The sequence below is a fragment of the Micrasema longulum genome, unplaced genomic scaffold (assembly GCF_059751315.1).
Source record: "Micrasema longulum isolate JH-2025_06_02 unplaced genomic scaffold, ASM5975131v1 h1tg000158l, whole genome shotgun sequence".
Lineage (NCBI taxonomy): Eukaryota > Metazoa > Arthropoda > Insecta > Trichoptera > Brachycentridae > Micrasema > Micrasema longulum.
The window spans coordinates 68,976-198,091 of record NW_028277363.1 but is presented as its reverse complement, the minus strand read 5'-3'; the positions used below and the strand labels follow the sequence as shown (position 1 = coordinate 198,091).

The 129,116-nt window shown below is 32.4% G+C and overlaps 9 protein-coding genes and 4 long non-coding RNA genes across 20 annotated transcripts; 7 read left to right on the top strand and 6 right to left on the bottom strand.

Moving 5' to 3' along the window:
* Positions 1-1,215: 1,215 nt before the first annotated feature.
* On the bottom strand, positions 1,216-12,600 carry LOC148284090 (uncharacterized). 2 transcript variants are annotated; one of them, XR_015825412.1, is made up of 4 exons: positions 12,062-12,600; positions 4,290-4,994; positions 2,801-2,921; positions 1,216-1,774 (listed from the first exon to the last, which is right to left on the bottom strand). It is a non-coding gene; the product is annotated as an uncharacterized LOC148284090 (long non-coding RNA). The 2 variants fall into 2 exon arrangements; XR_015825413.1 differs by lacking the exon at positions 12,062-12,600 and having other exon boundaries at positions 2,780-2,921; positions 4,290-4,953.
* Positions 5,025-8,396, top strand: LOC148284092 (uncharacterized). Of its 2 annotated transcripts, XR_015825416.1 has the most exons (3): positions 5,275-5,750; positions 6,210-6,330; positions 7,357-8,396. It is a non-coding gene; the product is annotated as an uncharacterized LOC148284092 (long non-coding RNA). The 2 variants fall into 2 exon arrangements; XR_015825415.1 differs by having other exon boundaries at positions 5,025-6,330.
* LOC148284091 (uncharacterized) lies at positions 7,943-11,639 on the bottom strand. The gene is made up of 2 exons (XR_015825414.1): positions 10,879-11,639; positions 7,943-10,458 (listed from the first exon to the last, which is right to left on the bottom strand). It is a non-coding gene; the product is annotated as an uncharacterized LOC148284091 (long non-coding RNA).
* A 2,957-nt stretch (positions 12,601-15,557) lies between the features above and the next one.
* Ccdc58 (Coiled-coil domain-containing 58) lies at positions 15,558-20,697 on the top strand. Its single transcript, XM_088242707.1, has 3 exons — positions 15,558-15,733; positions 16,079-16,351; positions 20,439-20,697. Exons 1-3 carry the CDS (start codon positions 15,704-15,706, stop codon positions 20,538-20,540), a joined length of 405 nt encoding a protein of 134 aa, XP_088098833.1. The 5' UTR covers positions 15,558-15,703; the 3' UTR covers positions 20,541-20,697.
* Positions 20,698-25,293: 4,596 nt separating this feature from the next.
* Positions 25,294-29,797, bottom strand: LOC148284088 (UPF0389 protein GA21628). 3 transcript variants are annotated; one of them, XM_088242704.1, is made up of 3 exons: positions 29,429-29,797; positions 29,032-29,247; positions 25,294-26,879 (listed from the first exon to the last, which is right to left on the bottom strand). In XM_088242704.1, exons 2-3 carry the CDS (start codon positions 29,235-29,237, stop codon positions 26,663-26,665), a joined length of 423 nt encoding a protein of 140 aa, XP_088098830.1. In that variant the 5' UTR covers positions 29,238-29,247; positions 29,429-29,797; the 3' UTR covers positions 25,294-26,662. The 3 variants fall into 3 exon arrangements, with proteins under 3 accessions (XP_088098830.1, XP_088098831.1, XP_088098832.1); XM_088242705.1 differs by having other exon boundaries at positions 26,134-26,879; positions 29,324-29,759; XM_088242706.1 differs by having other exon boundaries at positions 26,134-26,879; positions 29,505-29,745.
* Positions 29,750-31,191, top strand: LOC148284087 (uncharacterized). Its single transcript, XR_015825411.1, has 2 exons — positions 29,750-29,870; positions 30,137-31,191. It is a non-coding gene; the product is annotated as an uncharacterized LOC148284087 (long non-coding RNA).
* An 888-nt stretch (positions 31,192-32,079) lies between these two features.
* Ltn1 (E3 ubiquitin-protein ligase listerin) lies at positions 32,080-55,173 on the top strand. Its single transcript, XM_088242703.1, has 24 exons — positions 32,080-32,338; positions 32,514-32,714; positions 33,809-34,075; positions 34,151-34,266; positions 35,020-35,205; positions 35,413-35,584; positions 36,783-36,967; positions 38,441-39,305; positions 39,385-39,583; positions 42,746-42,942; positions 43,025-43,167; positions 45,358-45,895; positions 46,030-46,332; positions 46,954-47,168; positions 47,850-48,033; positions 48,124-48,310; positions 48,399-48,632; positions 48,859-48,988; positions 49,593-49,736; positions 50,081-50,196; positions 52,349-52,572; positions 53,343-53,516; positions 53,602-53,769; positions 54,850-55,173. The coding sequence occupies exons 1-24, from the start codon at positions 32,291-32,293 to the stop codon at positions 54,916-54,918; spliced, it is 5,265 nt and encodes a 1,754-aa protein (XP_088098829.1). The 5' UTR covers positions 32,080-32,290; the 3' UTR covers positions 54,919-55,173.
* Positions 55,174-57,084: 1,911 nt separating this feature from the next.
* Positions 57,085-61,335, bottom strand: LOC148284085 (transmembrane protein 138). The gene is made up of 4 exons (XM_088242702.1): positions 60,949-61,335; positions 60,750-60,822; positions 57,399-57,570; positions 57,085-57,309 (listed from the first exon to the last, which is right to left on the bottom strand). Exons 1-4 carry the CDS (start codon positions 61,074-61,076, stop codon positions 57,200-57,202), a joined length of 483 nt encoding a protein of 160 aa, XP_088098828.1. The 5' UTR covers positions 61,077-61,335; the 3' UTR covers positions 57,085-57,199.
* Positions 61,336-64,338: 3,003 nt separating this feature from the next.
* On the top strand, positions 64,339-88,033 carry LOC148284084 (pre-mRNA-processing factor 17). Of its 2 annotated transcripts, none has more exons than XM_088242699.1 (10): positions 64,339-64,683; positions 64,857-65,130; positions 65,898-66,051; positions 67,449-67,564; positions 68,748-68,962; positions 69,677-69,785; positions 69,869-70,023; positions 70,313-70,446; positions 71,217-71,438; positions 87,090-88,033. In XM_088242699.1, the coding sequence occupies exons 1-10, from the start codon at positions 64,537-64,539 to the stop codon at positions 87,265-87,267; spliced, it is 1,704 nt and encodes a 567-aa protein (XP_088098825.1). In that variant the 5' UTR covers positions 64,339-64,536; the 3' UTR covers positions 87,268-88,033. The 2 variants fall into 2 exon arrangements, with proteins under 2 accessions (XP_088098825.1, XP_088098826.1); XM_088242700.1 differs by lacking the exon at positions 87,090-88,033 and adding an exon at positions 71,600-71,949 and having other exon boundaries at positions 71,217-71,476.
* Positions 88,034-89,285: 1,252 nt separating this feature from the next.
* Alas (5-aminolevulinate synthase) lies at positions 89,286-91,022 on the bottom strand. The gene has a single exon (XM_088242701.1). It carries the CDS (start codon positions 90,914-90,916, stop codon positions 89,465-89,467), a length of 1,452 nt encoding a protein of 483 aa, XP_088098827.1. The 5' UTR covers positions 90,917-91,022; the 3' UTR covers positions 89,286-89,464.
* Positions 91,023-91,485: 463 nt separating this feature from the next.
* ova (ovaries absent) lies at positions 91,486-94,026 on the top strand. Its single transcript, XM_088242697.1, has 2 exons — positions 91,486-92,078; positions 92,223-94,026. Exon 2 carries the CDS (start codon positions 92,241-92,243, stop codon positions 93,891-93,893), a length of 1,653 nt encoding a protein of 550 aa, XP_088098823.1. The 5' UTR covers positions 91,486-92,078; positions 92,223-92,240; the 3' UTR covers positions 93,894-94,026.
* Positions 94,027-96,015: 1,989 nt separating this feature from the next.
* LOC148284081 (transmembrane protein 181) lies at positions 96,016-105,969 on the bottom strand. Its single transcript, XM_088242698.1, has 12 exons — positions 105,480-105,969; positions 105,268-105,371; positions 104,670-104,828; positions 103,519-103,624; positions 102,762-102,915; positions 102,375-102,455; positions 102,192-102,291; positions 101,823-101,950; positions 99,911-100,060; positions 99,729-99,831; positions 98,945-99,169; positions 96,016-97,345 (listed from the first exon to the last, which is right to left on the bottom strand). Exons 1-12 carry the CDS (start codon positions 105,623-105,625, stop codon positions 97,215-97,217), a joined length of 1,587 nt encoding a protein of 528 aa, XP_088098824.1. The 5' UTR covers positions 105,626-105,969; the 3' UTR covers positions 96,016-97,214.
* Positions 105,970-106,101: 132 nt separating this feature from the next.
* On the top strand, positions 106,102-125,073 carry LOC148284080 (TELO2-interacting protein 2-like). Of its 3 annotated transcripts, XR_015825408.1 has the most exons (6): positions 106,102-106,741; positions 106,828-106,950; positions 108,735-108,881; positions 109,838-110,062; positions 112,352-112,774; positions 124,810-125,073. XR_015825408.1 is itself a non-coding variant. In XM_088242694.1 (5 exons), exons 1-5 carry the CDS (start codon positions 106,190-106,192, stop codon positions 112,682-112,684), a joined length of 1,380 nt encoding a protein of 459 aa, XP_088098820.1. In that variant the 5' UTR covers positions 106,102-106,189; the 3' UTR covers positions 112,685-113,003. The 3 variants fall into 3 exon arrangements, 2 of the variants coding, with proteins under 2 accessions (XP_088098820.1, XP_088098821.1); XM_088242694.1 differs by lacking the exon at positions 124,810-125,073 and having other exon boundaries at positions 112,352-113,003; XM_088242695.1 differs by lacking the exons at positions 112,352-112,774; positions 124,810-125,073 and adding an exon at positions 110,181-110,338.
* The last annotated feature ends 4,043 nt before the right edge of the window (positions 125,074-129,116 follow it).

Sequence of the window (129,116 nt, the reverse complement as noted above, 5' to 3'; positions counted from 1 at the left end):
TTTTATCATGTGGGTGAGATTCATCCATCCAGCAACAAATTTAGATTGGAATAACTCCCTAGGTAGGAAATCCAGTCAGTCCGCAAAATTTGGACATACTTAATACATTGTTGAATTAACTAACTGGTAAAAGAAGAAGTATAAGAATTGGAAAATTGTTTTTTTAGGTGTTGCCTAGTAGGTGATTTCAGCCGGATGATATGAATGACAGGTCATAAGCTCTGTAAATGCCTAGACTTCCATATTCCCTTCTCAAAAATATTTTCCCTCTCTGTTGCAACAAATTGAATTTTATTAAATTATTTCTCCCTAGGGAGGAAATCCAGCCAGTCCGCAAGTATTTGGACGTACTCATAACATTGTTTTATTTATTTTCACTATGGTACCATATCCATAAAGTCTGTATTATTTTTTTTTTAAATGTTATGTTGAATATGCATATTAACATTTAAGATTGTTTTTATTTTATTTTTTATGGCTTACAAATAATGAACAATACAATAAATTGGTATAATATCACAATTTGTTATGTTTAGAAATTTTTCATGAATTAAATGTGAATACAACATGCACAAATAATTAATAAAGTTAAAAAAAAAACTTTTTTTTAATCGACTAAATTTAATTTTTGTAACTTTTTATAATTTTTATGTGTATTTAACATTTTATTTGGACTTTAATATTGTTATTTTAATTTCACTAGATTTTTTCCCCTATGCTTATTATTATGGCATAACACGGCAACAGCCTAAAAAAAATCAGTACATTAATATGTAAACTGTGAATCAATTGAGTTAAATCGGGTTGTGGTCCTATGACTATCGTCATGGACTCACGGCTCAAAGGTCCGTGGTTAGAATCCCATTCCATCCCAACTTGATTCCTATTTTCTAATAGAGAGTTATTTACAACTCGTCGAAAATGGCCCTCAAAATTAAATGTTTAAGTAAATCATAAGAACACAAATCTCTTTTAAAAAAATATATAGTGAATTTTTATACCGTAGAATAAATAAATGCAGGTAATCATCATCATCAATTTCAATTCCGCACCTAATTGCATAGGGCACTGCATTGGTACACCAATCGCAGCGTATCTTGATCTTTTTGTTACTTAAAGAAAAAATGATCAATCGTACGCTTGGGGTGCCAGTCAAGGGACTATGAAATATTGTACTGTAAAATCACCTTTTAAAATAAATATTTCATGTCTACCATGTCAGGAACTGAACCTGAGACCTCTTGCATGATAAGCAAACGCGTTGAGAGGATGTGAGAATACATTTTCTTGTAACAAAAGGTAATATAAATAAAAATAATTTCAAATGTACTGTTTTCGTAAAACTAACTAACTAAAACTAAAGTAAATACAATTCTTGGCCAGAGCCCTTATTTCTCCCGGTGAAAGTGATCACATTAAGGTTCCTTATATTTAGAATATGTGTTTAAATATTTATGTGTGAGATATGACTATATTTTAATTACGTGTGAAAAGGAAACTAAAACACCAAAATATTTTTTCAATAACAGTACTTGCACTGTAGTTTATAAGTTTTTAGGTATAAAATAATAAAAAAAAACTACAAAAAACTAACTAGAATTTAGCTAATGCTCTACATTTGTGAGAAAAGGTTTGAGTGTTTGATGAAGTTGTTGTAGACTCATTTCTGTAGTCCGCTTTTCTGCTCTGCCACATATTTACTCCCATTTTCTCAGATGATCATAAAGGTGTTAAAAATTGACACCAAATTGCAACATTCGATATTTCCTCTTTGCTAAAAATAAAAAAACAAAAAATTATATAATTTACAATACATTTTTAATTACATTTATTACAAAATAACATACTAAAATAAGCACTTAAAATGGTAAAATATATCTTATTTAGGTTAGTTGGAAGTTATTCATCAGGTATTGCAATAAACCTGCCAATATACATATTTTTGTATATTGTACTAAAGTTCATCGGTACACGCAAAAATCAAACACCTTAATTATTCCGCATATTGTTAAACCTTTTAAAAAGAAAACTTTGAAGGCTATATTTTGTGATTTATATGTTTTATTTCTCAGAGCAAATTATTATGCAGTAAAGGTAATATTTTTAAAGTTGTCTGTAGGTATTGTGATTATGATATTGCAATTCAAATATGTGTAAGCTGATTAATTCTAAATATTCAAAATGATATAAGCGATGTCATATGTAATGGTACAACTTTGTATTTTCCAAATTTCCTTTTGTTAGGACATGCCAACGTGAGCTGTAGAGAAAATATTTAATATAATATGAATTTTAAACTAATACAAGATATTTTAATAGTACTTACTTTATTTTTTAAAAATTCTTTTGTACTTTGGCTCTTAATCTGTTTGGTAATAAAAAAACATTTGAAAAAATAACAAATTGGGTATTATTTAAAGCAAATCTAATAAATATTTTAATATGGAAATAAATGATGATTGATATTTAAATATACAAATGTATAATAACTGTGTAGGTAGTGATATTTCATTGTTTTTACAACATCTTTAATACCCAGACTGGTATCTTAACTATAAAAATATATATATTACAATTTATATAATAATAACTGAAGTATTGTACCCTTTTTTATTTAGATTTATCTTTATAATAAAGATATCAGTCATAAAGGTGTAGCGACGAATCTTGCTACTGATTATTTCAGATTTGTGAATTTAAGTACCACTTATCTTTCATTTTTTAGTAAATTACAATTTAAAATGAGAATTTTCAAGAGTGCAAAAAAAACTTGAATTACTTAATAAACAACGTGTCCCACCTCCAAGCAGATGACGAATATATCCTATAGTTTGATATCCATATATTCCATTACAGCATAAATTTAAATAGCCAATCGATATCGTCCCTTCGAAGGATCCGCTTTCCTGGTTTAATATAATCTGAAAAAATACACTTATAAAGGTTAAATTATTTACAGATGTTCTAAAAGAGAATGAAATTTTTTTTAGAAGATAATATCATTAAAAGTCTAGACATTTATAGAGCTTACTATTTACTACTATTATTATTAATATTGATATAATATTTGTTTTAGTACAAAGGTATATTTAAACACCACTATTCATAACATAAATTATATTATATTACAATAACCTTAATAATATTGTATCCTTTTTATAACACATGCTGTGAGCTATTATAAAGGTGATGGGTTTAGCAAAATTAAATATCTTATGTGTATGCATGTCCAATTGTCTTTCATTGTTTCTTAATAAACATTTGTAATTTTTCACGTCTCTGAGGGAGTTTGTCGTTACAAGATTCTCTTACTTTTTTAAATATTATTTTCTGGATATTATGTATACCTGTGTTATTTTTATAAATAACCTAATTTTACCTTTTTATTTTCATTATTTCTATATGTGTGAATTAAGATGTTCTATATGAATAAATCAAATTGAAATACCACCACTAAACCACTAATAATAGCCAAGAATTCCTGGCTGCGGCAGCCATTAGAACGCGTTTGACGTGCACTGCAGCCAGAACGAGACAAAGCAAATGTATGTGACTGCCTCAGTCTCCACGCACTTGTCGTAGCAGCCAGAAGTATTTTATGAAACGAATTTGCAATGACTTTCGATACAGAAGATCCATAAAATAATTTTGAAATGAACCCTTTCAAGTAAAGGATGAATTCAATATCTTCTTTTTGGTTTGCGTTTCTTACGAGATAAAATGTAAACAAAAACATCTTCCACATCCATTTTATTTGGACTGGCCGTCAGGCTGGCTGCTTTAACTGGCTGCGCAAAATTTTGACTGCGGCAGCCAGGCTGCCTAGTGGGCGGGAAGCCTAATTATCAAAAAAATAAATAAATGGGAACATAAAAGCTGTTAATATATTACTTGCGATTTTAACCAAACAAAAATACCGCTGAAACGATATGTATTTACATACATAATAATTATTTACATTACGAATATCAACAATTAAAACTAACAGTTCGCAGTGGCGGTATTGCAGTACCACTGCGGATATGGTAATACTTCAAAAGTTGAAAAAATCAGCACACATGCATGAGATTTTGTATGACTGCAAACGCATGTGTGTTGTATATCCTTTGACCGTCCCGGGGAAAACGGCTTGGTGGTTTGTTTATTTTTTACTAACACTAGCTTATTCTTAACCTTTTACAATTTATAAATATTATAATGATTAACAACTTGAGAAAAAACTCGTAAGGTAGGTTTAAACCGTACACAATATATAAGTTTGATTAAAATACCGAATTAGATAAACATACCTTCAAATGATGATTCCTGTTGTCGCGCAAGATGTACATTTAGGGACGCTGTGGTTCGTATGCAAGTTTCTATAGAGTACAGTAGGTATTTCACAGAGGTTCTATAAAAATAAACAAAATCCCTAAGGACATGTAGATCCGGGGCATACTTATCATTTACAAAAGTAGTTGAACTGTCACTGTATGTTTGTTTATGTTTTGCATTGTTGCAATATAAAAAGTACAGTTTGGCGTGTAGAAAAAATAAATACCCCACATGGCAAACGTTATAAATTTTCATCAGGATAGCAAAAGCGTTATATTTTGTAATAGGTATATTCATCTCGTCAGTGACGCATGCGCACGAGTATTTTTTCTCATTTTCGCCACTCACGCTCTTGCGGGTAGATATCGAACCATGAAACGTCAATTATAAAACCGTCTAAATAACGAGAAATAACGATTGAGGTTTGGTAAATTCAACATAATTAAGTATTTTGGGTCATTCTTAAGGTCACAATAATGTTTCTATTGAGAATCATTATTTTTGGTTTTATGTGTTCGAATTCATTTACGTAATTTGACATGTAATCATCAGAATTGCCATATAGAATACCAAGTTTAACCGCGTTCAAAAAATAAAAATCCCTAAATTACACCACGTTATATTCTCGTCCGAAAGTCGAGATCATCTCGTGGGTGTCGAGAGTGATCAGAATACCACTGCTGCAAGCCGTTTTCCCCGGGACGGTCAAAGGATATACAACACACATGCGTTTGCAGTCATACAAAATCTCATGCATGTGTGCTGATTTTTTCAACTTTTGAAGTATTACCATATCCGCAGTGGTACTGCAATACCGCCACTGCGAACTGTTAGTTTTAATTGTTGATATTCGTAATGTAAATAATTATTATGTATGTAAATACATATCGTTTCAGCGGTATTTTTGTTTGGTTAAAATCGCAAGTAATATATTAACAGCTTTTATGTTCCCATTTATTTATTTTTTTGATAATTAGGCTTCCCGCCCACTAGGCAGCCTGGCTGCCGCAGTCAAAATTTTGCGCAGCCAGTTAAAGCAGCCAGCCTGACGGCCAGTCCAAATAAAATGGATGTGGAAGATGTTTTTGTTTACATTTTATCTCGTAAGAAACGCAAACCAAAAAGAAGATATTGAATTCATCCTTTACTTGAAAGGGTTCATTTCAAAATTATTTTATGGATCTTCTGTATCGAAAGTCATTGCAAATTCGTTTCATAAAATACTTCTGGCTGCTACGACAAGTGCGTGGAGACTGAGGCAGTCACATACATTTGCTTTGTCTCGTTCTGGCTGCAGTGCACGTCAAACGCGTTCTAATGGCTGCCGCAGCCAGGAATTCTTGGCTATTATTAGTGGTTTAGTGGTGGTATTTCAATTTGATTTATTCATATAGAACATCTTAATTCACACATATAGAAATAATGAAAATAAAAAGGTAAAATTAGGTTATTTATAAAAATAACACAGGTATACATAATATCCAGAAAATAATATTTTAAAAAAGTAAGAGAATCTTGTAACGACAAACTCCCTCAGAGACGTGAAAAATTACAAATGTTTATTAAGAAACAATGAAAGACAATTGGACATGCATACACATAAGATATTTAATTTTGCTAAACCCATCACCTTTATAATAGCTCACAGCATGTGTTATAAAAAGGATACAATATTATTAAGGTTATTGTAATATAATATAATTTATGTTATGAATAGTGGTGTTTAAATATACCTTTGTACTAAAACAAATATTATATCAATATTAATAATAATAGTAGTAAATAGTAAGCTCTATAAATGTCTAGACTTTTAATGATATTATCTTCTAAAAAAAATTTCATTCTCTTTTAGAACATCTGTAAATAATTTAACCTTTATAAGTGTATTTTTTCAGATTATATTAAACCAGGAAAGCGGATCCTTCGAAGGGACGATATCGATTGGCTATTTAAATTTATGCTGTAATGGAATATATGGATATCAAACTATAGGATATATTCGTCATCTGCTTGGAGGTGGGACACGTTGTTTATTAAGTAATTCAAGTTTTTTTTGCACTCTTGAAAATTCTCATTTTAAATTGTAATTTACTAAAAAATGAAAGATAAGTGGTACTTAAATTCACAAATCTGAAATAATCAGTAGCAAGATTCGTCGCTACACCTTTATGACTGATATCTTTATTATAAAGATAAATCTAAATAAAAAAGGGTACAATACTTCAGTTATTATTATATAAATTGTAATATATATATTTTTATAGTTAAGATACCAGTCTGGGTATTAAAGATGTTGTAAAAACAATGAAATATCACTACCTACACAGTTATTATACATTTGTATATTTAAATATCAATCATCATTTATTTCCATATTAAAATATTTATTAGATTTGCTTTAAATAATACCCAATTTGTTATTTTTTCAAATGTTTTTTTATTACCAAACAGATTAAGAGCCAAAGTACAAAAGAATTTTTAAAAAATAAAGTAAGTACTATTAAAATATCTTGTATTAGTTTAAAATTCATATTATATTAAATATTTTCTCTACAGCTCACGTTGGCATGTCCTAACAAAAGGAAATTTGGAAAATACAAAGTTGTACCATTACATATGACATCGCTTATATCATTTTGAATATTTAGAATTAATCAGCTTACACATATTTGAATTGCAATATCATAATCACAATACCTACAGACAACTTTAAAAATATTACCTTTACTGCATAATAATTTGCTCTGAGAAATAAAACATATAAATCACAAAATATAGCCTTCAAAGTTTTCTTTTTAAAAGGTTTAACAATATGCGGAATAATTAAGGTGTTTGATTTTTGCGTGTACCGATGAACTTTAGTACAATATACAAAAATATGTATATTGGCAGGTTTATTGCAATACCTGATGAATAACTTCCAACTAACCTAAATAAGATATATTTTACCATTTTAAGTGCTTATTTTAGTATGTTATTTTGTAATAAATGTAATTAAAAATGTATTGTAAATTATATAATTTTTTGTTTTTTTATTTTTAGCAAAGAGGAAATATCGAATGTTGCAATTTGGTGTCAATTTTTAACACCTTTATGATCATCTGAGAAAATGGGAGTAAATATGTGGCAGAGCAGAAAAGCGGACTACAGAAATGAGTCTACAACAACTTCATCAAACACTCAAACCTTTTCTCACAAATGTAGAGCATTAGCTAAATTCTAGTTAGTTTTTTGTAGTTTTTTTTTATTATTTTATACCTAAAAACTTATAAACTACAGTGCAAGTACTGTTATTGAAAAAATATTTTGGTGTTTTAGTTTCCTTTTCACACGTAATTAAAATATAGTCATATCTCACACATAAATATTTAAACACATATTCTAAATATAAGGAACCTTAATGTGATCACTTTCACCGGGAGAAATAAGGGCTCTGGCCAAGAATTGTATTTACTTTAGTTTTAGTTAGTTAGTTTTACGAAAACAGTACATTTGAAATTATTTTTATTTATATTACCTTTTGTTACAAGAAAATGTATTCTCACATCCTCTCAACGCGTTTGCTTATCATGCAAGAGGTCTCAGGTTCAGTTCCTGACATGGTAGACATGAAATATTTATTTTAAAAGGTGATTTTACAGTACAATATTTCATAGTCCCTTGACTGGCACCCCAAGCGTACGATTGATCATTTTTTCTTTAAGTAACAAAAAGATCAAGATACGCTGCGATTGGTGTACCAATGCAGTGCCCTATGCAATTAGGTGCGGAATTGAAATGATGATGATGATTACCTGCATTTATTTATTCTACGGTATAAAAATTCACTATATATTTTTTTAAAAGAGATTTGTGTTCTTATGATTTACTTAAACATTTAATTTTGAGGGCCATTTTCGACGAGTTGTAAATAACTCTCTATTAGAAAATAGGAATCAAGTTGGGATGGAATGGGATTCTAACCACGGACCTTTGAGCCGTGAGTCCATGACGATAGTCATAGGACCACAACCCGATTTAACTCAATTGATTCACAGTTTACATATTAATGTACTGATTTTTTTTAGGCTGTTGCCGTGTTATGCCATAATAATAAGCATAGGGGAAAAAATCTAGTGAAATTAAAATAACAATATTAAAGTCCAAATAAAATGTTAAATACACATAAAAATTATAAAAAGTTACAAAAATTAAATTTAGTCGATTAAAAAAAAGTTTTTTTTTTAACTTTATTAATTATTTGTGCATGTTGTATTCACATTTAATTCATGAAAAATTTCTAAACATAACAAATTGTGATATTATACCAATTTATTGTATTGTTCATTATTTGTAAGCCATAAAAAATAAAATAAAAACAATCTTAAATGTTAATATGCATATTCAACATAACATTTAAAAAAAAAATAATACAGACTTTATGGATATGGTACCATAGTGAAAATAAATAAAACAATGTTATGAGTACGTCCAAATACTTGCGGACTGGCTGGATTTCCTCCCTAGGGAGAAATAATTTAATAAAATTCAATTTGTTGCAACAGAGAGGGAAAATATTTTTGAGAAGGGAATATGGAAGTCTAGGCATTTACAGAGCTTATGACCTGTCATTCATATCATCCGGCTGAAATCACCTACTAGGCAACACCTAAAAAAACAATTTTCCAATTCTCATACTTCTTCTTTTACCAGTTAGTTAATTCAACAATGTATTAAGTATGTCCAAATTTTGCGGACTGACTGGATTTCCTACCTAGGGAGTTATTCCAATCTAAATTTGTTGCTGGATGGATGAATCTCACCCACATGATAAAGGTTTCAGCTCTTTTACTTCACAAAAGTCAACAGATGGAAGAGTTGAGGAAATTTGGATGTTTAAACACAATAAGTAAAGTGGCCGCTTAAACCAGCCAATGACAGGTCATAAGCCCTGTAAATGCCCATACTTCCATATTCCTTTCTCAAAAATGTTTTCCCTCTCTGTTGCAACAAATTTAGAATAAATTGATTAAATATATTATGCTCTATTATTCCTTTATGGCAACCAACAATGAACTCAAATTCTGGGAAACATAATATTGCATACCCTTTGTCCGTGTCCAAACTGACAAAGGAAACAGACCTGTTTGAAAAATGAAAGCAGAGCCCTGGACGAGCGTTTTCGGCTTTACTGCAACTCTTATGTAAATTCTGGAAAAGGAAATTGGGTAGAGATATGTCTGCCTTGTAAGGTAGTAGTCGGAGCGTTCGCCGACCGTGCTTGTGGTCTCAAGTTCGATTCCTGGCAGGATCAACAGAAAATATTTATTCTTGAGGTTCACTGCAATGTTTCAGTCCCTGGAATAGCACCTGAAGTGTAAGATTGATCACCTTACCTTCATGTAACTGATGATGAAATATGCTGCATTTGATGCGCCACACGGTGAGGATAGGGAAATGATGAGATACCTTACACAACCTTAATGAAAATAATTAGTTACTTTATATTTTGGTTTGACACCTTTTAGTAATTGAGAATGTCAGAAGAATAAGTATATTTCAACAATATGGGATCAAACAAACAGATCTTGCACAGGTTCATTTTGTACTCACACATTCAGAGATTGTGACATCAAATCTGAAAATAAGGATTTAAAATTTATATGCATTTTGATTTGATATTTAAACCTTACAGCTACAATTGTAATTTGAGCAAAAATTGTTCTTGCATGTAATTGTTCTTCCTTACATTAACTGCGTATTTCATTTACCAGTTGTTGCAATTAAGCATTCATTTGACAGAGGTTGTGAGTGATATTCAATTAACTCATTAACATCTTCATTGTTGAAGTCCTATACTATATCATCTGTGATAGTTTCCAGAGTTTCTTCAAAATTCATAAAATCCATCGTTTGCGGGCATAATTGTTTACAGGAACCTTTCATTTTTTATTTCAGCCCACAAGTATCCAATATTGCTTATTGCGTTCCATATATTATAATTCTACTGAAATTGTCTTAATGTAGGCACACCTTCCTTGTCAGTTTCCTTAATGACCTGATTCATTATTTTCCTCATAACATATTATCTTAACATAGTTATCACTAGTTAGCCGAGGGAGCACCTGCATGCAAGCGAATAATTTTAGCATTATTGATAAAAATCTGTAAAAAACATAATTTATTTAAATGTGTGAAATAGTGAATTACGCAAAAGTAGAAAGTAGAAAGTACAAAAGCCGACGGCCGACCGTATGTCTTTGGGAATACTAAATAATCAATCAATGCATCGTCTTGTCATTCAATTAGCTTCAATATGGCAATCTTTAGGAACCTTTATAGCATGATTAAGATGCATTAAATGTGTATCCCGAGTTTCGTACGATAATGTATGTATATATATAAATTAATAATTAATATAAATTAGAAACGAATTTAGTGTTAAAATATAATCAACACCGACTGACATACTCAAACTGTGCCAGATCTGGATCGAGGAAAAAAGACCTCAAATCGATCTGACTAATATTTTGACAGTATATGACGTGTTTTAATTGATTCAATGTATTAATTACGAGTACTTACCTGTATTAACTCCGTTATTTTTGACAAAGACTAAAAATGTCCAGACAAATTAAAAAAAACTTACGAACCTCCAATTTATGAGCACAAATGGATTTGTCGTAATTTGTATAATGGCGTCTTTTGAGTTTTTACAGATGACGCAATATATTTAATTGCCAATTTAGTAGCTCACAATAAAAAATAAACATACATTTTTAAAAACGAAACATCTCGCGGGTCGCATGTTTGACGTTTGCCAGATTTACAAGGTTAGTTTATTTGTGTGCTGTGCGCATGCGTGGTTTTAACGATACCTATTACGAGATTTGTTCAGGATACCAAAATGATTTTAACGAGGTAGAGAGGCCCACGAGAGTGGTTCAGAATACCACCCCAGGAGCTCAATCACAGATGGCTATCGACATGCTAAAAAACGTGCTAAGTATTTGAGCGATCACCACGAACAATCATGAACACGCTGAAGTTATCGCGGTCGCGTTGCAAAACGCCATAGCCGTTCCGTATCCGTAGTCCGTGGTCAAACGTCAAATCAAAAAAGTCAACACGCGTGTAATCTCGTGCCGGTTTGTTATTTCGTTTTCAAGTTACAAACAATTACTATGGCGACTGCTTTTCTTAACATTTGGCTTGCCGACCGCCGGCTAAATGCAATACGGCACTCGAGAAAAATTGAAAGAAGGCGTGTGCGAGATTCAACCAATCCTCTTGAACTGACCGAAGTTGAATTTCGTTTTGCAACGCGACCGCGATAACTTCAGCGTGTTCATGATTGTTCGTGATGATCGCTCAAATACTTAGCACGTTTTTTAGCATGTCGATAACCATCTGTGATTGAGCTCCTGGTGTTGCTTCTGGTATTGTTAGACTTAAATCATGGTGACGCTTCAAAGAGCCTTTTATCCAGTCTTCTCCTGCCATTTCCAAAGTTCTGTTGAAATTATGACTTTAATTATTATTTTCTGCTAGCTAGTAAGCCAGTTGAGGAAATTTGTTAATTGTCATTCCTAAGAGTTGTTTTTGCATATCTTTTAGGTAGTTTACAAGTTCCAACTCGTGCTTGCCTGTAAAAACGGTGGCGGAACGTTCTTGACTTTTTATTAACAAGAGCTTCTGCATTTTCCCGTCTTTTCCGAACAGACCTCTCAAGTGTTGATGATAGCACTTCGTGCCGATTAGACGCCGCCAGGTATCCTATTTTTCAACTTATGACTGCATCAACGGCTTGATACATAGCATCCGCAGACTAGGAGTGCCAGCTGGTTTTTCTTACATGTGTTTGCACCATCTGCCGTTGAAAAGGTGACGTAAGAGGTATAAAAACATAACCAACAAAGAAAGAAACTCACTTTCGCATTTATAATATTTGTTAGAAAAAGAATACCTTTCAAATATTCTCGGGAGTGGAATGGGGTACCACCTCATTGCGCCCCACCCATTGTGCCCCGACAGTAGCGTTTTTTTAAACACGGGAGTTATGGCCGATATAAATGTTGGGTTTGAGTTATCACTAGACTTTTTAGTCAGTCAAAAGTAGGTTTAAATGAACATGTAATGTAAATTTTTAAATAAACAACGGTGTATAGATATTCACCTTGGTGTAACAGAGTAAATATTAGAACTTTCGAGCTTTTTCTCCAACATTCAATGAATTTCAAACTAAACGCACTCCGACACTGACAGCAACCATCCCATATAGCGCAGCCCAGTGAATTGAATATTGTCGTACGTAGTGAATCTCCTGCCCCTTTCCCGTTCCGCTCCGGTACCCCATTCCACCCCGGGTTCCCCTACATACCCACTATAACGGGGAAAGCTAGCACTTGTAAAATATGAGGTAGTCTGTTATTGAGATGGCAAGATGACTGAGAAAATTAAGATAAAATTGATAATCTCGTAGGCTATAAAATCAAGTTCCACCATAGTATGAATAGATGGAACCATCTCTCCGCTAACTGAGAGGAAACGGAAACATCCGGCAATCGGCAACTTGAGAAAAGATCGCGTTTTCTTCGTGCTATACCGAGTATGTGAGACAGAAAGTTAATTCGTCGTGTGTTTTCCCTATTTTAATTCCTCGTCATGATAATGTAATTTAAATTAAACCTAATCGAATTTAAAGTTCAAAACAAAATAAAGTAACTTAATTCTGTCCTGAAAACATGTTCTTATTCTATGATTTAAAGAATTTACTACCAGCTATAAATACGTTTCTAAAATATTCATGACGAAAACTTTTTTCCACTAAAATAAACAGGTTTTTTCATCATTCATCATAAATTCGACCGTTGTCTATATCGAAAAATAGCGTGGCGATACAAAAAAATACTCCATCTGAAACAATATAACTTTCCAATGCATAACTTTGTTACGATTTCTCAAACAATAAAACACTTATAATAATCTGCTTTTAGTCATTTCTGAAAAAAAAAACGCATTTTAATTACCACCATTAAAGGTGAATGCGTTTAAATAATATTTATCCGAACCTTTACTAAATACAATAATATTTTCTAAATAGAATAGAATTTCTGAATAGATAGATACTTAGTAAAGGTTCAGATAAATATTATTTAAACGCATTCACCTTTAATGGTGGTAATTAAAATGCGTTTTTTTTTCATGAATATTTTGGGGACGTATAAAGAGCTCGTGTGAATATCATTTTTTGGATTTCTTCCGTTCTTATAATTTCTTTGGTATTTATTTGGAACCTCCAATTTATGAGCACAAATGGATTAGTCGTAATTTGTATAATGGCGTCTTTTGAGTTTTTACAGATGACGCAATATATTTAATTGCCAATTTAGTAGCTCACAATAAAAAATAAACATACATTTTTAAAAACAAAACATCTCGTGGGTCGCATGTTTGACGTTTGCCAGATTTACAAGGTTAGTTTATTTGTATGCTGTGCGCATGTGTGGTTTTAACGATACCTATTACGAGATTCGTTCAGAATACCAAAATGATTTTAACGTGGTAGAGAGGCCCACGAGAGTGGTTCAGAATACCACCCCGTGTTTATATTTTCTCCACTCGTTTTGTTTTCATCAATAAATTAGTTACTATCAGCTAACTTTACAAAAAACCGATTAGCTGGTTGTTAAAAATAATAAAAAAATCACTGTACATAATTTATTATTTTACATTGCGTTCATTTTTGTTTACATAAGGGTACACGTTCAAATAATTTATTTTATACTGTATAACACATACGAGAAGTAAAAAGTGTTGTTTATTGATTTGTTGACCAGTTCTGAAACAAAACTAGAAATATAACATAATAGAAAATATTCAAAACAAATTCATCAAGTACCTTAAATACAAAACCGGTATTTTTTATGTATCAACTCTCACTGCCTCCACCTTCCGTGGAATCATTTCTCTACAATACCGCAGAGTGTGTGCGGACCAACTACTGCTTTACAAAATTATGACAGGGATAGTTGACTGTACAGAGCTGCTTGGTTTAATAACAATACATGTGCCAGCCAGGATTTGTAGACGGTACCACCTGTTTCATGTACCAATAAGTAAAACATCGTATGTTAAAAATGCTTTTTTTCGTATGACTTTTTCAGTGTACAATACAAAATTTAAAAATATAGATTACACAAACATCACTCTGTCAGATTTAAAATTAACACTAAAAATGCATTGTGTAACTTAGTAGACATTATAATAATAAAGATGTGTCCCTTCCTCTCCTCATCCTCGCTTCAAGCATTCTTGTCCTAATCGCGCCCAATTTACAGTAACTTAATGTTCTTAAAATAAATATAACAAATTCTTCGACTATTGAAAAATATTTACGAGTACATGAAAATAACATTTTTATATGCATAAATTATAAGTATTTATTTGATATGTAATATATTTTCTTTACTAACTTTGTATACTATGTGGAAATTTGTTATTATTTTTGAGTTTATACACTATATCTGTTTGTTTACAATAAATATGTATGTAGAACTGTTGATTTCCCAAATAAAATAAAATAAAATACTATTTTTAATAATAATAATATTTTTAATAATGTTAGATGAACTGTAATTTATTGCTTGAAGCAAGATCATACCAACTTTTTATTGTCACTTGGACAGCCATTTTCAGCGTAAGGCTGATCATCTTACACAATGTCTCTAAGGTTTCAACAAAGTTTACCAAAGCTTTACAAAATATGAAAAACATTCATTCCTTACAAAAAAAAATCATATATTTTCATTTGAGCTACAAATACTTGTCTTTAACATTTTCAAACATTTTTTTTCTTCTTCTCAAATAAGCCGGTATTTATTGTCAGTCCTGAAAACAATCCTTATTCCAGTTACCGAAGCATCCCTTGGTTTTAAATTAAAATCACTCTTGTGATATTATACTTTCTTAGCCAAAGAATACAAAAAGAAAACATCATTTAGATTCTTATAATAAAAATCACACATTTTTAAAATTTGTTTTAAAATCATGTAATACAAATTAATTACATTCCCAGGAGTTGCTATAACTCAATTCAGGACCTTTTTTTTTTTAATGCACATATTCAGCACATAAATGCTAATAAATGTGCTGTTGCAAAAAGTTCAAAGGTAAGTTTCTCTACGCCGTATCTTGTTTTCTTTTTTCAGTAACTAATATGTCTACACAATTGTCTATGATTCAAATTTCAAATCTCTATTCCATTAACCCAATCGATCTAATCTGTGATCTGTGCTTTCATCAATCAAAAATCGAGCTCCATTTGCTAACCTAAAATAAATTCAAATTAACTTTTTTGGACATTTAAAATATTTTAGCCGATTGTTGGTTAGATTAATATTTTATAATTATGGAATGTCAAGACTTTTTACAATTTCAGGTAACATAAAATCGTATAATTTTTCGTATATTTTGAAATTTTTGGTTTCTCAATTTTGAACTTTGGTTTTTCTGATCCTATATTACAAAATAAAAATATATATTTTTGTGGAAGATTTTAATGGAGTTGAACTGAATACAAGTTCAATGTGGACCTTATGTAATTCTTATCTTATTAATAAATAGTATTCTTATCTTATTAGAAAGTAGTAGTTAAGGCAAACTATACTTTGATTTTGGTCTAATTGGACAGAGCAAAGTTGAGATAGAATTTATTTAAAATAAATTAAACTATCGTGCGTTAATACTTTCGAGTCTTTTCATATTTAAATATTATGTTTTACAGGATGTCTTAAACAAAATGAGATCATTGGATGATAAAATAATCTATGCTCTGAATACTTCAATCCCTACGGATTCTTTTCGAAACGATGTTGATGCTCCCGCCAAATGTAAGGATTTATTTTCCCAAATACAAAGTGGACATTCTCAACGGGAAGTAGCAATAAAGAAATGCATTTTATCAAGTGCCGAAAAAGTAAAACTTTTAAAAGATAAAAAAGAACATTCAAATGATGACATCGAAGTTATCAAGAAATTGAAATCTGAACAAACTAAGGTAAGTTTTAGAATTTTTTTGTATTGATAAGATTAAGATGAGATTCTTCTTAAATAATCTATTGGTGACCTTCAGGAAATTGTTGACAGACTGCAGGAAAATTCCACTCATCAGGGTATTGATATTAATACCCAGATTATTTGGAAAAAATTTCTACCCTGATCATCCTTTCTACAATAATGGGCAGAGGATTGAAAAAGTTGACATCTTTAAAAACTTGGGAGTTCACATAACTGAGGGTGCTGGCATGCACAAAGAGCTCGCAATCCGCTCCTAAACACTAGTCTTTACTCGGTCAAAATGAAATGCTAATTATTAAACTCTTATATTTATAATGCCGGTGTGACAGTTACACCAAACTTCTGAGTTTTGAGAGTAAATGCTTGAGGAGAATATTAGGTGTACGGTGGTTTGATTTTACTACCCACAATCAAGTCTGAGAACGGATCCAGCAGCTTCCTATTATAACGAGCTTCTTGAGGGTGTGGCGGTGGACCTGCCATAGCTATAACTTAAGATGCCTCTTCCTCTCACCTGCAGGCTTTAGCAGTCCTAAAAGCGCGTTGATGACGATTTTTCGGCTTTATTTGGCGAAACTTAGGGACGCAGAATTGAAATGGGAGGGGGTGAGAGTACTGACTGACGATAGAGTCATCTGAAGGTATCTGGTAATGTCCTAATGCTCCACTTAGGAGCGGGTGTGGAAAAGAAAAAGAAAGTTAAGTCATTATGACTACTGAAATTTGTGAGAAAAAAGAAGCAAGAGTAATATTTGCAGTTTAAATATTTTTTAAAAATATTTATAATTTTAATACCTTAATTCTATGCGTAATACTAAACAACCATTATATCGACCCTGGAAAGGAATAATTTACCAAGCAACATGTAGCAATTTTAGGGAAGAGCCAATTAAAGTTTTTTTTTTTAATTAAAGGCGGGAAGAATGCTTATGTGATATTTCGATCAGACATTTAAAGTTCTTGCAGTAGCTCTAACCAAAATAAAAAAAATATGTGAATAAAATTTAACCTTCTTTAATAACTTTTATTATTTTCTTCGTAATGCTCAAATCTTCTTCTATACCTCAGTACATAGAATTAAGAATAGTCCAGGAGCGTAGAATCATATTTGAATACATCGGTCTGTGTCCAAAAAACTCCCCACTTTGCCCCACTTTCGCCGCTCACATGCGTGAAGTCGCCGCGTAATGTTGCCAAATCGCGAAAAATATAGTCATAATACAAATGTAAGATAATTATATATACAGTAGAGCCGCGCTAATCCCGACCCCACCTAGTCTGGTGATCGCGGTAATCCGGACGACTACAAGCCCTCCCCATCCGCTCACACTCGCCTTTCCCAAAGTGACCAAAGGTCTCAGTCAACCCACATACATGCTGTGCTGTGCCGTGACTTATTTTACATGTTCTCTGGTCGATTGCGCTATGCTAAATATCGTTTGATTACGCTGTTTTTTCATCAAAATGGTACCACCGCGTAAACACGTAACACTGACTTTACAAAAAAATTGGAAGTGATTCAAATGCTTGATCGCGGCGCCAGTTATCCCGCAATAGCGAAAAATTTCAGCATTGGAAAGTCGACCGATGGGGACATCAAAAATAAGGAAAATCAAATTTTGATTCAGATGGGTTAAAAAATTATTCTTCTTGGAGTGGTTTAGAACCGAATTTGTTTTAAGTGTAAGAAATCACCTTCGCGCTTACAACGTAGAAGAAAATTCTATCCTTTTTTTGGACAACACACCTGGATATCCTTCTGAAAAGGAATTGCAGAACGAAGATGGCAATATCTTCAGCCTATTTCTAACACCAAACTCAAAATCAAGGATCAAAATGTGATCCAAAGCATTAAACTCAGCTACAGGAAGAAGTTGCTGACCCAAATCTTGGCTCACCAAGATAACAACGAAGGTATCATGGAAAAACTGAAAAAAGTAAAAATTTTAATTTAAAAAAAGTTAAAATGAAAGACGTAGTGGTTGCCTAGGAAAATGTGTTTCAAATTCTCATAAAAAAATCATGGAGTAAACCAGAGGCCAGACTTTAGTACCTCGAATACTGAAGTGTAAGAACTTGAAGATGATGTGCTGCTTGCTTTACTATTCAACCAAATAACCGAAGGTGAACATTTCAATTAAGAAACTGCTCGCGAATGGGCAGAAGGTGGCGCAGAAGAAGAATTGAGAATTCAGAATTAACTGACCGACGAAGAAATCATTGCACTTAAATCCCAAAATAAAGATGACGCTGAGCAAGCAGAAATCAGTCAAGAAAAAAAAATTGTAACAGACAAGCTGTAAAAGCTTTTAACACAGCTTTGCAGTGGGCTGATGAGAATAATATGAACACTCAAGATATTATTTTGCTTCGAAGAATGCGCAGTGAATCTTTTGCTCGAACACAAACCATTAGTCGTCAAAAGACTATGAAAGACTTTGTACAGCGCCTATAATAATAAATAAGCATGTAGGTAGAAAGGTATATGTATGTATAAATATATGAATAAAACACCATATTGATACTAATTATTGTGATTTTATTTTGATGTGTAAATGATAATTTTTCTCCCACATTATCTAATCCGGACACCCCGTTCGGACCCCCCCTATGATTTTTGGGGTCCGGATTAACAAGGCTCCACTGTATTTTTTAAAGTTCCCTAAAATTTTATTGTACATGTGGAAACATTGATTGACACAACAGAGTATATAAGGAAAGGGTCATTAATAAGAGCAGCGGAATTAATGAACTTTGAATTTAAAATATGTAAAAAATATATATTTGACATAAAGCGGATATTTTTATGTCATAAATGATGGCAAAGTAGTGTAAAAAAATTGAATTTGACAGACGGTATCGGTTTGCACTTGTAATTCTCGACCTGAGTACCTACAGCCCGTTGTATTGCTGTAAACTGCAGTTAACTTGGTGATTGATAATCATAGAGTGGTTTTTGTCAAATTAAAAAATATTTTAGTCAATCATAAGAACGCAAATGTTAATAAAATATTATCTAAACAAATGGATAATGGAGTAGGTAATTCATTTTGTAATTGTATATATTGCTTTCCTATTATATTGATGTTTTTGTACATATTCTACTCATGCTTTTATTCAAAAAATGTTCTATGTATGAATTATTTAAATATTTCCTAGAATAAAATAAAATAAATAATAAAAAAAACTATTGTTTAGTGCCACTCCCCGATACTGCACGAAAAACAGACAATTACACGTTGGACTGTTATACCTAACTAAAATCATTGTTTTGCTGTCCTGTTTTCAGCACCTCAAAACTGAATCCATTGTGTTGTTTTTTTTTTAGAAAGACTATCAGAATGAAATTTTCTGTCAGTATCTTTTGCATTTTTCAAAAATAGTTGTCATATTTGTATACCTAAGCCTTTGTCGGCCTCGTTATGTAACGGTCACCACGTTCGCCTACCATGCAAGAGGTCTCAGATTCGATTCCCGACATGGTTGATATGAAATATTTATTTAAAGGGGTGTTTTTACACTAGAATATTTCATAGTCCATGGACTGGTACCTGAAGTGTAAGACTGATCATCTTACTTTCATGGAACAAAAAAATTATCAAGATACGCCACAATTGGTGTATCAATGCAGTGCCATATGCACCATTAGGTGCGGAAAGGGAATGATGATGATACCGTATGTCCGAAGACAGCAGATAAAACTGGGCATGTTCACGGATTTTTGGATGGTTCTAGTTGCCATAAAAACAATTTATTAAAAAAGGAAAAAAATTGGGGAAACGCCAATGGTAAATATCTATAGTGTGTAAAAAGTCATTGCTCTAGTGCCGTAATCTAGGGAGAAAATATGGGAATACGTTTATATGAAGAAAAGTGAGACAGTGTTTCCTCTTAAGTATCCTCAGCAAATTATATTGTTATATATATTTTGTACATGTATTACAATAAATTTAAAAAACATTGAAATTCCTAATCACCATTCAAGTTTTTAAAATTGGTCAAAAAAATATAACAAATGTTCTGCTTATAAACATTATTAATAAGCCCTTTACTTATTTTTCTTCCAGTTAAGGCTGCTTCAGTCAGAGTTAAGTGTTGAAGAAGTAATCAAAGAGAGAACTCAAAAAGTGTTCAATGAACGGTGCAGAAATTATTTCAAGCCAAACTAAGTCTGATGTACCTAGCTCTTAAATGTCTATCATTTATGAAATTATTTAAATAAGCTCATTGTTTTTACTTTGTTATAGTGATATAGTCTTCAATTACATGTATATTTTTACTAGATATATTTCATTAATAATAAAATTATACATTTAAAGTATTTAATTTTTGCATCTATTTATTACCTACTTTGGCCAAATTTAACTCATTCTCACAGTGGAAGTGGTAAAAAAAACTTCGTTTTCAGTGTAACTATGATACATAAATTATTTAAGTGTTATGAAATTAACGCTGGTTCAATCAATGAAAAAAATCTAAAATTTTATAGCATCAAAGTTCCATTTGAACACTGTTCCTTAAGAGTAACGCCTTAACACTTGCATTTTTTATTTTTTTATTTTCTTTTATTTAGGAAACATACAGTACAGTTACAAAGTTTAATATTTTACACAATTAGACTTAATTCTAATGGACCAGTGAAGTTTCCATATTATAAAGCAATTATATGTAAGGTTAATTATGAAAGTATAAAAAAGAGAAGGAAAAAGAAAAACATAAATGAAAGTTGTTAAAAAATTAAAATTTAAGTGAAAAAAAGATATTTTAAAGTTTGTAGTTTGTGGTGAGTATTTACAAATGGAAATAATATTAAAAATGATGAAAATTTGTAAGAGTAATTAAAAATTAAGAATTGAAATAAAGAATGAAAAACATGCTCAGATGTAAAAATAAAATAAAAAGTAATAACATTTAAAAAAAAAAAAGGAAAAACATAAATATACACATATTTATTTTAAGGGATTCAAAGAAACGATGAGAAGAATCTTTAAGTGAAATATAATACAATAAATTTAAGTCAATTTAAAAAACATCTTCAAAATTAATGACACATTATAGTAAGAGCAGCAATATATTGATTTTATTTACATATATAATATAAGTAATTAAAAGTAGTTTAAAAGTACAAAAACATGCCGATGCAGCAGAGAAAAAAGAAAAAATAAAGAAGGAAAAACAAGTATAGCAAGTAATCTTTAAAATTTGAAAAAGCAATATAAGGAGAAGATGTTAAACCAAGGGAAGTCGATAAAATTTCATTAAAGCGATTTTAGTGGTAATACAAATTTCAAAAGAGAAATTTGATTTATAATAGTAATATTAATGTATGTAATTTGAGTGATATAAGAGAAAAAGGGACTAACGGGAGTTTTATGCAAAAGTTTTCAATACACTATTTTTAAATAATTTTAATCCTGTATGATAGATTTCTATATGGTTAAAAAAGCTGTTAAAAGTGGAACACGATCTGTGTAAAAACGAATTCTGGCAATAGTTCGTATTGATACTAGGTATTCTAAAGGTTGGGTGATTTCGTAGGGCACATAATGGACAGTTAATTTGAATTTTATTTAGGACCTGGGATGAATCAGCTAGACTGTTAATAATTTTATAGAGGAATGTGAGGTCTATTAATGTTCTCCTTTTTTCAAGGTTAATCAGTTTGTGAAAACGTGCAGATAAGTCATGATTTGGAAATATAAGAGAGCATCGGAAATTCAAATGTTTTAAAAATTTGTTTTGTACTTTCTCCAGCCTGTCAATATAAGTAATGTATTGTGGATTCCAAATGATAGACGCAAATTCAAGATGAGTTTTTACATAACTATAATAAAGATTTTTTATTGTTAGATTATTTTTAAAGGCTTAGATACGCGTATAATAAAACCTAACATTTTATTTGCTTTTTCAATAATTTTATCAATATGTGATTGAAATGTCATTTTTGAGTCCAGAACTACACCTAGATCTCGTATTTTTTGGACACGGTGCAAGACTGTACCCGATAGAGAATACGAATAATCTATCGGATTTTTTATTCTCGTAAAGGTAATTGTTTTGCATTTAAGCGGATTTAATATGAGCTGATTATTTACACAATAAGTAGAGAAGTTTTCAAGATCTTCTTGCATATATCAAGACAATCTTATAGGGAGGTAACTTTCTTGTATATTTTTGTGTCATCGGCAAATATTTTGTATTCGGAAAATTTAAAGACGTTACCCATATCATTAATATAAAGAATAAACAATAATGGACCCAAGTGGGATCCCTGGGGTACACCGGAATAACATTGTTTAAATGAAGACTGATAGTTTAATAGTGCAACTGATTGGAGGCGCTACCTTAAATAAGATTCAATCCAACGTAGTAGATTACATAGCCATAACATTTTAATTTGTAAAGAAGGATTTTGTGATTGATTTTATCAAAAGCCTTGCTAAAATCTGTATACTGAGCGTCGACCTGATGTCGGCTGCCCATTACGTTTAGAACCCTATCTGTAAATTCAGCAAGGTTAGTAGAAACATTTAGCATTTTAAAGAAACCGTGTTGGTTTGGATCAATGAAGTGCTTCACCGCTGGAGAAATTTGTTCAGTGATAATTTTTTCCATTAATTTGCTAAAAACTGAAATTTTAGATATGGGTCTATAATTTTCAATATTGTGTAGATCACCAGTTTTAAAGACAGGAGTAACGTGAAATTTCTTCCAGCACATTGGAAATTTACCTACTTTTAATGATAGGTTATAAAGATATGACAACGGACATGCCAATTGTGTTGCACATCTTTTTATGAAAAACGTAGGAAATCCATCAGGTCCTGCTCCTTTTGAAGGATCTAGATCATTTAAATATTTTAGAACTAATTCAGAATTAAATGTTACAGTTTGAATGTCAATGACATTTCTAGAGTCCACAATAGGTAAATCAATGTCATTATTAATAAAAACAGACTGAAAGAAGGTAGAAAATAACTCGCAACTGCTTTGCACGTTATCACTCTTTGTATCATGAAGAAACATTTCAGTTGGATAATAACTTAGAGATTTTTTCGATTTAATGAATGACCAAAATTGTTTAGGATTTTTCTGAATAGCTAGTTCTGTTTGATCAATGTATTGGTCATAACAATTTTTTGCTTCTTGTTTCTGGCGTGAACGGAGAAGAGAAAATGTTTTATAGTCTGCAAGGTTTTTATAAGTTTTCCATTTTTTATGGTATTTAAGTTTTTCATTTATCATTTTTATTAGTGATGCGGAATACCATTGCATATTAAGAAGGTAGTACATCAGGCATATAATAGGGATATATTGCATGTTACAAATACATATAAAAATGTTTGAAATGTGGAAAAATGTTTCTATTTATATTTTTAAAAGTAAAATTGTGTATTTTTGTGGGATTTTAAAATTATAAATATTTTTTACGCTACTAATAGATATGATTTTTTTTGCTCGATAGTATTTCATAGACCCTTATTATTTTATAATTGAAAAAAAATAAACATACTTCCCTATCGTTCCAAATTGTTAGATCCAAAACAAGTATTATTTTGAATGAGCACCAATACTGTCAATAAAAGTTTATCTTTTGTGAAGCAAAAATAAACAATAATTATAGACTAAAAATTAGACATTATTATTTTCAACTATGTATATACTTCAGAAAAAATTCCAAAGGCAAAACATTTACAAAAGCCATCATGCCGTTTCCCGTAAGGGTAGGCAGAGAGGAAAGAACGCCATATCACTCTCTGTCTTTGCATACAGACCTCGCTTCCTCTACATTTATACATCTCATGCATGCACGCCGATTTTACATTCATACATCTTCTCATGCACGCCGATAGCAAAACATTTAATGGTAAATTAAACAATCTATAAAATTTTAAAAAATACTACATCACGATCTATTGAACTTATCAACAAAAATATGATCTTATACAAATATTTATTTTATGAATATTATGTATGCACAGTGCGTTTGAATGTTTAATAACCTCATGTTAATATGTCAGTTCCTGACGGTGAATAAATTAAACATACAAATTTTGTTTGTCTTAGTAGGCACACTAGAATGATTTGTATGAAAACTTATTGTTGCACACATAAAACAAAGGTTAAAGACTTGAATGGACTGAAATGTATTTTTATTTTGGGAAATTATTAACGTGTTTTATTAATTAATTCATTATTTATTTTATTTATTGATCAAAATTGTTTCACAAAATAATAATAAAATTGCATTGGGTAGGTAGAGATACATAATGATAATTACAATTGCAGCTGTGATTGATAGTATAACTGTTTTAAAGTAAAAAATTTAAACAAAAAAAAAACACTGATTTGACATATTATTTGATATTATGTATACAATAATAATAGATAAAAAATAGTGAATTCATATTTTTTAAATTTATTTCAACAGAGAGGGAAAACATTTTTGAGAAAGGAATATGGAAGTCTAGGCATTTACAGGGCTTATGACCTGTCATTGGCTGGTTTAAGTGGTCACTTTACACACTGTGTAACATTCACCATTCTGCCCATGTTTGAACATCCACATTTCCTCAACTCTTCCATCTGTTGACTTTTGTGAAGTAAGAGAGCTGAAACCTTTATCACGTGGGTGAGATTCATCCGGCTGAACCAAATCACCTACTAGGCAACGCCTGAAAACAATTTTCCAATTTTTATACTTCTTTTACCAGGCAGTAATCAGCAGAATGGTGAATGTTACACAGTGTGTAAAGTGGCCACTTAAACCAGCCAATGACGGTCATAAGCCCTGTAAATGCCTAGACTTCCATATTCCTTTCTCAAAAATGTTTTCCCTCTCTGTTGAAATAAATTGTAATATGAACAACTCCCTAGGGAGGAAATCCAGTCAGTCTGCAAGCATTTGGACATAATCAAACATTGTTGAATTCATCTTTTATTTAAAATTCATTCTGTGTACATTTTTAAATTCTGATTTCTCATTCTATATTATTGTTGACCTTATCAACATATCCTCATATAATAAATCTAAATAAAGTAATAACTAGGACAACAAATTCATAATATCACAGCAAAAATAATTACCCTCACTAGAACTCAAACCTAGGTCTTTCTGATCCAGTTATGTGCTCTGTCTTCTGAACTAAGCAAGATTTAATTCAGAGAAATTAATTATTACCTTTCGTGATAATGATTACTATTATTCTTATTTTTTTAAGGAGGTGGTCAGTGCTATACAAGCTCCTAATGTCACAAATAATTATTAATATCCATCTTTAATCTGAAGCCAACCATAAATTTTCATTTATTCTCAAATGAACATATAAAAATTGTTAGGTACGTTGAAAGCGGCCTTTCTTGGGACCACCACCATGCTAGAATATGTATAGTTAGCATTAGGAACCTCAGTATGTATTAGAAATGTGCTGCCCCTTCAAAAAAGACTAGATTTGTTACCTATGGGGGTGGCCTTTTCCATACCGAGGCATTTAGTATAGTTATTTAGTTTTTAATAAATTAGTTTAAAATCATTTTTGCATTGCATTGTTTTGCACTGCGCTGCCGCCACTAGACTGACGTGGTAGCTGGAGGGGGAAGCGTCTATATACGTGGAGGAAATGAGACAGCAAGAGCAGGGCGGCCTCCTCTATCGCTCTCTCTCTGCACAGTATACAACGGCCTAGGCCGCGCGAGGGGGTCGAATGGTGGGGCACACTGCGCTTACGGTATATAAGGTGTAATTTTAAAAATAAATTACCATTTTTTTCTGACGTTTGCTTTTACTCATCTCTAATCTCTACCCCCTGACCCGGCTTTCTACTCGACTTCACTTCATTTCGCTTTAGACCTTCGCTTTACCCTGGACTTGGATTTTGGACTTCTCTCCCTACGGATTCCTAACCACAGCGATTGGACTCTTCAGCCTGAAGTAAGAGGCCCTTCTGAGGGCCACATCTCCAGCCTTGACAAGATGCAACTGGGTCGCCTAGCCTCCACTGCCTTACAACCAGTGGATGAGGCAAACATCAGAACCGCAACATGACACCGGTAGCGCGTTAGCTACAAAAATAAATATTTGTGTATTTTAACATTATTTGATAATTCTGGTCTTGTTAGTAGAAAAAATAAAAATATTGAGAATGTTTTTTTTGCATTTTAATTTGATGATCCATCTAAATGGTAAGACTCAAATAATTTATACGATTTTAAAATCAGACATTAAAAACCTATATGTGGTAAAGTTTTCAAAAATATTTCAGTTTTAAAATGTGCTGTTTTTATACAATGTTTACTGTTGAGTGGTTTTATCTTCTTTTCCTTTCTTTTCATATTCTTCCTTGATATTAGCGTGCCATTCTAAATTATCGTTGAGTACAGAACGTCCTTTTTTAGCTTCCTGTTTTCCAATGTAAACCATTGTCAAGCATCCTATCACTGTTGCTACCATCATATAGTTAGCTATGCGAATGCGAGCTTTGTTCTTTGCTTTGTAAATAGTGTCAACACTAGAATAAAAAATAAAATATTATTATTTTTGAAATTCTCACAAATCCAACAAAAATCACAATATATAGAAATTATTTAGAAAGGATTATGGAAGTCTATAATTTTACAGAGCTTCCGGTTTGTCATTGACTGGTGTTAATCATTAAACCCTATCACATTCAACAATCTCATATTGTTATTTCTTAAATTTGTATAAGTTGTGATTATGTTTATTGCCATGAAAACATTCACATAGGAGATTCAAAAAATTCCTACCGTCACATGTTGATTTCAGGTTATAAGCCCCAGTACAGGCTTTCATATTATTATTCCCCTCAAAAAGTCATTTTATTGATATGTTTATGTATTATACAATTCATTTTGAGTATTATAGCATATATCTTCAAAAAAGTACTGACATTTGACCAAAAAATAGATGTACACCTATGAACAAAAAAAAGATTGCGCTTACCTGCTGTCCCTATTTCTTACAAATTACTTTATGCTTCTGTGTATTGTTTAGGACTATATTGGGTATACATTTAAAGTTATAACATTTTTATAAGCTACGTCTGAAGAAACGTCTATGAAAATATGGAGAGTTCGGGTCAAATATCTATTGCAATAAAATCGAAAATTATTACGCTGTCACAGGAAAATATTTAGAATTGTGAATTTTCTCGTAGAGTCTGTTACTCAGAGTGTACTAAGAGATTTTTTTTTTAAAATCATGAAACCGGCTTTCTGGAGCGACAAAAAGGAAGTGGTTGGCAGCGCATGACAACTCCTAGTGAAGATCAGCTGATTGCCATGCTTATTAACCAAAATTGTATTCTCACTGTTGCAAAAATATATGGAGAGATTCAGTCTACACGTCAAATCGAGTTCTCAGTGAGAAAATGAAGAAGGCTCGTCTAGATGGTGAAAATGCACCAAAATTAAAAGACAGAAGATTGGAAACATGTCATATTCTTCGATGAATCAAAATTAAATGTGTGTTGTCCAGATGAAAAGACGATAGTTCGGCAAAAACTTGACGAAAGATTTCACCCTAGATGTATTACCCGAACCATTCACCCTATGTTATGATATGGGGGTGCATGACAGCTTATGGTTTCGGTACACTTCAGATAGTCCAAGGCAACATGAATATTATACAATATAAAACAGATCTGGAGAATCGTATGTTTCCCACAGTTGAAGACATAGTACAATTCAGTTCGAATTCAGTATCCCAAGATGATTCTAAGCTTTGTCATCAAGCTCGATCTGAGAGAAGATAACTTTATTTTATTCTTGATCTGTTTTATCATTTTTTTTATTTGCTGAATTCAAAGAGTCTTTTGAAGTTACATCACTTAGATGGCCTGGGAACAGCCCGGACCTTAACCCGATAGAAAATTTATGGGCAATAATGAAACAAAAAATTGCAAATAAACGGGCCAAAAACACCCAGGAATTGATTGAAATCATCAACCATGTTTGGGAATATGAAATATCATTGAATTATATTAAAAAAATATATTTGTCAATGCCAGAAAGAATTTCTTTAGTAATTAAGAGCAAAGGCCATATGACAAAATATTAAAATACCTTATAATATAAGAAATCAAACATTGATTTGAGTCTTCTGAACACTTTATTTTATTTTTACAAGTATAAAAACCAAAATTTCTAGACAATTGTTTCGCCTTCTCAGGGCATTTCCAAACTTATTTAATTATGATTAATGTACATGCTATAGTTCATGAGATAATTTAAATTTTTTACTTAAGTACCTTGAATTATATAACTATATAAAGACGTTCAATCCATCTAATCTTCACATTCGGAGTGGAAATGGAATGGAGATGGAATGAATGATGAGGATGGTTATAACCTCTGTATACACAAAAGACCCTTGGGCGTTGATAAATAAATATATGACATACTTTTTTCATCAAATTTAATCAATACTAGTCTAGCCAAAATACAAGTATTATTACATTATGTTCTCTCACTGGGAGTCCAGTACCAATAAAAAAATTAATATTATCTACATAGGTAAATTGCTTTTTAAGGCCTGAAAAAACATTCGCACTGAGGGTGAGAAAATGAGAGGTCATATTATTTATCAAGTATGCTAGTACCTACACAAGTAGTAAGAGGGTGAAATATTCAGCAAAAACTCACGAAACAGAATCTGGCACCTCATCGACTGTTTTGTATTTTCCCATCCAAACTATAAATCTTTTTTCCATGGGAGTTGGGTAAACTCTCTCAGCAATAGAGGGTCGTGTATTAGTTCCACCAGAAGACTCTGATTGAAATCGCTTTGGTAAAGCAATTGGTTTTATAAAGTTCCATCCTTTGACCAACCTCGATGAATTTCTGATCATGATTAATTAACTGCAATAACAAAATAAATGATGAAATAAAACATTTATAGTAAAATAAATAAAACAACATTGTTTTTTCCACCGACCGGTTTTAAAGCAAACAAGCTTTTTCGTCATGTTTAAATTAAATTACGTAATTTATTTATAGTGTTCTCATAACGGTTCTCAGACAATAATAAATATCATCTTACATTTTAAATATGTGTAATGACTTCCACTTTCGATCAAATAGGATTAAACGAATAGAAATGAAGAATGAAATGAAACATTCAACAAATACGATTGGAGGAAAACGTCAACTTTGACAACTCTGTCCGTTCTTCTTTTTTCTTCTTAGTTTTTTATTGGCTTTTCACCTCCTAATTGGGGCGTTCTAGCCAGGGATGGACTACATACATACATACATACAAGTAGGGGAACCCGGGATAGAACGGGGTAACGGGGCGGAACGGGAAACGGGCAGGAGATTCACTACGTACGACAGAGATGCGTGAACTTCGCGCACAACAGTCAGTTCACTGCGCTGCGCTATATGAAACGGTTGCTGTCAGTGTCGGAGTGCGCTTAGTTTGAAATTCATCGAATGTTGGAGAAAAAGCTCGAAAGTTCTAATATTTGCTCTGTTACACCAAGGTACACTTACACCATTCTGTATTCAAAATTTTACATAACATGTTAATTTCAACTTCCTTTTGACTGACTAAAAAACTAGTGACAACTCAAGGTCAACACTTATATCTACCATAACTCCCGTGTTTTAAAGAACGCTACTGTCGGGGCACAATGGGGTGGTACCTCGTTCCGCCTATTCTTTTTCTAACTCATTATAAATGCGAAAGTGATTTTCTTTGTTTGTTGGTTACGCTTTTATACCTCTAACGTCACTTTTTCAACTGCAGATGGCGCAAACATATATAAGAAAAACCAGCTGGCACTCCTGGTCAGCGGATGCTATGTATCAAGGTATTGATGCAGTCATAAGTTAAGAAATAGGATACCTGGCGGCGTCTTATCGGTACGAAGTGCCATCATCAACACTTGAGAGATATGTTCGGAAAAGGAGGGAAAATCCAGAAGCTCTTATTAATAAAAAGTCAAGAAAGAAAGAATCTCGTCAACTGGTATACCAGCTAGCAGAAAATAATAATTACAGCCATAATTTCAACATAAATTTGGGAATGGCGAGAGAAGACTGGATTAAAGGCTTTTTGAAGCGTCACCCTGATTCAAGTTTGAGAAAAACAGAAGCAACATCTGGAGCACGCGCTATGGGATTCAACAGGGTAGTAGTATTGAACTTTTTAAATCTGTTCAATGCTATTCTGGAAAAACACAAAATAAATGCTTAAATATATTGTGAGCTTAAAGCGAACTTGACAGTTTTTCCGATTTCAATACATTTCGCTGTAAATACATAAGCATTATTGTGTAATTTGTGAAATATTTTAAAGTCATCGTCTTCACAATATAATATATTATTATGGAATGGCGAGATTCAGAAAAAAAAATAGAGATAAATCTCAATAGTTTATTTGATGTCCCGACTTTTCTCTAACAAATATCTTTTTCCTTCACGTAGACTCAGAAATAACGAAATCTGTTCCTTGGTCATCATACTCGTAAGACTAATTATGGTTTCCATGCGCCCCAACCCAGGATGATTAGATTTGTAAATGAAAATCAAGATCTAAATTATTTTGATTGTAAATTGAGTTTTTTTTACAAATAAGCTGAAGAAATTTTTCCAATAAATTGACCGTATATTTGTAGAATTAACCTGGATTCCATAATGCCTGTCTAATGTATTAACTTGTTTTTGCTTTTCTTTGTTGTATTCCTTCTATTATTTGTTACTCTATTATTATTGTTTTTCGTTATATCATTGTTTTAAATTGGACACTGTCCGTAAATTTGTTAATAAAAATAAAATAAAATAAAATCGCGAGTATGACTAGATGGAAGCTCTTCATTTCTCCACTAACTGAGAGAAAGCGGAAACATTCGGCGTTCGGAATCTTGAGAATCAATTACACGAATTGAGATTTTGGCTTAATTTGATGGTCTCTATTAACAAATAATAAAAATAACAATTTAATTTCCACATTAAGTAGTAAATACTAGCTATAAAATATCGGATAAAAAAAACATGTATTGGAAAAATGGGAGTGAGTTTTACTTTTATCGTTAAATAATAATATCACTTACGTCATTTCGTTGATCATAAAAATTAATAATATGTTTAAAAAATCAATAATGTATATACAATATCCAAGATTTAAAGATCTTTCAACATTTTTTTACTATAGATTTATTCAATATTTTAAAGAATCTTTATATATGGATAAAAAATGTTGAATTTGCAATCGTTTTTGATATGTGGTATTTTCTGAATATTAGTTATTTAACTAGATCGATAGGTACGTGATTTTAGGTAATCCAAATCTCAGAGTAATAATTCGCTCCTGCTTATAGGAATGCCTTTTCGTTCTATTGCACAGAACTATTAGTGATCCAAATTTTCAGTTTGGTTTTTGGTTTAACAACAAACGTTTAGCGCGCGGTTCCGGTAGTGTATTGCTGTAAAACTGTAGCTAGCTTCATGATTGATAATCACAGAATGGTGTCATTCCGTATGGGCGACTTTATAAGCGGAAGCGAATTATTACTCTAAGACCCAAATAATAAATAAAATCAAGTGTTAAATTTGAATTATTGATGCAAGTTAATATTTACGTTATCAAAATATTCTAATTATTACGTTATCCCTAATCGCATAGAGAATATCTATAATATTTATAAAAAAATTGTTTGCGATTTGCACAAATCATAGACTAAGATATTCAGATTAAATCACGCATCTACAAGAGTATGATTTGTGCACGCATCTTTGCATTTTCTGCAAGCCGTGACGTTTCTTGCGACGGCCACGAATAAAAAATCTAAATAGAAAAAACAATTTGTTAATGTTTATTACCATCTGTTTCCACTAGAAGAATTATTGGATTTATAGCATTCATCAATATTATTTTTGTTGTGGCTAAATAACCGGGATCATGGGGGGCAAGCACAAGGTTGCCCAAAGAACTAAAAATAATACTCGAGTAAGCTTGTAAATTATTTTTATTATTATTTAAGTATCTGATAAAATAACATTAACAAATTTTTTTCACTTTGCATCGTTTAGTTTCTAAACTACAATCTTGTTTTGTAAAAATCTTCATTGAAATATTGGTAATGTAACCGATTTAATCTTACATTTAACTATTTATTTTGCAGCCATCGAGTAGCAGTCGCAGTGCAGAGATTCTAGGTAACTTAGTTCCCAATTACGTTGGATTTTCTACGGCCAAAGATGGTGGACTCGTGCCTATATTGCCAGGATTCTCCATCAAAGAGGAAATTGATCCAAATATTGATCCCAATTTTCAATTGGTGTTAAAGAAATTTGGTAAAAAAGATACCACTACAAAATTGAAGGTAAATACTTAATACTCTTCAATATTCAGTATTAGTTTTCTGCTTAACTTCATCCACACAATAGTTCATAAGGCTGTGAATCGAATTACTAATGGGAATGTAAGTAGTCCTCTCAATTTATTCATGAAACCAAGATGATCAAACTTGAAAATCAGGTGTCAATCCAAGGACTTAAAATATTACCTCTTAAATGAATATTGCCTATAGTTTTCATTTCTTGAACACTGGGAACCCAGGACCTTCTGCACATAAGCAGTAGCATTAACCATTACACCTGTTTTTTTGTTAACAAATTAGAGTAAATCCAAGCCAAATTACCAACAAAAAAATTTCCAGCTTGACTTCATTTCAGATTTCAATTTCAGTGTTTTTTTATTTGTTAATAGACTATCAAACTAAACCAAAAATTTCTTAAAAATATTTTTATGTATCATATTATCAGCACTATGATTTCACAAGTTCTTTTCGGTGAGTTCTGCTGATTGGTGAGTTGGATTTCCGTAAACTGAAAATCTATCAGAACACTCTATCATTGGTTGATTCGGAAGAACCAGTGACATCATTTAATGTAGTTAGTTTTTATTAAAATCACTTAAAAATTTTAGGATATTTTGCTTTACAATGTAATGCTCTAATTTTTATTACTGTATGAAAACATTTTTGTATAACAATTTCCCGTAGCACGGAAATTCCTCATTATTCTTCAAAGTGATATGATCGATAATATATTTTTTTGTCTAATCGAGTGCAATCGATGAATGTGAAATATTCAAATTACTTAACTGTGTGCATGTGTTGGGATATCATAAATTGTCGAAACATCGATTTCTTCAAGATATCTCGATATTTATTTTATTTTTAATTTATTTACTTATTCTTTTACAATTCTTGTATTTTTTTTTTATTTGAAATAAGTGTCCCTCTCTGGGATGACCCGCGCCGAGGGAAACAATTTACACATTTTTGATACATGCCCCAAATACAAATTTAACAAAATTTTACTCTTACATTTTTAAATTTAATAATTGACTTTTCTATTGTAAATTTCTTTATTTCACGCACCAATTATTTTACTATGTATTTTTCATTTTCAGGCTCTAAATGAGTTCACAACTTTAGTGTCTTCTTCAGAAGAATCTGTAGTATGTGCTGCTCTATCATTATGGCCACGGTACTATGGGCAGCTGAGTACTGATGTAGAGCATCGCATAAGAGAAGCCGCCCAGGTAGCCCATGGAGCTGTTGCCCAGAAATGTGGTAGAAGTATTGCACCATATCTGAAACAATTAGCTCCAGTGTGGATAACTTCACAGTATGATACATATGTTCCTGCTGCATTGCAAGCTCAATCAGCTCTACAGGTATTAACTTTTTACAAGGTTTTTTTAATGATTTATTTTATTTATGAATATTATAAAAATTTTTCTGTATTTCAGACGGTCTTCCCACCCGCCAAACTTCCAGAAGTTTTATCATTTTGTCGAGTAGAAATACTTCAGTATATATCTGATAATTTAGTATGTCATACACCTAATACACTTTCCAATCCAAAGTAAGTACTTTAAATGTAAATACATAGTTTCGTATAGTGCAATTATTATTATTTTTATGGATAACTTATATAGCGCCATTTTCGTAATATAATACCTCAAGGGCGCTTTACAAAGTGATTATATTGAGAAATAAGTTTAATTTTAACTTTTTTAATTTGTAATTTAAGAAAAACAATTAACATTGCTATCACATGCTACGAACTTATTCAGATGATTTAGAGAATAAGTGGGTTTTAAGTTTTTTTACGAAACATCACTTCACTCGCACAGTTTCGCACCTCTGCTGCAATGTAATAAAACATAAAAAATAATGGTACGCGCATGCAAATTACACAATTTATTGATGTTTGTGAAGAAGAAAAGTTTTGAATTTATTGCAACAGAGAGAGAAACCATTTTTGAAAAGGAAATATGGAAGTCTAGGCATTTATAGGACTTATGATATGTCGTTGGCTGCTTTAAGTGGCCACTTCACATACTGTTTAACAATAAAATATTGTTGATTAAACTAACTAGTAAAATAGAAGTATAATCAGCCAGATGAATCTCACCCACATCAATAAAAATTTCAGCCCTTCTACTTCGCAGCAGTCAATATATGGAAGAGTTGTGAATGTGAATGCATGGTGAATGTCAATGATAGGTCATAAGCCCTGTAAACCCTGTCTTGTACTTACATTTACCATAATTTTGACATATCGAATGTTGCATCTTAAATTTTCCAGGATAATTTAACTTTTTCTTTTCTGTAGAACCAACACCCCTGAAGAGTGTGAAGCAAAATATGAGAGAGTAATTATTGCAAGTCTCCAAGGATATGCATTATTGATAAATAATTTACCAGAAACACACTTAGAATGGCTATGCGAAGAACAGGTGAAAATACTAGACAACAGCAAGTTTTGGAACTACGGAGTACATAAGTCTCCACAGATAAGGTTAGTAATAGCACTTTTTTCAAGTCTTGTATTTAACATATTAGATTTTTTGTTTTATTCTCAAATTGTTAAAACCAGGAGGTGTCATGAAAAGAAAATATGAGACTGTTGAATGCTTAAATCATAAATATGCTTGTGTCTTAAATGCGTTGTTATAAATATAAACAATATTCTTTTTCAATACAAGGACTCTGAAATTTATTTCAGAACAAGCTGTTACACGGTATTAGGTTGTCTATGCCAAAGATTCAGCAGCTGGTTTGGCCCAAAGTATGGAATCAAAGCATCCCAACTGCTTTTGACACAATTAAATGAAAAAGAATTGAATGTCACTATTTCTGTGTGGGAAAATGCTATAATATTGATGGCTAACATACCCGTAAGTATTTTTCAATGTACATATTCAACGCCATTAATATTACAAACGTACATTTCAATATTTTTTTATTAAAAAAATAAATAATATAAAACAAAATGATAACAGAGATAGAGAACACTGTAGAGGAGAAAATATGGAAGTCTAGGCATTTACAGGGCTTACGTCCTGTCATTGGCTGTTTTTTAAGTGGTCACTTTACACACTGTGCAACATTCACTATTTTCACCAGCCAATGACAGGTCATAAGCCCTGTAAATGCCTAGACATCCATATTTTCTTCTCTAAAATGTTCTCCATATCTGTTATTTTTTAATTTTAATGGCTCCCTAGGGGGTGCAATCCAGTCTCTTGTCTACAAACATTTGGACAAAATCAAAAGATTGTAATTAAATAATATTGTATAATCTTCATTTATATATATATATATATATATATATATATATATTTCTTCTGTGCGTGTGTATGTCACTGCACTCCTCCTAAACGGCTGGACCGATTTTGATGTAATTTTTTATTGAATGGGTCTCTGGATGGTTTAGATTCACTATTAGACCTTAGGTGGCGCTGAAAAACGAAAAGATCGAAATATCAAACTCAATGTCAAAAATGTAATTTAGTGTTTAGTTTATCGAAAATTCGAAAAATTGCTGAACCAGCTAATAGCAGGCAACGTTCGAGCAGGACAACGTCTGTCGGGTCCGCAAAATCCACCCCTGTTTAAAAGCGCAAATGCTTGTGTTAAGATAAAAATTTTGTTTTACATAATGAAAAAATATTTTTAGGTTCTTTTTGTGAAAATTGAATAACTAATCCTAGAAAAATATTAAATTAGGGTGAGGTTTTAATTTCTGATTAAAAAACAATAAAACTAAAGAATACATATATTGTTGCATATTTTAATACAGATGAACCTCTTAGATAAGAAATATGGTAGTCTAGACTAGGCATAGGGCTCATGACATGTCATCGGCTGGTTGAAGTGTTCAGTTTATACACCGTGTAACATAAGTTTTTATATTAATTCAAACTTCATTTGAAAGGGTATATTGTATAAGGGGATATTGTATTTATAATTCATTGATTCTCTGATTTTTTAAGATTAAGTATTTATGTGTTGATAAAACACTAAAGATATAAATAAGACATAGTTTGATTTTTGAAAATATATTGTAATACTAGAAGTATTGATTGTTTTCAGGAATGGTGGAAGTTAGTAAAGCTGGATGAAGGTGTACTTCCTTCAATATGTGAGACTCTTGGAGCGGGAGGTTGGGGGAGTGCAGGGCGCCTCGCCCCCCTCCTGCTGCCTCTGCTGGCTCATCTCGCTTCCTCCAATCTTACTCAGCAATTCCTTGATGCCTTCTTCGAAGCCATTCTTAAAGGGTAATTTTATATCAACATACTATCATCATCTTTCCCCGAGTACTTTATAGGGAACTACATTGGAACCCCGATTGTTTCGTGTCTTGATTATTTGATACATGAAGCGATCCAGTCCAGGGACTATAAAATATTACATTGAAAATCACCCTTTTAAATAAATATTTATATCAACGAAACGATTTTGTGTTATCAATATTTTTTTATTTTTAAAAAAATATATGATAGGATTAAAAGCAAAACCGCCACTGTCTATGATCACTGTTTTTGGGGAGACCTACAAAAGCAATAACCAAATGACAATTTCTTTTAATTTCAACATACATATTCAACTGAAAATGAGTAGTCTTTTCGCTATCTGTTATACCACACACAAGTTGCACATTGAACTTAAAAGAAATACAGTAAAACCTCGTTTTTACGTGCCTCAATTTTACATTTTCCTGCTTTTTACGCTGAAATGTTTAGGTCTTATTTTTTTCCATACATTCTTATTCAAATATCCCCACAATTAACGTTTCTTACGTTTTTCATAACCCCGGTTTTACGTTGAAAATTTTTCAAAACTTATTCAATCTGTCAAAAGACGCCAAGCCGCGCGCTGCTGCGTTTGCCCAAAATGCTGAATAAAATCAAGGTAAATAAAAAAATTAGTGTAAATTGTTGTCTCAATTTAAATTCAAAGTAGGTTCAGTGCAATTGACCATTTTGTTTAAGTGTCTAATTTTTTTATTTTACTAAATTGTGACATGCTGTTGACGCATGAAGAATAAAGTCTTTACATTAATAAATTAAGATGAAGAATGTTAAAAAAATTGGTTATAGAAATATTATTGGAAGTTATAAATATAATTTGGAAAGAAGATTGTTTAAACAGTTATTATAAAAGTGTGAAACAGTTTTGCCGCGATTTAAATGACTGTTGAATATATGTGGTGCCATACTAAAAAAAGTGATACCATATAAATAAAATTTCCCAATAGTTAGGGGTATGCATTTTATGCTAATTCAAATTTTTATTTTCGTGTTTTTAAGGTAAAACCTACATAAAATTATTTAAACATATTTTTTTTTAAATTCAACAAAAAAAACACATTGTGGTATTGATTGAAAAAATACATTAAAAAAAATGAAATCATAGGTAAATATGAATAATTTCCAATTGTGACCGTTTTCACAATTTTTCTGCAGTTTTTCATTTCCTCAGTTTAACACATTTTTTTAGCTGCTTCCTTGAAAAACATAAAACAGGGGTTTTACTGTAGTATTTTTGCTGGTGGTTTTGTTGGTCTTCCCAAAAGCAGTGATCATGGACAGTGATGGTTTTGTTTTTAACCCCCTCATATGTAAATACAATAGTCGGTGGTGTATTTATCTAAATTATTATCACCTTGTCTTCATAACAAAGTAATATTGGCCATTAAAACCTTGCTGTGTAGTTTCTTTATTAAACTTGAAATTTTTATTTATTTACAGTGCAGAGCAGAGGTGTGTGGTTTCTTCCAAATCTGAATGCGCATCCTGGATGACTGGCTTAGCTGAATGTCTCCGTTATGTCTCTGTAACGCCCACAGATGCTGAATACATTGTACAGACAATATCACGAGCGCTACGACTTTGGCTTACTCTTATTGCCCGTTCACATATTTCCATCAACCCATATACTCCTTTGAAAGTCAGTGTTAGTTTGATATCTGACTTGATCAAATTTTGGACTAAACAATCACTATCCTCTCTGAATCAAAACTTTTACTCGCAGTTGTTGAGATTATTTTGGAAAAATGTTCTTTTTGTAATTACTTCACAAATTGAAAACGCATCCCCAGAAGAAGACTTAAAAGAAATAACAGATGTTCATCGAGAATTATTAACTGGACTAAAATCTAGTATTAATGTAAAAATAAAAAAAGTTACAAGAGTCAAATTTGATTCGGATCAAAATGATGATAGTGAATCTAAAAAATGTCCAGACACGAGTCAAATTGAGAATAATGATTCTAATATTAAACAGCTTTATGAACGAGAATTATTTTCGACAGCAAATGATGTTTGCGCCTTATACCTTGAATTGGCTACATCCAAAAATGTTTCTGCTCCTATTTTGGGACCACTATATTCGCTTATATTAGAATTTGACACTCCTCAAGTATTTACTACAATGGTACATTCTGTTTTGAAAGACAAACCTAATGAAAGGATATGCAATCTTTATTTCGAACTATTTTTTAATTGGTTAAAAGGAGATTCCATGAGATCACAGGCTGTTGTAGATTTGACATTCGCATTGTTTAATCATCTATGTGGTGAAGAACAAAAAAATCTTTTGAAAACATTTGACCAGGTATAATAAATGAACTATAATTTTTCCATAAACTCTTATCGATATTTTATATAATTAAATTTATACATTATATTTTTAGTTGCCTCTTTCTACAATCAAATGGTGTATATCACGCTGTTTGTCCTATCCACATTCTTCCCGTGAATCGGTGCGTGGATGGCTCAAAGGAGATTTAGTTCATCAATCGATTATTTCAATGACACATCTTGTAGTAAAAGAAGGAGATCGACACCATGCCACGTTGCTGAAAATGTGTTTTGCTCAGGATAATACTGGAGGTAACATTATTATTTAACAACGTTCAAATAAATACAAGGCAGTAAGTAAGTGATACTACATATCTCAAAGTTACGCAATAAGTGGCAAAAATCATTAAGGTTTACTGTATATTCTTATATGAAACATGTTGATACAGAATTCATAGTTATTTGTTATTTTAGAACTGAACACATTCCTTAACCTTTGTTATTTAAAAGGGAAATTTTCTTCTCTTATAAATATAATGTCTTTTAATCCAACATATCGTCGGTCGGTGTGCATTACCTACCGCCAATCTATAATTTTGGCAAAAATGATATTTTCATATTTAAGAATTTTTTATTCTTCTTGGATGTCCTCTAATCATACGATATGCGTGGGACCAATAGAAGGGCAAACTTTCTGTAGAAGAACAGTACCACATATTAGAGTAAATAATATGTTAAATTTTATTTTAAAAACAGTTTTTACTGTCTCCTGGAAAAAGTTGATTTAGTAGATTAGCGGAAATGCACACTGACCGACCACATATGTATTTGGTTAGTTGGAAGATAATTGTTCCATAGTAATAAACCTGACAATTGTAGGTACCTACTCTACACAAAAAAATATGTGTTATGCTTTGCCTTTTGGTTTTTAAACGTTCTTCATTGAAATCTTTCTTGGTATGCTAAAATTAATGGCGAGCTACCTCCAAAATAGAAACCAATACGTCTCCTACGGTCTATTTGCGTCAAGATTGTTTTCAGGTGTCCTGCAAGGCTCTAACCTGGGTCCATTGTTGTTTTCTATTTTCATTAACAATATTAAAAATGTAATATTGAACTCGCGTTTTCTGTTATTTGTGGATAAAACTTTTTTTAAAGGTGACTCCTGACGATTTTCTAGTTCTCCAAGCGGATATATCTAATATATCTGAATGGGGAAGGCGAAACAAACTCAGTCACGTCCTTCACTAGGGCCCAAAAGACTTACACTATTAAAAAAAATATATATTTATTGAAATCTACAGTCATATACAATAATATGGTTATAATATAATAGATACTTAAAACTAGACTAAAAATGATCTCAAACTTATAATTATCAATATATGTAATGTGTCATAAATAAAGTTATATTATACAAAAAAAGAATTTGGAAAACATTAATTTATAGACATTTAATTTATTTATTTTGGACTTTTTCTATTTTATATTTGTGATTTTCATAGTATGGGGACCAGATTAAAGTTGCATGTTCAAGCCGACTTCTGACAAATGCGTAATACAATATTTTTAGGGTATTTATATCTTTAAACATTTTAGTGACTAGTGACAAAACCTAACAATTTGAATGCAAAATTAAAATTAAAAGCATACTACCTTTCAAAACGTTAAGATACATATATACCTCGCTCATTGAATCCATTATATCTTACGGAGTGCGTGTCTGGGGTCTCACCTTCCAGTCTCATCTGGGTAAAATTTATGATATTCAGACGAGACTGTTGAGGGGGATTGTACCGGATAGCATAATCCGTGAGGCGAAACATATGGGCTAAGGTGTATATTTTAAATTCTGTAATGTCCTGCCGGTAAAACAACTTTGTGACTATAAATTGATTGTAGATCACTTTGTTGATCCGGAATATAAAAAAAGAGTTTCCCACACTCACAACACTAGATTAAAAACTAAGGGATCCCTGTTTGTTCCCCGAATTACAAATTACTTTGGAGAGCGAACATTAAATTGCGTTGTTCCAAGATTGTTCAATGATCTCCCACAAACCATCATTAACATGAAAAATCTTCAAATGAAAAAAAAAGAACTGAAGAAATATCTTCTAGATACTTTATAGTGCCTGTTTATAAATAAATCTGTAAAATATAAATAAAATAAATATAATATAAACCTGTCATAAAAAAAATTAAAAAATTTGTCCCACCGAAAAGTCTTTAGACTTAGTGGGTAACAAATTCTTATATGTATTTTTTAACCATAAAATAAACACTGCTTTGCAGCACTGAAACTGAATGCATCACCCGTAATATGCCTGACATGTTCGATATAGCCGAGTTTACTATTTAAAAGAACCCCGAGGTCCCGAGTTATTTGAACGTTCATTATAGATTTGGTAACAAGGTTATATTGATAATGATTGATATTAATGTTTCTAGTAAAGGTGATATGTAAGCATTTGGATATGTTTAAATATTATTTATTACGAGCACAATATAGAGAAAGGCGGTCCAGATCTTCTTGTAGACACATACAATCGTTTGGTGATTTTATCGGTTTAAATATTTTAGCGTCATCAGCATAGAGTAATATAGATGAGTGTTTGAGCTCTTCAACAATATCATCAATATATAGAATAAAAAAATAATGGACCAAGATGGGAACCTTTTTGGATACCCGATGGAGTTGGTCTAAAATAAGATTGGAAACCTTTTACAGTGACCATCTGAAAAGGTCTCCTCTTATGCCATAACTCCGAAGTTTTTGGAGGAGTATTTATGATGGATTTTATCAAATGCTTTCGAGAAGTCGGTATATATGACATCGACTTAATTGCGTTTATCCATCGAGGCATTTAACTCCTCCGTGAAGCATGCTAAATTTGTTTCAACAGTGCGTCCCTTAACAAAACCGTGTTGTTGGGGTTTAATTTGATGCTTGAGACTGCTGAATAGTTCGTTATAAATTATCTTCTTCATAACTTTACTAAGTATCGACAGTTTCGATATAGGGCGATAATTTTCAACGTTGGCCTTATCACCCTTTTTCAGAATGGGGATAGTGAATGCCTTTTTCCAGATTTCGGGAACTGTGCCATTTTTCGTAGATAAATCAAATAAGATATACAAGGGATAGGCTAAAGCACTAGCACATTTAACAAGAAAATAAGCTGGGAGCACATCGAAACCGGCGCCTTGATTAGTGATTATTCTCTTGCTACAAAATGAATGACCAGAGTCTGCTATGAACATCAAATGTTAAGGATCTGCTATTGTTGACCTCCAAATTCATTTTCCTACCTGACCCGATTCACCTTTTTATGTATTAATAAAAAACCCTTTTCATTTTCTTATGTGAGCTATTTTTACATTAGGTATAAATAAATATCAACTAATATTCATAGTAAAATTATTTATAACTTGATTATTTGATCGTGCTGTTAAATTGTTTACTATTTACAGGAATTTTGATAAACGAAAAGACTTGTACCAGTATTATAGAAATATTATCAGAATCCTTATCTCACCATAACTCCATACATCTGGATATGTGCTCTTCATTTGCCTCTCAGCTTGCAGCTTCACTGTGTGTAGATGACAAGTATCAAGCAGTAGATGAGCTGTTGCTCAGCTTATTTATCCTCAATTGTAATGTTAAGGTAATGAAAATAAGTTAAAAAACAAGTAAACCTAATCATTGTTTATGTATTCATAATTACTAATGTTTTGTTTATTTTTTAGGGAGGAAGCGATATACTGTCTCGTGATACATGGTGGGAAGTAAATACATCATGGCAAGATGGATTATCTACATTTGAGTGGGAAAAACTGCTTGATTTCACAGGAAAAGCATCCAATATTGTCTTTGAAAAAATTGTCAACTCGTAAGTACACAATGCATTTTAATATGAATATTTAATCTATTCAGTTTTGAACTATCCTTAATGCCAATTTTTGAAAAGCTTTTTTTTACAGAATATGATTCTCTGTGATATTCCCTTCCTTTCTGCATAGTCTTAAATGCCAAAAATTCAGTACTTTTTATGTTATTTAATAATTTATTTTTACCCTAAACGCCAAACACTCAAAATCCGAACAAGTAAAAAATGAAATTACAATGACATGGATTAAAGCACACGATGGTAACATGGAAAATGAGCAAGCGGATGAATTAGCAAAAAAGCTTCCAAAATGAGAACTCACCCTACCTATGACCATATTCCCATGTCATACATTAAAAAAATAGTGCAAGAAAAATCATATAATACTTAGAACAAAAAGAGTTTTAGTCCCAACACTTATGTATGGAAGTGAAACATGGAACTGGCAGAAGAAGGATGAAAGCCGAGTGAACGCGGTTGAAATGCGATCTCTTAGACGAATGTGTGGGAAATCAATGTATGACAGGGTTACGAATGATGAAATCAGGCGAGAGTGTAAATCTGAGTCGAATATAATTGATAAGATTAAGAAAGGGTCTCTGAGATGGTTTGGTCACGTAGAACGAATGGACGACGAAAGAATGGTAAAACAAGTATATATGGAAAAAATGAACGGCAACGTGAGACGAGGACGACCAAGGAAGACGTGGCATGATCAGATAAACCAAAATCTTAAGTCTGGTCATGTCAAAAGCAGACAGAACCGAAGGGCATGTATGACAAGATGTATGAATGTGAAAGAGGCTAGGATTGTATGCCAGGATAGACGTGTGTGGCGGTCCATTCTCTCTGCCTACCCCTACGAGAAATGGCGTGATGGTAGTAGTAGTAGTAGTAGTAACAAAAGATATTTATCAAGTTATACAGGCAAAATAACAAAAATGTTTTTTAAAAATTTAAAGGATGCCGAGATAGTGGATACTTTTGGGCGGACTTACGAGCTAACACAAATGCTTTCAGGTCATGGTGCTTTCCAAAAATGTCTTCATAGATTAAAAAAAAGAGATAATGATTGCTGCCCTTGTGATGGACTCATCTCTCAGGATGTCCTCCATATTTTATATAAATAAATATAAAATGTCTTCCTCGGCAAGGGTTTTCCTAGTCAGGAATATACATTGTAAATTCAATTATGTAATATATTTTTGTGAAGTATGAAATAAAGTAAAAATAAATTACACGATTGTCCTATGTTTGACGCCGAGAGGTTAAACTGCAAACAAATGTGCGTGCTTGCGGAACTATTAGGTGCATGAATTAGTTTCCGTTTTATTTAATTAGTCAATATATATACATACAGTTAAACTCAGTTATAACGATCACGGAAATAGCGAGATCTCGGATGTAACGAGGAAACATTAGTTGACAATTTAGTTCATGGTTTTCTCCATACAATTATTCACTGTTATAACGAGCTACTTCTCGGACATACCGAACAAAAATATTGTAAAAAATTACAAAAAATCTTTAATTGTTATAGACATCATTCTCGAAATAAGAAGCTAAGTAATAAAATCTAAACGGTCGGCTAACGTAAAGGATAAATACCGCCGGGTGTTGGAATCCGATTATGTTTATGATAGCTATGTAAGTGTCTAAGTACCTAATTGGATTTTTCGCCGACAATATTGAAAAATGAACACACATGGTTTTTAAAAAATCCAAGCTTTGTAAACTTAGTGCCAGTTCGGCTTATTGTTACAATTTACAGCTGCTTTTGTAGTTTATGAATGATATGCTTGTTTCGGGGGTTTTTACAGTGTTTTTATAGATTTTTTAAATATTCTAGGCTTATTTCAATACACAATAAACATTACAAGTGGGTGATATCAAATGAATTCTAAACCAGATCATTTGAAACCTAACCCCTGTAAAAAATTTCTGTATGAATTATATGTACACATATGTATTTACTTGTTTACTTAGTGACAATGTGCAATAGCGCTTGTATAAAAAAAACCTTTCTCTGGTATAACGAGCAAATTCAAGTGGTCCCATCTTCCTCGTAATAACCATGTTTGACTGTATATATATTTTAAAATTCATTCTTCACTTTCATATTAGGTGCTGTAACTGTTATGACTTTTTATTCCATGAAAGTAAATAATATAAATAATTATATCTTTATTACAGTGAATTCAATGTAGACAACATGGATGCCTTAGTGGAACTGTCGCATGATTTAATATGTTCCTGTGTCGAAACAACTCAATTGGCTGAATGTGATTTGACTAAATTATGTCACGTTATTGAAATAATTATAAAAATCGACTCTCAAGAACTTCAAAAATATTTTGCGAGTATATATTCCAAATCTTTAACAGCTGACATTTTAAATGGACAATTAGATGCACCCTTTGCAGGGGATTCAGTAATACTGAATGATATTGTTGAAAATTCTAATAAAAAAACTTCTGAAGATATTTCTGATGATAAATTAAGTAATATTCTAAAGTGGATATTATTTTGCACCAAGTTGATGGAAAAAGTTTTGACTGCAAAACACACAAATACTCAGCAAAGTTCTTCCGATGATGAAGATGAACCGGAAGAAATAAAATCTATCAATTTTCGTGAAACTGATAATGGTTGTGTTTATTTAAAAAATATTCTCAGCACACTCTTGTACAACATAGCTATAATCAAAACATTGTACGATGAGTACCAAGCGGTAAGTCAATTTTATTTTCATGTATACTACTGCATGCTACTTCAGTTTATATGTATGGATATTTATTTATTTGTACCAACAATAAATTGCAGGAGTTAAATTTCTTTGAATTAATTTCAATTGGATTTTTTCAGTGGTGCTGGTTTATTACTATAACAAAATTTTACAAATCTATCGAGACAACCGCCTCTAACACCCTTAAATCGTTGACAAATGAAAATTATCTTGAAATTTTAAATTTCATAAAAACCAAAGCAGAGGAGGAGGGGATGTACTGGTCAGTTTGTCTCCAATATTGTACTACAGCTCTGAGAGAATCCGAGAAGACTTTTGATCTTAACTTGCATTTAAAGAGATCAATCCAGAGTATTAATAAAATGAATGATATGAGCAGTATTTATGAATATTCGAAAAATCACCTTTGTCATAATATGCATGTAAGTTTTTTTCTTTACTTAAAGTAATATGTAAATAGTTTTATTTCACTTTTGTTTATAAATTTTTACCAGTGACTGGGTTTCGTTGTGACCGACACCGTCAGACTGGTGGGAGAAATAAATTTCTATGTTAAAACAAATTTCTACGTTATAATGTACAAGTGCATACAGGGGTTGTAAATCATGATTTTATATAATTATGGAAATTAAAGAATTTATCAAAAATCAATTTTATCTTAACTTGGGTCTAAAAAATGTTAATTAAATGAAGGTTCAAATTTTAGAAGTAAATAATTTTATCATAGATCAATTTTACTGGAATAAAAATTAAAAAAAAAAAAAAAAAAAAAAAAATATGTGTTTAAATAAAACTATTATATATTATTTTGTAGATGTATATATTTTTATTATAGTAACATATTTTATTATGCCAACCGGTTTCAAGTTAACCGGCCATTCAGCGCATACCTATTGAAACTTTTTTTTTTGTGAAATATGAAAATTGGTTTCATTATTTATCAAGAACCTAATAGAGGTGAACAAGATAAATCATGTCAGATTTTTCTGCTGGTTACCTGTTTTCTGTCATTGCTGAATGGTTAATGTTGATTTTATTTACAGATTCCTCAAAAGTTTGCGGAAGCCCAAGAGTGTGATTTAAATATTTCAGGAATATTAGCGTTGAGATCTCTATGTTTATGTTCTAATAGCGAAAAATTTAAAGGAATTTCTATCACAAAAGAAGAGTTTATCAATTGTTTGACATCTCCAATGTCAACTTTGTCCTTGATCATTGACAAATATTACAAATGCAAAAATATTATGCTCTATGATATGTAAGTTTTCAAATAATTGTATTTTATATTATACATTTCATCAACTAATCTTTCTGATGTTTCTGATTCGGTCAAATGTACCTATTTATATGTGCCTAATAGGCCAATGAGGCATCATATTTATTTTAGGTATATTAATATATCTAAGTCAAACTCGCATATTAATAGACAAGCGCCGTGTCGCAGCTGGTTAGACGGCTAACTGTGAAACTGGCGCCACGGGTTCGATTCCCGCCAGTTGCAAGAAAAAAATTCAAGAAAGATTTTTTTCTCAATTGGTCTGGGTGTCATGGTGTATTTTTCATAACCGCCTTCCATATCCACTCATTCCCACCTGCTGACAAGCCTCTAAATAGAGGCTTAGCGGGTTATTACTTTTTTTTTTAAACTCTGTTTCTGAGAATTCACTCGGGAACAAACACACAGATGACTAAAAATTAGATGTATTTGCTATAACTTTATCAAACTGCAAGAACTAATTATTCTAAATTCTTTTGAATAATAGTTGAGTTTCTATTTTTTTTTTTTTTTTTCAAACTTAAAATGGTATTTTTATATTTGCAAATTGTTTATAATCTATGTATATGTAAAAGCCCCTTAGATGTTGATAAATAAAGAAATAAAAATGTAATATTGCATTTCATGGATAGATCATAAAGTTCATGTTTATTTTTGTTCTAGTGGTTTTGCATCGACAACCTGGGAATTAATCAGTTGCAATGCATCAATCGCTAGGTTTTTGACTGCGTTTGTTGAAACTAAGGGTTGGGAATTAGAGGCTCATCAATGGGACTTTATTACGATTACTTTATCTTCCCTGATACAATCTATCGATAAATCAAAGAAACATTGGAATACAACAAAAGTAAACCTAACTACATTATACATGACATATTATGTACCTACAATTTGTTATCTTGGGGCCAAAACATAAACATGTTTAATTTTTTTTTAGGTGGCACTTTTAGGTTGCGAAACCTTTAAACTGTTTTATGCCGTAGATACATTTATTAGAAATATTCCAGCTGAATGTTTACGCAGAGAACCTCCTCCATCTATAACAAGTTTGCCCCAAGAATGGGTCGACATATTTGCCCCCGATATTCATCAACATTTAGCTGAAATATTTATTTACATTCTCGGTATGTGAAATCTAATTGAGCATATTTATATAATAGTTGCTCAGGTTTTTCAATCTATTAATATTTTAATGGTCGATTGCCTTTTCAGGAGACTGTGTATCCTCTGAACATGTGACATCAAAAGATGTGTTCTTTATTCATTCTCTGTATAACGTAATGCAAGAATTCAAAGTTAAACATCTAGTAGCTAATCAAACTCATTCGGTTGAATTGATAATGAGTTTATGCTTGGATGTGTTAAGTGCTCCCTGCATTCATATACTGAAGTACATCGCACACAATATGCTGAAAAATTTGACACCAACTTTAATTGAAACAGACAGTAAGATAATTTTTGTGTATTAAATCAAATTTATGAAAGCACATAGTGATTTAAAATAAATTTCCTTATTTGCAATTGACTTAAAAAAGAAAACCACACAGTTAGTACCAGAAATACATACTGTTTTAAAAATCTAATAACTTTATTTGCATTTAATTTAATGTAATATATAATGTAATATAATTATATAATAATAATAATCATAATCTTTTCTACCATTTTGTAGAAACTGCAGCTAACTCTACATTTACTGATGAAGAAGAAACAGTTAAGCCTATAAATCTTTCTGTACACAAGATGGTACCTTCTCTTACCCAATTACAAGAGTGTGTGGATGCAGTTCTCAATCCTTACACGTAAATAAATTATGTTGATATATATTTATTTTATTACTAAGAATCTCTAAAAACGGCTATGACGTAACAGCAGTGTTTCTAAAATATATTTTTATGTCCTAATTTTGTCCATTTAAGAACCACTTTTAAAAAAAAATAAAAAATTTAATGTTTGATGCACATACATTGAGGATATACACTATGCTCTTCTTCCTCTTAGTTTTTTTTTTTTTTGCTTTTTCACCTCCCAACTGGGGGTTTTCTAGCCAGTATCGAGTTTCAGATTTTATTTATTTAAATATTTACACATGTTTTAGTACTACAGTAAAACCGCGATATAACAAAATGCGATAAATGACACAAATTTAAAAAAAAAAAACGAAATTTATTCCCTAAAACCAATTTTTTATACAAAAATGCATTTATGTAACGAAATCCTGTTAAAATGAAAAAATGCTATTTTGAAGGCGATAAGATAAATGTGCCCGAAAATTAACAAAAAAATTGTTTTATTTACCAATTCCCGAAACTTTTTGATCACATATTGGTTTGCCTAGAATTTTCAATATAATTTAAAGTTATTACATTTTTTTATTAATAAATACATACATACTTATTTTTACAGAGTTGGAGAAGATAACTGCATTCTATTACCGTTCACAGACAGCTACAATATGACACTTGGTTATCTAATGCTATGGGAAACTATGTTAAATATTTCTCAAGAATCAATTGCATTTCTACAGTACCAGTATACAGAATTTTTCAGGTTTGTTTAATATTTGTTTACATTCTTGAAATAGTGCATATCTCCGTTGCGCTGGCAATTTCTATTAATACTCACAGAGAAATCATCCTTCGTAGGATGAAGTGCCAATAATAAAAAAATAAAATACTCACAACAAAATTTACTTAAGTATTTTTTCAAAATAAAATGACTTATTTTTCCTTTTCATCACCTATAAAAAAAATATGTAAAAAAAATTGTCAAAAAAAGATGCATTGTTTTATAAATCTCCTTAACAATGTTTACAATGTTTACAGATGGCGCAACGATGAAATGTTTAGTAACATTTTAAGTGAAATTAAATTTTATAAAATTTGTTTTTTTAGGGAAGGTAAATATGTGGAACATTTGGTGTGTGCCCTATTCAGATTAATACCAGATGAGCAAAGTATTCAGAGTGTCTCTCCTTATTTAAAAACTCCACCAGAATTTATTACCAAAGGTAAAAATGTTTTTAAAACTGTTCAAAATAATTTTAATTACTGACCATAATTATAATTATTTCTATAAGACTTGGGTTTTGGGGAGAATTAAAATGAAAGAGAAATTTCTATTAGCTATATCCGTATCAGGTTTTCAAGCTGACTAACTAAAACATTCAGTTATTCTAACTAAAATATTATGGAAAACCAGTAAAAGAAAAAACTACCATTTATAAAATGTTTGCATATATTATGTTAGAAAATAACAAAAAATACATTTGATTTTCTATTTATAAAAATATTGTTTGTCCATATATCACAATTTTTTAACCAGGTTGTGATTCTGTGGTAGTATCGCGAACATACGGATAAGAGGTCCAAAGATCGAACCCTGGTCAACCATATCTTGATTTCCATTTTCAAACATTGTTATTTACGGCTAGTTAAATTTTTTCCTAAATATCCTTTAACTAAGCAAATATTTTTCCAATGTGCCAAGTAACTAAAAGTCTGTTGATAAAATATAAGTTTGGGGAAAAAGTAATTTTGTATTTTTCGCTTTATTTCAATGCTTTATAAAAAGTGTTACAATCATCTGATTTAAGTCAAATACGCGTCGTTCTGTTCGATAACTTGTTGCCAACGAGAATCTAACTTCATAATCCTCCTCTCGTAGAAGCCCTTATCCCTATTGGCAAAAAACTCAGACAACCAATTTTCACAGGCCTCTATTGAGGCCAAATTTATAACCCCAAGCGCGTTGGCCATAGACAGGAACAGGTGATAGTCACTTGGTGCCAGGTCCGGACTATAGGGTGGATGCATAAGAACTTCCCATTCGAGCTCCCGGAGATTCTGGCGCGTCATCAAAGATGTGTGCGGCCTGGGGTTGTCCTGATATTCACCAATGCTGACCGCTTCTGTTTGATTGCCAGCTTCAAACGTTTGAGTTGTTCACAGTAGAGGGCAGAATTAAGTGTTTAGCCATAGGCAGCTTATAGTATTCCTTGCCAATCCCACCAAACACACAGCAACACCTTCCTGGCCGTCAGTCCTGGCTTGGCCGCAGTCTAGGCCGCTTCTTTGGCTTTCGACCGCGATCTCTGTCGCTTGACATTGTCATAAGTGACCCACTTTTCATCACCAGTCACCATCCGATTCAGAAATAGGTCGATTTTGTTGCGATTCTGCAGCGATTCGCAGATAGAAATTTGGTCTGTGAGATTTTTTTGCATCAGCTTGTGTGGCACCCAAACATTGAGCCTTTTTTTTGATCCAGCCTTCTGCAAATGGTTCATAACAGTTTTATAATCGATATTCAGCTTCTGGGCGATGCTACGACTGCTAACACGACTGTCTATCTCGATTTTTCTATGGTTTTATCGAGATTTTCGATGACAGGCCGTGGTGCATCATTCACCTCTACTACACCAGAACGAAATCGCTCGAACCACTGTTGTGCAGCACGAACCGAAAGAGTATCGGCCCCATATACATTGAAATTTTATTTGGTTGCTTTGACACGTTTTTCCCCTTCAGGTAGTAAAAATGTAAAATATGCCAAATTTCTTTCTTTGAGACCTCCATACTCGACGCACGATAGTTCACGACTGAACCGACCAAGCGCAATACTGTCAAAGAAGCGTTTGTATTATACACTCACACCTTTGCAAACGCCGTATCGTATGATCCGATATGACCAATAATGAACGAGATATACTTAGTTGAAAAAAAAGGGGAGCGAAATACGAAATTACTTTTCCCCCAACCTAATATATAAAATTTCGGGCCCACATTGAATCAGGTTGTGTCAGCTAATTGAAATGATCCCCGAAATTGAAATATCTGGGTATATCATAAGAATACAAATATTTATTTTATTATAAAAAAAAGCAAATTGTATTAGACTTTACGTGACCATTTTTTTTTAGTATCACTTTAAAATGTTTTTATTACTATTTTTTTTATACAAAATATTTTATTTACTAATTACTTGCCTAACTAGGAAGTCCTGTATCAAGGTCTATATATTTAAATATTTCTTTTATCATTATTTTTAAAATATTTGGAAATGTCTAATTAATTAACTGGACAATATATATTTCTTGTAAAAGTATGAGTATTCAATAAATAAAATATATAGTACATTTTCTAAATACATTTACGTTCCAGTGGCACCTAGTAGTGAAATACTAGGCAGGCTATCATGCTCCTGCTTAGTGCAGTCTCTGAGAGTTGGCGCAGTGCACTGCTCTGTACGGGGCTGGTGGGGAGCGCTTCCATCTCGCACGGCACAGTATGTGGAGAGGATAGTGCGTGCACATATTGCCCCCATCCTCATCACACATCAGTTGGCTGAAGTCGCTAGGCGACAGAAAGAACTACCCAATATTGATGTATGTTATATATGATATTATGAACCATTGATAAAATTATTTAAATAAATATTTTTTAAGTATATATTGAAAAAAATTGTATTAAATGTAGGTGGCAGAAATACTATATATAAATAATTATATGATAAATGCACTACATCTAAAATTATTGTTAAATATTATGTACAATATGATAGTGGCTGACATGGATACTTTAAAATTTGTTTATATTTTACAAATTATAATGTTTATAATCTTAAAATATAGCTGGCTAGAAAAAACATCTATCGCTTAGTCATGCTGGAATAAATATTTTTGTTATACTTTTAAGACAGTAAGTGCAGAAGTGACACTTACAAATAGGTATAAATGGAAGAATCCGTAACCATGCTTTTTATAAACTAGATGTGATTGAACCCTCACTTTCCCATTCATTATGAAAATAATGATCAATTGAGTCCTTTGTATATGTGTAATAGGATTTTTTAAATTTAAAGGTGGCACTACTCACATCATTACCAGTTTAAACAACCTATAGTCCTATACCTACATGGCTAAACTTTGTGTTTTTAAAATTATAGTTTCCTGGTCCTCCCCTTTTTTTTACATATTGTAAAGTAGATAAATTAAATGCAAATTAGAAAATTATCAAAAAATATTTTAGTAACTATAATATAAAGGCATATAGGTACTACATAATACATAAATTGTGAAAACTAAGCTTATTTACTTAAAATATTATTCAATACATTTTGAATCTGAATCACTCATTCCCTGTTTTTGGTTTGTAGTTCTCAATTCATCCATCAGTAAATGAAGTGTTCTGCAAGTATACAGTGGACCAGACTAAAATGGAGCTGACTATAGAACTCTGTAGTAACCATCCACTCGGCATACCACGGGTAGCATCATCTGGTGGCCCCACTAATAATGTTGCTTGGATAACAATGTTTTTATCCCACCAGGTAAAATATACATATCATTTATCTAAAATATTTCCTAATAATTCAAAGAATATAATAAAATACGAGATTATTATAATAATTTCAGAACGGCACACTATGGCAGACAATATCAATCTGGTTAAACTCTATTCAACGTAAACTCGATAGTGTTCCTGAATGTTATGTGTGCTATTGTAAACTGCATCCTGTTACTGGAAAATTACCCAAAATCACATGCCACACTTGCAAGAACAAATCCCACTTAGTTTGTTTGGTAAGTTTTTATTTTTATTTATAGACATTTCAACAGGAATAGTAAACCTTTTTGAGAAGGAAAATTTCTAGCCATTTTACAGGGCGTATCATCATCATCATCAGCCATCTCTTGTCCAATGGTGAACATAGGCTTTTTGGTCCATCTATTTTGCGGTTCTGGCTATATGACCAGCCCAGCTTCATTTCTGGTTGGCAGCCCTGTGGACCACATCGCTGACCTTTGTTCTCGCTCTAATCCATGTATTAGTTTTTCTGTCTCAACGAAATACCCAGCATTTTCCTTTTCGTGGCTCTCTGTGTCACTGATAATTTGTGTATTTTTTTTCATGAACACAAAAGTTTCACAGCTATATAGTACAGGGAGATCACAAGCATCAAAAAGTTTCTTATTTAAGTAATGTGAATACTTCGGAGATTTTAGGATATATGAGAGTTTACCAAAGGCAGCCCATGCTAGACCCCCGCCTTCTTTCTATTTCTACCTCTTGATTATCTTACCCGAGCTTTCCCGAGCAGGGTGTATAGTACAGTCAAATAATAATTATGAAAACCTCGAACAGCATTGTGCACTACATTTATACAAGCATGTTTAAATCGACAAGATACGGTATTAAAACCAGTTTTTTTTTTATGTATAGGGTTCATCCTCCTGTGAATCGAAATAATTTAATTTTAGAACCATCTGAGTTAAATTCATTTTTGTATTTCAAGTATTTCTAATATACAATTATTTTTTTAAAAATGAAAATGTGTCAAAGATAGAAAATGACATCAGTAATTGGAGAGAAACAGCTGGAGGCATAATATGCTAGTGGAAGCATTTACTGGAAAAGGCTAGGACCAGAGATAATAATGATTTTTATTAAATATAAAATAAATAAGACAAAGAGTTTAATATTGATAAGAATACGTGAGTTTAATTTATTCTTATCAATAAACTTGTTTATGGTGTAAAATAAAAAGTGTTTTATTTATTTTAAATTTAACATGTTATTCCAAAAAGTAAATGCCGAAACAATAAATAAAATAATGATTTCTACTAGGCACATACTAATAATATTTTTGTTTTATTTTTTAGAAAAAATGGTTTACCACTAGTGGAAATTCAACTTGCCCCATGTGCAGAGCTCACATGACCCTAAAATAATTTTAATGGTTGACAGCATACTTATAAATGTTAATAAAAAAATTGAACATGTTCAAATAAAATACTTATATTATTGTGTATATTTAAAAAATATTTTATTGACATTCCTGTAAAAAAAATGATTATAATAAATGTACATATTAGTTATACAAATATTTCATGGAAATCAACAAAGTTCTAAGATGTTAAGTAGAAAAGATAGTTCTGCTCCACATTGAAAAATAATTAAAAAAATAAACACTACTTCAATTTAAACCTCGTTTTTTCTAAAATTATTTTTTGTGATGAGTATGTATCCGTATCTGACCCAAAATCCTGCCTGTCTTTAAAGAAGCAGGTTGTGGTTCCAGCCTTCTCATATCCTTAGGTCTAACCTAAGGTTTCTTGAATGCGAGTTATTTTGTAACATAGGTGTCACATTCGTGCAAGACATATGGTTTATACAAGCTACGTCACGGAAGCTCTGGATGCACGACATCAGGTAGACTGTTCATATAATGACTTCGCCAAGGCTTTTGATACTGTCGAGCTACCTCCAAAATAAAAACCAATACGTCTCCTACGGTCTATTCGCGTCAGAGTGTTTCCATACTTTCTCGGGTGTCCCGCAAGGCTCTAACCTGGGTCCATTGTTGTTCTCAATTTTCATGAATAATATTAAAAATGTAATTTTGGACTTGCGTTTTCTGTTGCTTGTGGATGATTTAAAACTATTCTTAAAGGTGACAACTTCTGACGATTTTCGTCTTCTCCAAGCGGATATATCTAATATATCTGAATGGGGGAGGCGAAACAAACTTAGGTTTAATGTTTCCAAGTGTTCGGTCACGTCCTTCACTAGGGCCCAAAAAACTCTTTTTTTTCGCTACAAAATGAATGACCAGAATCTGATACGAACATCGAATGTTAAGGATCTGGGCGTTAGATTTGTGAGCACTCTGACATTTCATGAACACATAGAGACAATCAGTGGTAATGCATTGAAGATGTTAGGATTTGTTCTGCGTACTGCCAGAGTTTTTGAAAATACCCGCGTACTGAGAACTCTTTACAACTCCTTGGTGCAAAGTAGACTCTAGAGTGGCTCGATGATTTGGGGGCCACATGAACTGAAGTACTCTCTTATGATCCAAAAATCCAGAAAATCGAAAAGAAGTTTCTGAGATATCTCTACATGAGAGAGTGCGGGTATTATCCTTGGCTCTACCCGACCGAGTTTCTCCAGGATATGCTTGGCTACAACAGTTTACTACACATTTTTATCGATTGTTGCGTGGTACGATCGATAATTCTGAGATTATGATGAGCTTTGGTTTGTATGTTCCTGATAATTACCTAAGACAGCGTCAGCATAGATTGTTTCATATTCCGATATACAGGACCAACCTGCCTATGGTTATGCCTGTTGGAAGGGCTACCACTATGCTGAACAACATCGCTCTGGATATTGATCTGTTCCATGTATCCAAAGGGGTTTTCCGGAGCAGGATTCTCCTACTACTTTGACATGAGTCTCTTTCATGTATTTTTGTTTCTTTTTTATAATGTGTACGTATTGAATATATGTTTGTAATGTATTTTTTATAATTAAAATAAATTAATTGAATTGAATTGAAAAAATGGGTGTTGGGTAATTAGTAAAATATTGGTTTAGTATGAAATATTATGTTACTCAATCTAGATACATAATTCTTTAAAGGGAAAAAATGAAGAATCTACTTAAATAAAAATTCTTGTCAAAGCTACAGGGATAGATTTTTCGCTAAAATAAAGATTTATGCTATGGTGAACCCGACAAACTAACATAAGTATTTTATTTATTTATTGTGTATGCAGATTATTCGTAGAATTCTATATTAAAATTTGGTAAGTTATAAGGTAGCCGTGTTTGATAATGTCCTAAGAAGACGAAACGCGTCACATGTATTTTTTTAAAAGTAGAATTAAATAGTTTTATTTTGGATACCTTACCAAATTTTTATGAGTATTTTATTTTTGAATTGGTGCTTTTGCAATAGATTGAAAAATCCTGTTCTGTGTAAACAAAAAGCTTTTGCAAAACCATACATTACTTATTTGTAATGAACATTGATTGAAATAAGAATATTTCATTAATACCAAAGCCCTAATAAAGTGTTAAATCAATTTATAGAAAAACTACAAGAATTTTGACTTTTGGCTTTATTTTTTTAGTAATAACAGTACATAATTAAGATTAAGTAAATTAATAAATAATTGACTAGATTAATCAGATAGGTCCATTAGTGAGATACACAATTTATTAATTATGATGCAACGATTGCTTATTGATCCAGTCCAAGTCTTCATAATAACGTGGATCACTAATTTGGAGTGCAGATTTCTTATAAAAGTAGTAGTAAAATGGTGCCACTGAAGTAAAAATAAATTAGTATTTTATATTTATTGAAAAAGTTGCATTTGTTAATAATATAATAAAAGTAAATTTACAATATACTTACAACTCCTCTGAACTAAAAACGATAATCCTAGCAAAATAGTGATCGGTTGATGAGGATTATCCCATTTCACAGCTAACCAATAAACGTGAGTTGCAATACAACACAGTAAATAAAGAACTGTCATTACCATCAGGGATTTAAATTTTTCAAACAAAAATTCCATCAATCCAGCCTGTAATAAAAATATCACATTTTAAAAAAATATTCTAAGTGATTACATTTTAATCTACAGATTTGTGGATCATAAAGTATCACTCCCTTCTTATTATAGAAATAACTGTGAGTTTTCACAAACAAATTGGAATCTTGTAAGGAATTTCAATAATTTTACCAGGGATGATTGATAGATATCTATGAATGTGAAACAAATATTATAGATACTTCCATTTTGCATGGAAAAAAAGCACAGTGCAATTTTTTTTAACATTGATTTAATTATGCGTGCAGTTTAAGGCTTCAGTTTGATAAAATGCATAAAAATTAAGGAAATAATACGATTTTGCCATTTTAATATGCCAAATTGCGCCATTAAAATAAGTAAATGAACATTAGATGGAAATAAAACATTTTGCAATTAAAAAAATAAAATAGGATTCATTGAATCTCTTGTAAATGTCAATGAGTTAAAACTATTAATTCGATTCAACAACTAGTAAATTCATTTTTTTTCATCATCATTCCCTTTCCGCACCTAATGGTGCATAGGGCACTGCATTTGTACACCAATTTCCGCGTATCTTGATCATTTTTATTACATGAAGGTAAAATGATCAGTCTTACGCTTCAGGTACCAGTCCAGGGACTATAAAATATTTTAGTGTAAAAACACCCTTTTAAATAAATATTTCATGTCAACCACGTCGGAAATCGAACCCGAGACCTCTTGCATGGCAGGCAAACACACTGACCATTACACCACGAGGCCGACAGAAATTCAATCAACAAACTAATAAATAAAAACCAACAATGTAATTAAATTTAACACAAATCTATTGCCATGCTATATTGTCCTGCAAATATTATATTTTCTAAGATATTTCTTATAAAAAATAAACTTCAAAGTTTTATCTAAGTAAAAAATAATTAGTTTTCGACAGGCAGATTACGCTCTTGAAATTTACACTAAACTCTACTCATATACAGACGAAGTATTAAAGTAAACTTTGTACTTGATTTTAAGATAATAGATTGAACAGAAAAGTTATCAGAGCGAAAACAAACATTCGGTTTTAAAAATAAATATGTATAAACATTTTCTACAATATTTTTTTAGCGAAATTTTAATGTTCAAATTGGCCATTTGAGGGGCGATGATAACACGTATATTCCGCCCTCTACATTGTGATTATGTTTTTTTTTTCTTTAAGGATTTAAACATACAGAGTGTTATTTAAACCCTGTCACAACCGAAACCACGATGATCAGTATAGGCAAGAAGACATATTAGCATATTTAGAACGAAGAAAATTAAAAAAAAAAAAAAATTTAAAAAAAACAAATGGTTGCTTACTTATGCAGGGGAGAAGCGAGGGGGCGCGGCCATGCGGTTCAGACTCCCCCCTCCCCCTTCTCGTTTCCTTCCCTGCAGAAGTAAGCAACCATTTGTTTTTTTTCAATATTTTATTTTTTAAGATTATAGTCGTTCTAAAAAATTATTTTAATATGCCAATATGTCTTCTTGCTCATACTGATCATCGTGGTTTTGGATGTGACAGGGTTTAAAGAACACCTGTATATCGTATTATCAGCGTTATGATTTTTTAAAGTTTTATATTTCTGAAATAACTCCGCGTATGACATCAGAGGTTGTTCTCTATTAGTTCTTCCGATTGGTTCATTTACGGAAAGCCAACCGGATATCCTTCACAGCTTTCATATCATTGGTTGGTTTATATGAACCAGTGACGTCAATCAAAGTAGTGCATTTTTTTTTTTATGTACATTTTCAAGAAACCTTGCCTTACAATTTAATGCTCTAATTTTTACTGCGCGCAGATATAATATCCGTTAATTCATCAAATTGCAAGGATACAAAAGAACTTTTCATTATTTTTTTTATGACTTGATCACGAACATCAGTCGCCATATTGCTTATCCTGCGTTGAATGGTATTGTCAGAGAGAAGTATACTTTTGAGCTTTTCGACCTCTTGCTTGCCAAACATAATCTCTGCTATATCTAAAGCCGTTGGTAAAATCAAATTTTCGGCAATAGTGTGAGATTTCCCTGCTTTAGCCACACGAAAAGCTACTCGATGACTAGCGAGCAACGCTTTCTCATTCAGGTTGGACATTTGCCCTATAGCAGTTTTTTGACGTTCAAGAGCTTTTAATTTTCGCTGAAAAAATTCCACGGGTTTATTTTTTTCATTAGGATGTTTTGTGTTTAGGTGGCGTACCAACTTCGATGGCTTCATGCTTTCTCTTGACAAAATTTCAAAGCAAATTACGCACTACGGTTTACTGTCAATCACAGTTAACCCAAATTTAAAATAAATGTCGTCATAAAGACGTTTTTTCTTTATTCCACTACTCCCGCTAGACGTTGATGGTTCTGATGATCTTTTCAGGAATTTATCCATTTTCAATTATAAAAACGCAAATAAATGCGTACCGTAAAACAAGTGGTTTGCGCTCTTCAAACAATTAAACAGCAGACATGACCACGCGTGACTTACGCTCACAAATCGATCTATAATTACTCCAACTCCAAGGCACCTTACAGTCCACATAACACCGAATTTACACTTCTGAATCGTTTTCACTTATCGGGATTGCGTCGGGATCGTTCATGAAAAAGGTTGAAAAACACTGTTATATAGTATACATATTTTTTGTTTTTCTTAGTACACCGGCTTTAAGGTCGTGTGTATCGTTGTGTATTTATTTTTGGACTAACTTTCCAACACCCCTGCATGTACTTATTACTTGGTAGGCTTAGAGAGATGTGTGGAAGGCTCTGAATATCTTAAATGATGAAAACCATACGTAAACGGTTATGTCTATTGTCTAATGATAGTGAATAATCTTAGGTACTATTTTTAATAAGTTTTTGAAAAAATAAGATAAAACTAACAAACATTTTTTTAAAAATCAATATCCTGGATTGATTTTTATACTTGTAAGAAAACTTATAATGTATCCTCCGTGTAAAACAGGAGTCCGGTGTACTTGTGTTTTATTGTTTTTTTGCACATGAGGCCAAATTACAGCACAGAAAACCCAAGCTTGAAAAAAGATTGAAAACCACACAAGCCACTTGTTGAATTAACCATAAACAGAAAATTAAATTTCATTACCTAAAAAGTACATTTAACAGGAAAGTGTTATATTTTAATACATAATTTAATACCTGGAATAAATATGTAGAAAAGAAATTCACAAGCATTGCAGTAATAGCAAGTATGAGGAGTAAATCCTGGAACCTGGAAATGAATTTATTTTAATGTAAGTATTTTGGATTATAGATGTGTACTTAGAAAGTTGAAGCTAAAGGATTATTTTCATTAGTTCTCTGGTCACTTATAAGGAAAATAAATCTAAAAACTTACACAAACATTATGAGAATTGCGGAATGGCTTCGGGGGAATAATGTTAGGCAGTTTAATAATAAATCAGCAACCATAAGTCCATATTGAATAAATAAAACGGCAGAATATCGAGAAACTGACAACTTCATTGTGATTGTCAATTTATGTTCATCTATTTATTAATCCTGCAAAAAATACATTTTCATTCAAAGCGAAACAAAAAACAATTTCTTCGGATGGACACTTGTAGAGAGGTAGTTTCCACGATATATTCTATATTATCACATATGTTCAGCCCTTTTCGCATCTTCGGCTGAGAATCTGTGAATTATTGAAATTAAAAACCAGAATTTTCGGCACCAGCGTTGACATTTGACATTCCCAATTTTCATAGAAAATCATTATTTCTGTCCTTGAATTTTCTTTTGTCTATTAAAGCAGAAGTGGTTCAAAGAGTCTATGGTCGACGTTGCCAAACGTTCCTTTTGAATTGTGTTAACTTGCAAGTTTATATGAAGTAAACGTACTTCCTCGTCGTCCTCGTGGTGTAATGGTCAGCGTGTTTGCCTGCCATGCAAGAGGTCTCGGGTTCGATTACCGACATGGTTGACATGAAATATTTATTTAAAAGGGTTTTTTCACACTAAAATATTTCATAGTCCCTGTACTGGTACTTAAAGCGTAAGACTGATCACTTTACCTTCATGTAACAAACATGATCAAGATACCCTGCGACTGATGAATGGTCTTTGTTACTTTTCTTTGATTTTTGCATCGTTTTGCATTATGCGACATACTTATATGTTTAATTGTCAACGAGGAGGAAGATCTAAATCATGTTTTTTTTTGTTACCCCATAAATAATTGATATCCGGAGTTCCTATTCGACCTCTCTAATATTAAGGTCCCGTTTCTTACTCATATTCTTACTCTCCTGTCACCACCCAACAAGCATTTATTCATAATGTTATATATATATATATATATATATATTTATATACATATACTATATTATACAATATACTATATTTTACTTATAATTCCACTTGCATGTAAATGCAACCAATGTATAAAAGGCACTAAGTGCCGTATATTTCAATAAAATAAAGTAATTTAATGTAAATATCTAGTTATAAACGATATTACGTTGTAAATAAGTTATATATATATATATATATATATATATGTATAGGGTACAAACAACAACAACAACAAACCATCACGCCGTTTCCCCGTAAGGGTAGGCAGAGAGGATAGAACGCCACATCACTCTATCTTTGCATACAGAATTCGCTTCCTCTACATTCATACGTCTTCTCATGCACGCGCGCCGATTATTCCGTTGACATGTCCATCTTTAAGTATTTGTTGGATTTGGTTATGACATGTCTTTCTCGGTCTTCCTCTATTTCTACATCCATCAACATTCGCATTGTAAATATTCTTAGCCGTTCTTTCGCTGTCCATTTGCTCTACATGTCCAAACCAGCGCAGAGCTCCTTTCTTGATTTTGTCGATAATGCTTGTCTCAGCCTTACATAATGTACAGATCTCAACATTTGTGCATCTATAGTATATAGTATTATCAAACATTTACCTAAGAGATCGCATTTCAACAGCATTCCGCCTACTTTCATCCCTGTTTTTCCAAGTTCATACTTCGCTCCCATACATCAGGATCGGGACCGGGACTCCGTTGTGAACTGCTAACTTTGCCTCTTGCGACAAACATTTATTTGCCAAGCTGATTTAAGTGCACCGTTCACTCTGTTCCCGGCACTCACCCTCCTTTCAATATCTTTCTCAGTCATTCCATCCCTAGTAAACATGCTTCCCAGATATACATAGGGTACGTTATATTAAATACTAAAATACTAACTTGTGCATAGTAATAACACATCATGTTTTAATATATAAATAAAGAAGTTCGTCGATTTATTTAATGGAAGATATTAATTAATATTGAAGAGAAGTAATGCATGTCGGTAAATGGTGTAATAAGGTTAAAAAAATCAAACGTAGTAGGTTGCTGAAAAAAACAATAAACTGAAAAACTTCAAACTCTACGTAAAAATGAAAAAAATATGTGTTGACGAATTTTTTTCTTTATAAATAAATAAATAAAAAAACACGTGCAGATAATTATTCAATATTTCATTATGACTTTTTTCAACCAAAAATAATAAAATGTTTTTTCGGAAAAATGTCAGCATCATTTTGTTACAATCATTTTTATAAAATTTACTTATAATAAAAAAATATATAATATTACAGAATGCACGTAGATTTTGAAATTAATTAAAATTGTTGGATCATGACGCGCTGCCACCAGTAGCGATTATTATTATTATTATTATTACGATTATTATAATAATTTAAACACGATAATGCACTTATTCGTTCTTGGATGTAATCGTAAAATATTGCCGAGCAAATACTTTTAAAAAGTGAATTACAATAATACGCATGTTTTGTAAACCAATCTTTCAAGTTTTACCCTTATTGTGTATGAATCCATATACTATTCACAATGTTTTTAAACAGCGTTTACTAGAATATTACCGGTAACACAATAAAAAAGGGAAAGTATTTTTTTAACTTTCATATTAAGAAATATACTAGAACAAAAAAAAATGTGCTCGAATCGTTTTTATTTGTATGAGATAATTCATGCCATATATTTCCATTGAACCCATGATGAAATATGACCAAATCCGGATACAAAAACACAGTAAACCGTGGGAATGCTTATTTTTTGTAGCGCCATTTTTGTGAAAATCATTACAAGGGCGTTCTACAATTAACATCCCAACACGTCCTGCAGCTGCTAGTTGAGATATTAGTTACCCATTTCGAAAAATGACAAATTTTAGTAACGTATGGCACGGGTAACCCCAGCGAGTTCACATTATTTTATTATTAATCGTTGTTTATACTGTCAATAAAAAAACTGAAGAAATGAAAATGTGAGTTAGATTTAACGCGTCTTGCAGCTACAGAGCTCACGGGTGGTTTCAAATCTAACCGCCATTTAAATTTGACAAAAAAGTGACTTAAGAATTTTAAATTTAAAAATAATCACAACATTTCAAAAGAAGAGGATAGAGAAAAATATTGAAAGGAAGGTGTGTGCCTAGAACAGGGTAAACGATGAACTAAAATCAACCTTGACAAATAAATGTTTATCGCAGGAGGCTTAGTTGGCCGTTCATAAAGAGTACTGGTACCAACCTTTATGCATGAGAGTAAGATATGGAAATGGAAAAACAAAGATGAAAGTAGGCTGAATTATGTCCTAATAGGATCTTTTTGTTATAGGATAGAAATAAAAATCTGACACTCGACACTGGCTAGAACATCCCAGTTGGTAGTTGGGAGGTGAAATAGCCGAAAAAAAACTAAGAAGAAGAAGAATATATGTTTGATCTTTGACTATGCACGACTATGCATCAACAATCAACAATCGTGTAAAGTCAAATGCATGTCAAAAATAACAAATTCCAAGAAGTTTTTGTTTGAAATATTTTAGACCATTTAAAAACTATACTATTCGTTTTGCTAGAAATGTTTAGCTTAGTTTATTAGTTTTAATTATCAATAAAAATAAACATGCTTGGTCTACAAATATATAACTGCAGTGATGAGGAGAGTGGATCTGATGCTGAAAATATGACCATGCATTTGAAAGCCGTTGATCCGAACATATCCATTGCAAAAACACTTCAAATTTGTTCAGCTCCTTCGGTTTTACCTACTGTAAATATTTTATTTATCTTTATTTTTATATTTAGAAATGTTTTAAGAAATATTTTAGGTTATGGACATTTTCATAATAACTTTAATTTGTGTAATAATTATTGTCTACCTTTAGATGAAAGAGTTTTACATTTTATTCTGTTAATTTAATGTATTATCTGTATTAATTTCAGAGTGACAAGAATGAATTACTTTTGATAAGTCCTGATTCTAAAGAGCTTCATCACAATCCGAAATTTGAGCACTTGTTTGCTCCCGTGCTTGGTCCGGATAATCCTTTCCAAACGGAACAGTCAAAAGCTCCCAAAAACATGCTCTCTGGGTTTGTTGAAAAAGCTCACATCAGTGAGTTTCAGTTCGAGAATCAAAGACGAACGTTTACAAGCTATGGCCATGCATTAGATCCCACATCAGATGCATCTTCGTCTATTTCTAATGCAATCGTTGGTAATTATTTTATTTTTTAAACTTAATAATTAGGTAAGTATTTAAAATGTAACACTTTTGTAACAAAAATTAAAAGAAAGTTTCAAATTAGATACTGTATTTCCGGGATTTTTTCTTTTTTGCTTTGGATTTGTTAGTAAAACAGTGTTACAGACTCTAAATCAATCAAAATTAGGTTGTGGTCTTGTGGTAGTGTCACGGGCGCTAGATCTATGGTTCAAGGTTTAAACCCCGGTGTACCACATTATATTTCAATTACAATTATTTTAGACCAACCTGATAATGCCCCCGAAAATATAATATTTGGATAAAGATCGCGATATTTATATATAAATGTCTATAGGGCTTTAACGTCCATGGTTTACACAAATAATACAAATCACGTTACAAGGGTAAAAATCTAATTATTAATTAAATTCACCATTCACGCTTTTCCGGGACGCAGAACTTGATCATCAGCAGCGAAGTATAAAATAAATCTAAATCATCACTGTTTTGATTTGCAAGCTGCTGCATACGGGTGTCTGATGAATTTAACAAATAAAATTAGTACTTTGATGATGACTGAAACAAAAGATTATGTGGGACATGTAACTTAACAGTTCAAAGCAATCTATTTTATTATTTACCTAATAGTTTTAAATGAATAATATATAATTTTTTGTTCTGCTCGATAGTAAAAGTACATTTAAATATCTTACTTTTTGATCTTAGTGATTTTTATCTATTATCATTTTGGGAATGAATCAGTTTTTATTATTTTATAGTGTCTAGTACAGTGGAGCCCCCTGAAGAGAAGAAGACAGTATTTGAATCATCTAAACTGAGACCTCTGGATAAGAGAAAACGACAGAAAAATGACAACCCGGAGGACATTGAAGGTTTTTTGGGTCCGTGGGGTGGATATGTTGATGAGCATAGGTTTGAAAATTTATTGTTTTTTTCAAATATATGTATGTATATATACATTTTTTTAAATCCAATCAACCGGCTTATGAAAGCCCTAATAGATTAGCATGAATATTACATAATACAATGAACTTACATTCTTAACCTATACAATCTTAGAATCTTTTTTTTTGTGTTCTCACCGGGAATCGAATCCGGAACCTTCGGTGTATGAGTCACGCATCGTGACCACTAAATCGCGGAGGCCTGGTTTTCTCTCCACATGAGCAAATGCTGAGAAGTTACTGATTGGCCCACATTAAAATATCCTTCCTGATCTCAACAGTTTTTTTATTTTTTATTTTTTTCTCATAAAAACAAAACACATTATGGAATTTATACAGTGGTTACAATATGTCGGTAGAAATATATACATTAAATGTGTCTCAATTACATTATGAGTAACCCTTACTATAACATAATAATATTTACTCTAATTACTGGTTTTTTGAAAAGCACTGACCCCCACCTCTAAGAATAAGAATTAGAATAAGCACTCACATACACACACACATATAATGATTACATTTATGTATGTTCCTATATAATATGTAAATATTTAGGAAGATTATTTTAGAACATCAATAATGAAGTTCATATAAAATAAATAAGTTGAATATAAAAATATAAAAAAATATGTATATAAATTGGAATATGAATAATCTTTACAAAACTACCTTTAACTTCTTTTTGTACTCTTATACCGAGTCGTGAAATATATCGAGATCTAATCCTTGCTCATTTTCAGTATAGTAAGTAATTGCTCGGTTAATTGGTGAATTCTTGGCAGCATTTGTTTTATATTTCCTTATTTAAAACGGGCATATGCCTTGTACGGCGCAACGGTATAAATAAATTAATTAAGGAAAGTAAATCAGGACAGTCAATTTTGTTGTTAATGATGTTATATAGACATATCAAATCTGATAAATTTCGCCTATGCTGAAGCGTGGCCATAATCGGAAAATCGGTTTAGCTAAAATAAAGCAAGTCCATTATATGGTATTTTTGACTGTCCTGCATTTGCCCTTGCTTTTTAGTTTGGCAGTGTTGTTGTCTGGTATTATATTTGCATGTCTTGGGTACTGTCATGTATGTTTTCCATTGAAATTTCGTGATAAATTTTCATCATTTCAATTTTATTGAATTCAATCTGTAGCAAGTTGTGTATTAGTTTAATGATTTTTGTTGTCATTGTATTCTTGTTATGTTTGTCTTCTTAGATTTGTCTTGTTACTAGTTCCCCCGAAGGCACATTTATGTATTCTTATAACAGAATTAGCCTATCAAAATGCAAATGTTTACCAGATCTGTATTAATAATAATATACAGTTGTTTTTTCTCTAATTAATTCATTTAATCTCTTTAAGGGTCATGAAGCCAACGGGTGAAGAGGCTGAAGCACTGGAAGAAATATTGGCCAAGAGACAAAAACGTGGAAAAGTACAAGAAGATAAACCCATGGAAGAAAAATCAATCCTACACAGTAAGTTTGTACTATTTATTACTTTACAGTTGTATTGCGGTAAAGGTTTTTAATTTTAATACATGCCCTATATATTATAAATAGTAAAACAAATTTTACTTCTGCTGTAGTATTTATTTTTGATTATATGATTTATTGAAACTATTAATATGCCATTAAAAAAACATGCTTTAATTCTGTTCAATAATTATTTTAACATAAAATTTGATACACTTCATTATTTTTGTTCACTTTAGTTTCCATGAGCCTTGTTTGTTTTATTTTTTGTATTTTTTACATTGTATACTTATATTATGGTTAATGAAGATTTTTTACTATCATTAATGATTCTTATTTGTGTATCTGAGAAGTATGTTTTCAAGAGATGGAAGAGTAGAAAAAGATGTTGAAAGGAGAGTGAATGCGGGCAATAAAATGAACGGAGCACTAAGCACAGTAATTGCTAATAAGAATATGTCAATCGAAGCTACACTGGCAGTGCACAACGGAGTTTTAGTCCCAACACTTATGTATGGAAGTGAAACATGGAACTGGCAGAGGAAGGATGAAAGCCGAGTGAATGCGGTTGAAATGCGATCTCTTAGATGAATGTGTGGGAAATCAATGTATGACAGGGTTACGAATGGTGAAATCAGGCGAGAGTGTAAATCTGAGTCAAGTATAATTCTTAAGATTAAGAAAGGGTCTCTGAGATGGTTTGGTCACGTAGAATGAATGGACGACGAAAGAATGGTAAAACTGTAAGTATATATGGCGAAAATAAACAGTAACGTGAGACGAGGACGACCAAGGAAGATGTGGCATGATCAGATAAACCAAAATCTTAAGTCTGGTCGTGTCAAAAGCAGACAGAACCGAAGGGCATGTATGACAAGATGTATGAATGTAGAAGAATCTAGGAATGTATGCCAGGATAGACATGTGTGGCGGTCCATTCTCTCTGCCTACCCCTACGGAGAAATGGCGTGATGGCAGTAGTAATGACTCTTATAAAGTTGTTACTTTGAGCCAATTTTATTTAACAAAAATAATTAATATTATTCACAATAATCGTGTGTCATGTACGTAATGTGAAATTTTAAAATCAATATCATCATGAGTCCAGCAAAATTAAAAGGGGGGCTAAAAATCAAATAAATCGTTTGATTTATTATCTTATTAATGCTAAAATATTTTTTTATAGTTTCTGATAGTGTGGATTACCAAGGAAGAACATTCTTAAGTCCACCTCAAGATGTGGGTGTGAATCTTCGTAGTGAAACACCACCACAAAGATGTTTTCTTCCCAAGTCCCACATTTTCACGTGGAAAGGTCACTCAAAGGGAGTATCAGCAGTTCGGTGGTTCCCTAAAACAGCCCACCTTATGCTCTCAGCCAGTATGGATTGTCGTGTCAAGGTATAAGATAAAATCATTTTAAAAGTACATATCATAATATTTTCAATTCTAAAGACATTATTCATTTAACTGTGAAGAGATAAAGAAAGTTAGAATTAGAATATTTAGATATCTGTGTAAAAATATCCATGTTTTAGTTTATTTGAATATTTTAAATTGAAATCCTTTTACTAGACATAACAGATCAACTATATAGATTTATTGATGTAATAACTTGTATTTACATATAAGTTATTAATTTAAAAATACTTGGTACACTTCCACTTGTTTATTTGACCAATTAGCGCTTTCACCTTCTAATGGGCATCTTCAGACTGGTAAATATTTTACAGTGTAAGGATAATTTATATAAAACTAAATATTATCTTAAGTGTAGGTACATTTAAAAATAAGTTGAAAAATATACAAAACATAATATTTTGATGGAACAGAATGAGACAAATTATTGAAACATGTGTTGGCGGTGTACTTTAAGAGAGCATTATATTATATGAAAAATATTTATTGTTTGAAAAAAATAGATGTATGTTTATTATTTTATACACATATTTAGTATGTATGTAACTCATTTTTTGGTTATTCAAATGTTAAAGAGTAAAACTTTGTATATATTTAAAAAAAATACTATTTATTGTAAATTCTTGTTATTGTTAATTTATGTTGTGTTAAAGTATCAAATAAAATAAATATATGTGTTTTAAAACTTTGTTTTAGATTTGGGAAGTATATAAAGACCAACGGTGTGTTAGAACATATTACGGACACAGGCAAGCAGTCAGAGATATCAACTTCAACAATGAAGGAAATAACTTTGTTTCTGCAGGTTTATACCTAAATTCTTAATTTTAAAATTAAATAGTTTGTATGGTACTAATTATTAACCAAGTATGCACGTTTATTTTGCAGGATATGATAGGTACATCAAGTTATGGGACACAGAAACTGGCGAATGTGTTTCTCGATTTACTAGTCGGAAAATTCCATATTGTGCTAAATTTCACCCGGATGAAGACAAACAGCATTTGTTTGTGGCTGGAACATCAGATAAGAAAATTATTTGTGTAAGTATTGAATTACTTTACTTAAAATATATACCTACCTAGCTATTATTATCAAACTCGACTTAGTCACATTTAAAACACAGAAAGTCTATATTTTATGCTTTATTATTATTTTTATTTTATTTATTTTTTAGAATTAATTACATATTTAGTGTAAAAGTTTTGATTTTATTTTAAGTTATTTTCTGTAATACTTAATGTACTTTTTGACTGTATACTGTAAGAGCCCTCTGGGTGTTTATTAAAAAATAAACTTTCACTCTTAAAAATTATATTTTACTGTTTTTAGTGGGACACTCGGTCAGGTGAAATTGTTCAAGAATATGATCGCCATCTCGGGGCTGTAAATTCCATCACATTTGTTGATGAAAACCGAAGATTTGTGACTACTTCTGACGATAAAAGTTTGCGTGTTTGGGAATGGTAAATTTTAGTTTTTATTTTCAAATGATTTGTGATGATAGTATGATTGAAAATACCTTTTGAAGCCAGGTACCATTAAGTTGGTGATTAAAAACAAACAAAATATATGGATGAAGTAATACTTCTAATCTAATCTTCCTTCTTCTCTTCCTTTCCTATTTTCCCATTCCACTTCCTTTCACCCCTAGCGAACTGTACGTTTTGTTTTTCATATTTTTATTCCTATATGCGACCCGTAATTGGACGTAGTTATGCAGAAAGCATCTAACCCTTAAAATGGTAAAAATGAGTTTAATGCTGAGTTCGATGACATACTAAGAAACGTCTAAGCTCCAAGTGATATACTTTTTTGCCAATTGAAGAAATTAAAAAAAGCTGCAGAAAACAGTCAAACCACTTGGCCGTTTTAAAAGTTAATATAACAGTGATAGCCGTGATGTGAGTTAGAAATGGATTTAATTGGCAAAAAAAAGTATAGCACTTAGAGTTTGGACGTTTTCTGCACATAAATATATTGTAGCATGCTTTCGAAACCGGCATTACTTATTTTTAGCATTTTGAGGGTTGGACTTTTTCTGCATAACTACGTCCAATTGGTCTTGTTATTTGTTGTTATTCTATAGGTATTGTTTATAACTATGACTGTGTTGGTTTCAAAAATAAATAAAATAAAAATATCAAAAAATGTTGAAAGCTACAAAGCCAGTACCTACCTCAAAATTAAATGAACACAATTATTGATAACAATTGATTTTTATTTCTTATTCTAGGGATATTCCTGTCGATATGAAGTACATTGCAGACCCCACTATGCACTCTATGCCATTTGTAACATCGTCTCCCAATGGGAAGTGGCTGGCTTGCCAATCTATGGATAATAAAGTTGTGGTGTTTAGCGCACTGAACAGATTCAAGATGAACAGGAAGAAAACTTTCACTGGGCACATGGTGGCAGGTTACGCTTGCGGAATCGATTACTCTCCAGATATGAGGTAAATATCAAATTACATACATTTAATTTTTTGTGAATGTAGCTACTCCACTTACCCATAGACACATTCGAGAGTATCATATGTATACCGTTTTTCACACCAATCACATCAATCACATCAATTACAGTGGTCAGTGGTTAAAAAAGGGGAAAAAATCAAAGAAGAAACTTTATGTAATATTATAATGAAGAATAAAGTTCTGTGTGTGAAATAGAATCAGAAACCTGGATAAGTGTTTTAAACTCGATGGCTGCTCTCGTGGAAAAATCCTGAATAAGGAAATCAAGTGGAGATAAGTCCGCCTCGTTGTGTAGTAGTTGACTCGTTCGCCTACCATTCTTAAGGTCTTGGGTTCGATGCCTTGCAATGTAGAATATTGATTTTTTTTCCCACTCAGGCCATGGCTTTGTGGGATTTTTTTTTTGTGTTAATGTAATATATTTTTTTGTATTTGTAACTTATGGCTACCTATTGTAAATTGCGAAGAAAAAAACATTATAAATAAAAAAAGGTTTTTGTTCTGCAATATTTCATTGTTCCTGTCCTGGCACCTGAAACTTAAGACTGATCACCTTACCTGCATGTAACAGATGATCGAACTACGTTACATTTTATTAAATAATGTAATGTCCTATGCATCACTAGGTGGGGAAAGGGAGATGATGATGATTATGAAATTTTACTTACTGTGCTCTTACATATTTCAAGTTATTTCAAATGTATTTTTTTATTTGTTCAAAGAAACAGAATCAATCTGAATACTGTCCATTATTATCCATAGTCTTTTGCCATTTTTCTGGTAGAGCCATGATCCCATCCTTATAAAACTTCTGTGGTTTGTGGGCAAAAAACTGGGGCAAGTGCCCTTGAGGTGATTTCCACAAAAACGGCGCTATATAAATTATCCATATATATATATATATATATATATAAGTGATTTTCACAGTCAATACAGTGGTGATCTGAATCAATAGTTCTTCCAGACTGGAGCATCTCATAGTGGATGATACCCTTGTGGTCCCACCACACGCATAGCATTACCTTCTTATTTGTCAATCCTGGCTTTGCGACTGTTTCTGGAGCTTCTGATCGTTTCTTCCACGACCGTTTCCGCTGCACATTGTCATATGTGATCCATTTTTCATCTCCAGTAACCGCTTGTTTCAAAAGTTGCTTGTTTTTGAAATTTTTCAGCAGCTCATTGCATGCGGAAATTCGGTCTATTAAATTGTTTGCACTCAGTTCATGTGGCACCCACTTATCGAGCTTCTTGATCAATCCAGCGGAATGCAAATGGTTTAAAACAGTTACACGACCAATGCTTAACTCCTGAGCAATCTTACGAGTGGTCGCATGTGGATTTTCATAGACTTTTTCCATTATTTTGTTGACATTTTCCGAGATGGGCCGCGCAGAGCGAGGCGCATCTTTGACATTGAAATTTTCTAAACGAAACCGCTTGAACCATTGTTGTGCTACACATGTTGGTAGAGCAGCGTCACCATAAACGGCACAAAAATTTTCACGGGCCTGCGACACATTTTTGCCTTTCAGGAAGTAAAATTTCAAAATACCACGTATTTCCTCGCTCGACACATTCATTTTCAAAATGGAATAACTTTTACGCGATTGATCAAAACAAAACTTTATATTCATAAAAAATATTCTTTGAAATGTCATCTTTCCAACGTGAGCATATTTGTCAAAATCGGTACAGTGTTGCCAGAGCAAATTAAGTTCAACCCCATCTTGCGACAAAATACGAAACTACTTTTTGAACAACCTAAGATTTATATCATTCTGTTTTTGCTAAGCATAGTTATTATTCATACAAAGATAATATGATAATACGTATTACAAAATAATTATGTAAAATATTATAGTAGATAACTATTTTTCTATTCTAAACTATTATATTTTTCCGCCCAGCAACAACTGCCAAGTACATCCTATAAAACTGTTAAAGTCGGATAACATTCATCGTTAATATTCTCTCAACAAATATTGCTTTAAAAGTGCAACAAAAAAAAACAAGAGATCGTAAAACAATTATGTCACTGCAGAAAGGATAGTAATAGTTATTTAGATTGTAACAGAATGCACATACTGATAAAAGAAATATGCTGCGTATTCAGTATCATTTTTAGTAATATTTTTTTGACATGATCATTGTCTGTTGAGTAACTGCCTACTCTCAGTTGAACTGGCAGTAAATCAGTAAAAATGTCTAAATTTACATCCCTACTAAAAAATCAGGAGTTTCTGTTTATCAAAATAAAATGATGTATTTTTAATAAGTATTGCTAAATTAATAGTGATAAAGACAATTTAATAAATGAGGACACAAGTGGATAAAGGTGTTACGTGACAAAAACAAAAAGCAGTGATATCTGTGGTTAATGTTTTTAACACCAGTATAATTATTGATAACATAACACCTTCATTCACTGTCAAAATTGGTTTTCTGGTACTTTTTGATGGTGTTGATGGCTTTATGTGAAAAGGCTGTACACAAAATCATCATCTATGTCAAAAAAAGTACATTCGATTTTTTTTGTGACGTAATGCCTTCATTCTCTCACATCTCCAAGTAATTGTTTATTTACATATAAGAAATGTACACATATGTGATGAAAAATATGAAATAATCAAAATTTCTTGTCTACGAGAAATATAAATATTCATCATCATCATCATCATCATCATCATCATTCCCCTTCCGCACCCAATGGCGCATAGGGCACTGCATTGGTACACCAATCGCAGCATATCTTGATCATTTTTGTTACATCAAGGTAAAATGATCAGTCTTACGGTTCAGGTGCCAGTCCAGGGACTACGAAATATTCTAGATGTAAAAACGATTTTTTAAATAAATATTTCATGTTGACCATGCCGGCAATTAAACCCGAGACCTCTTCCGTGGTAGCCAAATGCGCTGACCACTACACCACGAGACCGACGAAATAAATATTAATTTTTATCTTTTACATCCATAGCAATGTGGTGAATTTAAATTCATTATCCTTTCTATTTTCAATCAGGTCCGTATGTGCAGGTTCTTCCTTTGCAATTTTCTTACTGTAATTTTTGTAAATTACACTACTGAATAAAATAAATTAACTAAAAACAAATTTAGTTTATATCGGATAGTTCAGTATTAAAAATCGAGGGAAAGAGTTCCAAGTCGAACTCGGTCATGACGATCACAGAAATAGCGAGATCTCGGATGTAACGAGGAAACATTAGTTGACATTTTAGTTCATGTTTTTTTCCATACAATTATTCACTGTTATAACGAGCTACTTCTCAGACATACCAAACAAAAATGTTGTCAAAAATTACACAAAAAATCTTCAATTGTTAAAAAAATCATTCTCGAAATAAGAACCTAAGTAATAAAATCTAAACGGTCAGCTAACGTAAAGGATAAATACCCCCGGGCGTTGGGATCCGATTATGTTTATGATAGCTATGTAAGTGTCTAAGTACCTAATTGGATTTTTTGCCGACAATATTGAAAAATGAACACACATGGTTTTTAAAAAATCCAAGCTTTGTGAACCGTTTCGGCACATTGTTACAATTTACAGCTGCTTTTGTAGTTTATGTATGACATGCTTGTTTCGGGGGTTTTTACGGGGTTTTTTTTTAGATTTTTTAATGTTCTGTGCTTATATTAATACACAATAAACATTACAAGTGGGTGATATCAAATGAGTTTTAGACCAGATCAGTCAACACCTAACCCCTGAATTATAAACATGTCTACTAACAAGAGGAAGTGTCTCTCAATTCGTGAAAAATGTGGAAGTGTGTACAAAGTTTTCTCTATCTTCATCCACAGTGTGAACATTGTGGAAAAATAAGAATGTTTATTTGTCTGCATTTGAAAAGAATTTAACGGACACAAAAAAATTTAGAAAGTGCGATCGTACTAATGTTGAAGAAGCATTGTTTCAATGGTTTTGTACCCAAAGAAACGCAGAATTTTCTATCGATGGACCAATATTGAAGGCGCAAGCGGAAAAGTTCGCAAAACAATTTGGAAACAATGTTTTAAATGTAACAATTGTTGGTTTGATCGTTTTAAAAATTGACATAATATTGTTTATGCAAAAATACATGGAGAAGCAGCATCTGTTGACGGTGTAATGGCAAGTGAATGGGTTAATAGCGTTTGGTCAGAACTGAGAAAGGAGTGACAATGTGCAATAGTGATTGTATAAAATAACCTTTCCCTGGTATAACGAGTAACGCTTATAACGAGCAGATTCAATCGGTCCTATCTTCCCCGTAATAACCAAGTTCGACTGTATTTTTACGCATTTAAAGTTTAAATAACCGTATGCTGGCCCAAAGGGTTTAATTATAGCTTCCAAATAAAGTAATATTTTTATCACTTATTAAAATGTTACATAATTGTCGGGTTTCTGGCACAAGTTAGTAACTAACATTTTACTTGTTGTGAGATATTGCACTTTGAAAGTTTGAAGCTCATCCTAAATCAACAATTTAAATCAAACTGGATGTTTCAAAATATTTTTTTGTTGTATTATTTTTAAGAAAAAAAAGTCCCATTGTTAGAAAATTTGTAGTTACCAACTTGTGCCAGAAACCCGACGAATTATATATCACAAGTAATATATAAATTTGTGGTATGTAATTATTAGTCATTGGGTAATTTCACATTTTTATTAATACAAAATTAACCTAATTAATGTGATAATGTATTTTTTCCACTTATATAATCTTTCCTAATTAATGTTATCTAAAAATAATTAGTAATTAAATAAAAATGTTGCATAATGGATAATACCAGTCACATGTACAGAGTTTTTAAACAGGGTAGGCAGTAGGAAAAATAACATACATGTTATATGTTAATGATAAATCATACCAGACATTTTCCTCCACGCGTTACACAAGTGTTATGAATCCCAATGTTTTTGTCTTGTAGTCGGTGTTAAAATTACGTAAGCCAAGTCAAGTATTCAACTGATTGCCATATTTTGTGCTGTCACAAACTGTTTTTAAACAAACTGTTTTTAAGTTAGAAAATAAAACACAAGGGAAATAATATGATTGGTTTGTATGTACACAATACACACCCATGTAGCCAGTAAAACTCATTGTAATACCATATGATCAAAAATAAATAGGAATTTCTAATTTGAAATTCCCACGCTGCACCAATCGGTATTTTTTTTGCCAGTAACCATGTTGAAAGCACCGTTTTTGAAAATCGGTCAAAGTTTGACAGCGATCGGATGCTCAATATTCTATCAGCGTCTCTTTGAGTGAGTTAAAAAAATAGCTGTTTGGCGATTTTTACAATGGATAAAAAATTGGCACAACGAGCGTGCCTCAAATTTTGTGTTGGTAATGAAATTTCGTGTGCCAAATTATTGAAAATGTTGAATAAAGCCTTTGAAGAATCGCGTATGTCGTAAACACGGGCATACTAATGGTATAAGAGGTTTAAAGGCGTTTGTGAATGCTTAGATGATGATAAACATACTGGACGTCCAGCAACGTCAAGTACCGAAGAAAACACCGAATCAGCAAAGCAAATTGTGTTGAAAAATCGATTTGTCCAATCCGGGAGCTTGGTGAGCATCTCATCATTGAAATGTTTTGGGTATGAAACGCGTCACTGCCCCCCCCGTCCTAAAAACACTAAAGGAATGTGATAGGACAATTTGTGGATTTTACACCACGATAAAACGCTATCTCATACAGAAGTGATTGTTTCGGAGTTTTTGGCCAAAAATTCAACTAATCTCATCAGCCAAGTACCGTTATTCTCCTGACCAGGCCCCGTCAGACTTTTTTCTTTTCCCAATACTAAAATTGACGCGCTTTGAGACGATTGATGCCATTAAAGAGAATTCGCTGCGAGAGCTAAAGGTCATACCTTCGCAGGCCTATGAAAAGTGCATGAACAATTGGATAAGGCGTTGGCATCAATGTATAGTCGCAAATGGCGAGTATTTTAAAGGGGATAATATATTTTTTTTATTGAAAATAAAAATTTTGTGTTTTTTAGCCAAATTCCCGTTTATTGTTTATCATAAGGTATTTCGTACCGAATTTAATTTATTGTTGGCAAACATGAAGTTGAAATTTTTCATACATGCAATATGATGATTATCTTCAATGGAGTACATATATAAAAATAAACTAATCTGAATGTACTCCATCACACTCAGCACATTTTTGTTCCCTAGTTGACATCTTGGGTTTGATTCTTCGGTCTGATTGAATTGACTTCCTTAAGATGAAACCTATAAGAATCTAAACGAAATAAGATATTACAAGAACTTAAATAGCGAAAAAATCCAGCCTTCTGACGTATGTGGCGACTTCAAATCAGTCTGTAATTCTAGTCCGGCATTTGCTATCCGAGTGAAGGGCTTTGATTAGTCTGACTAGTTTTACAGGCACCTCAAATGCTTCTAGTGTTTTACAGTGTTGGCCTTTACGGTATTTTGCTTAAATGATTATAATATACTGTGCACTCTACATTATTTTTGTTCATGTTTTATATATGAACAAGATTTATTCAATATCATTTTTTATGTGTAAGACAATTGCCTTATAAAAATAATTTATGATTTGAACAAGCAATCAATACAACTATTTTATTCAATTTGTGTTCACAAGCAAATAAACTTTGGTTTTTTCCTTAACCCTTTGGCTGCTGGATTATTTGGGCGCGAGCGCTGCACCAGTGCTGGATTTATTTTAGAATGACTTTTTGTCAAAAAAAAGTTCTTATATTTATCTACGATGATCAGCTTTTTTTAAAAGATGTCTGAAGGTACTATCAAAGCTAAGAAACACTAAGATTTTTACTACGTCACTTGCATTAAAACAATAAATTAAAACTGTTTATTTTTGAGGTCCCCATACTAAATATTGCATTGTATATTCTGTTCCTCTGATTTATGTGTAGTATTTAAAAATTATAATTTTTCTTGAAAAGGTTTATTGTTTAAAAAATATGTTTTTTTTATTATTAAAACAATCATAATAAAATGAATTATGCTGTCATCTTTCCCAAATAAATTAACGCTGCTACGAGTTATTATGAAATACGTAAATAAAAATGTAGATATTTTTATTTTTATTTTTATAAACACCAGTTCAAATATTCCACAGAATAAGTACTGTAGGACTAAATAAATATTTTGTATAACTCAATAAAGAAAAAATACGAATTGCGGTCTGTTACTACATTACTAACTCAAATAAATACGCGCCCACTTCAGCGAACATAGTATATGCGATGATGGGATCAGGAGACATGTTTATAATAAAAACATATGTCAAATAAAAATTCCAAGTGCAGGGGAATGATAAATCTATAGAATTAACCAGTTCAGTACAAATGCGTACAGAGGTCACTGAGAGCAAGTAAATATTTTGATCTGATCCTGAACATAGATGGGCGCCGCATCCCATCTATGTTCAGGATCAGCAGTTAAGAACTATTTTAAATATGTAATTTATGCTTTCAAATGTTGACATTTTTAGTTTTTTCGAAAACTATGGGGTGGGGTGTTTAAAGCGTGCTTAAAATGTTTAATTTTGCTGTAAAAAATTGTTGATGTTTTTAAAATGTTATTCCTTAGAAAACTAAGAATGAGGAATTCTTGCAATTATTAGTAATGTAGAAAATTCATTAATTTTTATAAAATCGAATCAAGGAGCTTAAAAAGTAACAAACTGGATTTTAAAAAAAATATTGTAGGGCTTTTGTTTCATAAAAAAAGATATATTTGTATATTACATACATGGCTTAATTGCTGTACCATCGTTACTGAAGCAAGTGGCATTCAATGTTCCAATCCGCCGGTTGCAAAATAATAATATGCTGTTCCTTGATCAGCGCAGTACAAACTATGGCTTGCATGCACCTATGTCCCGATTGTGTTGCATTGTAAACTCGTGACAATATCTGGCTTTTTTTGGTGCAAGTCTTTTTAGATTTAAACAATCACTAAGATAGACCAGATCTTGTCTTGAGGTAATAATTATTATTTAATTTTTTGTCCTAAACTTAATTTTCTTTAGTTGGATTTTATTTAAATGGTACTTGTATAATATATTATAAAGATATGTATTTACCATTGTTAAATGACTAAATAAGTCCATAAGTAAATAAATATTTGTAATGATGTAATAACTTATATTTACATATAAGTTACTAATTAAAAATACTACGTATGCTTCCACTTATTTTTTCGACCAATTAGCGCTTTCACCCTCTAATGGGCATCTTCAGACTGGTAAACATTATAATATATCAACAATATTTTGAGTTTGTCCAAATTTTTGTAGACATGGACTTGATTCAACTTCCTGGGGAGCTGATAACATTAACATATTACAACAGAGATGAAGAACATTTCAGAAAAGGTAATATAGAAGTCTAGGCATCTACAGGGTACAGGGAATATAGTTGTTCAAATATGGGCAGAATGGTGAATGTTACACAGTGTGTAAAGTGGCCACTTAAACCAGCCAATGATAGGTCATAAGCCCTGCCGATGCCTAAACTTCTATATTACCTTTTCTGAAATGTTCTTCATCTTTGTTGTAATATGTTAATTATAATATATCGTCGATGCACATCAAATATGAGCCATGTGACGATTTTTACAAAAATGAGTTAAATACACAGCTTTTTTCCATTTTTTTTCTCCACCATTTAAGATATGAGCCATGTAAAAATAAAAAATATTTACTGAGATAGAAAATGAACCATGTGAAAACAATCAAAGTTTTGCATTTAAATATGAGCTATGTGATCTTTCTTTACATTGTCTATACAAAAAATCCCTTGCACAAACTAAATCCAAATTTGGCATTTGCAAGTTTGTAATAGACAAAGATCATCACCCTTTTTATGATTTTAAGAATTTGTCAAAATCATTTATGAAGGTTTTTTTATTTTACTGTAAATAATTTACAATTGTTAAGTTCAAATTTATAACAGTACCTAGTTTGTACTTTTCTCCTCTAAATGTGTCTTAGGTAGGACACCTTCAGGACTTTGATATCAATCAGCAACACTGTCTATCGACTCTTGCTCATGGTTCATGGAATGATCATCATTTCATCATGATTCATCATTTTATGAAACATCCACATTTCGAATGCCTCTAGCCTGTTCACAATACTGATCTTGTAGGTCTATGATTCAACTCCGTACAAGAGCACTGACCAAACATTAACACTTAACCATTCTTGGCTGGATTTTCAAATTAAGGTTATTATTACGAAAAATACTTGTCATTTTATTTAATGCTGCCCGAGCTACCTCTTTTCTGCATTTAATTTCAATTTCTGGGTCGATGTTTTAACTAGAAATCCTTTAAGGTTTTCAAATTTGTCAACTGTCTCTATACTAGAACCGTTTAACGTGAGGAGTACTTCTGCGTGGTCCAGTCAGCTAGACACTATGGACATTGTTTCATGTTCAATACCAACCTTACCCCTGAATCATTGATTCTATTGATGAGTACACAACTGGATTGGAATGCTCTCCAATGTTCCAATTTTCAGTTTGATGAGAGCTTGTTGGTTCGAATACAAGTTTTTCATAATGTTTATATCTTTGTCAACTATACCACGTCCCGAAGCATTCCTTTAAAATCCCCATATTTTACATGGTCAAATGTTTTTTCATAGTCTGTGAAACAGACGAAAACATCCCTCGTTTGGTGTCAGAATTTCTGTAGTAACACATTTACTGTCAGCAATGCCTCTCCAGTTCCAAAGCCACTTCTAAAACTAAATTAAGAGTTGTCCAGAGTAACTCATTAGACTTATCAGACTCTATTTGGGTGCCATTTTTTGGGGAGGGTGATGAATATGGATTTAAGTTGGTGTTGGGGAATAGTCACTGAATAATGTATCATGGTTTATAATCTAAAAAGGTAGTCAATGTTATTGTTGTCAATTAATTTTGAAATTTAATTGGGTTTTTCGTCGGGTCAATGGGCCTTTATTCTTACTGTATAAAATGGCATGAAGAATTTCAGTCTTTAATATTGATATTCTAGAATTCAGACTGGGTATGCCAACATCAGGTCTATTGTCATTGAAGAGCGAAGCGATGCATTATAGTCCTTCCATGTCCTCATTTTATCAGCATCTTTCAACATCAGTTTGTTCATTTCATCTGTCAGACACGTAGGAATTCACTTTTTGTGCAGACTAAATAGTTGTTTCGTTTTTTTGTGAAAATAAAAGCATTTTATTGAGTCTTTCCAATTCTTCACATTATTTTTGACTCAGTCTTCCAGCTTTTTGTTTGATTGATAATATTTACATGTGATGATTATTATTTGTGTATTTGATGTACTTATTATGTACAATTTGAAATAATAGTCCTATAAAAATATCGTCTTGTGGTTATTTTACTATCTTAAATTATAATTTTATAAAGAGATAATCAAATTTGAATTGATTCTTAAAGAAAGAGGTAAGAAATAATGACTGTAACAGTCTACTCATTTGATTTGTCAGAAGGATCCTGGCAAAATTATATTATTTTATAGTCATATTCTCTGCATACTACTACACAATTAAAAAATAATAGTATGTTTATATATTAAGATACATTTTATGATAATAGAATCTAAATGAAATCAGTTTTTCTGCATTGGTTTGGACATGTAGAGCGAATGAACGGCATAAGAACGGCTCAAAAGATTTACGATGCGAATGTTGATGGATGCAGAAAACGAGGAAGATCGAGAAAGTTATGACATGAATAAATCCAACAAATATTTGAAGGTGAACATGTCAAAAGACGGAATCGGCATGCGTTCATAAGAAGATGTATGAATGTAGAGGAAGCGAGGTATTTATGCAAAGACAGAGTGATATGGCGATTTATCCTCTCTGCCTACCCCTATGGAGAAACGGCGTGGTGGTTTGTTTGTTTTTGTTAATTTGATTAATTTTAAAAATGGGCTATGTGACGAAAACTGCATTAAATATGAGCCATGTGGCAAAATCGCATCAAAATGCGACTTTTTAACATAAATTAATTGATATTTTAAATAAATATATTACTTTATTAAAAACACTGTATTTTTCGTACTTCATTTTTACACAGAAATGTTATTTTCGGTTAAGTTTTTTTTTTTATCGATTTTCTCAGAATGTGCTCCGAGTCACATGGCCCATATTTAATGTGCAACGGCGATATACTATAAACATTACTAAACTATGAACATTACTATACGAGGGTTGCTACTTAAGTTTTGAGATATGGCAACACCAGTGTGAATATGTCAAATCTGACATTGTCATCGTAAAGTTTGCCATTTTTAATGGTAAACGTACTCAAAACGTTTGGTCATAAGAGTGATATTTGTGTTGTTTACAGATACTTGAAAAATTCATTTTGTTAAATAAATGGAACTAAATCGTGATCATTTTCGTGTGATGATTTTCTATGACTTTCAACGTGGAGTAAACCAACAACAGTGTGCCAATCAACTCGCTGCGACTTTTGGTGATTAAGCACCATTTCGAGCCACCGTGTTTTGCTGGTTTTCTGAATATAATCATGGTCGCACTTCATTACAGGACGAACTTCGTGAAGGTCGTCCAAAATCGGCTGTTGTGCCAGAAAAAAATCGATGTTTTGCGTGAACTGATATTGCAAGATCGTCATGTGACATACCGTGAGATTGAGGCATGCTTGGGCATTAGTTCCACTTGCAAACATTCAATATTGCAGGGACACTTGGTCATCAAAAAGATTTGTTCGGATACCGCATATCAAAAATAAATTGCGAGGTCAGCATTTTTCGACGCCTGATATGTTCAAATCCCATGTTTTGGAGGTATCTCAATCGGATTGGAAAAAGTGCTTCAAAAATTGGTTCAAACGCCTGCAAAAGTGTATTCAATCAATTTGATCTTCATGGAGAATATTTTGAAAAACAATAAAGCCATTTTTGATTATAAATATTTGTTTCTACTTGTCTATTTCAAAACCTAAGTAGCAACCCTCATACTATACTATAAACATTACTTTTATTACATCTACTTTTGACGGGCGTCCAAGAAAGATTTTTTTCTCAATTAGTCTGGGTGTTGTGGTGTATTTTTCATTACCTTCTTCTATATCGCCTCTATCCCACCTACTGACAAATAGAGGCTTAGTGGGTTATTCCTTAAAAAAAAAAAAACTATACTATGAACATTACTATACTATACTATAAACATCACCATAAACATTATACTATAAACATTAAATACAATGTTTACCAGTCTAAGAAGCCTATTAGAGGATGAAAGCGCTGGTGGAAAAAATAAGTGGAAGTGTACCAAGTATCTTTGATTAGTAAATTATATGTAAATATAAGTTATTACACCATTACAATGGAATTCCTTCAAGAATTGATAATAAATAATTTAAATCAAATAAATAAATATTTGTTATTCATGTATTCAGATAAAACACTTTCTATTATAAAGAAACTAAACTTTTTTTATAACTAATAAGCTACCATCATATAAAGTTCATTTTCTGAAAAAAAATTGCAACATTACTAAATCAGTGGCCACTTAAACCAGCCAATGACAGGTCATAAGCCCTGTAAATGCCTAAACTTCCATATTCTCTACTCCAAAATGTTCTTCATATCTGTTGTAATTTATTAATTACTAAAACTCTTTGCTTTTTTTAAATTTTAAAATTGTATGTATGCGATCTACAATTTTTTAAATTGTAGACCAAAGATAAATAATTGCAGGAAAATGTGAATACTCCCCGCAATTATTTATCATTGATCTCCGATATTTTGTCTAAACAGCCATGTTTTTGATGATATTTAATGAAATATTGTAGCTTTTTTTAGAGTTAGGGGTACGTTACTATTTTATGTATTTATGCTTTATTAAGTTAGTTCATAACATCTTAAGAACTAATATAAACTTTTAATAATATTACAATTCGAAATTTCTGAATAACATATTTTTTCAAATTAATTTTTAAAAATTAGATTTTTTCTATTTCCTTTATTTTTTCAGGTAACTCATTGTACAGCTTCAATCCCTTGTACAATGAGTTTTGAGATTCTCCTTTTTTTTATAATAAATAAATAAATGTGTATTGATTCTCTGTATCACAAATATTTCATTCTTAAAAAAAAGAGTTAATAGAATTTTTAAAAACATTTTAAACTACTCGTTTAAATATAGTGTATTTCTGTACCTTGAATTTGGAAGTGGTGTGGTAAAATAGGCCATGTTTTATATAAAAAATAAAAATGCAATATTATCTAAATGATCTTTGCAGTCATTAAATACTAGTTTGACAGGTGTGATTTTATGGTACCAAAATAACTTTTCTATAAGAAAATTTGAATAGCAAAAAATGGTTCTGCCGTATCACTACAAGATTATTGTTTAATTAGTTTTTTGTTAGATAAATTTTATGATTATATAAGTATTTGAAGAAAATAATTAAATTTATTTATATTTCATTATCTATAAATATAATAAGCAAATTTAGTACGCTTTATAAAATTTAATTAATACACTCTATTTGACTTGTATTAAAGAGGGCAAATGTCCGGTTCTCAACAAATGATACAATCACTGTTTACGGTATACTATCTGGTTATTTCCAGTTATAATAAATTATGCAGCTGTAACCTGTTATTGAATACTCATATTATTGTTCATGATGTTTGCCAGCAATCAATTCGTGAATTACCATTTGCCACATTTTATATTTAACTTTGTATTAACATAGTACGCATAAAAAAATATTGTAATGTAGAGTGTTCAGGTAAAAGGTATTAACATACAGTAAAATTATAATTAAATTATGATTTATTTTCTCATTATCTAGTAACACCTATCACATGCATTATAGATGTTACTAAATGCATAATATAAGATGTACAGTACCCCCCATTTTTTATTTTGACTGTCAAAGTAAAGCATGAACTACCAAATATTATAGTTTAGATTTCATATTAATCATCATCGTTATTCCCTTTCCACACCTAAAGGTGTACTGGGAACTGTATTGGTACACGAACCGCAGCGTATCTAGATTATTTTTCTTACATAGAGGTAAAATTGTTAGTCTTACAATACGCTTTAGGTGCCAGTCGAGGGACTATGAAATATTTTAGTGTAAAACACCTTTTTAAATAAACATTTCATGTCGGCAATCGAACCTGAGACCTCTTGCATGATAGGCAAACGCACTGACCATTTGACCACGAGGCGGACAAATTTACTAAAATAATTGAAGACACGAGTGGATAAAGGCATTATCTGACAAAAACAAAAAGCAGAGATATTTGGGTTTAAAGTTTTGAGCACCAGTATGATTTTTGATAAAATAACACCTTTATTTGCTCATAAAATCGGTTTTCTGCTACTTTTTGATGGTGTATGTGGCTTTATGTGAAAGGGCTGTACATAAAATGTTCATATGACTTAACACGGAATTTTCTAACTCGGGACATAAAAAAATAAATAATTGTGCTATGATAAAATTGTGTATTTTGTGCATTAAATAAAATAAATAAATCTATGTAAAAAAGTACATTTTTGAAAATTTGCAACATAATGCCTTCATCCACCCGTGTCTGTAATTACATATAAAGGGTGCAGGATATAAAGGATGAATGTCATAAAAGCAAGTTTTGAGGGCACGTTTTCTAATATCTTGGACATTAAAATAAACTTCTAAATATAAAGGAACCTGCTTAATTTAAATAGCCTTTACGGTTTTATATAACCTAAAATGGTTTTGATTGATATTAAATTATTCCTTTATTTACAGTATTTAACTGACATCCACCCTTTATCCCCTGTATGTAGTCGTGTGAACTGCCGTCAGATGCCATTATTAAATTATGTAAAAATTGACATCCATTCTTTATACCCTGTACCCTTCATATGAAAAAATACTACTTCTACTTAGGAAAAACAGTTTTGTGTGTAAATAAATCAATAAATAGTTTTCAATTTATCAAAACTAAGCATAAATACTTCAGGTCATAATAAATACATAATAAATACCGTGATAAAATATGTTATATGAACGTTTATAAAATGATTATGATTTTCTGATGCTTTCTTTTAGGTGTTTATTTGTTAATTTTAAATTAAATTTGTCAACACATTTACTAACCTATTATGGCTTTTTAGGCTGCGTCCGTGTTAAGCCATAATAATTAACAACAAAAAATATAGAGTAACATAAAATAAATAATTATTACATATTTGATACAATATTAAAAATAACAATCAAAATTAGTTTATGGTTGGAAATTCAACATCAGTAGCTTAAACATTTTAAATGAAAAAGAACTTCAAAAATATGCTTAAAAACAAGTTTATTTCAATATTTTTTTTTGTATTTGAACTTAACAAAATGTACATATTATATTGTAAGTATATTTAGATTTTTAGCCATATTACTGGTGCTAGGATTTCAATGACTTTTTTGTAAAAAAAAGAGTAATTAATAGAAAATACAAATATTATTTTGTTTATGCATGCTTATAATTAAAACTTTTTTTTATTTTTTTTATTGCCAGGTAATCCATCCTTATTGGTGACATTCCATGAATATTCAATACTTTTTTTTTTCAGTTACTTAGTTTCGGGAGATGCAGACGGCAAATGCTACATTTGGGACTGGAAAACTACTAAACTTTACAAGAAATGGAAAGCGCACGACGGAGTTTGTATTTCTGTCTTGTGGCACCCACATGAACCTAGCAAAGTTCTAACAGCTGGTTGGGATGGGTTGATCAAATATTGGGACTAAATAATAAATACCATTGGCTGTCTAGTTTTCAACATTTCCATTCTATCTTGGACACAAAATAACCATTGATTTATGTTAGCACGAAATAGTGAAAGTATAGTCTTAAATAATAAACAAAACCTCAATTTTAAAAAACCTAAAACCTAAACTTGACATATTTTTAAAAATCACCAAAATAATTTCAACTGGATACAAAAACAACCTCCTTTATCAAGGCTCTCAAAAGGCATAAGCACATTCAAGGAACAGTTTTTGTTTCTAAAACCAGTTGATATACATTGATTTGTTTTAGTGATTTTTTTAAATATTAAAAAGAGTAAAATCACAAAATAAGTGCTTCAAATATTGATTAGTAATGCCTATATAATATGTAAAAAAAAAAACTGAAGGTTTTGTGTTTTGGGATGTTTCAAAATAAAACCAAACATAATATGTAAAACATTTCTCATTTAAATAAAGTAGAATTATTGCAGTGTGTAAAAGTTTTAACATAATTAATACATAGTATTAACAAATTACGACAGAGATGGAGAACAATTAGAGCTGTTATTGGCTGGTTTAAGTGGCCACTTTACACAATGTGCAACATTCACAATTTTGCCATTGTTTAAACATTCGTATTACATAGTATGTTAATAATTTTATAAAATGAAAATCTTTTTCATAATCCTTAAAGAAGTAATAGAAGAACTGTAAAATTGTATTTTTTTTTTATGGCTAAAACTTATATTTTTATTGGAAAATAAATATTGTATCATCCACCCAATAATGTTATTTGAATTTAATTGAATGATTAAATGTATTACATATAACTGGATAATTATTTTATACCCATAAGGTGATCAGTCTGTTATTTTAAAATTCTGAGAATCTATAAATGAAATCTTAATAAGATACCTTTTTTGATAGTTTTATTGTTATTATGATTTATAATAAAGAAGGAAATAATTATATCCAATCAAATTTAATTCAAATAATAAATAAATGTCCATCTATGGTCTTTTTCTCTCTCCGATTACTTAATAAATCGGGGAAGAGGAGGTGATTAAAAAGTCAAATTACTCATGAAATAAATTACTTAAATCATTTCAACTAAAGGCGAATAGTAATCGAGACAATTTGAAATAGAGACTTCTTTTTTTCTTGTTTTATTAAAGTCAATGGGCTTCTATAATTTTTATTAAAATCTAGCATTTAATTATTATTTTAATACATTTCCTGATTAAATGATTTTGTAATATTTTTTTTGTAAAATATATTTTGTATATACAGTAGAGTCTCGATTATCCGACCTAAACCGGCCGCGGCAAGGTCGGATAAGCGAAAAGGTCGGATAACACGGAAAATGATAAAAACGACATTGAAAATGTGTCATGGGCAATCTGCGCAACCCGTTGCGTCTGCGCAACCCGGCACCTGTTGTAACAATGGAAGTAGGCGGAAGTTGTCCGGTTCGGTCTCCTTCTGTACATTTTCTCCACCTGGAGATTCTTAATTTTTTTTAGAGCAAACCTTTGAAAGATTTAGAAATGGTGTTTGCTCCAACACTCTCCCATGATTGGGCCACGTAGTAAGCTACGTCTTTCAAATTAAGATGACGCAATTTGTTCACCATGTCTTCTCCCTGATGTATAGCGTCAATTAAAGAAGAAAGCCGGTTTCTTCGATAATTCCTCTTCATTGTCTTGAGGGTCCCCTGATCCATAGGTTGACATAAGGAAGACACATTTGGAGGCAAAAACAAGGCCTTTATTTTCTTATCTTTAACTTAGTCCTCGTCAGGATGGCACATAGCATTGTCAAGAAGCAATATTGCTTTCCGTGACAAGTTTTTGGATTTCAAAAACTGTTCCGTAGGTCGGATAACTCGGAAGGTCGGATAACCGAAGGTCGGATAACCGAGACTACTGTATATATGATTATAAATTGCCAAATTATCAATATTTAAACCATACTCTACCTTGCTTCGGCGGTGCTAGATATTTTTTACCTTTTTAATGAACTAAAACAAACCTCAATTTAAGTTAACAAAAATATAATTTATTTATATTATTATTATAATAATAAATTACAAAACACAACAATTAATTTTACGCAAGCAAAATGCGCAGGTACTTAAAAATCAAATTTAAAGTTACGCATATTTTACGTAACAAATCGTAATTATATTTCAATTTTGACTATGATCACAAAAATCTTATAAATTAGAAACGCTCAGTGGTAATCCAAGGTTTCTCCAAACAGCAAGCAAATCTTTGATGAATTTATTCATCATTTCTTCCGTATGGTGCGGTGTTGGAGCCAAACGTAACTTCTCCGCACCTCTCGGTACTGTAGGATAGTTAATGGCCTGAATGTAGTGGCCGAAGTCCTTCAGCATCGCGTCTGAAATGGCGGTAGATATTTTTGGATTACCAATTTTTATAGGAATGATATGGCTCGGAGTCATCTCCACAGGAATGCCAACCTCTCGCAGTCGGTCCTTCATGTAGCGTACTCTGGTCTGGTGGAGCTCCCTTAGGTGAACCCCCTCAGGCCCCGCCAGAAGTCGTACGGCCGCCAGAGCTCCCGCCAGCACGGGCGGCGGTAGGGACGTGGTAAAGATGAAGCCAGATGCGTAGGAGCGCACCATGTCTACCAGGGGCGCAGATCCCGCTATATACCCGCCCATGTTCCCGAAAGCCTTTCCCAGTGTGCCTGACACAATGTCCATGCTGTCCAGCAGGCTGTCGCGTTCTCCTACGCCCGCCCCGCGCGCCCCGTACAGCCCCACGGCATGCACCTCATCAACAAACACCAGCGCCCCCCGCTCTCGCGCTGCCGCCGTCAGCTCTGCCAGCGGACACACGGCGCCTGTCATAGAGTGGACCGTCTCGAAGGCTACAATTTTGGGGGTCTCTACGGGTACCTGGTCTAGCAGAGTGGCGAGGTGAGCCGGGTCGTTGTGCCGGAACACATGCTTGGGAACTCCGCTGTTGCGAATGCCCTGGATCATGGAGGCGTGGTTGCCCTCGTCGGAAAACACATGGCAGCCCGGAAGCGCCCGGGCGAGGGTGTATAGAGTGGAGTCATTGGCCACAAAACAGGACGTAAAGAGGAGCGCCGCTTCCTTGTTGTGCAGGCGTGCCAGAGTGGCTTCCAGCTTCTCGTGGTAGAGGGAGTTGCCCGAAATGTTTCTAGTTCCTCCGGCTCCGGTGCCGTGCTTGCTGAGAGCCTCTTGCGCGGCATTCTTCACTTCCGGGTGGCAGGACATACCGAGGTAGTCATTCGAGCACCACACCGTGATGGCCTTTTCTCCCAAAGAGTACTCGTAGGCTTTCGGGAACTCTCCCTCCACCGCTGACCTATTCACCTTCTTGAATACCCTGTAAGAGTGATCGTTTTTCTTCAGAAGAATTTGATCGCGAAAAAATACTTCGTACGGAAATTTTTTGGAACCCGCGCCTTCTTCTGGCAGTTCTCGGGATGCTTGGCTGATGGTGGACACGTTCCTGCGGCCCTCGTTCTGAGAACAATTCGAGGGCTCTCCTCCCGAAACACCGATAGTCCGAGAAAGAGCAGGACAGTGATCTCCGTATTGCTTTAGGAGTTGAATTCCGTAATTTTTTACGTAATTGGAGCTTAAAGATTTTACAAAAGGACACGACATACTTTCAAAAGTCAGCGAGAGTTGAAAAAGATACGAGGTCGACACAGAACCGACGATCAATTATTATGCAAGTTACGGAATGTTTGCGAAGTATTTATATTGCAAAAGTGACACAAGAACTGTCAAATGGAATTGGTAGTGGGGGGGGAAATGACTTATTTTTAAAAGTAGGCTACTCCGAGGTTTCAAAACTATCCTCGTGCTCAAATGCTTTAATCTAATAGACGAGTAATTGTATTAGAGGGGGCGCTGGTTAAATTCTACATGGAGTCCAAACAGTGTCAGTGGTAATAAATAGAGGATGAACTTACCTAAGTAATATGTATATCCTTAGAACAGCAAAATAATCTTAAGAGATACGTGGCATTGTCCATCATTCTAAAGTCACTTCAATGAATATCGTTTAATTTGAGGAATGCAGTGAGTTTTAATCTCTTGGTATAATATTACGGTATCAATCGATTGAATCCAAATAAATACGCCCTAAACTAATTAATCTACGTAAGTACTTTGAAATCGGAATTTTTATTTTAGAAATGGCTACATTAGCTTCACATTAATATTTTTCTATGCAATGTTGTTATTTTTCAGAGTGCACACAGAGAAGAATAAGTGGTTTTTTTTAGTAAATTTTCTGTGGTCGGCCCTGGGTTGGCCTTTCTCGATATAACGTATCTCAGCGGGAACAAATTTACATTTACAATATTTATTTTGTTTCCTCTCGTTTGTGACGAAATATTTCTCTTGTGTGAATTAATTTTGATTGCGAACCTAAAGGAAATTAATTGGTTCCTGCAATATGCTTGAATATCCGTCAAGATGTGGGCTTAGTAACAGTTTTTAATGTTACCAATGATAAGTTTTGTACTAAGAATGACAATCATATTAATGTACATTCCCCCTGGATATTAATTATTCACCTTCATCTCCAATATAAGTGCTGTTTTACGAAATACAAATTATGAACTAATAAACAAGTATCCTGAATGAATGCTTTTGTCAAATAACATCTGTCATTAAGGCGGATGAATGGCATTCATTCAGGGAATTGCGCTGTATATTATTGCTTGTTCGCTATGTTCTGCATTTATCTACTGGAATTGCACACAGAAAACGAAGCCATGGAGCTGATTAAATAAGAACGGTCACTGTTAAAATAAAGGTATAATATTTTGTACTAATTTCAATGAAAAATGTTTTCAGTTTACCAACACTGCTTTGATGTACTCATTCGTGAAATGTATTTTTCAGTTGCGTCTTTAAATCTTATGCCAAATTTAATTCGAAGAGGGAACTTTTGTTTCAGTTGTGTGGGAAATCAATCATGATTGCAAATTTACCACTTCTTTTCACTGGAGGAAATCCGACATCTCTAATGAAGATGTTAACACACGAATTAGAAGGCTTCATCACATTCTTGGTCCATTGTTCCTGGGGCCACGACACTGCCAAACATATCCAACAGCCGCAATGGTGGCCACCTGACGTCCCATTCTCAGATCCATTCCTTCCACCTAAAGCTAGGCCCGGCGACTGGACAACCAAGCTAAGGAATCTTATCAAGCAATGCTATATTTACCATAGCAGTGAATTTCTATTGAATTTTTCCGAAGAATTAGCAAAGAACCATCCATCTACCTTGCAATACGTCGATAATTGTGACCGTACTACTTCTCTTTATCAGAGATCCTCCGGCAGGTTGCTAGTTACATTTAGAAATGAGAACATGTTGTATGACAGGAAGAACGATGGCGCTTGTAGAAAATCCCTTTTACCAAAGAGACAAAATAATTCGGAATCAATGGTGGAACAAGTTATTGCGGATATTTACTTATGCGACACTTGTGACGAAGTGTTTGAAAACTTAGAGGACGTTAAAAAGCATGAAATTGAATGTTCCCAGAGACCAACTACACCAATTATGTCAGTTTTAACACCTGAACCAGCGCAGAAACAAGAGTTAGAACAAGACGAATTCATGAATATATTGGGCTTGCAAACCACTGTGTCTGCCACTCCAATGCAAGTGTCCACTAGTACTCCCGAACAAAGGCAAGAACAATGCACACACAGGCAACGAAGATCTACCATATTTAGTAATCTAGCCAATTTCCCATTTTCGTCATTAGCGGGAAGGAGAATGAACAGCCGTACGAGAAATAACGATACAGAAAACCGACAACGAGACCATCTCGAACGATATTGTTCCGCTCCACCGCTTTGCCTAGAAAATCCGAAATGGTTAAACAAAAAAAGATCTCATCTCACATTTCCTACAAAGTATAAAAAAACAGAAAATTATTGGAGTCGTAATCATGTTTTTCCATGCCAAAAAAATAAGTTAGTTTTAGATTTAAAGAGCCAATTACTTTTACTAGATTGTAAGCCTTTATCTGTCGAGGTAAAAACTATGAGCGAGAGAGAAATCAAGGAATATTTAGATAATTTACAAACCCTTAAGGCTTCTCGACCCGTAGTGCAAAACTGTCACGAACTTGTGATTTGTGATTATGATCATGAAATAGAGTTTGTATCTGTATCTTTCTGTGATCCTTTGGATGCGAGTACAAAATCTCTCAGGAAGCCGGAATGTGTGGGTGTACAGCGATCTGCTTCAAGGAATCCTCTACCAAACAAAGATATATCCATTATAGACATAATAGATCTCTGTTCGGATGATGAGGAAGTTGTAGTAAGTGAGAATACCATTCCTTTTCCCGTTGCGTGTCACGCTAGTGCTGAAACTGTCCCGCGGAGAGTGTCTGTAGCGTCAACTCCCGAGTATAAATGTTCGGCTAAACCAAATTCCAACCTAGAAGCTGCTCACTTTTCTTCTTCTGTTAAAAGAAAATCTCAGCTGACAAATTCTGAAGTAAATAGTGAATATGAACAGAAATATAACAAACCTTTCCCGTTGAAAGAATTTCATGTAAATTTATATAGTTCTAATAAAAGTAATATCATATCGATTGATTAGTGATAACTATTGTTAATCTTATTTATTATGTTTATTAAAAAATCCAAAACTGTATTAGAGGATCGGATAATATTAAAAGTGTTGACAAGTGTTAAAATTATTGTGATCGAGATTAAAAATATAAATTACTGCCTATTTGAAATTTAATTGAATGTATCAGTTTGATATTAATATTTTATTATGTATCGTCAAACGTGATTGAATATTTCTACATAATAACCAGCGCTTCGCCAGTTTCGAGTTGAAGCAAACTTAAAGCTAGATTGTGCGAAAATACAAGTAGTTTACCAGTGCATTTTTAAAACAAATTCATTTGAAATCTTTAACATAAATACAGAATGTTTTTAGTGTAGAATTTCAGATTTTGTAGGATGCTTTTAATCCAAATAATAATTGTTTATCATGGTTTGTTGATATTTTTTAAACCATATAAGTAAACTGTTTACTGTCACCTAAAATTTGCTCATAATACAATACCTATAGCAAGTCAACCATTTATGTCATAAAGGTTTTTTTTTAATAAAACTGAATATAAAGAATAAAAAATTCATTAGTTAACAAAAAATATGCAAAAATAAAAGGGACAGACATACATACACACATATAAATACGTATATATTGTATAAAAGCACAATCTACTTATTAAATACTGGTTCAATATTGTTTGCCGTGTAGCCTATTCTAAATTAATTGTAGCATACAATACCTTTGCCTATCTTTATTGCTACAATTTGTCTTTTGTTGCCTTGCTATAATTCATCTGTTTTAAAGTAAACTAATTATTTCATTTGAATTATTAATTTCACAAAATTAATATTTACCTTTTTATACAGTGTTCTCTCCCTGACACTATTCAATGCTTAGTATAGGTTTATGTTTTATTGTTTAATAATTTAACTACTTTATTTAATAGTGATAGAACATCTCAAATCAATATTAATGTGCTTATAACATTTACGTTTTTTAGAAATGATCAGTGATCTGGAAGTACGTTTTTATAACGAGTAAGTAAAAATCTCAAGTATAACAGGACATACTGGATATTGCATTCTGTGAGTGTTTAAAACTGAGGTGTGCACAGTATGTGCCAGTCTATTGAAAAACTTCTCGTCTTCTCTCACTCGTGTACTTCATTTTATTTTAGGGGTGAAACAGATAATGATTTGGGGAAACAAGATATCGATTATCCGGCAATGCTGTTTCTGCCCAAGTGCCGAGTCCGGTGGCCGAATATATAAATTAAGATGTGTGTGTTTAGCACGAATTTAAGTTACAACTTGTCTTGCAGCTTGAGACGAAGTATCGACAAACCACACTCAAACTAGGGGTACAAGGAAAAGTACTGTGGCAAATGAGTTAGATTCTCTTCATCTAGATTGTATGGTAAACCTTTACAAGTGGTTGTCAGCAAATGCCAAACGGTATCTGATCCTATAATTTTTTTTGAAAATTCATCTCGGCATCATCTTGTAAATTCTTCTCTTGAGAGGTTGTTTACTGAAGTAGGTATTGTGTTATTAAATTTGCATTCTTACTAAAAATTAATATTCTTGTTAGTCAAAATGATATTTTGTTTGCTTAAGATCTGGTATTCAAACAGATAGTAGCCAGTATCTGACCAAATATAAAGGGTATACTAAACCAGATTCCGGATAGTAACTAGATATTTTCTGTTTCATCTTTAATTTATTTTATGTAAACACAATTTTTATTATCGAGCAAATAAGAAATAACGTGCAGAAAATGTGCATAAGTCGAGAATTTAATGTACTTGGGAAAAACTGTTGCTGATATAGGAAGGGAAGGGGAGAGAGTTATTTATTCTAACTATACAATGAAAGCGCAGGGTGTATGGGTATTTACAGGTCTTATGATTTGTCATTGGCTGTGTAATATTCTCAATTTTGCCCATGTTTAAACACCCATATTTAAGTTTTCCATTTTTCATAAGCTTATGTTTTATGAGAAAAACTTTACTATCTGGAGGAAAATTTAAATTAGTTTACTGATTTCATGAGTAAAACATTATTCATAATCTGGAGGCTTTATGATTAAAACATTATTTTAGTTTACTCTGAATATAACTTGAGGAGTAGGGTTTATGAGTAAAATTTCATAAATAACATGCAAGTTTTATTAGTTAACTTTATTTATACCATAGATGTTTATATTATTATGTAGTTTATGCATACATATTTCAATAAATTATCTGTAAACTTAAGAATGTAAAGACTGTGAAATATTTTGACTTTTAAAATAAATCATTATTGTTTCTTATAAATGATATATTTCTTCCTCATCTCATTTAAGAAAACAGCCTGTTATTTTTTGTCAATCAAGAAAGAAGTACCGTGTTAAGAGGATTTACAATGCGAATGTTGATGGATGCAGAAAATGAGAAAGACATGGCATGACCAAATTCAACAAATACTTGAAGATGGGCAAGTCAAAAGTTGGAATAATCGTTAACCATCCTATGGAGAAATGGTATGGTGATTTGTTTGTTTGACAAAATATATATACATAAAAGATGACTATTATCAACATATTACAACAGAGATGGAGAACATTAAAGATAAGGGAATATGGAAATTAAGGCATTTACAGTGCTTATGATCCGTCATTAGCTGGTTTAAGTAGCCACTTTACACATTGTACACCATTCTGCCTGTTTGAACATCTGCCCTGCCAAATACTTATACTTCCATATTCCTCCCTCAAAAATGTTTTCCCTCGCAATAAATGTTAATAACTATTCTCGTTTTGGTAATTTTTTTGCCTCTTTGTCAATGTTAAAATTTTTTATTAAATGTACAAATAACCATTTACTACATAAATGGTTGATTAATTAATTTTTCTTAAACTATATTATAAATACACATAAATGTACATATTCTATACTTATTTAATAATTGAAATTCTGTTCTGCTATTTTGTACTTATAACTAATATATATGAAGATCAATATAGAAATAATTTATTGTGAGTTAGGTAAATTAATAGAAGGGCTTTAGAAGCCCTGCCTTGCCGAGTGAAAATTCAATATTAACAACTACCATCGTCTGTTCTGGAATGTTTTAGTCTAATTAAATTGATGGAAAAAAGTGAAAGTTCAGTATTCAATCATTCTTATGACAGAAAATACAGCGACTAGTTAAAAATAGGTTCTCAAATTCTGGTAATTATTTTCTCACTTTCCTTTTTTTAAATTTCAAGAAATTCAGTTTTATATAGCTTCTTAATTTGGTGACTATCCTCAAAGGACTTGTCCTAAGGTAAAGTTGTAAAAACATTAACTGTAAATAATTAAAAATGCTTAAATTAATCACTATCATCGTCATTGTGTGTTCTATTTAGTGGGCGGCGACTTTCCTCATCCGAACCATAAATAACATCTTCATCAGAATCGTTTATCATGGAGAAAGCGGGATTGTCTTTGGTTATAGATATTTCTGAAATAAAAAAATAAACATTGTTGATATAATTTTAAGTAAAAACAAAATTAACTTTTTGGCCCTGATTACAATGGGAAGTTAACAGAGTTATCTTCAATTGTCTATAAAGAAAAATTATTCAAGATATTCGTGTACGAAAATGAGTATATTTGCATGAAAATTTGAAGTATCTTCGTTATTGAACATGTTTAGAAGAAAAAATTGTATGCATCATAGAATTAAGAATAGTCCAGAAGAAGTGGAGAATCATATTTGAATACATCGGACTGTGTCCAATAATTCCCCCACTATGCCTCACTTTCGCCGCGCGCATTCGTGAAGTCGCCGGGTAATGTTGCTTGATGGGAAAAAAATAATCATAACACAAATGTAAGGTAAAAAAAAGCTAACTGTTAATTTCTCTAAAATTTTATTGTGCACGCGGAAATATTGATTGACACAACAGAGTAGATAAGTAAAGGGTCATTTAATAAGAGTAATTGAATGAATGAACTTTGAAGTTAAAATATAAAACAAATTTTATTTTACATAAAACGGATTTTTTTATATCATATTAAATAATATTTTATGTTTTAAAGATAATGTCGGTCAAATGTCCACCACGGCGTTGTTTAATTCGAGGTTCAATTTTCATATTATTTCTCTTATTATATAATCAGAATAGGGTGAAAAATTATACTACCCTGGCAACACTAACGAAATTTCCATTTTGTTTCTTCGACAAATTTCCATTTTGTTTCTTCGAAAAATAATTAAATTTTTAAGTGATGCATTTGTGACATACACATTCATTTGATAATTACACATGAAATGTGATTGCATCCTGTTTCTTTAAGATCCTAGCAGTATTTCTACACTTTAAAAGGACAATACGGCATGGTTAAATTTGAATCAGGAGTTGCGTACTGAGCGACGTCTACAAAGAAACTAACGGGTCAAACGTAAACCTACTCATTTATGAGTAGTTCAGTCGCCTTCTGTTTGATGTGCGTATGCGGTTTCTGGACTGTTCTCAATTCTACGGTATGCATATTCTGCTTTTTATACAGAAATATTAATTTTACTTTGAAGATAAATGTTAACTTCCCATTGTAATCGGGTTGTGGTCCCGTGGCTAGTGTCTCGGACTCACGGACCAAAGGTCCGTCGTTCGAATCCCACTCTTCCCAACTTGATTCCATTTTCTAATAGTGAGTTATTTACAACTCGTTGAGTATGGCCCTCAAAATGAAATATTTGGGAAATAAAGACGCAAATATTTATTTTTTCTAAAAAAATTTAAAAAATCGAGGCCCTGGTTTTGAAAATTTTTGAATCTGTAATTATCCAATATAATAATAATATATTTTTATTTTATAGTCAGTTCTTTCAAAACCTGATAAGTATTTTTTAAATAATGAAAATTAAATACAGCGATATATTGAAGTTCAATTCCCAATGAGAGAATATTTGAAAAATGTATATTTATCAAGCCTGTAGGTCTTTTGGAGCTATAATTCACCACCGTAGTTGGGCTCTTGAAATCAGTCAACAATCTTACGTTTGAAAGAGTTTAATTTGAAATGTAAAAAAATAATGTTAATAATACATATTTACCATGCGGGAGGCGAGTGGATGGAGAATATACATAAGCCATGGTGTAGACATAAAAATTCAGGAGACCATAGAATGTCATGAACTGGGCAGAGCTATTGTAGTGGGTGGAAAGTTGAGCCACAAAGTTGTCTTCCAGAACACCTGCTCCGAATCTCAGAACCGTCACAGCGATACTCACTCCGAGGACTGTCAGCATTAGGAGAGTCAAGCATTTCAGGCGCATATCTACAAATCATGTTATTGTCATATTAATCCAAGTACCTCTTGTTTAATTATTTCTAACCATTCAAAATTATGTAAAATCATGGCAAAAAACATTCTCTTATTGAGTTATTGCTAACACGCAATAAAAAAACTAAAACAACACGATACCCAAAACCCCCGTAAAAATAAATAAATGGGTCGAAACTATAAGAAATATAAGAAAAGAATCTGATTGGGATCCACCAAAAACGAATCTTGATTGTAAACGTTAAAATACAAACTTTTTTTATATATTGAAAATAAGTATTCAATTTCTGGTAGCATATGCAAGATCGTTGAATGCAGCCCTGGTGTGAATAAACAAACACAATAACTATGGGTATGTTTTTATGTCACTACTATTAAAAATATTTTACTCTACAGGGCGCGGCTATGTATTAATATGCCATGAATCAGTTTTTTTTAATAACAGCAGAATACAGGTATAACCGGCTTGTGAAAATATATTTGAAATATAAGTGCTGGTTTAAAAAACAGGATATTAATCATATAAAATATTTTTCAAAAAAGTAAACATTACCAAAAAATGGCATATTCCTGAGGTCGGTGTACGCTCTGAGAATAAGGTATAAAAGATACAGCAGATAAATTCCACCGAATGTGAAGAAGTGAACTTTCAGTGCCTGGAACAAATTAATGAAATGTTTTATCAATACTTCAGATACTAAAAAAAAAAAACAAAGATGATAGTATAGTACACACATAATAATGGGTTGCATCAACTTCGTGGTTGTAAGTTGGATCACGGAGTTCATTATACTTCTGCCATGAAGCCATGATGATAGCAGATATCCAGATCATAGATACAATAAAGAGTTTTGGAAGATAAAAAGACAGTATTCCTCTCTCATTCTGCAACAAGGAACAATTTTTATTCTTAGAATGTTGGACATACTTGTCAGTTGGAATAAATTTCTATATAATAAATACAACCAACGTAGTGTTAGGGATATGAAAGTGTGCTACAACAATGGTTATGGAGCCCTACACAAGCTTTCCTGACATTGTATTGAGAGTAGGATGTTTACTACTGCTAGACGTCCTCACTGGGATAAACTGCTGCGACATAGGATAGCAGGCCACAGAGAAAGGCTGGGGAAAAGCCCAAATTTCATAATCAGACAATAGGGAAATATAAAGTTTTTTTTCTTTTTTTACAATTATAAATTAATATGAAATGTGTATGAAATACAGTTTAGTAAAAAAAAAAAATTTTTTACTGGACTGTAGTTCCAGAGACCTTTGTTTATGACCGTTTAAATTTAAATATAAATAAAATGTCACGAATTTTGACATCACAACTATCAAGGCCAAACATGTCGCGTTTTTGTGGAGACAATTTTTTCAACAATTTTATTTAAAAAAATATGAATTAAAGCATTTTCTCACAGTATCCATATTGATTTTGAAAATACAATTAATTTTTCTAAATCCATTTCACATATTTTTATTAGTATTCGTAGTAAATGATATTTCCCTATTAGCAGAACAGTGCTGGGAATTGAGGTTGTGGTAGCATCCAAGTCTAAATTAGTAGATTCTGAAAAACAAATCGGTAGATTCATTATCAACCCAGGTGTCATGGAAAGGGTGTTAATGTTCCCCCGAGGCTTTTTATTCGATGAGGAAATGTTCAGCTCAGAATTTTAATTAGGTAGATCTGTAGATTGCTCCCGAAATCGGTAGATCTAATGAAAAATCGTTAAGGTTGGCAATATGCGCTTAAGTGACATTATTTTTAATTTAGATTACCTATTTTACACAAATTTGTAATTTTTATTAATTTTATTATCTTTAAATTGTTTTTGTTTTTCTATTGAATGTTAAAAATTTTTTTTTTTATAATTATTATGTCTGTTAAATTTTCAAATGAATTATATTGTTCTTTATCTTTTTTTTCTGATTGATTTATACTTTGTACTGGTTATATGACGGGTTGGGTATTGCACTACCCGCCCAATAAAATAATATGCGTATAATGGAATAGAAAATATTGTACAAAGTTTGTGCAAAAGTTTTAAATAAATAAAATACTTATATGAATTAAACTATAGGGATATTTAGGATATTTTTGATAAAAACAGAGAAAAGATATAGCCATAAAACATGTGTTTAAAATGTGTTCAATTTAAAATATCTTCTCATCTGTTCTAGCAGAATGTTACTACTCTTGGGACGCTGAGATCCAACTGTCCCCCTGTCGTTTAGGTAATCTTCCAGAAAGACAATGACTGGGTGGAATTTCATTAGCTGCAATGTAAGGGATTTTAGAGTTATCCGTTCTGTTTACAAGATGTCTCCAGAATCTTTTTCTGCTCCATCGCACAACGTCTTCGGTGCCATAGGTCCATCCTATTTTTTCACTGCGGATTCGATCTCTATTGTTAAATTGTCTTAATATGTACATTTAACATTTAATTTTAGAGAAATTTCACCTTACAATTAAATGTTCGTACTTATTGATAATATGTCCAAGAAAACATTTTTCCAAAAAAATTTTGGGTAGCACTAAACTTTCTAGTATGTGTCAAAATAAAAGTAATGTTCATAATATAATATGATAAAATAAAAGTTATAAAACTTAAACAATAACAGAAATCCATGTGTTGAATACCTGTCTCAATCCATGGTACATGCATAGCCAGAACATCAAAAGACCAGCCAGGAATGTGGCCTGTAGAAAAGCATCCAAGAAACCGGGAAGCCAGGAACTTATTAGGAAAGTCATTGGAAATACTGGATCTGAAAATTGAATATGAAACAATTTAACAAATATGCTTCATTTTGAAAATAAAAAAAATATTTACACAAAACATATATAAACTAAAACTAAACATCTGTCATAAAAATAAAAATTATTACTTTAATTGGAAATAACAAAGGTGTTATAATAATTATTATATCTAATTTTCCATTAATATTATTGAGTTGTTAACAGGTATTTCTCAAAATCACTTAAAGCTAAATTGGGTTTCCAACTTACTATTATAAAACAGCAGCAGAGGAAGAAGCATCGATATCCATTTCTGCTCAATTGACCAATCATGGACAATATATTTTCTTAGAACATTTGCAAACCAGCACTGAAAAAAAAGGATAAAATGTTAACGTTTGTTTTGTTTGGTATGTATATAAATACTAATAGGTACATAAAATTTTGACATACCGTAACGAAGAATGTACCGAGTAAAAATATGAATCTGAACCATATTTCTATTTGTGTAAATGCTGGATTGTAAGTCTTGAACTGCAAAATATGAATATTCCATTTTTTAATAATATCTGCGCAGAAAATATAATAATTATTAGGCTCTTTTCAGAAAGAGAGTCAAGATTTATCCACCATTTCATTCATATTTCAACTCAAAAAGTACAGTTTATAAATTTGAGTACCTAAATATATATTTTTTGCATAAGTAAGTCTATATTGACTCTTTTTAAAAGTTTAGTATCCATCTCTGAGAAAGTTTTCCATCTTTATAAAACTAATTTATGACCATAAAGATCTAGAGAAAAAACATACTTATTGAAGAATATTAACTCAAAAGCTTACATAAAATGCGACTTCATTAATGTGATAACGTTCATGAAATCCATCTAGTCCATAGAAACGTACTCCCAAAACATAGTGACTGAAATCTAGGAATCCCAAGTGAAGAGCTATAAATTCATCACATTGATGACCTTCACAGCGAAGATGTCTTGTACTAAAATTATTTCAAATAAACATATTACTATGCTTACCCATACATACATATTATATACGTATAAACCATTTTTTTTAAAATAAAAATTAATTTAATTACATATTATGTTCTTATATATTATGTTTTATTTATATTATATATTATGTTTTATTTATTAAGAAATAAAATAAAGAACAGTTATACATTTTACATAAAATTCATATTTAAAAAAAATAAAATTTGAAAAAAAATATTTGCGTTCTTATGATTTACACAAATATTTAATTTTGACGGCCATTTTCAACGAGTTGTAAATAACTCACTATTAGGATTTTGTTACTAAATTTTTTTTTTTTGTGGTTTGCCACCTCACCCTATACTCTGGGTGACAGAATGTGTATGATGTCAGATGTAAACTGCTATTACATTAGATCTAAAGAAGTTTATTTATAGAAAAAGTTTAGAGTACGTCTATTGTGTTTTAAACAATTTTATATTTGATTTTAAAGAAGCAGTAAAAGGCTGCATCTCTGATATTCTGTCTAGTTATAGTTTAATAAATCACTATAAATAAATTGAAATCTGATTTTAGTTATTGGAAATATAAATCAAAATGTTTCTCACCGATTACGGACGTCATTTTCGTGAATTATAGTTACTGGTTTGTGTTCCTCAGTTAAGCCATCAATGGAAACACTGACGTAGAAGCTTTTGTCAAATAGTATTTCTTCTGCAAACAATAATTATAACATGCATGATAATATTTTTTGGATACATAAAAATTAAAAATATTACATTTATTAATAATTTTTTAAACTATTTTTATTCTAAATATACTAATGTATACATCACATTCCTATGCAAACAAACAAACCATCACGCCATTTTCCCGTAAGGGTAGGCAGAGAGGATAGAACCCCACATCACTCTATCTTTGCATACAGATCTCACTTCCTCTACATTCATACATCTTCTCATGCACGCGCGCCGATATTTCAATTTTTGGCATGTCCATCTTCAAGTATTTGTTGGATTTGGTCATGTCATGTCTTTCTCGGTCTTCTTCTATTTCTGCATCCATCAACATTCGGATTGTAAATATTCTTAGCCGTTCTTTTAAGTATGTAATATTTTGTAAATATAAAATTAAAATACAAGATAATTTTACATATTTTGTCTGATACAAATAATGGTAAAATAATAATAAATAATAGTAAAATAAATCTGCGCGACCGGGTCAGAAATGACTTTATACGGGAAACATGCAAAATCGAAGATATAGTGTACTGGAGCAAATCACGTAGAAGACTCTAGAGAGACCACATAAACAGAATGAGCACCGATAGACTTGTGTCTACAGCAGCCAAATAATTGTCTTTCGGACGGCGCCCACCTGGAAGACCCGATAAAAGGATAGTTGGGCCTCATCACGAGAGACTGAGTAGTTTAAGTAGAACAGATTGTCAGATTTACAAGAAGATAGAGAAGAATAAGAAGACAAATAATAGCTTGAACCCAATGTTTGGATTTGTGCAGTACTGTATCTCCCTAGAAGTCAACGTTTTTTTATGGTCATAGTTTATTCTGCTATTTGACCTTAACTATGGTTAGCTCCCAAATGTATTTAGATAAAGAGTTCTTAAATTCATACCATAACGACTTAACATCAATCAGTATCATTTTGGTAGGTATATTTTTAAAAAGTTGTTGCATTATTGAGTATATATTAACTTTGCTGTAGAGTTGAATATTTTTTTGGATCATTTTATAATTACCATCACTGATACCCTTGCTGATTTGTGCAATTAGCCATAATTGCTGGTTGTATGTTCCAAGGGCTGGAGAGCGCATCACAAAAGGACCCCGAGGAAGGGAACTTTTATTTGTCAGAAGGGAAGTCCCATACTGGACAGAAGTCCAGGTGATAGGTGGACCTGTTTGGATGATAATCATATTCAAAAATATATTCTTGAGATTCTGACAGAGGTGAGTAAACTTTTCCTGAGATATTACTGCAGTGTGTTCATCTCAAATCAAATCAACAGTAAACATATGTAAATCTGCATATTAAATCATATAAAAAAGAAAAGTCTATGGAAATTAATGTTAGTTACAGAAAAATCACATTTGATGAAAGTGCATAGAATCAAGCGTGCAATTTTATGTTCATCTCTCAGAAACTCAAAATAAATATGAACATAGCAAACTATTTTCACTATTCGCAATTTGGGTAGTTTAAGTGAATAGCTAGATAATAATAATAATTCCCAATAAAATCAATAAAATTTCTCTTATTTCAGTATTCCTTTGTGATTGAAAACTATTGAAAGCATTTTTTTTATTTTTATGAAGTTGATTCATTTTTTTTAATACCTGCCAATCCAATGAAAACACCCAAACCAAAGCATGCAAAGAATGCTATGAAAACCATTACGAATTCTCCCTTATTCATGGAATAGAGTCTCATCTGCACGGATCTGCAAAAATACATTGGTGGGTTAAATATATATATATAGGTTTTAATTTTATCAACACATATAAGTACTTCATTGTTTTATTTTTTTAAATAAAAATAAATATATTACCTCTCGCAACGATCATGATGATATGCAGGAGATATATATTTGTTGAATTCGCTAAAAAGATCACTAAATTGAGAGAGTGCATTTCGAATTTTTAAATTCCACCCAGCAGATGGAAGATGGTAAGAATATCCTAAGCCACTATCCATTATGATGAGAATTCAAATAATTCGTTTTCTACGATAATCAAAATTATTGATTTCTATTCCAATCCATATTTAAGACCAAAAATACATAAAAACTTCATTCATTTCGGGGTATTATTTGTTTATTTTAATTTAATGCGAACTTGTATTTATTTATGGAAAGGTATGCACTTAGTTTATTTAACTATATTAAAAACAACGGGAATAAAAAATCTCTTCGTGAAATTTAGAACAAAAAGAGTATATTAAATTGAAATTTGACACTTTATAAGCCGAGACTAGTTTACATGACTTCACAGCTGCCGCGACAATATGATTTCTGATGAATTTATCGATCCAAAAGATACGAAAACACCGCCATATTTTCTGTGTTACCATGTTAATTTAACAATTTCCATACGGGGTATGTAGGAGCTAGAAGTTTTATGTTTGCATTTCCATGATTGTCTATGACTTAACTTGACGTTTTATTTGATTTTGACATTTAAAGCACAGATTAATTTTAAGGTAGCACGCGTTTTTGAAGTCGCGTGAAAATACTAAATTTAAAAATCAAAACAAACAAATATGGTGGGAGTAAGAGAAATAAAATGTAACGAGGATGAAGTAAAAACGGAAGGATCAAAAAATGGTATCCATGATAGTTCTCCAAAGTGGATAAATTTAGTGAATTTGGTAGAATCGTGCATGGTACGAGGCCTTGCTAAAGCTTATGACGAATATAGCGAACCACTGGAAACTTATTACAAACTTTTCTCTAAAGATATAGAATCTAATTTAAAAGACTTAAGTTCTGCATTAATAAGCTTGAATAATACAGACCTTACACAACCATCAAATTCTGAATTTGTTTCTGCAATGTTTTTACTTACCGAAGAGATGAAGTCAGAAGGACCTTGGTGCGATGAGTCTTATTCTAAATACGCCAATATTCTGGTTGACTGGTTCAATACAAACTGTAGTTTTTTCTTTACACAAGAACCACATATGCGAGCTTACAGAGATAATATTTTCCAAATGTGTATGTGTAAAATACACAGCAAACTTACAAAAGACAAATGGAAACACCACCCAGCAGCATTTAATTGTTATAGAAATTTAATCAAATCTTTGTCTAAGGTATTAGAATTGTATTTGTTTTTGTTTAAAAATAAAATGACAATTTAAATTTTATTTTAAACGTGATCTGTATATTGTTTTTTTAGATGGGAACAATTACATGCCCCTTAGCTTTAGCATTTCCTGGAACCTTGCTCCAAATAGATGACTATCACGATGAAAATAAACTTGAAGGATTGAAGTGTTGTTCGTCATTACTGAGACAATTGGTAAAATCATTATTACAATTAATTTATCAAAATGGTGGATAACTTGTATTTAATATAATCCATTATAAAAATACACATTTTTGATAATACTTATATTTTGAAATATTAATGATGGTAGCTGTTTCCAGTACCGATTACCGATATTATTACGTTATTAGAGTTTTGTAATGCCCTTATAAGGTCAAACAACCGTCAAAAAAGTTATTTGATGGTATAATTATTAATTTGTAATGTTTTAAATATCATGTGCTTACTTATGAAATTACGGTTTTTACAAACTGGCTAACTCGAACATTGCTAACTTTCCTCTGCATAGGAATTCTAAATTCAAATGTTTTTTTTCCTTAAAAACCATGTAATTTTTTTTCATCATTTGTTATTGTTCACATATTTTCATGAATTTAATGATGGACAAGTTGGAAATTCTCATTTTTTAATATGAGTTCCATTGCGAAACTAATGCAACATCAATGATCTATACGGGCTAAACACCGCAAGTAAACACTATGTTTTTGGTTTGATCACATCCATTTAAAAAAATCCGACCTCAAAAATGAACCCGTGGAAGACGGAAGACTAAGGTTAAGGACAAGTAATTAAAAGCGATAGTAAAAGTGGACCCATATCAATTTACGACTTGGCTAGCAACAGTTCTCAACAGTAACAAAACAATATTAAGTCATTTACTTAAAGTTAGTAAAGCTGGCAAGCTTTAGAAGTATGTACACAATGGGCTTAATGAACAACAGTGGAAGGCTCGCATCGATGCCTGCATTGCTTTGTTGAGCCCCCACAACAACTAGGAAGCTCTGCGTCAGATTGTGACTTGCCATGAGAAATGGATATTGTACCACAACAGTAAGCGTTTATCATAGTGGTTGGATATAAGGGTTCCAGCCAAACAATGCCCAAAAATGAAAGATCACCCAAAAGAAGCTTATGGTAACAGTATGGTGGTTCTGTGTTAGTGTTACAGCTTCATAAGATCTGGCTCAACTGTATCTACAGAATCACATGTAAAGATGGAGAAGCTTGCAGTAAAAAAAGTGAAGATGGTCAATCGCTCATCGCTACTGCTGCTTCACGACAATGGCTGGCCACACATTTAGCAGCAGGCGATCTCTAAGCTGTAAGAGCTGAAGCTGGAGACTTCGTCACCTACCATACTCCCCAGACCTTGCTCCAACTGATTTTTTAAAAAAAGTTTAGATTTCTTTTAACAAGGGCAAAAATTGAACTCCGAAGAGTCAGTGAAAAATGCTTTTGTAGCAATTTGTCAACTCTCGCCTACAGGAATTTTGCTGCATCAATCAACTGCTGTTAAAATGGCTAAAGTGTATAGATAATATGGGACTATATCTCGATAAATTACATTTATGCAAAAAAATATGTACTTTAATTTTTCTATACTTGTGTTTTTGTATACTATGTTTTAACTATATGGGATCTTTGTTCTTTGTTTAGTCGAGACATTTAACAAGCCTCAGATAAACTATTTTGAATAGATAATATTTGTATTTCATAATAATGTTATGTAATCGTATAATAATATTTAATTGCCAGTAATATAAGTATTTTTATAAATAACTTAATTGAATTTGAGATACTGCTGATTCCAACAATAAAATATGTTAATATTTTGAGTATGTCCAAATCTTTGTTGACTAAACTCTAAATTTAATCCCTTAATAATAATAATTCCCAATCCCTTCATCTCTGTTGAGATAAAAACTCCTTGGTGTCTGTTGAAATATTGGTCTATTAAAAAAAAACATTTGTTTCAGGTGTATTTTGAAACAGGTTATGAAGAGGTTGTATATGAGACATTATATCATCTGCTAAAATATAGGGAGCAGCCTATTGTGGACGCAGCTTTGGACTCCCTAATAATTATACTGCCCATGTTTTCTGTTCAGATTTGTAGGGGGAATGTAAGTTTAGTCCATAGTTTTATTTTAATTTATCTTTCTTTCATGTTAGTATTGTAACAAAGTACAAATCTTCATATATGTATGTACAGTTAATATTTTTTTCAGCCACATTTTTCCTTTTTGGTGTAGATATTTTTATAAAATTACTATTTTTCGTAAGCGGATATCTCTGATCTTTTAGGTATCTCTCTATTTTAAATCGTTCCCTGTGGTTTAATAGCTAAGACGCTTGACTGACGTACGGAGGGTTACGGGATCAATTCCCGGTGAAATCACAAAAAATAAATGTGACTTCTCAAGCCTGGGTTTTCTGTGCTGTAATTCACTACTGTAAATGGGCCTCCTGGCCTTTTATGGTGCAAAATAAACCCTAAAAAATATACAAATCTCCTTTTTACCTCTTTCATATCTCCTGGGTATCTTTATATAGCTATATCTCAGATTTATTTTAAAGGAATAAGTTATCTTTTTATTATTTGAGGTACTATATGCGGTAAGGCTAATATAATGTTTTTGCACAACTTAGATTGTTGCCTTGCAGTGTTAGGCAAAATTATGTAAAAGATTGAAACAAAAAAAACATTTTGACTGCCTTACATTATGCAAAAATCCTCTAAAAGCACAAATAATAATACCTCCGTATAGGGTCTAGCACCCTGAGGGTTAATGTTGAAGTCATTTCAGTCAAGTTATATTTTATCATAATTAATAACCACAAAGTTAGCGCTTCAAATATAAAATTTATATAAGTTATATTTAGTTTTGATTATATTTCAATATTACATAATTTTAACTGTTGAAGAGAAAAGTTTACGACATAATAATGTATTTATAGCAATGACCGAAAATAAATAGTTTTTCAGTAGATAATTCTGTTATAAAAAATGTCTAATTACTTATTAAATATTTTATTGTCTAGATAAAAAAGATCATTACAAAACATGTTTTTGTTTCAGTGGACTAAAAGTGATGATGTTTTTGAATTGATTTTGGAGAATCTTTATTTAGAGTCGGACATGAATAGAAAAATAATGTATTTTCATTATTTACCAACTATAATAGAAATAAGTGGAAACAGTGCAATACGGTGGAAGAAGAAAATAATGAACTTAATTTGCGATAATATGGACATTTATTTAAATGACTCATCAGATGTTCGAACTATCAATAAGTGTTTAAAGGTTAGTTAAGTAATTGAATTTAAAAGAAAATCTAATCTAATCCTCTGGTAAAAAAATACTAGTCCAGTTTCTAAAGCCTGTTTTTAAATGTTATTTATAGATTTATTAATCCTTTCAGACCCGAGTTAATTCCTGTGGATATAAATAATATTTTGTATTCTGTATTTCTGTGGCATTTAGGTAAAGAGGTACAAGTCACTAAAATTGAGAAAATGAGTTAAATATGCAGTTCCACTCTGAAAGGTCAACATAGAAGGTTGAGTGAAGAAACAAAAATGAGGAAAATTTATTAATTTCAATAATAAAATTGGTAAATGTCATAGGTAAACTAGAAAATCGACCGTGAACCGCCAATATCTCCTATCTTCAAAAATGTAAATTTTTCAGGAGGAAGAAAATTTCATATAAACATTAACATAAAACTGCGAGTTAGGAGGTATTGGCAGTTCACGGTCGACATGTAACTTGTATTAAAATTGCCATTAACAAATATGAGAAGAAACACAATATGCGTTGCACTGTTTTACCTATTTCTTTCTTAGGTTTATGCATTTAAAGTGTATTCAAAGACATCACTTAAAATTTTATTTTTATTATATATTTTTTTTAAATAAAAGAAACATTTGTGTTCCCAAATATTTAATTTTGAGGGCCGTTTTCAACGAATTGTAAATAACTCACTTTTAGAAAATGGGAATTAAGTTGGGCTAGAGTATGATTCGAACCTCGGACCTTTGAGCCTGTGAGTCTGTGACACTAGCCATGGGACCACAACCCGATTCAAATTAATTAAGGAATTAAATCAGTAAGGAAACTTTAAATAGCTCCCCTGCACAATCAGCTAATAGTGACTTATACCTCTTTACCCAAATGACAGATGTGAATGATCAAAACTTTATTTATATTTTTTATGAACACTGAGTTTTAAACTGATAATAAATTGGCAAACTTCACAAAACATGTGTCGTCATCTTACAATATATGTTTATTCCATCAAATTAGTTTAATTTTACTAAAATATAATATTTGAAATATTATTTAAAACTCGTCTTGAATACAGGAATTTACCCCTAGACAAACAAATTAGCCAGAAACCAGTTTTCCAGCTAAAAATAAACTTTTTTGTATAATGCCGACTACCAGCATAAGCAGAAAAACATAGAGACATATTTAGGGATACCAGTAATTAAAAATTAAACTTGCCGCTTTTTGATTTTGGTATGTGACTAAATAAATCTTAAATTTCACATATATTTGAATGAATCACCGGGTTGGAGGGGTTAATAAAGTATTGGGAGATTACATTGAACACTTATCTCGAACTGTTACTGTGAATTTGTAAACATAACAAAATTCACATTAATCATTTTAGTGAGTAATAAAGTGTCAATTTATAATTAAATGTTAGTCCATATTACGCAATTAGTAAAATATATAATTGTAATATTTATGTGACATAATATTTCTATTTAAACACTGACAAGGTATAATTCTGTGGTGACATGGAAAAGGGGCATAAGTCAGCATGGTGTAATTTTACAATACGGTTGTTTTACTTACCGACTCTTAGAGCCTTTATGGTTTTTTAATTATTATAGAATAAATAAGTTATCTTTGATACTTAAATATATTTACATCAAGTTTTGAGTGCAGTGGCTTAACTTTGTGAGGAACATTAAAATAAGAGAGAACAGATACAACAAATTCTGGTTAAAACCATCATACATCAGCGACAACAAACAGTGGTCTGTAATGACACCATTTCTCTGTAAAGGTAGGCAGAGAAGATAGAATGCCATATCACTCTGTCTTTGCATACAGATCTCGCTTTATCTATATGTATTTATACATCTTCTTATGCATGTGCGTCGAAGATATGGCCTTTTTCCATTATCATGGATAAATGTTATTGTGTCGCATCGTTATTGCCAATCCATGGCACTGCTGGGGCAAGTCGACTTGTGCCCCTTTTCAATGTTACAAATTTGATCAAAATATAAACGTTAAAGGCACAACTCGAATTCAGTCTATTTTCTTTGACACCTTTTTAAAAATATCAACTTAGGTTTAAATGTAAAATCACATTTCTATTGTCAAAATGAGGTATACATCAACTTGTTCTCGTTTTCCTCGTGTCTTTGAATGGTAGTAAAAACTCCAAAAAGCAAAAAACTTGACTTGTGCCCCTTTCCTGTGGATATATATATATATATATCAGTGCAGGATAAATAATATATTCTATATTATTATGAAGAATACAACATGGTGAATTAATAATATTTTTTTCAGTGTCTAAATGCTTGGGTAGCTATTGGATGGCCTGTCTGGAATTCGAATACTGACCAAGACGTATTGACAAGATTATATAAACTAGTCTATATTCTCAGTGAGGCATCTTTACCATCTCAAGATACTAAAGACTGCTTGATAGATGTAGAGAACTCCATACAATTTATTTTTCAACTGTTTACAGAAGAAGAAAGACTTGAACTTTTGAATGATAAAAATGACAATATTTCAAAATTAGGGAAAAAATTTACTTCTCGTTGGACTTATTTAAAACTTAAAATACTCGGTTTATCAACTAAACCCGAGGAAGACGCAGAAAACCAAAAGCAATAATTATTGTTAGCTAATTCTAGTACATATATTATGTACATTTAAATAGTACAATTTTACATACTGGGTAATAACACCAATAAAATAATAACTGTAAGTATATATTTTACTCATGTTCTAAGTAAAGTGGTAAGAGTGATGTGATTTTAATGACCTATTGATCAAATTTAATAAAATATTTTAAGGTTTTTTTAATAAAATACTTTTAAATGTTTCATGACCATGATTTTACATTTGGGTGAATTGTGCTTAAATGCAATACCTTATGCACCAAATTATTCAAAAAGGAGAAACGTAATTATACTGCTATTTGCTGACATTACTTTTATACTTATTAATTAATACGCAATATGTATGTTTTTTAATCGGTGTCCAGGTCATCTACCCGCAAAACTGTATTCTTCATCTTAGAATACAGTTTTGCGTGTGTGTAAATAGAACCAGAACCTAGGATGAGTGTTTTTGACTTGATGACTGTTCTCAGCTAAAAATCCTGAAAAAGGAAATTGAGTGGCGACAAGGCCGCCTGGTAGTGTAGTGGTTGAAGTCTTAAGTTCGATTCCTGACAGGATGGGCTTAAAATATTGATTTTAAAGGTGGTTCTTCACTGCAATATTTCATTGTTCCGGGACTGATACCTGAAACATATACCTTACCTTCCGTGTAACAAAAACAACCTACGCTGAAATGAGGAAGTTCAGTGTTATGGGAAATCGGAAATAAAAAATGTTTTCCTACACGCGGTAAAAATTAGAGCATTCAATTGTACTAGTGTTGTGATAGATTTCCAGTTTACGGGATGTCAACTTTTTCAGGAATCATTAAAATTATCGACACGACAGCGGTTCAAATTTATCACGCTTCGATAATGCAGGGTTGACATTTAATTTTGAAGGTCACCTTTACTACAATATCTGATGCTTTTATTTTATTATTTTGCCGCGGTTTTGTAGTTTATTTCTTTGTGTTATAAAACTATTATGTAGTGCCGTTCGTCATCCAGAACATATTTTATATATGTGAGAGACAACATTTCAATTCTTGTCTATAGTGGTCTAAATTAGCTTCCATTCTCCTTATATTGTCAACACTGGGATGACATCATCTATATGCTCTGTGATTGGTCGTTTGTTTTGTCACCGGCAGTTGGCATCATGCACAATTTTTTGTCAATTGACATAGAAATTCTTTCTATGTGGTCACGAATTATTTCGCGCTAAGTTTTTTGTGATACATTAAGTGCTAGAGATAACTCAATTGTTTATTTAAAAGCTTCCGTTGTTTAAAGAAAACTATATGATATAATTGACTAGGAGTGTTGCGTTTATTCACTGTTTTTTCGTGTAATTTCGTATTAGTGACGCGCATTGTTTTGTGGACGCCATCTTGTTTACCGGTTTTTATTTTTTAAAAACAACGTGCGTCGTTGCGCTTCAAAAATTATTTACATATCTTTATCATCACATAACCCTCGCGCGCCGTAATGTCATCTGTGGAACCGCCGACTATGGCGAAAACTACCAAAAAACACCGAAGTGAGAACACGAACTCAAGGACGCGCAAGCGTCGTTATGAGACCGCGGATTCTGATTCGAGTTCGGATGGCTCGCGACGCGTAAAAAGTAGGAGACACAGAAAAAGGTCTCAAAATAAAATGCTCAAAAAGCTGACGCGCCAGTTAAGCGATCTCCAGAAGTTCGTTTTTAAGCGAGATGCCGGCGGCGTATCTGGCGCAGTTGACAGTGAATTTGAGGGTTTCGAAGACGAAGAGTCTCCCTTAGGCCCGGTGGAGACTCCAAATGTGTCAGGGCCTAGTGTCAGTGCCTGCAGCACATCCACGGCTCCGGTATTTCGTGTACCGGACCCCGCAGTGGCACTAAAGGAACCACTAATGGGAGCACCGACCGATGCCATGTTGAAGACAGTGGAACGCCTACAGAATTTCGACACCCCCGGTTGGTGTAATGTCCGTTACGCCAAGGTGCTGAAGGAGTATGCTGCTGACCCGGGATTCAAAGAGTTGGAGGTAAACTGTGAGGTTATCACACCTGCATGTGTCCAACTCACAGGTATGGAGAGGGCTTTTGCTGCCATCTCCCACGGTGACTCATCTGTTCAATGAGGACAAACTTGTCACCCAGTTGCAGAGACTGGGTGGGGCAAGCAAAGTCTTTAGGGCTCAGTTTCCGCAGACCCCCAGGGTTAGGGAAACAGTGTCAAGGCCAAAGAGCGGAGCACAAACAGTCAAACAGACTCAATGTGCTCCTGCGGGAAATCTGGGTCCCACCCAATTTCCGTTTCAGTACCGGCGAGCAGACCCCGGTCACCATTCTGGCCTTTCCTCCTCTGCCAGCAGAGGACGGAAATTTCGGAGGCAGACGGGGCGTGGGCAGACCTCGCACCGTCGCCCCTAAAACAATTGACAACCAGCCCGGGCGATTTCAGGGAGGGCAATTGCAAGGTTCTTTAGAACAATGGCGTACCGCAAATGCCCCTGACTTCGCCCTAAAAATTCTCAATGGCTATCGGATACCATTTTGGATAAAACCACCGAATCTCTTGGCGTGGGGCAGAGTCTCAACGGATCGCAGCATGACGCTGCTCTACCGGGTACAACACCCGGTAGAGCGGCGTCATGCTGCGATCAGGTACGAAGGTCGTCTGCGGACGATTCCGAGTTCCGACGCCGAACTTAAGCTTGGTCAAAGGCGGGACGCCATCGCGCCGGGACATTTAACCACGCAGCGCGGTGCTCGTCCCGCCTCGTCGGGCTTCGACAGAGGCCCCCGCGGACGGGGGCCGCCTGATAGATGTCACATTGTTTAGAGAGCCTTTCGACTCGCGACACTCACATCACGTATCACCGCCCGATTTGCCTAGGCGGGATACGGCCTTAGAGGCGTTCAGGCCTAATCCTGTGGATGGTAGCATCGCACCACCGGCCGGTCGACCGAGTGCGTGAACCAAATGTCCAAAACTGCCGTTCCTCTCGTACTGAGCAGTATTACTATCGCAATGATCGGTCATCAGTAGGGTAAAACTAACCTGTCTCACGACGGTCTAAACCCAGCTCACGTTCCCTTTTGATGGGTGAACAATCCAACGCTTGGCGAATTCTGCTTCGCAATGATAGGAAGAGCCGACATCGAAGGATCAAAAAGCGGCGTCGCTATGAACGCTTGGCCGCCACAAGCCAGTTATCCCTGTGGTAACTTTTCTGGCACCTCTCGCTAAAAACTCTTTATACGAAAGGATCGATAGGCCGTGCTTTCGCAGTCTCTATGCATACTGAACATCGTGATCAAACCAGCTTTTGCCCTTTTGCTCGACGCGAGATTTCCGGCCTCGCTGAGCTGGTCTTAGGACACCTGCGTTATTCTTTGACAGATGTACCGCCCCAGTCAAACTCCCCGCCTGGCAGTGTCCTCAGAACGGATCACGCGGGGAAACGCGGCGACGCGACGGTACGAACGGAGGCTGAAAAACCGCACACCGCCCGCGGCCGACGCGACCTAAACTGGTGGATGACCAATGTGAATACCCATTCCCTTATTCATTTCCCGAAAGCATGCCACTTCATTGCGACAGACGCAGCAGACAGCGGATGGGGAGCGCAGGTAGACGACACTCCACTATCAGGTTGCTGGACACCGCAACAAACCAAATGGCACAGCAACCTCAAAGAAATGTTTGCTATTCTCCAGGCATTGAAGTATCAGAGAGCCAGTTTGAGCAATTCTACTTGTCTCATTCAATCGGACAACAGGACGGTACTGGCATATCTACGCAACGAAGGAGGTACGAAATCAGCGAACCTTCTTCAGTTGACATATCAGATTCTGGCACTAGTGGATGCTCTCAATATAAGGATGGAAGTGTATTATCTCCCGGGGCGATACAACGGACTCGCCGATCATCTTTCACGAGGGACCTTGTTACCCGAATGGCACCTTCTACCTTCAGCGACCGACCGAATATTCCGCTTGTGGGGCAGACCCATGGTGGACCTATTTGCATCCAAGACAGCTCACGTGGTAAACAGTTATGTTTCCATAAACCCCACCGACACAACAGCCCTATTCCACAATGCTTTCAGCAGAATTTGGTGCTTCCCACTGGCATGGGTGTTTCCACCACCTTGCTTGATACCGAGAGTCCTGGAACATCTAAACAAGTGTGTCGGTATTTACCTATTGGTAATACCAAGGTGGCCCAAAGTGTTCTGGTTGCCAGATCTCCAGTCGAGAGCCCTAGCCCCAGCTTTGCGAATAACAAACCTAGCCGACAACCTAGTGGATATGTCAACAGGTCTTCACCCTCCTCAGATCCAAAAACTAGAGATGGAAATATGGATGATTGGGGCTGGGGAGGAGCGATAAATGGGTGATCAGAACGTGAAAAGGCCCTTCTCAATGCTGGGTGGCGATCGTCCACAGTTACTGCCTACAAATCAGCATGGAAACGGTGGGGCCAATGGTGTGTTAAACATAATGTTAATAGGATTGACCCGTCAGGTTCGCAGCTAGCAAGATTTTTAGCACACTTGAAACTTAAAGAAGGCTTGGCTCCTAGTACCATTGCTCTTCATAAGTCGGCCATTTCAACTTTAACTAACCCAGAGTGTGAATCGAGGCTTAGTAATCACACGGTAGTTAAACAAGTAATGAAGGGTATAGTCAATACTACTATAGGGAAAAAAAAAAAAAAAAAGTATTACCTATCTGGGACCCGAGACAGGTTAGTAACTGGTTAAAAGAAAACCTTCCAGAAACAGTTACTCTGTTTGATGCCTCTCGAAGATGCGCTGTCATACTTTTACTCGCATCTGGGAGAAGAGTGCACGACCTTACTCTGTTACGATGCACACCAGACAGCTTGTGGACAATGGGGACCATGTTATTCTTTGGCCAGCTTTTGGATCTAAAACTGACTGTGCAACTCGCCAGCAGTCCGGGTGGAAACTTAATGCGTCCTCAGAACAAGGTACGGATCCGGTATATTGGCTTCGAGAAGTATGCGCTTTATCTAGAGTAAGAAGACAAGAATTAAATTCCATACCAGACTTATTTATCTCAACCACGGGCTTACCAAAACCTGCCACAAGAACAATAATTGGAGGATGGGTAAAAACAGTCCTAAGAAGTGCTGGCATTGATGAATCAGCAGGGAGTACAAGGTCAGCAGTAGCATCGCTCAGCTGGTTAGAAAATTGCCCAATTGAAAAAATCCTGGAAAGAGGAAATTGGAAGAGCGAGAACACATTCGCAAAACACTACAGAAGGGAAGTAATGGAAGGTGGCAGCTCCTCTACATTGCCATCCCTCACAAATCTGTTTGAACCTATACTCGACTAATTAACAACCTCTCACAATTGACATCAGTTTTGTCACCAAGGCGATAACAAACACTTCTCACATATATAAAATATGTTCTGGATGACGAACGGCACTACATAATACTAAAGTTTTACCTACCATTAAAACTCTTATTATGTTGCCTTCGTCATCCAGAACATATTTAATTACTGCTTGGTGAGATTAGAATTGACAAAAAATTGTGCATGATGCCAACTGCCGGTGACAAAACAAACGACCAATCACAGAGCATATAGATGATGTCATCCCAGTGTTGACAATATAAGGAGAATGGAAGCTAATTTAGACCACTATAGACAAGAATCGAAATGTTGTCTCTCACATATATAAAATATGTTCTGGATGACGAAGGCAACATAATAAGAGTTTTAATGGTAAGTAAAACTTTAGTATTATTTGTGGTGGTATTTATTGTAGAAGAAAGTGTGTTTTATATTATTTCTCAATTTACTACCACATTTATCTCGATTTTATAGTGAAATTCTGAGGTGTATTTGTTTATTTTATAATATTTTCTTATTAATGTGACCTAAATAAGATGTGTTAACGATTTTTGTCAGTTTTTAAAAACAGTTATTCCTACTTCATTAATAACTATTGTTTCTACTGTTAAAATTAGTTAAAAAAGTCTTGTTTTCTTCTCCCACTCAAAATGGACCGAGAATATGAATATAAAATATGCAATGGTGAATGTATGTGGCAAGTGACAGCTAGGGTTGCCAAACTCAATCCACCGAAAATCCAAGAGGTAAAATTGAATACAACTAAAACGAAATAAATTAATCCTTTCCCACATTCATTTTCACCAGAAAAGGCGGATGAAAAATACGGTTCTGTGGGTAAAATAGAACCAGAAAGTATAAGTTTGTTTTATTATTGTATTTATCACATTGTATAAGATTTATTATTACTATTATCCTGAATAAGGAAATCGGGCGGAGATAAGTCCGCCTCGTTCTGTAGTAGTTGGTGCGTTCACCTATCATTCTCGAGGTCGTGGGTTGAATTCCTGGCAGGGTGGACTGTTTAAACTGCAATGTTTCATTGTCCCAAGACTGGCACCTAAAGCGTAAGACTGATCAACTTACCTTACTTAGATGATCGAAATACGCTCCGTTTTGCAAATGCAGTGCCCCTATGCACCACGGGGTGCGCGGAAAGAGGAATGATGATGACATACGTGGTAATCATACAAGAATAGATTCCGGGTGATTTTATCTGCATGTCGGGAGTCAGGAGATAAGATCAGGAGATTATTTTAGGTTTTATCATTTTTTAAAATCGCCTTTAATTTCGCGGCCCGCTGGGATAAAGTTAAAATATTTGTCAATAAAAACATTTGGCATTCGCCTACAAGATTTTAACCAATTTGTGACACACAAGATATTAAATGATTTATATTGTGGGTTTTGTTATAATTTAAAATAATTTGATTTTAAATACTGAAAACAAAATTATGACAGTATTTCCCGCTTTCTTCCTCCTCTTTCTTGATGTGGTGAAGATAAAATTAAATTCTTCCTTCCTAAGAAGTAAATGCGGCATTATTCAAATGGGTCTACAAACAATAATTCCCCCGAAGTTTGCTCTGCACGAATCTCGCAAACTTCACACATTTAATTTAACTTTATTCAGCTGTGTCGTCGGAAAAAATTTTGCTACTTTTAAAAATTATTTTTTTACCAAACTTTCACCTTGTAGGCCACGTAATTTAATTTGTATATTTAAAACGGAAAAAAAAAATTTGGGCTGTCTCATTATTCTTAATGCTCTTCGCCACTAAATAGTGTTTTTTTTTAGTATAGTCAACTATTCATAAAAATAAAATTAATTAAATTTATAAGGGAAACGTACTATAATTATAATAATAAAAATATTTAATCTTTATTTACCATATATACAAAAATAATAACAAAGGTATACACAGTTAAATGGCGGACTTATTGCAACTTGCAATTTCTTACAGTCTAACCAAAACTAAATAAAAATAGAATAAAAATTAATTAAATAAAATAAAAACATTAAAAATTAAAATAAAAAAAACAAATAAATGAAAAAGTTTAGAAAAACACTTACATTACAAACAATACTATTGACTAAAAATGGTAAAACAATGTCATTAAAATGTTTAGATATTTATTTTTATTACCAGGCAACTAACAGCAAACTACATGCTAGGAAATTCTGCCCCTCGGGCCTCGCTTTATCGGACCTGCAGGCCTCAGTTGACTAATTAGAATCTCGGGCACTGTGAAATTTCACCCCTTTGAGCCTCAATTAATTTTTGCTGTTAGGAGCAATCTACATAGAATAAATTTATGTGGAAATCTGATTAACCAACTGTATTGAAAAAGAGGATTACGATTTGGTTTACAGGCATAAGGAGTCAGAAAATTTGTTAAGGATAGTAATTTTAATATTTTGCAATTCCATTGAATCATTTACAAATCTAATATACGTTTTTTTTTTTTTTAAATATAAATGTAACTGTATAGGTATATATTTTTTTCTCTTTTGGGCTAATACTGTTTTCCTATTTTTTAAATATTATTTTTATTTGTGGGAATTCGATAACCATATTTGCCACAGCAAATCGGTTTCTTAGAACAGGCATTTGCCCATATAGGCATTCTAATATTTCAAAAAATTAAATAAAAAAATAAACCGGGTTGTGGTCCCCTGGCTAGGTCGCGGACCCACGGATCAGACGTCCGAGCTTCGCACCCCGCTCTACCACAACTTGGTTCCCATTTTCTGATAGTGAGTTATTTACAACTCCTTGAAAATGGGCCCCAAAAATTTTAATATTTGGGTAAATCGTAAGAATACAAATATTTATTTAAAAACAAGAATAATCTGTCACTAAGAATAACGCTACAAAAACCACACAGTTACAATATATTAAATATCCCGGCGGCCTGCGACGCTTGACTCACGCACGGATGGTTCCGGGTTCGATTCCCGGTGAGAACATGAAAATTAAATGTGATTTTTCTCAAAAAACCGAACAATCGGTAGGGTGCCAACCCGATCCTCCCGAGCGAGATCCATCGATTTTGAGAGAAATTTACCAATCTCAACGAATTCTATCAATATTCTACCGATTTTCAAACATTTGTATCTTATCCAGTTTTTATAAAATAGTAAAATGGTAAATAGTTATTCGTCCCCAAAATAGGCAATCCACTTATAAACGAATAAACCAAATACTCACATTTTTGTTTGCTCAGAAAGCTAATTTTTCTGCCATCTGTTTGTTATTTTTATTATTTTTAATTACACCATAACAGGCCAGGAGGCCCACTTAAAAGTGGAAGCGCAGAATACTCAAAATCGAACCCGAAACCTTCCGTTCGTGAGTCAAGCGTCTTAACAACTACACCATGGAGGCCGCCTATTATGTTCGATATATATATAAATTGCCTATATATATATTATTATGAATATCTACTACTTATCCCTCGGTCGTATATAATAGATACGTTGGTTGGTTAGTAATTAGTTTATTCCCGGTTATTTTCAAAGTTGATGAATTTAAATTATGTCATTTTTATTCATAATTTCATAGTTTCTGTTTTATCAAATGGAATGTCAGCAGATCACTTAATTAAAAAAAAACGTTTTTAACGCAAGTATTTTCTGCTCAAATTTAGTACCATATTTGAACAATTAGTACTTATTATTTCATCATCAAGCTTAAAATTACGATAAACGTAAATGATCTCACTGAAAATCGAATCCAAAACTCTCCATGTTGTCGTTGAAGTTAAGTATGAAAAACAAATTAAGAAGTTTTACATTTTTTAGCAGAAATCAACCCAATTAGAACAAACAATGAAGATACGAATAAAACTATTGGTTAGGCCGATTGAAAATGTGTCACAGCGTAAATAAATTCCTATGCCTGTCTCCTTTTCTCTCGCCCACTTGAATCCTGTCCCTTTTGCACCTTTATAGTTCTAATAACTATTGAGTTCATGATTTTGCCACCTGGGGTCAGTGTCCGATTTGACCGCGATCGAAGTGCATGTTCGGTTTGAAGTTTTGCCGCTCGCTCCGCCTTATCGCCGCCTCAGCTAACCTCGGAGAAAACAAGAAAATCAACTAAAAAGGTCAGTCCATTCACTCCATTTCCTTGCATCCATTTGCGCTGTGACATTTGCAAAATTTTATATACCTACTGCCGAGAACCAGCTCACGCATCGCCAACTATGTTTTAAAACACCTTGTATCATTTACAAAGTCAAATACTTTTTATGTTTAAATATGACTACAGTTCACTTTATTTTCACAGGAAACAAAAGTCATTAACAAACTAACACTAAATAAACGGGCAATCACAGCTAGTTCACAGATTTTTTGATTTCATAGTATTTAAATCCCAATTGAATTTTAACCGCTACTTTCAGCGCATAAATATAACCTAAAAATATTTGACAGCGCGTTCCGTTACAACGGGCAGTTGATAAATTAATTACTTAAGAAACGAAAGAGACTGTCAATTTTGTAAAACGTTTTCTCTGTCGCACCAGTGCGGCGTAAAATAATAATGAATTATTGAGAGAAACAGCGCTTTAGGACGCATGTGTATTCCTATAGTTTCGGATCACTTCAACCCAAACTTTAAAGGTCGAATTGTAACAGACGAAAATGAATACAATTACATATAATTTATAATTTTAAATAGAGCTCAAATTCCTATCTGCTAATTTAGTCGAACGTTCAACATAGCACGGCACAATGAAATAACATAGGGTGGATTTAATAATAATTATTTTAATTATCAATAGGTAGAAAAAGACGCGAAACAGTACACCATGAGGGCGACTAATTTCCACTCGATTTCTTTTAACAAAGCTTTCACCTGCAAGTAGAAATTAAATAAATAAAACCAAAAAAGAAAATAATAAATAAGTATCCACCCACCCTAATTTTACAGGACCAAGTGGATTGGGGCGATACACGTAAAACGGGCTCGTACATGACAGACACAATGAATTATTTTTATAATAATAATATATAAGATTATTTTCAGAATAATAATATATAAGATACCGTCGTCGGAAATTTGAAATACGATGAATTATGTAAAGGATAATCTGTAAACTGTTCAAGAAAGGGAAAATAATGTTGAAAATAAATCGTTTTTCCTATTACAAATATTTATAACGAAAATTACTAATGACTTATAGATAAAAATAAGAATATTAAATACGTTTTAAAAAAAATTTCTTATCCCTTATAAATATAGTTGAAACAATTCATATTATCCTTTTATTTAAAAGCAATATATTATATGTAATATTTTTCAAAAGCCATTTATTGAAGCAATTAGGTAGAATTATCATACCCAATTGCCTATGTTTGAACATCCATATTTCTTCAATTCTTCCATTTGTTGATTTTAGTGAAGTTAAATAGCTGAAACCTTTATTGTTCTTTAACTTCACTAAAATCAACAAATGGAAGAATTGAAGAAATATGGATGTTCAAACATAGGCAAAATGGTGAATGTTACACAGTGTGTAAAGTGGCCACTTAAACCAGCCAATGACAGGTCATAAGCCCTGTAAATGCCTAGACTTCCATGTTCCCTTATTTAAGGTATTCTCCATCCCTGTTGTAATTTGTTAATCTAAATGACTCCCGAGGGGGTGAAATCCAGTCTCTTGTCTACGAACATTTGGAAAAACTCAAATATTGTATTACCTGATTGATTTAATTGCTTTGAAAAGTATTTGTCAAGTTGTAAATTTACCGCCAACGCGTTGACATTTTTATCCAACATGTCATCCGGTGCCGCAACAGTCCATCCCAGTGAGGAAATCTAGCAGCGGCAAACATTCCACTCGCGCTACAATGTCGGGAAAGCTTGTATGGGACTCTATACTCATTGTTATAGCATACTCATAATATCCTTTAATATGTATAACATAATGTATTTTTATTTATGTTAATATGTGCAAGCCTTATCTTTCTATTGAAAAAACAGCTGTTATTTTTAATTAATTAGGTTTTTTAATGTATGTGTTTTTTTATATATATTTTGTTCTTTAGTACAAATTTTTAATCAAAGTTTATTTTGATTAGGACGTTTTTTTGTTGGCTGGAAGATATCGCTTTAAGCAACGAGTCCGCCAAAGTACTTATTATTTACACTTGAAGATTTAAATAAATAAATAAAATGCGGCGCTAGAAATGCTTGAAAAACCTGCTTGCCTCTTTTACCAGTCCCCGGGCTGCAGGCGCCCCGGAAGGCCGCCGACGACCGGCGGAACTTGGGGAAGCTGGACTGTTCCGAGACGAAGCAAAAGAGCTAGCGCAGGGCAGGGTTGGGTGGAGACGACTAATGCCACCCATATGGGTGCATATGCTCCTCATATGTAGTGAAAATGGTCAATGAAAATAAAAAGACGCACGTTTAAAATTAATTAATACCTACTTAAGATGTCGACAGTTTTGATATGATTGTTTCAAACGTTTTCAATCAAAATCAATTGAAAATAGCTTATTCATCCCAACTGAAGATGGGGAGCTCTGGAATTTCTGAGAAAAACAAGGTTCCATTCATTTTCTCAAAGGCATTTTGTAAATTGTTGCAGGGGGCACCTTACGGCATAACATTGCTTACTAAGCACTTTTGCACCATTATGCATACAACGTGTGATGAGTGATTAGTTTTGCATTCAAAACCATTAAGAAATTATCCTTATTTTTACAAAAAAATTATGAATATCTAACTTTTTTTTACAGCCAGGGAAAAGCTGTCGATGTGACTGATCGGGACTGAGGACTTTTGCGCAAACATTCTCTTGTCCGCACCTAATTGGGAAATATAACTTTTTTCAACAATTTTAAATTAAAACGGATCTATAAAATACTGTTAAAAAAAAAATTTTTTTGCTCTAAATTTATAATTTATTATGTAAATAAAAGATGAGTGATACTTTAATCCACAAATTTGTAATATCTAGTAACCGGTTTCATCGCTTTCGCGACATCTTCGAGACTGGTATCTTTATTAAAGAGTTCAATGTAATACAATACAAAACAGAGGTAAGGATAGATAATTTAAAGTTATATGAAAGTAAATGAAATAAAGTTATTTTTATCTTAAGGATCATTATCGAAATTCTTTCTTCGGGTTAACTAATGAGTTGATATAATTCTATTTTAATGAGTTTAAGTATTTTATTTTATTTTATTTTATAAAATAGCATTATATCAACTCATTAGTTAACCCGAAGAAAAAATTTCAATAATGATCCTTAAGATAAAAATAACTATATTTAATTTACTTTCATATAAATTTAAATTATCTATCCTTACCTCTGTTTTGTATAAATACATTGAACTTTTTAATAAAGATACCAGTCTCGAAGATGTCGCGAAAGCGATGAAACCGGTCACTGGATATTCCAAATTTGTGGATTAAAGTATCACTCGTCGTTTATTTATATAATAAATTACAATGAACTTCCATTAAGAGTTTTCACTTACAAACTTAAATGTTTTAAATTTATAATTTTAAATTCCCGCGAAAACGGATAATTGCATTTGCCACGTCCCTAACACGTCACGATTCGGTTAAATTTTGAACTTTGTGATCGTTCGAATTGAAATACAACATCGTCACGAATCTTGATATCATAAATGTCAAGGCTAAACATTTCGCGTTTTTGTAGACTTAAAAAAATAAATTATTTAATTTTAAAAGTTATCAATGTTTTTTAATTCCTCCTTTATTATTTTTCCCTCCATTTCTCCACAATATCCTTATCGATTTTGAAAATAAATCCATTTCACATATTCAGAATCGGGTTGTGGTCCTGTGGCTAGTGTTTCAACATTCACATTTTACTTAAATATTTTTAGCAGTTATTTTACTGTCTATTCGCTCTGTATGTTCAAACCAACGCAGCATTTCTTTCTAAACTTTGTCGATAATTCTTTTCTCAGCCTTTAGTAGGGAAGCCAAACAGAAAAATAAGAATTCCGTAGGTCTGAACAATATTATATCTACTGACAACAGGGCCAATTACAAACGCTATCTTCATCGGTACATATCGAGACAGTATAAACTAACATCGATATTTATGTACGAAAATGTGTACATTTTTGTAGAAATTCATAATATATTTTTCGTTAACCTGCAGTTGAACACGTTTAGAAAAAAAAGTAAATATATTTTATTTTTCACACAGAAAACTTAATTTTGCTTTGTAGATAAAATTGAAGTTAAATAATTTTTACTTCCCATTAGAATACGGATCCAGGTATCATCGTTACTGACGTAATCGTAACTCAGGAGTAAGAAAAGGCCGGTTGTCGCATTCTCAAGTGGTGGAGGGGTAGCTGTGACGTCACAAATATGGCAGGGCATGATTTCAGACTTTTAAAATTATTTCAACAACCTGATTGAACAAACAGGGTATCGTTTTGTAGGTAACTCAATTTGCAACAAACTGTATACATTATATATTTAGTTTTTTTTACTGTTTCGGTGCAATGAAAACATTTTTTCGTCAGACGACGGCATATTTCCGCATGCGCAATCTGTAATGAAGGCACGGAAGCCTATTTCGCGCTAGTAACGTATGTATATTTCATAATACATTATTAGCTAGTAACGAATCAGTCATTCGTATTCAGCGCAGTGTTTTAAAATAAGAAGATAAATCATAATAAATGGAATTGTATATTGAAACTTATTTTTCAATTAGTGTAGTTAAGTTAAACACTGTTTTTACTATGTCCAAATGTTTGTAGATATGCTAGATTTCCTTCCTAGGGAGTTATTTAGATGTAAATTTATTGCTATAGAAAGGGAAAACATTTCGAGAAGGGAATGTGGAAGTCTAGGCATTTTTAGGGCTTATGACCTGTCGTTGGTTTGTTTAAGTGGCCACTTTACACACTGTGTAACATTCACCATTCTGCCTATGTTTAAACATCCACATTTCCTCAACTCTTCCATCTGTCGACTTTTGTGAAGTAAAAGAGCTGATATGTCATGCGGGTGAGATTCATCCTGAAAACGATTTCCCAATTTTCGTACTTTTTCTTATATTAGTTAGATTAATTAACAATATTTTGATTATGTTCTTAAGCTCTTTTACTTCACAAAATTCAACATGGAACCCACTTATCCGGACCTGTTTTAAAGGTCTTGCAGCCTCTTTTCAGATTTGCAAAAACAAATATTTTTTTTTTCTTAAAAAAATTCTTTAAATAAACAAATTATAATAAAAGTTCGCATTTTTGTAGAATTTTCATTAACTGCTTTCAATGGGCCTATCGACGGCCCCTCTGACGGCAGAGCAACCTTAGTATATACAGTCATTTTGTTTGTCACCATCGGTCTAATTTTCCCAACTCTGACAGCGATAGGGTATGTTAGTTCATTAGTTTGTTAGTTAACCGGAAAAAACAAGCACGATTGGAAGTACCAGAAACCGTCACCCACTCCACTGGCCAAATAATTCAAACCTTTGAAGGACCAAAAGAAAAATAAAATCATCAAAGTCAACAGTTGGAAAAGTTAAGGAAATGTGGATTTTTAAGCACAGGCAGAATGGTGAATGTCACACAGTGTGTAAAATGGCCATTTAAATCAGCCAATGACAGGTCATAGAAGTTTAGTCACTTCACAAAAATCACGAATGTAATTGAAGAAATGTGGGAATGTACGCAGAGTAGTGAATGCTACACGGTGTTTAAAGTGGTCACTTAAACCAGCAGGCAACGATATTTTAAAGGCGCTGTAAATTCCTAGACTTCCGTATTCTCTTCTCTAAAATATTCTTCACCTGTTGGATATCTATAATATCCGATGTGTTGCAATGTGTATATGTGTGAATATATGCGTATATATGTGTAAATGTATGAATGTATATATATATATATGTATGTATGTGTGTATGTATGTATGTGCGTATGTATATATATATAACGTTTCTATTTGTTTTTAGTTTTTATATGCAACATTTTTATTTGATTTTTAATATGTATTTTCTTTAATTTTAAGATAGAATAAATAAAATAATTAGTTTGATACCCCTGAAACATTATATATCTGTACAAGTAGTCATATTTGCTACCTAGATGGGTTCATGCTCATTCGGTTGTACATAGGAAGTAAGTACTACTGACTTTGCAACAATAATTTAATTCTTAATCTTTTATATATATTTATATTTTCGACACTTGTGCAATAATATTTACGCACATGTTCACCCTCATTCAAATATAACACCCACTCACCCACCCTCTCACACCCTTACACTCACACAAACACACAAGTATGTATTGTACGTGTATTTAATGTATTTCTGTGGATATCTGTCATTGGTTTTATTCTCTGTATATTTTATTTGTTATATTTTTCTTACATGTATTACTGTTGATATCATCAATAAATATTTTAAAAAATAACCGATGAACCGGAGATTCAGTCTGTTTGTATATAAACTCATATAAATGTCTATTTATTTTTATTTTTGCTGAATTTTTGTGCCTAACAATGTGTGCCTATGTAAGATTTACAAACCTAAAATGCATATCGTTTTTATTGCTTTTCTTCTATACTTCACTCTTTTATTCTTTTTTTACTATACATAACTTTTACTGAGTTTAACCATAACAATTAACTGTGTTTTCTTTATATTATATAACTTTGTATTTAACTTTAATTTTGTACAAATTGGCTACGGTCGTTAGTTATAATAATAAATAAATAAATAAATATGTGGTAAGATAAATATAAAAAAACTAAAGTTGAATTTTAAAAATTCATTTTATTAATTTGTTTTTTTCTTTACACAAATATATTTTATTTAACAGTGACGTTTTGTATCTTTTCACGTTTAAATTAACATTATGTAATAACCCACACTCCTTTTACAAAGCTTAATTTAACATCTATAATTACAAATATTACACATCATATCAACTACATAACATTTCTTTTATTTACCTATATTACATAAATTTAAAATTAGAAATATCAATTAATATAAAAATATTACAATGTACATAAGTATCGATACTCATTACATAAT

Excerpts from the sequence above, each read along its gene's own strand:
- Ccdc58 (XM_088242707.1), top strand. The coding sequence starts at position 15,704 with ATGGAATGTCAAGACTTTTTACAATTTCAG. Across the intron at positions 15,734-16,078 it reads AAGACTTTTTACAATTTCAG|GATGTCTTAAACAAAATGAG; the intron begins GTAACATAAAAT and ends TATGTTTTACAG. Across the intron at positions 16,352-20,438 it reads TGAAATCTGAACAAACTAAG|TTAAGGCTGCTTCAGTCAGA; the intron begins GTAAGTTTTAGA and ends TTTTTCTTCCAG.
- LOC148284088 (XM_088242704.1), bottom strand. The coding sequence starts at position 29,237 with ATGATCAGAAATTCATCGAGGTTGGTCAAAGGATGGAACTTTATAAAA. Across the intron at positions 26,880-29,031 it reads GAGGTGCCAGATTCTGTTTC|TGTTGACACTATTTACAAAG; the intron begins GTGAGTTTTTGC and ends TTTTTATTCTAG.
- Ltn1 (XM_088242703.1), top strand. The coding sequence starts at position 32,291 with ATGGGGGGCAAGCACAAGGTTGCCCAAAGAACTAAAAATAATACTCGA. Across the intron at positions 34,267-35,019 it reads AATACACTTTCCAATCCAAA|AACCAACACCCCTGAAGAGT; the intron begins GTAAGTACTTTA and ends TCTTTTCTGTAG. Across the intron at positions 53,770-54,849 it reads AATCCCACTTAGTTTGTTTG|AAAAAATGGTTTACCACTAG; the intron begins GTAAGTTTTTAT and ends TTTATTTTTTAG.
- LOC148284085 (XM_088242702.1), bottom strand. The coding sequence starts at position 61,076 with ATGAAGTTGTCAGTTTCTCGATATTCTGCCGTTTTATTTATTCAATAT. Across the intron at positions 60,823-60,948 it reads GCAATTCTCATAATGTTTGT|GTTCCAGGATTTACTCCTCA; the intron begins GTAAGTTTTTAG and ends ATTCATTTCCAG. Across the intron at positions 57,310-57,398 it reads GTTTTTAGTTCAGAGGAGTT|TGGCACCATTTTACTACTAC; the intron begins GTAAGTATATTG and ends TTTTTACTTCAG.
- LOC148284084 (XM_088242699.1), top strand. The coding sequence starts at position 64,537 with ATGCTTGGTCTACAAATATATAACTGCAGTGATGAGGAGAGTGGATCT. Across the intron at positions 70,447-71,216 it reads AGTTTGCGTGTTTGGGAATG|GGATATTCCTGTCGATATGA; the intron begins GTAAATTTTAGT and ends TTCTTATTCTAG. Across the intron at positions 71,439-87,089 it reads GATTACTCTCCAGATATGAG|TTACTTAGTTTCGGGAGATG; the intron begins GTAAATATCAAA and ends TTTTTTTTTCAG.
- Alas (XM_088242701.1), bottom strand. The coding sequence starts at position 90,916 with ATGTCGTGTCCTTTTGTAAAATCTTTAAGCTCCAATTACGTAAAAAAT.
- ova (XM_088242697.1), top strand. The coding sequence starts at position 92,241 with ATGATTGCAAATTTACCACTTCTTTTCACTGGAGGAAATCCGACATCT.
- LOC148284081 (XM_088242698.1), bottom strand. The coding sequence starts at position 105,625 with ATGGATAGTGGCTTAGGATATTCTTACCATCTTCCATCTGCTGGGTGG. Across the intron at positions 104,829-105,267 it reads TGTTTTCATTGGATTGGCAG|GTCCACCTATCACCTGGACT; the intron begins GTATTAAAAAAA and ends TCATCCAAACAG. Across the intron at positions 102,916-103,518 it reads GAAAATGACGTCCGTAATCG|TACAAGACATCTTCGCTGTG; the intron begins GTGAGAAACATT and ends AAATAATTTTAG.
- LOC148284080 (XM_088242694.1), top strand. The coding sequence starts at position 106,190 with ATGGTGGGAGTAAGAGAAATAAAATGTAACGAGGATGAAGTAAAAACG. Across the intron at positions 108,882-109,837 it reads TTCAGATTTGTAGGGGGAAT|TGGACTAAAAGTGATGATGT; the intron begins GTAAGTTTAGTC and ends TTTTTGTTTCAG. Across the intron at positions 110,063-112,351 it reads CTATCAATAAGTGTTTAAAG|TGTCTAAATGCTTGGGTAGC; the intron begins GTTAGTTAAGTA and ends TATTTTTTTCAG.